Here is a 144179-nt window from a genome sequence, read left to right as displayed (position 1 = left end):
GTTTCTGGCTCCTCATCATAATAGTCCCTCCTTCCTTGGTATCTTCGTGAATCTTCACGAGACCAGTCTCTTCTGTATCTTCTCATACTTGAACGTGTTTTTTTTCCCCCGCGGCTCTCCCCTCTTCAGACTAGCTTCAACTGCCAGCGCACCAGCTTCCTTCTATTGCGCACCCCCCTCACCCCCGCTTAGTGGCGTCACTTCCGGGGGATGTCTCGTTTTAAAACTTCTCTCCTCTCGCGTGATGTCAATTGCTACTCGTATGCTAATGAATCATACATAGTAACACATCTCCAGCTCCCACCTCTTCTCTGATCTCCAGGGCCACGTACGGAATTTCGCTAGGTATGAACACCAAAATGCACTACAGGCTTCTTGAGCTGCTTGAGTCCAAAATTTCAACTCATTATTTCCTCTGCACTTCCAATCTTATGCATTCGTTTAGTGATCTGTGCTTAAATTCTCGTAATCTTTATTTTTACCACCCCCATCATCATAATTCATTTGTTCATTGAACAAATATTGAGCACATACTATCGATTAGACACTGTGAACGGTTCTGGGAATAGAGTGGTAAACAAAATAGACATGATTCGTATCCTCATATAGTTCACAATATAATGGGAAGGCTACACAATAAAACATTAATGAACTGCAGAGGAATTCCAAGTAACTTGCTCGATTCTGGTCATTTTTTTCAAGCAACCTCTCTCTCTCCACTCCCCTCCCCTCCCCCCTTCCCTTCCCCTCCTGTCTCCTCTTCTCTCCTCTCTTTCTTTCTCTCTTTTATATACAAACTTTATAACTCTTTTCGTTTTTCCAAGATATTCCTAATCTTTAAAGATCTGGTCTCAATTTGCCTTTCCAGACTTCTCTGCCATTATTTACCAACATTGGCAAAGTTAACTACCACTGCTTGCCAAAAATGTCATGTTTACTGCTTTATAGGTGATTGTATTTCTTAACTGAGAGCTTAGAATGTGTCTAGTGTTTATTATAAGTTCATTCAATCCTCACCCCTGGAGAGAGACATATTATTATCTAGGTTTTTAAGAATTTAAAGTGAAGTTCAAAGAGGTTAAGTAAGTTGCTTAAGATGGCCCAGCTTTCAACTCACAGCTGTCTGATCCCAAACTCTTTGCTCTCAGAACACTCTGCTAGTCATGCATTTGCTTAAACTATGCTTCTTTTAAAATGTTTGTTCCCTACATTTCTACCTGCCCTTCAGGGACCAGAGAAGATGCAACCTTCTCTGTGAAGCCTTCCTTCATTTCATGTCCCCAGAACACCAAAGGCTGTGGCCTGTTTTATGGCCATGTTGTCTATTGGTGGGGGAACAATAGTGCTGGGAACTAGAGTGTTGGGAGTACTCAAAGGGGAAAGCTGAGCTAGAGGTGGTGGTAAGGGTCAGAGTTTTGCCCTGAATGTTTGCACAGAATTGTGTGCACTTTTATTGATGTGTTACAAGGGCAGGACGCTGGGCAAACACCATAGGAAACAATGTTGGGTTCTGGTTGCTCAAAACCGTGAATTTAAACCAAATGAAAACTATGTTTAGGGGGACAAATGGGAACCAGGCAAACAAGACATGGAATAGCTCTTCACTAGATAATTGCACACGTGTAAAAAGCAGGGAGATTGACTAGGAAGGGTATGAAAAGGCTTTTCTTGGGACACAGAATGGCATCCTGGTTAAGCATACTGTTCTTGGTACCAGCGTGGGTTCAAATGCTCGCCATGCCACTGAGGAGCTCTGTGACCTTGGCCAAATTACCTAACCATTCCATGCCTCAGTCTACCAATCTGTAAAATAGAAATAATAATATTAACACATACTTCATAACATTGTTGTTATGGGTATACAGTCCCTGCTCGAGGAATATAATTTTCCTCTACCCTCAGCAGGGATTATGCAGCCATCTATTCGAGAGTATGAAGTTGGGACATATTAGATAGCCTTGGTGTATTGGTGTATTGAGAGGCACCTGTACAGTCTGGGAGAAGGTTGGGTGCTCTTTAGTAACAATATGTTGGGTTGATTTGGATTGTTTATGGCTATGCTGTGCAGCCATTTTTCCTGGCCAGCCACAGACCTAATGGAATTAAGGCCTTTTGGAATTACTACCATCCCTATCTGAATCTTCACTTTGCTCTGAGTTTGAGATGGGCTAGGTTAGAACAATCAGGGAAGTGATCCGAGCAGTCAGGGCCTTCCTCTTGGGTCTCTGATTGGCAACCAGACTGTTCGCATTAAGTCTCATGCCCTACCAACTAAGTTGGCTAGTCACCCTTGTCCTGTTCACATCAGAGAGTGCTTCTAAAAACAGCTTGATTGAGATACAAGTAACATACCTTACATTTTACCCATTCAATGTGAACAGGTCAGTGGTTTTTAGTATATTCACAGAGTCACATAAGCACCACCATGAAACCATGAAATTTGAAAACATTTTCAATGCCCTGGAAAGAACCCCCTCCCTTCTTTTTTTTTTATATAATGGTTATTCATTAAAATTTTTTTAATGTTTATTTATTTTTGAGACAGAGAGAGACAGAGCGTGAGTGGAGGAGGGGCAGAGAGAGAGGGAGACACAGAATCCGAAGCAGGCTCCTGGCTCTGAGCTGTCAGCACAGAGCCTGATGCGGGACTCAAACCCATGAACCGTGAGACTATGACCTGAGCTGAAGTCGGACCCTCAACCGACTGAGCCACCCAGGCACCCCTAACCCCTTTCCTTCTCATTAGCAGTCAGTTACCTCTCCTCTTGCCCCCCACCTCCTGGAACCACCAATGTACTTCTTGTTTCTATAGATTTGCTTATTCTGGACATTTCATATAAATAGAATCAGACAATATGTGTCTTAGCATAATGTTTTCAAAGTTCATCCATGCTATAGCATCTATCCATACTCCAATTCTTTTAATTGCAGAGTAATGTTCTGTTGTATGGATCTACCGCATTTTATTTTTCCATTCATCCATTAATGGGTATTTAAGTGGTTTCCAATTTTTGGATATTATAAATAATGTTTCTATAAACATTTGTGTACGACTTTTTGTGTGGATATATGTCCTCAGTTCTCTTCGATAGAGAGTCTTGGAGTGGAATTTCTGGGTCATATGGTAACTTATATGTTAAAAAAATAAAATTCAGCAGAGGAAATTTTGAAGATCTTATTGGTTTTATTCAACAATTCATGAATTGGGCAGCATCCCATCTAGCAGATAGAAAGGAGCTTTGAGGAGCCCTGCAAAATGAAAGACTTTCATAGGCAGAAAGGGAAAGGAACCAGGAAGTTCTACTAGGCAAAAAAGCAGGTTCGTTATTCCAAGGTTACTTGCTAGTAGTAACTCATCAGGCTATTCCTGGCGCTGGTTCCCCAGCTAGAGTTGATCAGGCGATTCCTGGTGACTAGCTTGAGACTCCAGTTCCGGGAGAGCCAAAAGCATAATTAAGTCTTGGTTTGATGATGTGGGGCTTAGGATAAGCAACTCATTTGGGGCCTGTTGTCTTGTTTTAAACCTGTTTAATGTTTTAGAGAACTGCCAGACTGTTTTCTACAGTGGCTGCACCATTTTACACCACCAGCAATGTGTCAGGGTTTTAATTTCTCCACTTCCTCACCAGTACTTGCCATTGCTTATCTTTTTTATTATAGCCATCCTGGTCGGTGTGAAGTGATAGCTCACTGTGCTTTCAATTTGTATCTCCCTGATGCCTGATGATCTAGAGCATCTTCTCCTGAGCTTATTGGCCATTTGTTTATTTTCTTTGGAGCAATGTCTATTCAGATCCTTTGTTTATTTAAAAAATTAACTGGTATTTTTATTATTGTGCTTTAGTTATTCTTTATATATTCTAGATACAAGTCCCTGATCAGACATGTGATTTGCAAATATTTTGTCTCATTCTGTGGTTTGTCTTTTCACTACCATAGAGCGGTGGAGAGGGTGCGTAGGTCCAGTTACAACACTACAAACCCTGACGTCCTTCTTGAATACATGCTCCTCACACTTTTGCAAGTGTTTGCTTAACTTCCAGAGTTCTGAAAAACTTAATTTTGTCAATGTTTGTCAGTGTTTTCGCTGCTTTTATGGAGGAGTGAATTTACAGACGTCCTCAACTCTGCCATTCCAGAGCTCTGTCTAGATACCACTCTGGTATACCTTTTGAAAGACACTGTTATGGTATGCCTTTTATTATTTATACATTTACTGGATTTTAAGGGGCTAACTTTATGTGCTTCTCATATATTAAACATTTACTCATACCACTGGCACTGAGTAAAAAAAACTTACGCAAAGTAAGTGGTCAAAAGAGAATGACCAAATGAAAATTTCTCCTCCTTTTAGCTTGCCTTTTATCCCCATTCTGGATCAGTTCTGAAGGAAGTGAAGGTGTGAACTAATTTCTTATGAAGGAACTTTTTCTCCCTTTCAGGAAAGAAGTGAGAAAATAATCCATTTTCATCTCATTACTTTTCAATTGCCTCCTCTATGGGGTATTCACAAGTCTTATATTCAGGGGAGAACAATTCTTTCAACTCTGCTGGAAACTTCTTTTTCTTTAAGTAATTATTTCCAGAAGCAAAACGTACAATAAGGCTTTTGTATTGGTTGAACTCTCAGGTTTGGGGAAGTTCCACTAAGACCCTGGCTCAACCACTCTGCAAATTTCTTAGACAAATGTGAGTTATCATTGTCAGAACATCATAATGTAAGGTTCAGACAGGGGCATACATTTAATTAGCAAGATGAGAAACTAAAATCTGAAAATCTCCTTGTCTTACTTGGCTCTATCTGAGAAGTCACTTTCATACTAAACATCTATTTCTTCCTTAACTTCTCCCTCCCATCTAGTTCCAACCTCCTTCCTGCTCCCACCATAATAAGCAAAATAAGCAAACCAAAAAGTGCCCCCTCCAAAAAAAAAAAAAAGAAGGAAAATGTTAGGGGCTTCCTGTAGTCATTTAGTTTTTCTCTATTCTTTTTACCTTTATGTATATGTTTTCCTGATATTAACATAGATCTCCACAATTTTTTGCTAGTATTTGCTTTGTGAAACTTTTACTCCATCATTTTACTTCCTTTTTTTAATGTTTATTTATTTTTGAGAGAGACAGAGAGACAGAGAGACAGAGCGTGAGTGGAGGAGGGGCAGAGAAAGAGAGGGAGACACAGAATCTGAAGTAGGCTCCAGGCTCTGAGCTGTCAGCACAGAGCTGGATGCCGGGCTCGAACCCACAAACCGTGAGATGATGATCTCAGCCGAAGTCGGGCGCTTAACCGACTGAGCCACCCAGGTGCCCTTCCATCATTTTACTTTCAATGTTTTGAGTTCTCATGCTGAGCTGTGTCTTTTGTAAACTGTATGTAGGTGGATTTTTTTTTTTTGGCCTGGTATCTGTTTTTTTAATATTTGTCTTTGTATTTTATTTTAAAAATGTCTATTTAGAGAGAATGAGAGAGAGTTCAGGGGAGAGGGAGGGAGAGAGAGAATCCCAAGCAAGCTTCGTGCTGTCAGAGCAGAGCCCGATGCAGGGCTTGATCTCATGAACTGTGAGATCGTGACCTGAGCTGAAGTCAAGAGTCAGACACTTCACCAACTGAGCCACTCAGGTGCCCCTGATAGCTATTTTTTTTAATGGTATATAATTTACCTAATGTCCAAAAAGTTTAAGTGTACTGCATGATGGACTTCAAAAAGTATACACCCATATAACCACTAACTGCATCACAACAGAGACTATTTCCTGTGCCAGAGGGCTCCTTCCTATTCTCTCCCGGTCAGTACTCCCAAAAGGTAGCCACTATAATGACTTTTAAGATCATGGATAGTTTGTGTCAGTTATATAACTTCATATAAAAGGATTCATAGAGTATGTACTCGTTAACATCTGCCTTCATTCACTCAAAAATAGTGTGAGAGTCACCCATATTGTTGCATTGTAGCACTGGCTTTAAGCATTTTTTTTTTATTTTTTAAGTTTATTTATTTATTTTGAGAGAGATGGAGATAGCACAAGTGGGGAAGGGGCAGAGAGAGAGGAGAGAGAGAGAGAATCCCAAGTAGGTTCCATACTGTCAGCACAGAGCCCTATGTGGGGCTCGAACCCATGAAGCTGAGAGATCATGACCTGAGCCAAAACCAAGAATCAGACGCTTAACTGACTGAGCCACCCAGGCGCCCCTGGCTTAAGCATTTTAAGCATTTTTTATTTATAATAGCTGCAAACTGGAAAGAATGCACATGTCAATCAATGGGATAATGGACAAATAAATTGATCTCAGGGGAAAATAATTCACTATTTCCCCATTAAGTATGATCCTAGCTTTAAAAAAAAATCCCTTATTAGATTAGAGGAGTTCTTTTCGATTCCTAGTTTGACGTGTATTTTTTTTTAAATCATGAACAGGTGTCAAATTTTATCAAATGTCCTTTATGCATCCATTGGCAGCTTTCTCCTTTATTCAGCCAATATAATAAATTACATTGGATGACTTTCAAGTATTTAATGAAGATTCCATTACTGGGCTAAACCTCACTTAGTCATAATTCATTTTATACGTTGCTGGATTCATTTCTTAGTGTTTGGTTTAAGATTTTTGCATCTATGTTCAGGACAGACATTGGCCTGCAATTTTACTTTCTTGGTATATCCTTGTTAGGTTTTGGTATTAGGGTTCTGCTGGCCTGTTTGAATATAACTGCACTGCTTTCTTTTTTACTATTTGCATTGTATATAGTAATATATAGTATATACATATAATATATACAATATAGTAATACCCTTTTTACTTTCAACTTTTCTGTATCCTCTTATTTAATCTGAGTTAAACAAAATTTTAAGTTTATTTTTATTTACTTTTTTTTTTGAGAGAGAGCACGAGCTGGGAGTGGTAGAGAGAAAGGGAGAGAGAACCCCAAGCAGGCTCCACACTGCCATTGCAGAGCCCGATGCGGGGCTAGAACTCACAAACCATCAGATAATGACCAGAGCCACAATCTAGAGTCAGATATTTAGTCGACTGAGCCACTCAGGAGCCGCTAATCTGAGGTTTTTTTAAGTGTATTTATTTGTTTGACAGAGAAAGAGAGAACAGCAGGGGAGGGGCAGAGACTGAGGGGACTGAGGATCCCGAGCAGGCTCTGTGCCAACAGCAGAGAGCCTGATATGGGGTTGGAACCCACAAACTGTGAGATCATGACCTGAGCCAAAGTCGGATGCTTAACCGACTGAGCCACCCAGGTGCCCATAATTTGAGTTTTAAGCAGTATGTAGTTGCATTTTGTTTTCTATAAAAGTAAAATGGCAGGGGGTGCCTGGTGGCTCAGTCAGTTAAGCGTCAGACTCTTGATGTGGGCTTAGGTCATGATCTCACGGTTTGTGAGATCAAGCCCTCTATTGGGCTCTACACTGACAGCATGGAACCTGCATGGGTTTCTCTGTCTCCATATCTCTCTGCCCCACCCCCTCAAAATAAATAAACATTAAAAAAAAAGAAAGGAGGGGTTCCTGGGTGGCACAGTTGGTTAAGCATCTGACTCTTGATTTCAGTTTGGGTCATGATCCCACCGTCATGGGATTGAGCCCCAAGTCAGGCTCCACATTGAGCATGGAGCCTGCTTGAGATTCTCTTTCTCTTGCTCTCTCCCTCTGCCCCTCTCCCCCAGTCATGTTCTCTCTCTTTCTCTAAAATAAAAAAAGAAAAACTAGTCTGATAATCTTTGTATTTTATCTATCTATCTATCTATCTATTTATTTATTTTAATGTTTATTTATTTTTGAGAGACACAGAGAGAACGTGAGTGGCAGAGGGGGTCAGAGAGAGACGGGGAGAGAGAATCCCAAGCAGGCTCCTCACTGTCAGCAGAGATCCGGACATGGGGCTCAATTCTACAAACTGTGGGATCATGACCTGAGCTGAAATTGAGTCAGATGCTTAACTCATTGAGCCACCCAGTCACCCTTATTTTATTTAGTTATTTTTTAAGTTTATTTATTTAGAGATAGAGGGGGAGGAGCAGAGAGAGAGGGAGAGAGAGAATCCCTAGTAGGCACTGTGCTGATAGCACAGACTGAGTCACCCAGGGACCCCTAGTCTCTGTATTTTAGTTGAAGTGCTTAGTCCATTTACATTTTAAGTAACTCTTGAATACAGTTGGGTTTCTAGCTACCATCTTGCTACTTGTTCATTTGCCATATCCTTTATTTTTCCATTCTTGCCTTCTTTTTATTATTCAAGTATTTTTATTACCCCATTTTATCACGTATAACTTCTTATTCATTCTTTTAAAATTCCTTTTGTGGTTATCCCACAGATTATTATATGTGTCTTTGACTTATTCCAGTTCATCTTAAATTCATACTTTCACCATTTCCCGAACATGTAAGAACCATATAACAATTTCACTCCATTTGCTGATCTCTCAACTTTCGCGCTATTATTATATATTGTATTTCTATGTGTATTTACATTTGTATGGGAGTTGGTTTTTATGTTATGTATATTATATTACAATAAAAGAACCTTACAGGATATTATTATCATTGTTGTAAATAGTGCTCTTTGTTCCTTCCTGCAGTTTCCTGCTTCCATCTGTATCATTTTCTTCAGCCTAAAGTTGTCCCCCTTCATGTTTCTTGTAGTGCACATCTGCTGGCAAAACCAAACCAAAACAAGCAAAAACCCATTTATTTGAAAATATATCTTTTTGCAGGGCACCTGGGTGGCTCAGCTGGTTGAGCGTCTGACTTTTGATTTCAGCTCAGGTCATGATCCCAGGGTCTTGGGATTGAGCCCCATGTTGGGCTCCCTGCTCAGCATGGAGCCTGCTTAAGATTCTCTCTCTCCCTCTGCACCTCTCCTCCACATGTGCTCTCTCTCTCTCTAAAATTATAAAAAAGAAAATATCTTTTTCAATTGAGTTGAAATTCACATACACAAAATTAACCATTTTAAAAGTGAATAGTATGGTGACTCTGGTTAACAATACTGTATTGTATACTTGAAAGTTGCTATGAGAGTAGACCTTTGTTCTTTCTTTTTTCATTGTCAATCTAGCTAAAGATTTGCCAATTTTATCACTCTTTTCAAGGAGACAACTTTTTAGTTTATTAATTCCCCTTATTGGGGTGCCTGGGTGGCTCAGTAGGTTAAGCCTCTGACTTCGGCTCAGGTCATGATCTTGCGGTTCTTGAGTTTGAGCCCCATGTCGGGCTCTGTGCTGACAGCTCAGAGCCTGGAGCTTTCTTTGGATCTAATTTTTCTGTTCTCTTTCATTTATTTTTACTCTAATTTTTACAATTTCCTTTATTCTGCTGGCTGTGGGTTTAGTTTGTTCTTCTTTTTCTAATTCCTTATGGTGTAAAGTTATGATATTGACCAGGTATTTCTTCGTCGTTAATGTACACATTTAATGCTATAAATTTTCTTCTTAGCACTGCTTTTGCTGCATCCCATGAGTTTTGATATGTTTTGTTTTTATTTTCCTTTGTCTCAAGATATTTTCTAACTCCGCTTGTGATTTCTTCTTTGATCCATTGGTTGTTCAAGAGTGTGTTGTTGAATCTCCACATACGTGTGTATTTTTCAGTTTTCCTCCTGGTAGTGATTTCTAGTTTTATTGTGTTATGGTTGATGTCATAAAATATATCTTTTTATTTTTTGTATCCATTAACATAGTTTTATAATTATAGTTATGTTTTATAGTTTTATCTTTTAAATTCCATACCTGAGTTAAAGGTTATTTTTGCACTATGATTGCAGTGTTACAGGATTCTGTATTTGTCCACATATTTATCTTTACCAGAGGGCTATATATTGTTGGATGCCTTTGTGTTCTGAGAAGTCAGCTCTCCAGGGGTTGAAGAAACCTTGATTTGTAGTATTTTCTGATTTACATGGCATACATACACCCACCATGGGTAATGTGAAGTTACCAATGTGACATAGTGGAATGCGTAATTGGGAAGATATGTGCACAATCACACATCTGGTGAGAACTGGCTCCAAAATATCTCTTGTTTCTTGGAGTCTCCCTCTGCACATGTGTAGCTTAGGAGTCTCCCAACAATTTGAGGGGAATTCATATGCATATTTTGGAACTCATTTCTCTGTGATTCCTTTCTTTCTGTGATTTTTGCTCCCCAACTTTCAGAGACTTGGGTAGCCCTGAACTCTACATCTGTCTCTTTATCCCAGAACTGCTGACACTTTCTTGTTGGTTGCTTATTAGTATCTCCAAACACTTTTTAAAGTATATATTTTGTGTAATTTTTATAACTTTTTCCAGGGGGAGAATTAGTCTGCTAAATGCTACTCCTTTACACCTGGAATTGGAAGTCTTTTCTCACATCCAGTCTTTGGCTTTCACTGAAGAGGTTAATCTATTATGTTTACTGTGGTTACTAGTATATTTGGATTTACTTCTACATTATAACATCTAATTTTGATCTTTCTCATTATCTTACTTCTCTTGTTTCTCTTCCTCTACCTCACTTTTTGCTTCCATTTGTATTGATATTTAAAAATATGTGTCTGTTTGTCTCACTTTCTCTTTTTCTCTTTAGAAGTTAAATGCCATGTTTCTATTCTTTTAATGCTTATCCTGGAAATATTAGCATGCTTATTTAATAAAGTTTAAAGTAAATCAATATATTTGCCATCCTCCCAAGGAGCATAGAACACTATAACTCTGATCACTCTGTTCTTATTTGTATATATTTATTATCTATCATTTTTTGATACCACAAATCAGACATTATTATTGTTTTATGGAGTCCATGTTTATTTTGGCTTACTCACATATTTACCCTTTTTAAATGTTTATTTATTTTTGAGAGAGAGAGACAGAGTGAGACAAAGCATTAGCAGGGGGCGGGCAGAGAGAGAGGGAGACATAGAATCCGAAGCAGGCTCCAGGCTCTGAGCTGTCAGCACAGAGCCAGACACAGCGCTCGAACTCACAAAATGTGAGATCATGACCTGAGCCGAAGCCAGACACTTAACCAACTGAGCCACCCAGGCACCCCTTTACCACTTGCCAAATGTGTTAGATCAAAGAGGAGGAAACCTAAGATTGGTTGAGGGAAATATATCGATGGAAGTGCACTCTCCCAGGATTCAAGATTGAATGGGACTCAAGTACTGGGGACTGGCACTAGTAGTCTACTAATCAAGCCTTGGTCTCAATGTCTCAATGATGGCCTAATTATTAAGGTAGAAACATTTGAACTTCCTTGATGCACTATAGAGGAAGGAGTCCACGTTGGTGTGCAGCTGGATTCCCTGATCACATTGGGAATAATGGATTTCCAGCGTGATAGATCCCTAATGGTAACAACCACCAGAAACAGATCATTACAGAGAACCACAGGGATGGAATGGCAACTGGAGTGTTTTGGAATGGAAGGAAATGTGGTGGTGGCTAATTGATAATAGGATCCCTCAAAATGAAATATATGGACAGCTTACTATAGTGCTTCTTGTTCTATATAGGTGTATAAATTTTAGATCTGTTGGAAAAAAATGTAACACGAGTCACCAAAGTGGGGAATCACAACCTCTTACTCAGTTTTTACACTTGTTAATAGACCTAGGGCTTCTCAACCAAGGAGGCTGTTGGACCCATTTGAAAAGGTACCCCACAACATGACCACAGTTATATACTGTCAGTGTTTACCTAAGCCTTCCCCAGGGGGGAAGTGACTGTGCAGTGGGAGAGGGAAAATGCCCGACGTTTGGATTGTCTATTAAATACTGGCTTTGCTACAGTGGGACGAGAGATCCATTCTGTGTGTTTTTTTTTCTCTCCCATAGCCACAGAATGTAGAGTATGACTAGATATACCTAGTAGCTGATAGAATCCACACATTAGTTCACTGACCTGAGGGATGAGCACTCTTATGCTAGGAAGTAGCCAAGTAAAAGCCCCTGGAAGTTTCCTCCATCCCACATCCAGGCTAAACCAAAAGCAATACTGCATCCCTGAAGGATTTGCAGAGATAAGGCTACAGAGAAGCAGCTGTGGTGATGTCTACCACATCACCATTTAACTTATCTGCTTGACCAGTACAAAAGTCAGATAGGTTCAGGGGAATGACAACAAATGATTACAAACTTAATCTACTGGTCATATCAACCACAGGTGTAGTTCTGCATGTAGTGTTTTTGCGAAGGCAAATGAACACAACTCTGGGCCCTTTGTATCCAGCCATTGACCCAGAAAATGCTTCTTCCTCCCCATCCTCTCAGTGATGAAAATCAGAAGTAGGTATGATTATGCATTTTTACTGCCTTAACCCCAGAGTGAATCTAATTTTCCTGTTCTTGGTCACAATATAGTTTTTTTTTGGGGGGGGGAGGTTGATCATCTTTATATCTCACAGAAGATCACGCGGTTCCATTAAATTGCCAATATTATACCTATTAGATGTGATGATCGCTAGGTAGAAAGAAACATAGATACCTAGGGAACACATATCCATAGATAGGGTGGGAGATGGCTCAGGATCCTGCCAAATAGGTGATGTTTCTAGGGATCCAATCTGGTGCATCTTGAGGGATCCTTCTAAAAGAAGAGAAAAGTTGCTGTACTTCCCAATGTCCATCTTAAAGGAAGAGGCTCAATGCTTGGTGGGCCCGTTTGGATTTTGAAGGCAATATACACCAACTATATTTGAGTCTGATATTCTTGCCTATTTGGAGGTAGGTCCCAGAACAGAAAAGGGTCCAGAGTGTGGGGTAAGCTGTCCACCACTTTGGCCTTATGACAAATAGAGGGTCATAAGGAAGGGCTGTGGAAAATGTAATTTCTGAATGAAGCCTCTGACGAGTACCAATAAGAAAATCACATCTCAGGGGCACCTGGGTGGCTTGGTCATTTAAGTGTCTGACTTTGGCTCAGGTCATGATTTTGCAGTTTGTGGGTTTGAGCCCCTCATCAGACTCTCTGCTGTCAGTGCAGAATCTGCTTTGGATCCTCTGTCTCCCTCTCTCTCTGCTCCTCCCCCACATGTGCTCTCTCTCTCCCCCAAAATAAATAAACATTAGAAAAAGAGACAATCACATCGCATAAAAAGCAGAGAGTAGAATGGTGGGTGCCAGGTGCTGGTGCTGGGGGGTGGGGAGGGAGAAGTGGGTGGTGTTGGTCAAAAAGCACAAAGTTTTAGTAATGCAAGATGAATATGTTTTTTTTTTATTTAAAAAATTTGTAATGTTTATTTATTTTTGAGAGGGAGAGAGACAGAGTGCAAGCAGGGGAGGGGCAGAGAGAGAGGGAGACACAGAATCTGAAGCAGATTCCAGGTTCTGAGCTGTTAGCACCGAGCCCAATGGGGGGCTCGAAGCCATGAACCGCAAGACGAGAAGTTCTTAAGATTTAATATGCAGCAGTGACTATAATTAACAACACTGTATTATCTATTGCTAACAAAGTAGACCTTAAGTGGTCTCACCACACACACACACACACACACACACACACACACACACAGAATTGTAACTATGAGGAGGTAATAGATATATGAATTAGCTTGATTGTGGTGATCATTTCACAATGCATACATATAAAAAATCACATTGCATGCCTTAAATATATATATAATGCTTATATGTCAATCAATAAAACTTTTTTTGAAAAAAAAATACAATCACATCACAGACCATAAGGGTTTGGAGTAAGGCCATGATCTCCCTGACAAAAATTCCCCATTTGAAAGGGAGCTCCTGGCTCATTACTAAGCCCTGGAGGGACTGAAGTCCTGATGATGCAGCACACGGAGATCATGTGACTTGAAATTTCCCATCATGAACTGGATATTTTAACTGACTCACTGGATCATATTTAACTGATTCACTGGATCATAAAATGAATATAGGCATCAGTATTCCACCATAAAATTGATGCGCTATATACAGGACTGAACACAATCAGGTCTGAAAGGCAACTGCTTGAGCAGGTGATCCAATAATCCTATGGTACTTGCTCTCACTCCTTCACCATGTCCCTTCAAGCCCTTCCTATGGCCTCATGGGGAGCTCCCTATGAACAGGTAAAGGTCAAAGAGGAAGTACAAGCCTGATTTATGCATGGATCGGCACATTAGGACATCACCAGCTAGAAGTGGATATCACTGCACTATAAGCCCACTCTGAGTGGCCTTGAAATACAGTGAAGCACCAAGTTATCCCCTTGGTGTGGAAGGAGAAATGGCCGGAGGTATGTACTTGCTGGTCAGGGATGTGGAAAGACCATAACTGGACATCTGACGACACAAGATCTAGGGACAAGAAATGTAGATGGACCTCTCAGAATGGGCACAGAGTGTGAAGATGGTTATGCCCTACATAAATGCCTGCCAGAGGGCATTTGTCCAGAGGAGGTTCTCAGTGATCAGGTGAGAAAGAAGACTGAGCTTGTGGATATCAACTGGATTCTCTCCTCAGACACCCCGGTGCTTGCCTGATTGACTCACGACTAGAAAGGACATGCAAGCAGGGTTAGAGGTTCAGCCTGAGCCTGGCATTGTAAAGCTTAGTAACGTTGATTCTGGCTACTGCTCCTGCTGGATGTCCAACCTGCCAATAGCATAGGCCAGTGCTGAGCCTCTGATATGGCACCATCCCCTGGGAAGACCAGTCGGTTTCCTGGTGGCTGGTTGATTACATTAGATTTCTCCCACCATCCCTGTGCCCACAGGGATAGACACATACCCTGATATAGAGTTACCCATCCTGTTCACAAAGTTTCTTCCCAACTGCCATCATTAAAAGATTTAGAGAATGATCTATCTGTGCCAGAACCAACATACTGTGATGGTTCATTTTAATGTGTCAACTTGACTGTGCCCAGACATTTGGTCAAACATTATTCTGGATATTTCTGTTGAAAGTGTTTTTTGAATGAGATAAACATTTAAATTGGTGGAGTTTGAATAAAGCAGATTGCCCAATGTAACATGGATGGGCCTCATCTAATCAGTGGAAGGCTGAAGTAGAAAAAGACTGACCTGCCCCAAGCAAGAAAGGATTTTCCCAACATACTGCCTTTGGACTTGGATCCCCCAGATCCACTCCTCTATTTTGTTTCACCCTGCTTTCATCCCTGGGAGCCTGGCCTTTATGGATTACATCAATAAGCTTCCTTGTCCTTTAGTTTCTAGTCAGGTTTGCCCATTGGGAGTCTATGGCAGGATATCATAAAGAGGTAAGAGAGTAAAATTAGGCTATTTATTACCCCCAGCTCTGCCCTTGTAGGGTCACCTAGAGCTGGTTGTGTCCATCGACCAAAAGTCACAATTGTTTTCAGAGTTCATTCTACATGAATCTTTGATTTCTGAAAATCACTTCATTCCCTCATTCCTTCTAGCTTAGAGGAGTTTTAACAGCTCATTGCCTAGCGTTATCCCGTGTGGTTTTGCTACACCCTGCCCATACCTTGTAGACCATTCTGTTTTAAACCCTCCTTGAATTTTCCTATTTCAAATATGTCATCTGTCTCCTCTGGGGACTCCAATATGTTCCTTCTTGTTTCCTCTCTGTTTTATCCCTTTTCTCCTCTAATTCCCTTCTGTAAATACTGTAGGTATTTACTAGGATTTCAACTATGACCTCTAAGCAGATGACTCCTGAATCTATAGTTTGCTGGCATACAGGCCTAAATCTCAAAATCATATTTGACTCATAACCTTCTCCCACTCTCACCTCCACTGCCATCCACCCTGTCCTTTCTAGTTCCATGGCTACTATGCCATACGGCATGGTGATGAAGAGCATGGGCATTGGCCTCAGTCAGACATAGGCTTGAATTCCATTATCTACTGCTCACTTGAATAAGTTCATCCCTCCATTCAATGAATATTTATTGAGCATCGGCTTCATGCCAGGTACTGTTCTAGGCCCCGAGGATTCAGCAATGAAAAACACGAAATCCCTGTCTCATGAGGCTTACATTCCAATGGGGACACAGGTTCTAAATACATGAACAAAACAATAAATAATTTCAGATTGTGCCCAGAAGAAAACAAAATGGGGTAATGGGAAATAAGTGTCATGGGAGGAGGAAATCTTAGAATCATAGGGAAGTGTGGCTAGAGAGGAGAAGAGAGTCCTGGGCCATGCTCTGGGACATGATAAAATTTAGAAGTTGGGAAAAATAATAGCAAATGTATTTATGGCTTTTACTAAGTGCCGGATATTGTGCTAAGTGTATTGCATACAGTAATTCCCTCGATCCTTGCTATAACCCTAACAGGTATCACTTTGACCTTTATCATCATTTTACCGATGAGGAAATTGAGGCACAGGGAGGTTAAGTAACTCACCAAACGTCATCTAGATAGCAAGCGGTACAATTGGGATTTGTACTTAAGCAGCCTTGTTTTGGAGTCCATGTTCTTAGCTTCCATGAAGAAAACTGTCCTCCAAGAAGAGAGAGAGGAGGAAGGGTTAGTAAGAGACCGAGAAGTAATATAATGTCCATGACCTCAGTTTTTCCATCCATGAAGTGGAAATAAAAATAGTGTACTTCACAGGGCTGTTGTGAAGATACAATTTTATACTGCTTGCAAAGTGCATATCACAGTGTCTGTCAAGTAGTAGCCACTTGGTAGATGGAAGCTGCTATTATTACTTCTTAGGCTAGTGTAACAATTTCCTAACTGGCCTACATGACTCCTCCCTCTCCAGCTGCACCTCCAACCCAGACTGAACAACTGGCTCACATAGTCCAATTTACCGCTACGCAGTGGTGTCATTGTGATCTTACATACTGGTCACCTGCTCAAAATCCTTTGGTGGTTCCCAATTGCCTATGGCAGTGATAGGCCAACGTTTTATGTAAAAGACCAGATAGTAAATATTTTTAGGCTTTGTGGGCCATGTGTTCTCTGTTGCTACTACTCATTCCTGCCATTGTAGAGCAAACACATTCAGATGTGTTCCAATAAAACTTACCAAGTCAACCATGGAAAAGGCTGGATTTGGCTCACAGGCCATATTTTGTCAACTCCTGGCCTACAGAATTAAGTTTGGCATCAGGACTCTATCTGCCTCTTACAGTCTTGCCTCCTACTGCTTCCAACTGTTGGTTCGCAAACTGTACATGGAGGGAGAGGAGAGATCAAAGAAATAGGCAGGCCACTGCAGATTGGTAAATGGCAAGTTTAATAAGCCAAGGAGCTTACTTACAAGGTTTGTCTTGGATGGCCACAAGACAAGTAGATTTCCATACCTGCCCACCAGAATTTTAAGTTTTTACAAAGGCCTTGACTGGGTTCAGTCATGTATACCGTCTAGATGGTTTCAACACATTACTATCTCAGGGCTATGTCCTTGGGGCAGCTTCTAGCCTGGGTGAGGCAAGTGGAACACACATTCCAAGGACAGGGGAGGGGATGAGGAGCCTCCAAGTGCCTAGGTCCAACTTGTAAGCCAATCGGTGGTCATGTCCTCTTGATGACCTCCTCTAACATCAATCACCCATTCAAACACTCCAGCCAAACCATATGATGCTCTTCATTTACACTCATTCTTTTATCTGAATTGCCCTCCTCTTCAAGCTCTGTCTATTACAACCCTATGTATGTGTATTGATTAGGGTCCTTTGTAAGCAACAGAACTGATTTTGGCTGTAGTATAGACAGCAGGGGCTCATCAATATCAGTGTTCTTTTTTTCTGGATGCCCACCTAGATTACATTTTCCAGCCCACCTTGCAGTGAAGTGTGGCCATGTAACTGAGTTCTGGCCAATGGAATATGAACAAAAGTGATATGTGCCATTTTTCCATAAAAACCTCCCACATCTGATCCTGCCAGCTGAATGCAAAGGTTGCCTGTTGTAGTTAGTTCAAGCTGCTGTGACAAACTCTTATAAACGGAGTGACTTAAACAACAGAAATTTATTTCTCATGGTTCTGGAGCTTGGAAGTCCAAGATCAAAGTGTCAGCCAATTCACTTCCTGGTGAGGATTCTCTTCCTGGTCTGAAGATGGACACTTTATTTCTGTATTCTTGCATGGTGGAGAGACAAATCATCTCTCTTGTCTATTATTATAAGGGTACTGATCCCATTCATGAATGCTCCCCACTGATGACTTAATTACCTCCCAGAGACCCCACCTCCAAATACCATCACACTGGGGATTAGAGCTTCTACACATAAATTTTGAGGACGCAGGAACATCCAATTCATAACTACTCCTAAGATATAGAGGAGAGAAGAGCCAAAGAATGAAAGGAGATTGGATCCCTGAGTAACTATGGAACATAGTCCTTCTGCTGATTCACTTTGGATAGGGCATGAATGAATGAGAAATAAACATTTTTTGAGCCACTAGTATTTCAGAGTTTGTTTATTTCTTACCCAAATTATTACACTGGCTAAAGGAATTTATTTGGAAGGCAATGGGTTAGCTCACAGAGGGAAAAACTAAACAACCAGGTCTCAGAAACAAGGCATCTTCTGGGATCTAGATAGAGAGAACTAATGGATCACTTTTCCAGGGCACCAGTGGCACTGTCATCAGCTCTAATTGTTTTCCATCTTTGCATCGCTCAGCTCAAGATTCAAATTCCTAGGAGAATCTAATTGACTTGGCTTAGAACCTGTGCCCACCTTTTGACCAGAGGAATGCAGGGAATATCGACTGGCAGTCCCCAAATGCTGCATACAGTGGGGGTGGGGAGTCTTCCAAAGGGGATGACATAGCTGGCACTTGATATGTCCAGCAAAGGAGCAGTAAATCCTGGGATTTATGTGGTCCATCTATTGAATTCTTAATTTCAGTTATTGTACTTTCAATTCTAGAATTTTCATTTGATTCTTTTTTATAGATTCTAGCATTCTGGTGAAAGTGATCATGTTGTCCCTTATTTTCTTGAATGTTTGTAGTCTATGTCATATAACTGCAATAACTGGGTCACTATGAGTCTGTTTCTTTTTTTGTTAATTTTTTAAATGTTTATTCATTATTGAGAGATAGAGACAGAGCATGAGCAGAGGAGGGGCAGAGAGAGGGGGAGACACAGAATCTGAAGCAGGCTCCAGGCTCTGAGCTGTCAGCACAGAGCCCAATGTGGGGCTCGAACCCAGAAACCGTAAGATCACGACCTGAGCTGAAGTCGGACGCCCAACCGACTGAGCCACCCAGGCACCCCACTATGAGTCTGTTTCTATTGTTTTGTTTTTTTTTCTTCTTGGACTTGTTTCTTGGCACATCAGTTATTTTTTTATTGACCACCAGACTTTGTGTCTGAAAAGGCATATAGGCTGTAGATGACCTTATATCCCTTCAGAGAGGATTCACCCTGTTTTCCCCAAGGCAGCAGAAGCGCAAGTTACCTTAATCCAATCAACCACTGCCATGACTTGAGGCTGATTTATAGCATTTGCTAGACTCATCATATCCTCAGTTGACCTGATTGCTAGGATATAGCTCTCCGAGAGGTCCCAAATGAGAGCCAGGAGGTAGATGTTTCCTAAGGATTTTCCTCCTTGGGAAGTTCTGAACTCCAATTTTTGTCTCTTCAGCTCTGTGAAACTTCCAAACACTCCTCTCTACTTTTGACCACTCTCCTTGACTTCTAATTTGTTACTCTGTGCAACTTAATCAGCAATTTCCCAGAGGGGAAAACCTGTGCTGAGTGTCAGGTTCACTTTTCTGTGCTTCTCCACTCTCTAGATCTTGGACATTCAAATTCTAGCTGGCCTTGCAGACCTTAAACTCCATTTTTTGTCCCCTGGGTTCTGTGGTATTACCTAAAGCCCTGGCGGCTTCTCTGCCTCTTGAGAGACACTTTCTACTCAGTGTCTGGTCCAAGAATTGGCAGTTATTCTAAGGGAAAAAAGCAACATGCAAGAAGTTGGTCTTACTTTGATGAGTTTCCCTTCTTTCTGGGATCTCACCTCGGAAGTCCTAGCTCTCTGATGCCTTCAGAAAAGAAAATTCTTTTTCATATTTTACCTGATTTTTCTAGTTGTTCTCAGAACAGCATTCGTTGGTTATAAGTTACTCCATCTTTAAAAATTTTTTTTATGTTTATTTTATTTTTGAGATGAAAGAGACAGAGCGTGATCAGGGGAGGGGAAGAGAGAGAGGGAGACACAGAATCTGAAGCAGGCTCCAGGCTCCGAGCTGTCAGCACAGAGCCCAACGCGGGGCTCGAACCCACGAACTATGAGATCATGACTTGAGCCAAAGTCTGCACTCAACTGACTGAGCCACCCAGATGCCCCCTTTTTAAAAAATTTTTTTCATCTACTTTAAAAAATATTTTATTTTTAAAATTAATCTTTATACCCGCAGGGCTTGAACTTACAACCGCAAGATCCAGAGTCACATGCTCTACTGACTGAGCCAGCAGGTTGCCACCAAGTTACTCCATCTTGAAGCAGAAATCCCTTGAGTGCTACAATATATTTTTTAATTGAAGTATAGGTGACATACAATATTATATTAGTTTCAGGTGTACAGCATAGATGATTCTATATATTATGAGTGTTCACCATGATAAGTGTAGTTACCGTCACCATACAAAGTTATTATAATATCATTGACTATATTCCCTATGTTGTACTTTTCATTCCTGTTATTTATTTTATAACTGGAAGTTAGTCCCCTTCACCTGTTTTGCTCATCTTCCCACCCTCCTCCACTCTGGCAACCACCAGTTTGATCCCTGTATTCATGAGTCTATTTCTGTTTTCGTTTGTTCATTTGTTTTCTTTTCTAGATTCCACATATCAGTGACATCATACGGTATTTGTTTTTTTCTGTCTGACTTATTTCACTTAGCATAATACCCTCTGGATCCAACCATGTTGTTGTGAATGGCAAGATTTCATTCTTTTTATGGTTTATATTCCATTGTATACATATAATACTTTAATAAGTATTGGGCCTCCAAGAATTTTCTTGTATATTTCTCTCATTTATGAGGTCCTTAACTGGATAGGAAATCAGATATTTGCAATACCTTAGATATATAATTTTTAGTTATGATGATGACGACAGTATGACACTGTGTGTATCAGAATTAAGTGCAGGAAACAGAAACCACTCTAAGAAATTTAAAAAGTGAGGGGTCCCTGGGGGGCTCAGTCAGTTGCGCGTCTGCTTTGGGCTCAGGTCATGATCTCATGGTTTGTGAGTTCAAGCCCCGCGTCTGGCTGTGTGCTGAAAGCTCGGAGCCTGGACCTGCTTCGGATTCTGTGTCTCCCTCTTTCTGCCCCTCCCCCTATTCACACTCTCTCTCAAAAGTAAACAAACATTGAAAAAAATTAAAAAAAAGAAATTTAAGAAGTGATGCCCCTTACCTCTTTTTTTTTTCAAAATGGAATTATACAACTTGTTTCATTAAATATATCATGTATTATGGCATACTTTCAGGGCAATACATATGCAGCCTTATTCTTCAGTTTGATCTATAATATTCCATAGTGTGGATGTCTTGTAATAAATTTAACCATTCCCTTACTGATGGACACTCATGTTGTCTCCAGGGTTTTTGCCACTAAAATTAACACTACAGTAAATGTCATTATACCTCTGTGACAGTGAGTCCTGGTACTTTTATTTCTGTGCAGTGGAAGTTTCTAAGTGAGATTGCTGGGTCACACACACACACACACGCACGCACACACACACACACACACACACACATCTTTAGCAGGCTCCACACTCAGGACAGAGCCTGACTCGGAGCTCGATCCCACTACCCTGGGATCATGACCTGAGCTGAAATCAAGAGTTGGACGTTCAACTGATTGAGCCACCCAGGTGCCTCAATATTTTTATATTTATTTATTTATTTATTTATTTATTTATTTATTTATTTAAAATAATATTTTCTTTTTAATTGACTACTTAATTCACACCGTTTCTTCTCTTGGCTGCTACTTTGGTAACAATTAGGTCCCCACCTCTCAAGAACATTGCACTGAACAGGCTGACACAGAGCCAGTGTGAACACAGGCCCCAAACCAGGGCTTGTGGAAGAAAAACAACAGCAAAACCAGCCTTTCTCTTCATTTAGAAAGGGACTGTGAATCAGAGGGTCCAAAGTTCCAATTTCCAAGCATGGAAAACCTGGAGCTCAAAGTGAAAATGGAAACCAAAATGCATCAGAAATGAAATATAGTACTCCTCACATACTCAAGGTCAAGATGGTTCATGAGAAATAAGTGATCATGTGGCCTTGTATTGGGAATGGCCCCACTCCAGCATTTTTAAAGGAAGATGGTTTTGTTTCGTTTCCCACAGGGGTATAAAATCTACAAGGGCATATAATCAATCAGAATAAATCAGCTCACTCACAAGACACTCCCAGATAATGATTTTTAGTTGCTGAGCATAGTCAGTACATTATTTCAAAGAGGAAAAATTCAGGATAATCTGAGAATTCAAAAGTGACAGCTACATTTGCTGATAGGTTTATGTGAGGCACACATACATTTTTTTCCAGTGTATATGTCAAAGGACCAAGACCCCTGATCATCAAAATAAGTTATTTTGTACATTATAGTGCACAGAACAACAGAGGGAAAGACACTTTCTCGGAGAATGACCAAAAGGCATCTTACAAAAGGTTCATATTACTCTGAAGGAGAAGGACTGGAGCCCAGTGCCTTATGGTCTTCATTAGCTTGACCTCGCCTCTTCTTTGGTTGCAGTGGCTTCAGTAGGAGCTGTCTCTTCTAAACATTCTGCTGGCTTCTCCTCCTCCTCCTCCTCCTCCTTCTCCTCCTCATCTTCCTGGGGATACAGGTCCGGGTATTTCTGCATGCATTCCTGCATGGCCAGGAACTGGTCTACACAGTCTGACCCCTTGACATCCTCTGTGCTATGGTGGAAGCAGGAAAAGGCCGACTTGAACTGTTCCCCACAGGGGCCACTGGCCATTCCCCCAAGGCACCGGCAGTTCCAGTTAATGTCTCCATTTGGCAGGATCAATCCATGCTCCTCGTACGGATCGTTGGGGTCATCAGCCACCAGCTCTGCATTGCTTGGAGTTTCGTGGTCTTCTTTGGTCACAAATATGATTCGATCCTTCCCTTCCTGCCGGCAATAGGCCATGGCTGCAGCGTCGGCACTCAGACCTGGCGGCGAGAGCGGTGGCGGCGGCCCAGGCGGTGGCAGGCTCCTGCTGTGACCTCTCCCCCAGGCTGGGCGGGAGGCTCCGAGGCCTACACGGACCCGCCCCTCGAGGTCTGCCCCGCCCCGCGCCTGCCTGCTCGCCCTCCCAGCCCCAAACCCTGTTCCCCCTCCGCCTCAATATTTTTAAACTGTAACAGACAGAATTAGATTATGTTCCAGAAAGTTTATAACAATTTATGGGAAGAGATTTAAAACAGAGAATTTAAGTCTTATCAAATTGCTGGAAGTTCTAAAAGAGCAGGGTATAGGCTAGATTTAAAAGAACAAGTCCAGTAAAATACAGAACTGAAAACCCAAGGGAGCTACTACCTTTGATGTCACCCCTAGAGCTCTGCCAAGAGTCAAGAACCTGCCATTGTCGCCTCTGTACCTGCTGCAGCCACCTCTAAATACTCAGGGAGATAGATGAACAGCATCTGTCGCCGCGATCCAGCAATTATAAGCCAGATCAAGAAACTGCTGTTGCTGCCTTTGCTATGGGTAACCCCTCATTTTTTTTTTTTTTTTTTTTGATGCCCAGGAAGCTGGAAGAGAAACACTGCAGAAAAACCTCATGTATACAAACAGGACTGTTCTTTCTAGCTTGTGAGCTCACTTCCTTCCACCTGCCAGACATCACTTAAGTGCATCTACTTGGTGATCTCGAATTTACATGCAAAACCCGAGCTCCATGGGATTGAGAAGTGGGATGGAAGTGGAGTAAACCTATCCATAGTATTAGCACAGTCTGTGATTATTATGTAGTTTTACTGACTACCCGCTTCTGCATAAGGCTGGATAAGACACTAAGTTCCGGTATTCACTGCCTACCACTGGACTTTAGAAGTGAGGGAAAAGACAAAGAGGCAATTCACAAGACAGGAAATGCATATGACTTACAAAATTAGGGGAGAAGAATTTTTAAACAACTCATCGGTGATTCAAAATCAGTAGTAAAATCAGGTATCTCCTTTTTGGCTTATAAAATTAATTAATATAAGTTAGACACAACTTAAAACTAGTGACAGAGTAATAAAATGGACACTTTTATTTACTGTTGGAGACAGTATAAAGCTGTCCAAATATTTTGGAAAATAAAGAGACCATATATGTCAAGAGTCATTACTGATATTCATATACTGTGTCCCAGTAATTCCAGTTTGGGGATTCTATCTTAAGGTAATATTCCTAATATACGGAAAGGAGGTTTGCATTCAAAGATATTTATTGTAGCATCATTTATAATGGGGAAAGTTGGAAACAACCTAAATATATATAATAATAAGGGAATGGTTAAGTAAATTTTGGAACAGATACAAAATTAAATGTTTTGCAGCCATAAAATAATGCATAAGTGAAATGATCATGTTACCAGAGACTTTTCTTCTCTTTAAGTTAATCTATTTTTGAGAGAGACAGAGAGAGAGAGAGGGAGAGAGAGCACATGTGGGGGAGGGGCAGAAAGAGAGAGGGAGACACAGAATCCAAAGCAGCCTCCAAGCTCTGAACTGTCAGAGCCCGATGCGAGGCTTGAACCCATGAACCCATGAGATCATAACATGAGCTGAAGTCAGATGCTTAACTGACGAAGCTGCCCAGGTGCTCCCAGAGACATTTATTTTAATCCACTGATCAATATGGGCACAATGCCTAAGTCATATGAACTTTTCAAGGACCTACAAAGGTAGCTGAAGTTTGACGAAAATTGCTGGCTTGAAAACATAAAGATAACTGCAAAATTAAAGTCAACAAATGTTCAAGTAAATGTCGAAAAATGTAACATTTTTATAAATTATTACGTTTTATATCTAGAAAAACTACATATTCTTTATCCATTCATCAGTCGATGGAAATTTGGGCTCTTTCAATAATGTAGCTATTGTTCATACTGCTGCTATAAACACCAGGGTGCATGTATCCCTTTGAATCAGTATTTTTAGATCCTTTGGGTGAGTACCTAGTAGTGCAATTGCTGGATCTCAGGGTAGGCCTGTTTTTAATTTTTTGAGGAACTTCTACACCATCAAAAACAAAATTTAAAATTTACTTCAAATTTTTAGCAAAAGATGTATTTAATGTAGGATATGGGTACACCTTAAAGTATATATGGTAAGATGCAGGGTGACATCTCCAAAAGCAAGGGTGCTTAGGGTTTAGCATGGTCTTAAAATATCTTGCATATGTTTTGAGCACCTATTATGTGCCAGAGAGGGAGAGAGAGAATTCTAAGCAGACTCCATACTGTCAGTGCAGAGTCTGACGTGGGGCTCGAACTCACAAGCAGTGAGATCATGACCTGAGCTAAAGTCGGACATTTAACCCCAACTGAGCCACCCTGGTACCCCTGTGCCAGACTGTTAATATGCACTATCTTCTTTATTTTTTTAAAGTAATCTCTGCACCCATTGTGAGCGCTCATACTTGCAAACCCAAGATTGAGAGTCACATGCTTTACCTACTAAGCCATCAAGGTGCCCTGCACCATCTTCTTTAATCCCTACAACAGGACAGGGTTAGTTCTGCTTATTATAATTTTTTTTTTTTTTATATAAGAAGAAACTTAGGTGTCGGCAAACTTAAGCAACTGGCCCAAGGTCACATGTCTGGGAAGGGTGGAGCTGGAGTTTGTAGGCAAGTGGTTTTGACTCCAAATCCTGAGCCCTTAGGATTGAGCCCTGAGCCCTGACAGACATATGTTATAGCATCAAGGTAAAAACAGAAATGAAAACAAAACAAAACAAAAAAAGCTTACAAAATTGTTGACATGGCTTAATTACAATGTTAGAAATAACACAGTGTTCGTTGAAAATAAAATATTTTTTCTGACTTTTACTGTTTGGCATTTTCTAAAAATATTTTTACAAAAGTGTAACATTAACTTTTTAAAAATTGGGGTTTGAGAATGCTTGTATAATAGTGACATCCCGTGGCTACAAGGGATCATTACAGAAGTAGTCGTTAAATTAATGTAATTTCAATTCTGGAAGTGACTACTAGAGGGCAGCACTGGGCTTTGTTCTGGTCAAGTTTTCTGGGCTGAATGTGGCAGAGTTGGGTCAAGGTTCCACCTCTCCCCTCAAAACTGCCATAATAAATCTATAGATAAATAGATCGATCGATAAACGAAATACTCTCAAATAGCTTCTTTGCACTCTGAAGCAATAATATAGCGAAGTTATGAAGCTCTGAGCCCTGGCACCATGCTGCCTAAATTTGATCCCTGACTCCACCATTTACTAGCTGTGTGAACTTGCCCAAGTTCTATAACCTCTCTGAATGTTATCTTTTTCTCCACACCTAAAGTGAGAGTAAGAATCGTCCTCACCGTTTAGGGGTGTTATGATAAATAAATGAAAAAAAATATACTGATAGCTCCACTTGAGAGGAAGTAATTGGCAATTATTATATTGCTTCCTATCCCCAACTATCTTTCTTTTAAGAACCAATATATACGTATTTTGTTGAGCGCCATAAGCAGAGAGAAAAATTTGTTATTACTGTTGAATTCACCAAAGAACTTTCAGTGGGGTAGGGTTTATATGCAACATTTTAAAGAGAGGTTGAGGATTGCAGTTCAGAGCCTTCACTGGAATCATGCAGATCCGACTTTGAATCTGGCCTGGGCAGGTTACCGACTCTGCCTAAGCCTCGTTTATCTAAAATGAGGAAAATACTATTACATGCATCATAGTTTTTTTGTGACGATTGACATGAGAGGGTGCCTTTCATGCTGGTACACCATGATTGGCATGTAGACCTCACAGCTTTTGTTTCCCTCCTTATCCCCAGGGGGGTTATATGTGACACGGAAGCCCTTGTGGCAAAGTGTGGACATTTGTCTAACATCCTTTCTTGTAGTTTTCCTTCTCCTACTGTCATTCGTCTTCCCCCACCTCCCTTGCTCCCCAGGTTCTCACGTGACTTCCTGACTGCAAGGAGCTACTTGTCCAAGCCTTGTTCTGGATGATTAACTAGGAATACATCATTCTGGACCTATTTTTTTTATAGCCCATGCCCCAGCCCTGCAGAGCTATTCAATTTGTGTCTCAGTCTCAAAAGGAATACATAGATCCCAGGCTAACGCCCCAGAAAGCCACTTTCCCATGATGTATATAATTGGGGGTTCCCTGTAGTGTTTAGCAGTAAAAAAAAAATAACCCATTAAATGTGAAGGGACTATGTTTTTGTCTCTGCAACTAAAGTTAAGAGGGAAACTAGAGAGATGTGTCTGATTTCACAATTAGTCTTGTGGGGCAAGAGAGTGTGTCATTTGGATGCTTTCATTCCATGGCTTCTTAGGAAGATCATTCAGAGATAACTGAATTCTGTAAATTGTTAGGCTTCAATATTGGGAATGTAGAACAGGAACGGATATGTTTCCATAAAATCCAGTAGGATCCTATTAACATTCTGGTGCTTTAGGTCAACAAGACCCCCCATGGGGCAGTATGTAACCAGACAGTGTACCTGAGGTTTCTGACACAGTGGTTTTAAAAGTTCTGTAGGAATGATCCCTGATTGTACTCATGCATTTGGAGTTATTGCATATTTTTAGACTCACAAGGAACCCAAGCAGTTGTTCTAAAATTGTCATTAATTATACTGTCACTGAAGTCTAGAGATCCAATGGGTATTTTTGAGCCTATAGCTAAACCCAATGGGCCCACCCTGTGATTTCTTTTATGAGGCAGTGGTTAAGGGTCTTGACTCTAAATCTAAACCACTTATTTTTTTTTTCACAATCTGGCTCCACCACATACTAGCTGTGTGTCCTTGGAAAGTTACTTGAACTCTCTGTGTTTCAGTTTCCTCATCTATAAAACATGAATGATAATAATACGAACCCTACGGGACTATTGTAATGATTCAATTATTTAGTATATGTAGAGTGCATAGAGCATTGCCTAGCACACAGTGAACACTCAATAGGTGTTAGCTATTAATATTAACAGAGAGACACAAGTGTTGATGGAACTCTTAATTTTACAAAAATCACTTCAGAAATTTTTTATGTGCGAATTCACAGCCACTTCTACCTGTAAATTTGGAATTTCATGTCTGTTCAGGATTTGGGAGCATTCCTTGAATGACGGTTCCTTGAACATCTGGATCCCCATCAGAACTCTCTCCTGTGGAGTGTCTTCTGGGGGCTATTCATGGCACTGATAGATGAAGAAGGCTAGACGGCCCCTCACTTCCATGAACATTTTTGATCAGGTCACCCCAAATTCTACAATTAGGGATTATTTACTTTGGGTGATCACCTTGTTTTCCTGGAGCCCTTGCTAAAGAGCAAGCAGACTTGGAGAATTACTATAAGAGCTGCATTAGTGGAATGTAGCAAGGATAAGCATGGGCTTAGTTGGAGCCAAATGGCCTTGGGTTTGAATTATGACTGCACCACGGACCCCGAATCAGACTGTCTGGGCTTAAATACTGGCTCCACTGATTGGTGGCTATGTGACTTTAGGTAAGTTACTTTAACCTCTCTGCACATCTGGAATTCACATAGCATCCACCTCATGGGATCATTGTGCAGATTAAAGGAGATAGGGCTTCTAAGAATGCCTGTCACATCATCAGCATTCAATAAATATCATTGCCTTATTTATCTGGGTCTTGGTATCCTCATTTACAAAATGGGGAAAATTATATCTATCTTCATGGTTGTTGTGAACAGAAAATGAGGTGATGTACATGTAAAAGTGCCGGCCATACTAAAAAATAAAGAAAAGAAAACAGTGAATGTTGGCAAGGACGTGGAGAACGAAGAACCCTCACGTATATTGCTAGTGGGAGTGTAGGATGGTACAGCCTCTTTAGCAAACAGTTTGGTAGTTCATCAAAAAGTTCAACAGAGTTATCATATAACCTAGCAATTCCAGTTTTAGGCCGATACCTAGGAGAATTGAAAACATATGCCTGCACAAAAATGTATACACAATGTTCACAGAAGCATTATCCATAATAGATGAAAAGTGCAAACCACCCAGATGTCCATCCATTGAGAAACAAATGAAAAAAAGTGGTGTATCCCATAAAATGGAATATTATTCAGCCATAAAAAGGAATGGTGTACTGACACGTGCTGCAACACACATGACCCTTGAAAACATGCTATAAGTGAGGGGCGCCTGGGTGGCTCAGCCGATTAAGCATCCGACTTCAGCTCAGGTCATGATATCGTGGTCCGTGGGTTTGAGCCCCAGTCAGGCTCTGTGCTGACAGCTCAGAGCCTGGAGCCTGCTTTGGATTCTGTGTGTGTCCCTCTCAGCCCCTCCCCAATTCTCACTCTCTCTCTCTGTCTCTCAAAAATGAATAAACGTTAAAAAAAATGCTAAGTGAAAGAAACCAGTGATAAATGACCACATATTGTGTTTACATTTATATAAAATGCCCATAATAGACAAATTCATAGAGACAAAAATTAGATCAGTGGATGCCAAGTAGCTGTGGGGAGGGGAGAATGGTTACAGGATTTCTTTGTGGGGGTAATAAAAATGTTCTGGAACTGGATAGTTGGTGACAGTTGTACAGCCTTGTGAATATATTTTACAACACTGAGTGGTATACTTTAAAAGAGTAAATTTTGTGGTATGTGAATTACATCTCAATTAAGCTATTACTTTTATTTTTTTAATGTTTGCAGGATGCCTGTGTGACTCAGTCGGTTAAGCATCAGACTCTTGATTTCAGCTCAGGTCATGATCTCATGGCTTGTGAGTTTGAATCCCACATCGGGCTCTGCAGTGACAGCGCAGAGCCTGCTTGGGATTCTCTCTCTCTCTCCCACTCTCTCTGTCCCTCCCCTGCTCTCTCTCTCTCTCTCTCGAAATAAATAAATAAACATTAAAAAAATAAGGTGTCTGCCATATAGCAGCCCTAATTTAATACAAGTAGTTTTCAGCTACCAATCCCTCAGCTCTTGCCTTAGGAATCTAGAACAGGGCCCTGAATGAATGGTACCCTCAACAGAAGGAATGCTCAGGAAGAAAGGATAGATCTAAAGTATGGGAAGTTCGCCGAGGTATGGGGTAAATTGGAAGGAAAAGCAGTGAAGACATTTGAAGGGACTAGAAGGAGACAAACTTCACCTACTTTGAATTTTTCAGGGAGCCTGCCTGGATCATCTTTCATATCCTGGGCTGAAATTACAGCTGATGAATGTTCTGGCATTTAAGCTGTCCTGGAGAAGGGGCGACGTGTGGCTATTCCACAGAAGGGAAAAAGGAAGAAAACAGAGGCAAATCCGAGGGTACGTAAGTCTCATTTTGAAAGGCAGAAAAGGCAGTAGTCCGTGGAGAATGAGTTTATCTAGAGGACTCTAATTGTTTGTTAATCTCTGGGTCAATGGATTTAGGTCAGCACTAACTCTGCTACAGGTGGGATCAATTTAAAGGATTAGAAGTGTCAGTCTAAATCCTAATCCCGGTCTTGGTCTGGGGATGCTGAAGAGTGATTTACAAGAAGGTTTACTATCCCTCTCAATTATTTACCCCATTAATGGAATTTATCAACAGCCTGGAGTCCTTGGCAGGATTATGAGCGAACAGAGGATGCACTGAAATGAACACACTGGGTAGCCATGCCAGAGATTTGCATGCGCAGAAGGGAAATTGAAGACATTTGAGCGGTGACTTACATGGTGAGTAGTTGACAGCTCTTGTTTATTAGAAAAATCGTAATGGGGAAGAAACACAGCCCATGTGGGAGGTCAGACTTTTGACTGAAATATATCAGTTTTACTGCAATATGTTATAAAAATAAATGAAGCAAAAGAAAGAATAAAAGAGAAAAAGAAAGAAGGAAAGAAAGGGGGGAAGAACTTTCAGCACTTTAAATCAAGATTTGGGCTCAAAGGTTCTCACTCAAGGTTTCATTTAGATTCACTCATGATTCTTTTTTATTTCTTCCTGATGTTATCTTACACGAGCTGTTAACCTGATTCAGGCTGTCACGGTAAAGATCAATCATCCATAGAAGTCCTCGGCTTGACAAGCTAGGCTGAGGAACCATTTTCCTCAGAGCTATTTTTCATAGTCTTTCTTTGTATATGTTTAAAGAACAGCTTTGTGAAATCAGCTTTCCCACCAGATTTTGAAAGCCACCTGAAATGAAATGATGTATCCCTATGCTCTAGCTACTTTCCATGGAAGCCTGATTCCATGCAGGTGTTGAATCTGCGTTACCTAGGCAACAGCCCCAGAAGAGCTGTGGGTCAGTAGTATGCTATCTCCAAATTGTCGTACCTCCAAGCTTTTACTGAAGTCCACATTTCCCATTAGCCCCAGGGGAGGCTTCAGCCTGATGGTTTTGAAAACAGTGTCTTTTACAAAGAGCTTTATAATTTTAAGTTCAAATCAGCAGGTGAATGCACAGGGCATCTCTCTCCTTCCTCCCTTCCTTCCTCCCTCCCTTCCTTTCTCCCTTCCTTCCTCGTACCCTCCCTTCCTTCCATTCTTCCTTTTTTCTCTGTCTTCTTTCTCTGTCTTCCTTTCTTCTCTATTTCCTATTTTTTTTTAAACAATAAGTTTCCTTCTGCAAAAGGATCAGGAACATGACTAAATCCTAGAGCGATATAGAACTTTCTGGTTCTACAGGGAGTCCTACCAGAACTGGAAATACCACCCAATGCATGAAATAGAGCCCAGAAAAAAATGGAGGGACAAACTGTCAGCAAACCGAGAACAAAAAGTCATGTGTTGGAAAGTATGTGACTTGAGGAAAAACCCATGTTATAAATGTGTTAACTTGGAAAATGTTATTTTAAACAGCACACTTTTTATTTATTTATTTTTTTATTGTGGTAGGAAGACTCAACATGATGTCTACCCTCAACAAATGTTTGAGAGCACAATGCAGCATTGTTAACTATCTGCACTATGTTGTACAGCAGATCTCTAGAATCTAGTCATCTTGCTTGACTGAAACTTGCTTGACTGAAACCCATTGAACAACTTCCCATTTCCTCCCCATAGCCCTTGGCAACCACTATTCTCTCTGCTTCTGTGAGTTTGGCTATTTTAGATATCTTGTTTAAGTGGAATGGTGCAGTATTTGTCCTTCTGTGACTGGCTTATTTCACTTTGCATAATGTCCTCCAGGTTCATCCATGTTGTTGCCTATGGCAGGGTTTCCTTCTTTTTGAGGCTTAATACTATTCTATTTGATGTATGTACCATATTTTCTTTATCCGTTCATCCATCGGTGTACGTTTGGGTGGTTTTCTTATCTTGGCTATTGTGAATAGTGCTGCAATAAACGTAAACGTGCACACAAGCAAAGGGAAAAATGAGAGAGAGAGACAGAGAGAGAGAGAGAGAGAGAGAACAAACTGATGGTTACCAGAGGGGGGGGTGGGGGGTGAAGTAGGTGATGAGGATTAAGGAGGGCACTTGTCATGATGAGCACAGGGTGGTGTATGGAAGTGTTGAATCACTAAATTGTACACCTGAAACTAACACAAAAGCTGTATGTTAACTAACTGGAATTAAAATAAAAACTTCAACAAAAACACATAAATGTGCACACATCTCTTTGAGATGCTGATTCCAGTTCTTTTGGATATATACCCAGAAGTTGGATTACTGGATTATATGGTAATTCTACTTTGAATACTTTGAGGAATATCCACACTATTTTCCACAACTATTGTATCATTTTACATTCCCACCAACAGTGTGCAAAAGTTTCCGGTTTCTCTACATCCTTGCCAACACTTGATTTCTTTTTGTTTTTTGATAATAGCCATCCTAAGAGGTGTGAGGTGCTATCCCACTGTGGTTTTGAGTTGCGTTTCCCTGACAATTACTGATGTTGAGCACTTTTTCTTATACTTACAGGCCATTTGTATGTCTTCCCCAGAGAAACATCTATTCAAGTCCTTTGCCAATTTTTTAATTGGGTTATTTTTTTTATTGCTATGGAGTTGTAGAAATTTCTTTTTCTTAATGTTTATTTTTTTAATGTTTATTTTTGAGAGGAGACAGAGCATGAGCAGGGGAGTGACAGAGATAGAGAGGGAGACACAGAATCCGTAGCAGGCTCCAGGCTCTGAGCTGTCAGCAAAGAGCTCAACGTGGGGCTCAAACCCACAAACCATGAGATCATGTCCTGAGCCAAAGTCAGATGTTCAACCGACTGAGACACCCAGGTGCCCGAGTTGTAGAATTTTCATATATATTTTGAATATTAACCCCTTACCTCATGTAGGGCTTGGAAATATTTTCTCCCATTCTGCAGGGTGTCTTTTCACTCTGTTGATTGTTTCTTTTGCCTTGCAGAGCTTTTTAGTTTGATGTAGTCCCATTTGTTTATTTTTGCCTTGTTGATTACATTTTTGGTGTTGTATCCAAGAAATCATTGCCAAGACAAATGCCAAGAAGATTTTTCCCTATTGTCTTCCAGGAATTTTATAGTCTTAGCTCTTACCCATTTAGATCTTTGATCCATTTTGAGTTAATTTTTGTCTATAGTGTAAGATAAAGGTCCAATTTCATCCTTTTTCTTGTGGATGTCCAGTTTTCCCAACACCATTTTTTGATGAGACTGTTTTTTCCCCACTGTGTATTCTTGGCTCCCTTGTTGAAGATCAGTTGACTGTAGGTGTGTGTGTTTATTTCTATGTCCTTTATTCTGTTCCATTGGTTTATATGTCTGTTCTAATGCCAGTACCAGAGTGTTTTTGATTACTGTAGCTTTGTGATATACTTTGATACCAGGAAGTATGATACCTCCAGCTTGTCCTTCTTCCTCAGGGATGTTTGTCTATTCAGGGTCTTCTGTGGTTCCATATGAATTTCAGGTATTTTTTTTCTATTTCTGTAAAAAAATGCCATTGGGATTTTGATGAGGATAATACCAAATCTACAGATTTCTTCGGGTAGCATGATGGACATTTTGACAATATTAAGTCTTTAAATCCATGAGCTGGGGATGTCTTTCCATTTATTTGTGTCTTCTTATTTTCTTTCATTGGCATTTTGTGGCTTTCAGTGTATGAGTCTTTTGCCTCTTTGGTTAAATTTGTTCCTAAGTATTTTATTTTTGATGCTTTGTAAATGGGATTTTCTTAATTTCATTTTGGATTTCATCATTAGTATATAGAAATACAACTGATTTTTGTATGTTGATTTTTTTCCTGCAACTTTATTAAGTTTGCTAATCAGTTCTAGTGTGTGTGTGTGTATGTGTGTAGTCTTTATAAGTCTTTATAAGTTTTCTACGTATAAGGTCAGACAATCTCGAAGCCAACATAATTTTAATTCTTCTTTTCCAATTTGGATGCCTTTTATTTCTTTTTCTTGCCTGACCTCTCTGGCTAGGAGTTCCAGTACTATGTTGGATAGGAGGGGTCACTGTCTTGTTCCTGATCTTAGAGGGAAAGCTTTCAGTTTTTTACGATTGTGTCTGTTGTTAGCTGTGGGCTTGTCATATATGGCCTTTATCATATTGAGTACATTCCTTCTACACCTAGTTTGTTGAGAGTTTTTAATCATTAAAGGATTTTGAATTTTTTCAAATGACTTTTCTGAATCTATTGAGATGATCATGTGATTTTTATCATTCATTCATTTTTATCATTAATGTAGTGTGTCACATTTATTGATTTATGTATTTTGAACCATCCCTGCATCCCAGGGATAAATGTCCCTTGATCATGCTGTATGATTCTTTTAATGTGGTGTTGAAAATCAAACTTTTTAGAACTGGAGATGGGTAGGCATTGTGCTTAGGAGGAATGACCTGGATTATAACATAAAAATGCCAGTCTTACACCTAGAATAGATGGCTAGTCGCTTTGATCTGAGGAGCACCAAAGTCCCTTCATTTTTCTACTCAGAGTGGTCTCTCCCCTTTGCCTAACTGCAACTGATGCTTGAAATTGAAGTTATAACATTAGAGATTAATTCCTTTGGCATAAACTTTTCTTGACTCCCCCACTAAAAAAGAAACACGAGGGCACCAGGGTGGCTCAGTCAGTTAAGTGTCTGACTCTTGATGTTAGCTCAGGTAATGATCTCACAGTTCATGGGTTCAGGCCCCATACCAGGCTCTGTGCCGACAGCGTAGAGACTGCTTGGGATTCTTTCTCCCTTTCTCTCTGCCACTCCCCTACTCGCACTCTCTTTCTCTGTCTCAAAATAAATAAATAAACTTAAAAAAAAAGAAACACCATTGGTTGGGGAGGAATATGGGAAATTTTCACATATTATTAATCTTTTACATATTAGCAGAAATTATGTAAAGAGCTTCTTTTTCCAGAGTTATTTTTCTTTCCATTAATAGACAGGTTGGAGAGCTGGACTAGGAGTCTGAAGACAAACTTTACCTACTAGATAATTTTCCCAAAGGTGGTTCCTGACCAAGGCCTAAATTAGAACCTATTCAAGAACATAAAACATTTCATTTGTAATCTATTTCTCCTCCTCACCAGGAAAATGGGGGTAAATTTAATTTAATGCTTTTGAAGTAAGGGATTAAATAAGGTAGAATTCTGAGCACACAGTTGTCTTTCTTTTTTTAAGATTTAATTATTTTTGAGAGAGAGCCACATTGGTGAACATTATTGCCCCCTTACTTCTGATGTACCTACCTAGCTGTATTTCTTAAATTTTTTTTTAACATTTATTCATTTTTGAGAGACAGAGAAAGACAGAGCATGAGCAAGGGAGGTGCAGAGAGAGAGGGAGACACAGAATCTGAAGCAGGCTTTAGGCTTTGAGCTGTCAGCACAGAGCCCGATGCAGGGCTCAAACTCACAAACCGCGGGGTCATGACCTGAGCTGAAGTTGGACACTCAACCGACTGAGCCACCCAGGCACCCCCCGCCCAGTTGCATTTCTTAGTGAAATTTCAGGCCATATATTTTCCCAATTTTGTGGTTTCAGGCTTGGCACAAACCAGGTTCGTGATGTACACTTGTTAATAATGACAATAAGATAATGAATGGCTTTAGGAACCCAGATTTTCAGTGTAGCATAACTCCAACATTGGGGGGGGGGCAGTCACACTTCATATTGTAGGTATTTTGATAGAGGATTCTAGACCAGAGTTATAAAACAATCAGGAACTGGATCTGCCAGATAGAAGTAAGTACAAACCACTTGTGGGAATATGACACTAGTAAAAAACTAGTACAGCAAAAGCTAGAGAATGTTGAGTGAATTCAGAAAGTAGGTCAGAAAGTCACTGCCTGGAAGTACAGAGTCCCAGGATCAGTGTATATCTAAGAAGAAAGGGACTTGCAGATCCTCTAGTCCAGCTGAGGGGAAAAAAGAGAGATCTAGAAAGGAGGAATGATATGTTCAATATCACATGGCAAGTCAGTAGCAGAACTGGGGTCAGGACCCAGGCCTTCTGATTCCCAGTGCAGTCCTGTCTTTAAACAGCAAGGAAGAACTAGTATGTATTGAAAGACAATTGTTGGGGCGCCTGGGTGGCTTGGTCAGTTGAGTGTCCGAGTTTGGCTCAGGTCATGATCTCACAGTTAGTGAGTTCAAGAGCCTGATGCGGGTCTCAACCCGCATCAGGCTCGCTGCTGTCAGCTCATAGCCTGGAGCCTACTTCAGATCCTCTGTCCCCCTCTCCCTGCCCCTCCCCTGCTTGCACTCTCTCTCTCAAAAATAATTTTAAAAAAGAAAGACAATTGTGTGCTCCGCATTCTACCTTATTTAATCCTTTACTTCAAAAGCATTAAATTAAATTTACCTCCATTTTCCAGATGAGGAAATTGAGAATCAGAACTAACATTCCAAAGGTTGTACTCCCAAGACCTCCATTCTCAAACACTAAGATTAGCTATATATACAATACAGTGTGGCCGGTGCCCTCCACCCCCAGTGGTGCAACACTGAACCCTGATTGAGGGGTAAGAGAGCTGTTCCAAGACTGGGCTTGAACAGTACAGGTAAATTCCTTCTGGCTGGATAATGAATGTGTTTTCTCCTTCCAGTTTACTCTGCCTCTGCCCCACATTATGTAATGGGGGACTAAGGGAATTTTTTAACACCACAAAGGAATTATTCAAACTCAGTATGGGTAGCTTAGAAGGTATAATAATAGTGGTCTCAGTGATTCCACGGATGAGGGGCTGTCAACAGTCTCTCTACTGTAGTGCTTAATCAACTGGGTTGCAAATCCCCATTCTACAACAGTGTGCCCTCAGGAAAGTTACCATTTCTGAGCCTCTTTCTCATCATCTGTAAATGCAATCATCATACCTGCCTCAAAGGGCTGTAGTGATTTTTTTTTTGATTGAGTTTTTACAATAAGATAATATATGAGTTTAGCCCAGTGCTGGATACATAGCAAGAACTCAGTAAATCTTAGACTTTGCTATCCAATTGCTAATTTCTGGCTCAAAGGTACCACTTCTGGGAGAGAACTCACCAAACTGGGTGTGTCTGGGGAAGAAGAGGCAGTTGGTTGGGCCTCGTTGCTCTGTTGCTGTGAACAGGACTCTCTTCCCCATATAGAGTTACATTCTCTGTTGTCCACTCCTAATGGTTGAAAGAGTGAGGTGCTCTAAGGACAAAGATACCATCTAGTTCAATATCCTTGTCACAATACAGACCAGAAATATCAACCTCTCCCATGCTATCCAGAGAGTGCCCTGGCTCCCAAGGTTTGTCATGATAGATAAAAGATTGGAGTTGAGGGAGGGTGGGAACAGTATTGCCCAGCTTGTCATGCCAGGCTGGGAGCTCTTTGAAGGCCAAGTCTACATTTCATACCCTGTCCATTGTGAATCTCACCCTCATGCCTTCCACATAGCACACAGAATAAATCTGTTTGGGGGGATGGAGATTGGGCTAGATTATTTTGAAGGTCTAGGAATAGATTTGAGGTCCTTATGGATATAATCAGCCCAGAACCTTTCCACCACCCTGGAAGCAAAGTTGGAAGTTTTGCCTCTCCATCATATATGCCTTTCATCTCTGGCTCATGGTGTTTGGGGAGACATTTCCTTCCTAAGTCTTTCTTGACCCTCATTTTAACGCACTTTCACCTATTTACAAATTTTGGGGTATACTATTGCAGTAGGTCTTTAAGATCCTGCAAGTGTGTCCCTGACAGTCTCTTACGGAGTCAGGCTTTCTCATAAAATTAGGAATGAGACTCAAGAATCATAACCAACAGGCCTGGCACAGGCAGAATTGTTGCTGGTAACAAGCAACCAGTTGAGCTTGACTGGTACACACCAGCACTGATTATCAGCCCTGAAGAAAGCCATGCCATTGTTTTGATCTTTGGATGGAATTAAAACTTGCTAAGAAATTTCCTCATTAATATCTCCCCCAAGGAAATGATTCTTCTTATGGCTGCTGAGGTTATTTCTGACCTTGGATCAAACTTAATGTTTTATTAATTCATTTCACAAACATTTATCTCATAGCTACTATGCTGGGAACTTGCTTAGGCATTAGAACTATGAAGAAGACCGCTAGGAGCTCCCAATCCAGTGGGCTCTGTTTCCCATATGGAGTTGCTTTCATTGTTGCTCATCCCTTGTGGTTGAAAGTATGGGGTCCTATAAATATAAGAGATATAGAACAATATCTGTGTCACAATATAGACCCAAAATAGGGACAGTTTATAAATCAGAGTGACACCTTCTCTAATGGGTAGAAGTATGACTATGAGACACAGATGGAAAAACCAATAAACTCGGTCTGAGGGTGTTAATCAAGACTGCACAGAGTAGTGAACACTTCAGTTGGGTCTTGAAGGTAAAGTTCATCAGAAGCCAGAAGTAGAGTGTGGGAGGAGGGAATTCCAGGCAGAAGGAATGGCATTTTCCAAATCCTATGCTTGATAGGCTATGTGATATAAGTCTGTAGAACTGCAAGAAATTTACTATAGCATCAGGTGAAAATAGTGGGACATGGGGGTATAAGGCAAGGGCTAGATGGAGAAAGGCTTTGCATGCATCATCTTGAGAGTTCTCTACATTTACTGACTCCATTTCAATAGTTCCCATTCATGTTTGACTCACTGTAGTCCCTTAACTTGCAGCTTTACTCTGGGTCCAAACCCAATGGGCAGATTCTTTTCTCTGTTTAGCTTACTTGACTTCTCAGTGGAGTGTGAGATGTGATAAACACATTTCATCCTCAAAGCTTCATCTTCCTTGGATTGTAAGATATCATGCCATCTCTTGGATTTTGCTGTTTCTCTGGACTTCTCATGTAAGTTTTCATTATGACCTCCTTTCCCTCTGCCTGACCTTTAAGTGAAGTGGATTTTCAGGGTTTTGTCCTCTGTCTTCTTTCGTTACTCCACAACTCTCTTTTGTCAGTCTTCCACGTGTCTTCAATTATCCTGTATCAATTGATTACACTCAAATTTATATCTTTAGCTCAGCTTTCTGTTATGAGATCCAGTGTATCAAATTGTCCACTGGTTATTGCCACTTGTATATTTTACAGGCGTTGCCAGTTCAACATGTCTAATAGAATGCATTATATTGCCCACCCCTTCCTTCCGTGTTCCCTATCTCAAGAGACTTATATCATTTTCCAACCAGTTGCCTAGGTCTGAAAGCCTCAAAATCATCTTGGAGTCCTTTTTTTCCTTACCTTCTCCATCTTGTCAGTCACCAAGTTGTTGTTGGCTCTACTTTCTTAATCTCTTTGATATTTTTTTTTTAAAGCTTGGTGGATTTCATCTCCATTCTTCTACAACTTCACAACCACTCTCTTGGTCTATCATCATTTCTCAGGTGGAATTACTACAACAGCTTCCAACCTGGTTTCCCTGCTTCCAGTCTTACCCCCTTCCAACCTGCTCACCACACGGCTACTTGAGCAATCTTTTAAAAATGGAAATCTGATTATACCATTTCTCTGATTAAAACTATTGTCTACGGGATTAAATCTAAAAACCTATGAATGGCATATAGGACTGTTGGTGATCTGGCTCTTGCCTTGGCTGATATCATAGATCTAAGCAGAACAAATGCCTTGGAATTCTGAGAATCTAACATATCCTTTTCTTGAACAACATTAAAAAAGAAAAAAAACCTCTGGGTCTTACTGTACGTTGTTCCTCCTGCCTGGAAGGCACTTAGCACCAATTCCCTCATAACCCTATTTACCTGGCTAACTTTTCTTTTAATACTTGAGTGAGAGACACAGTCCCTACTCCTCCCTCCTCACCTCCCATGAAATCTGAGTTTGGAGGATGATCCTCTCTATCTTCCCCTGCTGAACTACTCCAATCATACTTTTTTTTTTTTACTCTGTGTTGCCATTATTTGTTTACCTCTGTGTCTCTCTCCAAGAGGCAGTATGATGGAGAAAAATGGGCATATTTAAACCTATAATAATCGTAATAATATCACTAATATAATGCTAACCACATGCCAGACCCTGTTATAGGCACTTGCTGGATGTTAATCCATGTAATCAATCCTTGCAACACTGTGAGGTGGGCAGCTATTGCTGAAGTTCAATCAGCGGAACTCGGTGATAGATTGAATGTGAGGACAGAGAAGAAGGAAGAATAACAGCTGATTACCAGGTTTCTGATTGGAACAAGTGGGCAAACAGTGGATGGAGGTGCCATCTACTGAGATAAGGAATATAGGATGTATTGGAAGAAGAGTTTGGGTCAGGGTAGGGGAAAGAAGCTTTCAGTTTGGGGACTGCCATTCCTTTGCCATTCTTTTATAACAAATATTTCCAGAAGCTTTAGGAATAATGCAATGATTTTTTTTCTGATTGACAGGCATTTGGGAACACCACTGTCCATCTCAGGAAAGCAGACTAACCTCCCAACATCTCTTCACTAGCTTGCTAGAAGCGGGACGGCTATGTTCTTGGGACCTTGGCCTTTCTTTCACCTTATGCTCTGGTTTGCGGCTCCCAGAAGACAGCGAAGACACCATGGCCTTGTAACTTTCAAGCTCCTGCGGTGTGTGTGCCTCCTGGCCCTCACGTCCATCCCGCAACAGGTGTGCGGACCCCCTTACAAGATAGGGGTGGTGGGCCCTTGGGCTTGTGATCCGTTGTTCTCAAAAGCTCTGCCTGAGGTTGCTGCTCGATTAGCTACTGAGCGGATCAACAGGGACCCATCATTTGACCTGGGTTACTCTTTTGAATACGTGATTCTCAATGAAGACTGCCAGACTTCCGGAGCCCTTGCCAGTTTCATTTCTCACCACCAGATGGCCTCAGGATTTATTGGACCTGCCAATCCCGGCTACTGCGAGGCAGCCTCGCTCTTGGGAAACAGCTGGAACAAAGGGATTTTCTCTTGGGCCTGTGTGAATTATGAATTAGACAATAAAAATAGCTATCCGACCTTTTCTCGGACACTCCCTTCTCCCATCCGTGTGCTGGTAACCGTCATGAAATATTTCCAGTTGGCTCACGCTGGAGTCATTTCCTCAGATGAAGACATTTGGGTGCACACAGCCAATCGAGTCGCAAGTGCTCTTCAGAGCCGGGGCCTACCTGTAGGGGTCGTCCTGAGCACAGGACGAGACAGCCAAAGCATTCGGGAAGCTCTCCAGCAGATTCGCCAGGCTGACAGAATTCGCAGTGAGTGCTTTCTCCTGGCTGACGTTTAAACGTGGCTCCAGGAAAAAAAATACGACCATCTCCAAAAGGTTTTCTACCCTCGCACCCCGGGATAGCACATCACTCCCCAGTTTTTCATGCATTTGCCCTCTTTTACTCACACTCAGGCTCAAAGACCGTCCCGTTTCAACAGAGTCCATCTTATGAACTAAATAAAGGTGCAGAGAAGTTGGTGGTTAAGATGCCCTTGGGTTCCAGTGCCTACTCTCAGCACCTGGGTAGGGGGAAGACTGTAAGAGTGACTGCAGCTGCACACCCTCTATGCCCTTAGAACCCCAGTAGTTTCAGATCAGCCAAAGAGGGTTGCTCTTATGGCTCCATTTTTGTCTGATCTTGTTACCTATTTCATCACATTTCACATATGCATCTTCCTTCTATCCTCTGCTTCCCCCCCCCCCAAAAAAAACAGGGCTTATCTCTTTGCAGCACACAACTAGCTGATTTGGAGGGACCTAGCTGATAAATAGGAACATATTAAAATGAGGAGACTGCCTACATTTTCACCTTTCCTCTTCCAAGAGAAGGTTTATGTTCAAAGGTGATTCTTGCAGAGGTAATGGACAAAGTGTCAAGCAAAGGAATGACCCAGTGAAGCTGCCATCAGCAGAGCGAGTTGGGTAGATTTGGGGGAAGAGGACTCCTTCCTAGTCCTCTTGAATCAGATGTCTCTTACTGACACTGATGGCAAGCCCTTGTGACACTTGGTTTTGATATTTTCTATTCCAACTTTTTTTTGCAGATTATTTTATTTTTTTAATGCTTATTTATATTTGAGAGAGAGAGAGCACTGGAGGGGCAGAGAGACAGAGACAGAATCTGAAACAGGCTCCAGGTTCCCAGCTGTGAGCTGTCAGCACGGAGCCCCGATGCAGGGCTTGAACTAACGAGCCCTGAGATCATGACCTGAGCCAAAGTCGGACGCTTAACCGACTGAGCCACCCAGGCGCCCCTTGAAGATTTTATTTTTAAGTAATCTCTACACCCGACCTGTGTGTGGCTCAAACACACAACCCCCAGATCAAGAGTCGCATGCTCCACTGACAGAGCCAGCCAGGCGCTCTTCTATTCCAACTTGCCAATCTCCACTTTACCTTTCTCTGGAAAGTGGCAGCGATTTGTGGGAATACTGCTCATTTCTCTATTGCGGCCACTCCACCACTTTAAATTGGACAGTTCAGGAACTACTTGTTAAATTGGTTACTGCTAGGATTAGTCCTAGTCCCAGGCATTTCCTTACCATAACAATGGGTTTGTTAGAGAATGGTCCAGATTAGCCCGGCCTGTAAACAGAAGCCCATTTTAAGTTCCAAGTGTCCCCCCGGATTGGACCGTAATTATGATCATTATGGGAAGATAGGGGCAAGAAGTTTTCGTTCCAGGAACTACAGTAGTCTGTCTCCAGCTCCCTTCTACAAGATACTATAATGTTAAGCAATCAGCGTGGCTCCGATTACTTCATAATAGAGCTTGATACTTTCAAAGCAGAGCACAGAGTTATTTTTTAAAGATCTAAAACCATTTCCAGGGAGGAGTCATGCCAGTAACAGGCTGACATATTTAGTATCATAACTTTATAATATGTTACAAATCTTCACGGAAGCCCAATGTCTCCTGCAAGTTTACATTCCATGAGTGTTTCACATCCCACCCATTTCTAAATAGTATGCTCTTTGAAATGACATTTTGGCCTCTACCATGAAATGTTAAATAAATCTAGGCGCTGAAGCTCTTCAGGCTGTCAGACTGAGAGGTTAGGACTGAGTGCTCACCACCCACAAGTCCTTTGAGGTGGAGAGGTAGCAAATGTACATCGTCTTGCCCTGCTATTTGAGATGTGTTCCTTTAGGTCGATGGTTCTTACTCTGACTGCACACCAGAATTACCTGGATGTCTTTTCAAAATGACTGGTGCCTGAAAGCCACTTCCAGAGGTTCTGGAGGTCTGCAGTGGGGCACCAGTAAAGGCATTTTCAGTAGCTTCCCAGATGCATGGAAAATGCAGCCAGGGTTAAGAACCACCTGCTTTAAGTTAATGAAACTGCAAATAAATGTTCCTTACTTTAGATTGCCATTTTTGTCTTAATATAGCTATGTTTAATCAGATTGTTTTCTTTGTAACAGTATGGATCAGCCTACTGAAGGAATGGAAATTTTAAGATTGCTGGGTTGGGGGGGTGGTGGGCAGGGAAGCCTAGAGAGGAAGGTTTGTGGTTGTGGAGCAGAGGCCCACCCTGGGCTGACAGGACAGCAACAGGAAGTGAAGTAGGGACTCAGAAAGGGAGATAAAAGGGAGCAAAGACAAAGCTCTGCACAGCAGGATTTTGCTTCTGGTTTCTGGCAAAGCAGGGGCAGACTCAGAGGGGGCATGCTGGGACCTCAGTGACAAGAGACCGAATGCGAGTGGGGGAGGAGGGCACGGCAACTGAGCCTGCTGCATATGACCTCTGACAGTGTGGAGTATTCAAAGATGTGTGTGGCACTCACGTTTGGTATAGCCAGCTGTTGGCATCTGAGGCATGCCACAGCAGCGGGTGGGGTATGACAGCAGGAGTTGCAGAAGGGCAGTGACTCAAAGTAAGGTAGTCTTGTTGCCTGGTGAGAGAAGTGTCTCAGCCAGCAGAAACATGAGAAGCAGGATCCAGGGTATGAACATAAATGGACTATCAGGACTTGAAGCAAGCTGCCTGCGGTACAGGGCACCTCTCCTGTCCCATCAGAAAGTGGGAGAGCTGGGGCACCTGGGTGGCTCAGTCGTTAAGCATCTGACTTCGGCTCAGGTCGTGATCTCACAATTTGTGAGTTTGAGTCCCACATTGGGTGAGCACGGGGTCCGGGTGAGTCCCACTTCTCTCTCTCTCTGCCCCTTGTGGTATTGTCTCTCTCTCTCTGCCCTCTGTCACTTGTGCCCCCTCTCTTTCTCTCTCTCTCTCAAAAAAAGTGGGAGATCTGGTGAGAAACCAAGCCAGAGGCCAGTGAGTATGGACTGGGACAGCAGGGCAGTGAGGAAGTTTACAGCACACCAAGCACAGAATACACCAGATCAAATCTCTGGCTGATTCTCTAGCCCCTCTCATCTGGTCGGACTGAGACTGCTAAAGTATTCGTAGCTGTGATCCGTCTTGATTGGAAAGGCACTGAGCTTTCTTGTGTGACCTCAGCTGAACCTCTTCCCTATTCTGCTGGACACGAGGCTACTTCTTACACTGTGGACCCCTGGTGAACCTTCAGAAGAGGACCTTTTGTGATGTACAAAATACGATGGTGACAGGGATAAAAAAAATAGTTGAGAGGTGGGTTTTGTCTGATCTGCTCACAGTAACAGTGACCACAACCCCATGTGGGTGTGGTAGTGAGGAATTGTGCTGGGGGGGGTGTGTGGAAGGGGAGAGAAAGCTAGTCTACTACTGGCTGGCGTGTCACTTCTCGTTTTTTGTAAATTTATGTTTCCAATTAAGAAGTATTGCTGGCACCTTACTGGAGTCAGAAGAAATGTCTTTCTCAGAAACAGGTCTAAATTGTGCTTACACAAGACTGAGACAATGATAAAATTTACTAGTAAAGATGATAATAACAATAATGAAAGTTGCGGGGCCCTTTGGAGGAGAAACAGCAGGGGTGTTATTAGATGCTGCCATAGAGACAATGAAAGCAATCATAATACCACTTTACATGTGAACAGCTCTCTACAGTTTACAAGGTATTTGCATATAGATAATCTCATTCCATCCTCAGGATTACCCAGAAGATAGGTATTTCCTTTCAAGTTTTACAACACCTGTGGGTCTCACATAACAAGTAGGTAGGTGTAGGCATTATTAACAACAAAGAATGGGGTAAATGAAGGCCCAGGGAAGGGGGGATTCAGCCTCTCCCAGATTCTCAGCTCATTTCCTTTAAGCTTCAAAAGCAATTACCAATAACCTTTGTTTCTGACGAAGTCAAATAGGAGAGATCGATCGTAATCAAAGACTAAGTCCTCGATTTACAGTCAGGGCTCTGTACGCGGTTAGGTAGGTTGTGCCCTGCACAAGAAGATCTAGCTGAGTGGGCATGAGGGCCCAAATCCAGTTCCTTATCTACTGAAACCACGAGCCCTGGTGGAAGTTTTGCTCCAATGGCATAAAAGAGCGTCCACTCACTCAACAGGGCACAGCACCTGTTGGATGGCAATTTCCCAGAAGAGGTGCTTTTGCTAATTCTCACAAAGGCTAGCAGGAGGCCTCGCTAAAAAGCTCTTTAGAGAACTTTTCAAATGGCTATTTCAAGCCCTCCTCTCCTCTCCTCACCTTTTTGCCTATCAATGCCTGGCTGATTGTGAAATCCTTTCAATTTGGGCTTACCAGGTTGTCGAGCTCTTGGGGATTCATTTAAATCCTTTCAAATTGGGAATGCTTCATTACAATATGATATTTAGTAAATAGGACACCGAGTGGTCTTCCCTTTTTTGTCCAAAATGAAATACCTTGTTACTATGTTACTGCCAGGGATCTGGCTAGCCTCTTCCCATCTATTGAAGATTATTGTACATAAAAAAGACAAAAAAAGAATAGCAACTTTGGTAATCGTTAATATTTACTGAGAGTTTCTTGTGTGCTAGTCATTTTGCAAGAGCTTTGTATAGACCATCTCGTTCAATTTTTGCAACATCCCTATATAGTAAGGCTAACTATTATTGAACACACTTAATGGATGACTCTTCGGAGGGCAAAAGAGGTTAAGTAACTTGCCTAATGTCACACAGCTAGTGAATGGGAAAGCCAGGCCACATACAAGCAGGTTGGTCTAAAGCAGACCTCTCAAACCTTGGTGTTTACCAGAATCCCCTGGAGGGCTTGTTAAAACATGGATTGCAGGATTCCTTCTCCAGAGCTGCTGATTCAGGAAGGAGAGCTCGGGAAGGGCCCCAGAATTTGCATTTTTAGCCAGTTCACAGTGGTGCTGGTGCTGTTGGTCCAGGGATCATTCTTTGAGAAACACTGGTCTCATGAAAGACTTACACTCTATTGCCTCCTGTCTCCTTGAGGTATGTCCCTAAAGCATACTCACTTGAGATCCTGGGTGCCATGGAGGGTGTATAATTCAGCTCTTCCATTTTTCTTTCTTAATTTTTGGGCTCACTGATGAAATTCCTTAAAGTGCCTCAAAGGTAGCAGGTGTTGGCCTGATTTTCCTACACTAATAACAACAGTGATGCTGATAATACTATGGCCAAGAACCTTACTGTTGTTAGGGAATTTGGTATAGGATTTGGTATAGATAAAAGTAAGTAAATGTAAATGGTAAAAGGACAACTTGCTTTCATGAATGGGCCTAATATCAGATAAAATGATTGAAGACCCAGCATAAGAGGAAATCTCTAAAGAGGTTTCCAACATTTAAGAGGCCTTATCTGGACAGCAGTTTGAAAATGCTGAAGAAAACATATGTTGCAAGGTATGGAAAAATAACAACTTATCTCAAGCTGGGCGGCAATGTGCAGGGTTTTATGGGGTATGAGAAAACACGGTCTGATGTGGGTGGAATGGCCATTAAAGGTAATGTGTGTCTCCCATTATGCAGAGCTTCTTGCACTGGTTCAACACTGGTGGCAGGTACTTAAGTGGTCTGTGGACTTAGAGACAAAAATGCGTGTGGGTGGGTGTCCTCAGCTGATACAAATGGTCACACATCGCCTAGTGCAGTGTTCTTAAGTTGTGCTTTCAAGGCCTTCTGCACTGAATCACATTGGGTGAGGGGGCAGAACTGGGAAACCTGCAGATTCCAGAGCCTCCTACGCTCTTCTTATGGATCCATTTTATAGACTGGCCTTGGAAGAAAGTGGAGAGGAAGAGGGTCTGAATGTACTTCTTTCACTGTATGGCCAGATGGCTGACTCCTGGGGGAATATGAGACTTGGGATAAATCACAGAGTATGCTTCCCCCTCTCTCAACATTTGTTAAAACGGAATAGGTTAAAATAAATGTCAGTAATGGGAAATGTCACAAAAGGACTAAAATGAAGATAAAGAACCGTTGAAGTGGTGGGGTGTTTCTGTGGATTGGGAGCAATACTGCAGGGTCACAATGTGAATATGACTCCTAAGGACTTCTTCAACACTAGCTAGTAGAACTATTTCCATTTCACAAGGTATGAGAGTGCACCCAGCTTCCTCCACTAAGGACTCTATAGCCAGTAATCTGTGAGAAAGAAAAAAGTGAACGTTGCCTTTTGAGAAACACAGATCCTCTATCTCAAGGAAATATCAGACAGAATATTTCAATATGAGAATTTCAATTTCCTTCCTCAAAAGGAGGAGTTGAGCAACTTAGTAATTGGCTTTTCCTGGAGTTTCATAATGTTTCTTTCTGCTATTGTTGAAGGTGAAAGAGATGATTGATCCTGGACAGCCTGCCATAATGGATACTACCGTATGAAGACGTAGCTGCTGGATGTCTTTCTAAAAAATTTTTATTTATTTATTTATTTATTTTGAGAGGGACAAAGACAGAGATGGAAAGAGGGAGAGAGAGAGTGAGAGAGCAAGTGCATGTGCACACGGGGGGAGGGAGGGGCAGAGAGACAGGGAGAGAGAAAATCTCATGCAGGCTCCATGCTGTCAGTGCAGAGCCCGATGCAGGGCTTGATCTCACAAGTTGTGAGATCAGGACCTGAGCCAAAATCAAGAGTTGGACGCTTAACCAATTGAGCCACACAGGGGTCCCATAGCTGCTAGATGGCTTGAGTGGGGCTCTGGAAGCTCAGAGAAAGTCCTAAGATTATATCTTAGTGAGATGGTATCTCAGGTGGATGTATCTCCTGGTCCTTGTGTTGGCTATCGAGTGGCTGACTGTTAACAATCAGGATGGAAACTTACAAATTAGCATTATTCAGTGATCACTCATTGACCCAGGCCTTGTCTAGGATTTAAGGTTTCTGTCTACTAATCCTTTCCTGACAACAACTTACAGGTAAAACCCCATTTTAATGAATGTAATTTTGAGAAATAAAACTATTTAGTAAAACCATCATGTAGAACAGATGCATCCACAAATCCCTTTCACAAAGCACTCAATCCATTAAATTAAATTGCTGTTGTTTGAATTCAGTATTGATGCTTTCTACTTTAGTCATGTTCAATGGCAAGGTCTTGCCATGCAACAAATGGAGGAGCCTGTGATCATACCTTCTCAAGGATTCCATTTTTTCCTCTGGAAAATAATGGGGGAATAAGAGGTCTCCAAGAGTCTTTCCAGCTATAAAAATTCTGACTCTTTGTCTGAAGTGTCCTTAGTGTGCCAATGGAAAAAAAATCACAACAAGAGATTAAGGTAGAGGGTAAGGTCTTGAGCATAGTTAATGACTCTAAGCATTAAGGACAAGTATGGTAGAATTTACTTGCCCAGCAAATATCACTTCAAATCCTTCCTCCATACTAACAATCCAAATATGTCCATGCCTCACACCTCAAGGAACCCACAAATGATATCCAAGGGTACAAACTTTCTGAATTTTTCAGGCGTTCGTTTAAACAATGTTCTTTGGGTTCATCATATGTACCGGGATACAGAGATAAATAAGACACAGTCCTTGACCTCAAGGAGCTCACAGTTTCATAGTAGAGGTTGACATAAATAAATAAGGGCAATAAATCTTGTAAGTGCCATGGTAGAAGTCAGTTCAGGGTATGACGGGGCTCTCCACCAGTGTGACAAGTCAGTGTCCTGGAAAAAAATTCTGTCAGATGGAGATTTGTGTGCAGGAAGCTTATTGTGGGAATGCTTTCAAGAACAACATTTGTGAGGGAGAGAAAGCAGTAGAATGAGGCAGAGAGAGGAAATGAATGGTCATGTCATCACAACAAAGGCCTCAGCCAGTCCCAGTGGGAACTCTGGAGCTGGGATGGCCCTTCAGAGTTGTCCAGAATTGAGATGAGGAAGGAGTTTTAGCCTCTATGCCCCCATGTTGACCAGTCATTGGATACAGGCTGATGCAGAGAGAGGGGTACAATGTGATAATAATAGTTTGACAGCCAGCTTGTCAGGGGGAAAGTAGTCCTGATTGGTAACATTTGCTGATTTCCATGGAGTGATTTCCATAATCACTCCCACCATGCTCAATTTCAAGCTACCAGTCTGAAACTAACTGGTGCACAAAACCCCCCAAAATTTAACCACAGGCTCTTGGGAACTAGCACAAGCCAGCTCTAGCACACTTCTGAGAAGGTGTGACCTTGTGAGAGGTGGCTCTCATCAGCTGAGGGCAATTCTCAGAGAGATGTTAGCTATCATCTTCTAACCCCCACCCCCAGCAGCTAGGAGAACCAGTGCTTCAGTCATGAAGGGTGCATCTGGGTGGTACACCACAGCACCCAATGCACGCGGTGTATGTTATAGTATTTGCTGTATTTCAACCAAAACAAGTCACTTAATTCCATTTAACACATTCCATCTAGTGAAGTAATGCTAATATTCTTTGAAATACAGCAAATGAAATTTTATCTCTTTTGGTAATCTTGGCCAAGTCACCTAATCTCTGTTTTTGTAGAAGAAAGATGCTAATACTGAGTAACTTGCTAAGGATACTGGTGGATGAATTGGCCAACTACTTAAAGGGCCTCACTTAACTCATTTTCCCCCCTCAATGAGTTTGTTAGTGGACTAATCTGACCAAACGGATTCACATTTAATGGTGTAGCCAAATTTAGGGAGTTAGATGTCTTTGGTTCTAGTTTGTCCTTCTAAATCCAGCTCTTGCCTTGTCAAGCCTCTTTCGCACTCCATTTCCCCATTATGCAACGTGTGGTTATGAACGAAGGAGGCTGAATTCCTAGTGTGGCTCATGAACTCGCTCCAAAGATATCCCAGAGTATTGGAAGGAAGATGTGAGCATCATACTACATGTAAAACCTCTTAGGGACATTATATTGAGGGAACTAATGGTCATTTGAAAACTCAGGTTACTGTGTGTGTGTGTGTGTGTGTGTGTGTGTGATTTAAATCATCTTCGTAACTTGCTAGTTACACCTTAAAACACTGAAAGGTATCAGCTGTAGGTCAAATGGGAAAATTTCTGGGGGTATTTAACCAGTGTAAAAAAGATTTCTGAAAATAGATGATGAAATATATAAATGCAAAAACCAGTCACTGAATGTAGTTAAGCATACTCAGTTCCTGAGATTAAAGGTTCCATGTAAGCACGTATAATTAATATTTACCCATAGCAATAGGACCTTGGCCCTTTCTGCAAAGAGCTCTGAATACTTGCCAGGCATTATCTAATTAAACTATTCAACGCACCTGTGAAATGCTTTGCACTCTGCATTTTAAAGATGTGCGCACTGAAGCACAAGTGGGCTTAAACTAAACTCATTTAGCATGCCAAGGGCGAAATTGGATAGAAGGCTTTCAGTCTCATGATCTTGCTTGCCATTCTTCAACCGTGGCTGCCTCTAATCCACTCTATTCTAGCATAGCTCTGCCAAACAACATAGCTTCATAAGTCAGGGGAGAATTAAAGAAGAGTGCAAAGTAATTCCAATTATAGGGAAGTTAGATTTTTAAAACTTGAGCCTGTCACCCACAATATTATTATCATTTACAGGAGAGTGTGAGTTAGTGCCATTCACTGCCTATACTGGCCATAGTAAGGGTGGAAACAGTTGTGCAAAATCTATTGGAATATATGTTTGCCAGAGCTGGGCAATAAACAGCAACAGTGGCTATGAGAGTCTCTCCTATCCTCTCCCTCTAGCCTTCTTATTCTTAGGTATAATAATAGCTGCGATTTTTTGAGTGTCATGTGCCAAGCCTATTATACGAATTGCCCTTCAATCATCACTACCACCCCATAAAGTACATATTTTTGATCTCCATTTTATAAATGAGGCAGGGAGAGAGGTAAAGTGATTCAGCTAAGGGTAGACAGCTAACAATAACTAGTGATGTTAAGGTATAAGCCTGAGTCTCCCGATCCCATAGCCTCTTCATTATGCTACCTCTCATTTGCTATAGTTGTTCTTGTTCCTGTCTAGTATTGGGCTCTGCAGGCTGTAGACATATCTGTATTGTCCCTATGCCTAATCCAGAGTCCCTGAACAAAGCCTTAGCTCAGGGCTTCAACATCTTGATCATCTTAGAGGCATACGATAAAAATAATTTAGCAATTGGTTGTAACACATTTATTTATTTCCCCTGGTCTGTGGTTTTTGGAAGTGTATTTTACTAACCTATTACTGCCATAACCTCCCTGCTTTGTTGGTTTCAGTAATCATCATGTGTATGCATTCGGCCTTGATTGGGGGAGAGACTCAGATGCATCTCTTGGAATGGGCTCATGATCTGAAAATGACTGATGGAACCTATGTCTTTGTTCCTTATGATGCCCTGCTCTACAGTTTACCTTATAAGCATACACCCTACCAGGTCCTGAGGAACAACCCAAAACTCCGGGAAGCCTATGATGCTGTGTTGACCATTACAGTGGAGTCCCAAGAAAAGACCTTCTACCAAGCCTATACTGAGGCAGCAGCTACACATGAAGTTCCTGAGAAGCTGGACTCAGATCAAGTAAGTGCAGATTCACAAGTTATAAGCAGAGGCCCTCAAAAATCGGGAAGGTAAATATTGTTTCTATCAAGAGCCTCTATTCCATAGGAAGCTCCATCAAGAACAAGCAGCCACACACAAATTAAAAACATCTTTTGTTTGCAGAAAACATTTATAAAACAAAGACACAATGCTGGAGAATATTTTTTATTGTCACACCGCCCACAATGACAGCATGCAACTATGAAGAATAAAGAAAATATACTTCAAAACAGGGAAACAAAGCTTTCATATATACTAGTGCTGTTCAAGGGGGCTAGAGAGAAGAAGTCTTATTTCTGACCCAAGTTCAACTATTTTGAATAGTTTTGAATCTATTCAAAGTAAGACAAGACAGCTGGTATAATGAGACTCTACTAAGTTTATTACTGATAGAACTGGTATTTGAGAATGTGGCTTCTGTCTTCTTGGAAGAATTTGAGCTTCCCAATACAGAATCTGAGGATTACCCAGATTTTTCCATCTAGTCACCAGCATTGCAGGACCACCACATATTCCTGCACCACGAGGGCATGCTTTCTGTAAAATGTACAGCCTGGAGGAGCATGGTGAGTGTTTCCTATAGGTAGCTGGCTCCCAAGAGAAAGAAACTAGGACAGTCTGGGCTACACATGCTTAGTTCTCCTTTCAAATTAACCAGTCAGATTAAGTCACTCCTCCTTTGTGGGAAGGAATGAGTAAGGGTTAAAGAGAGGTCAGGTGTTTTTTTTCTTTTTTTCTTTTTTCTAGCAGAGCTATCTCTGTATGAAAGGAATTATTTGGATTGGGGAAGAATTCCTCCTTTCTAATATGCAAGGCATAATATTTACACATGTATAAATGAATATATGTATAAACATATTTCATGTTCAAATCACAAACACTTAAGAGCTAGAAGAAGGTAAAGAAGTGGAGAGGGGACTGGGGTGCCTGGGTGGCTCAGTCAGTTAAGCATCCGACTCTTGCTTTTGGCTCAGGTCATGATCTCAAGCCCCTCATTGGGTTCTGACAGCACAGAGCCTGCTTGAGATACTCTCTGTCTCTCTCTCTCTCTCTCTCTCTCTCTCTCTCTCTCTCCCTCTCTCTTGGCCCCTCCACTGCTTGTGTGTGATCTCTCTCTCAAAATAAATAAATAAACTTAAAATCTCAAAAAAAAAAAAAAGGAAGTGGACAGGGGAAGAAAGCGAAAGGAATGGGGAGCAAAGACAAAAACAAAGAAGAAACATACAAAGAAGACAAGGAATATGAGAAGATGGGGAGGCCAAAGCTATCACTTAGATTTGAAAAAATACAGAGAGGGTTGTTATAGGTTGGAGGCCAGATGTAAGAGAAGGTAGTTATTTTCAGAAGTATTTAGAAGAAAACATAAGTAAGATTAAAAGTTCTAGCATTGGCTAGTATACTGTATCAGTTACAAAGCCTCTGGCTGCAAGAAATAGACTGTTCAACACAAAATGGCCAGTAATATTTTTTTTCAAAATTTGAAGCTATGGGAGCTCAAGAGTCAGTTAATTCATCAGCTCAATGATGTTATCAATGAACCAGGCTCTACTCATCCTTCCTCTTTATGAGCTATAGAGTGCTATCTTGACACCATGATTTGGTTGGTCTCATGGTCCCATGATGGCTGCCACAGTTCCAGACATCACTTATTATAGGTGGAACTGTCTACAGATAAAAATGGGGAATGTTCCTTTCTTGTGCCTCTAAGAGTGAGGAAATCTTTCCCAGAAGCTCCTCATGCAGACTTCTCTCCATACTTTCCTGATCATATTCGTGCCTTATATGCATACCTAAGTCAATAATTTAGAAAGAGGAACAAGACCATCATGATTGACCCTATGGCTGCCAGAAAAATGTGAACAGAATTGAGATTCTGTTAGTAGGGAAGAAGGCTGTCAGGTAGGCATCTGATTGTGTCTAACACTCACATTCTCCATGATATTCTCCTTTTTATCCACCCCTTTTCTTTATCCTGTGGACTGCTTGTCTCTCTGAACAAATGATTTAGATAAAATTTAGGTTTAGTTTAAGTATTGATAACGAAGATGTTGCCAATTTTTGTTCTAATAAAATAAAGTAGTGGAGATATTAACAGTACTGATTTTCAACTTTATTGCTACTGATATGTTTATAATAAATATTTCTTTTAGGAGACACATGTATTTAAAAACAAATGGTCGGTTTGGTCAAGAATTGCAAGAATCCCTCAAATTGCTAAGAATGGTTGCCCAAACCATTTGTTTGGTATATTTATCAACAAGCAAAGAGATGGTGAATTTTTTTCTTAATTTTTAAAAATGTTTTATTTATTTATTTATTTATTTATTCCCATTTTTTTAAAATTTTATTTTTTTAAAATTTACATCCAAGTTAGCATATAGTGCAACAATGATTTCAGGAGTAGATTCCTTAATGCCCCTTACCCCTTTAGCCCATCCCCCCTCCCACAACCCCTCCAGTAACCCTCTGTTTGTTCTCCATATTTAAGAGTCTCTTACGTTTTGTCCCCCTCCCTGTTTTTATATTATTTTTGTATCCCTTCCCTTATGTTCATCTGTTTTGTTTCTTAAAGTCCTCATATGAGTGAAGTCATATGATATTTTTCTTTCTCTGACTGATATTTGTGAGAGAGAAGAGAGAGAGAGAGAGAGAGAGAGAGAGAGCAAGCAGGGGGGCAGAGAGAGGGAGACACAGAATCTGAAGCTGTCAGCACAGACCCCAACGTGGGGCTTGAACTCAAGAACTATGAGATCATGACCTAGGCCAAAGTCAGATGCTTAACCGACTGAGCCACCCAGGTGCCCTGAAATGGTGAATTTTTATACTTTTTAGCGAATGGTATGGCACCACATAGATACAGACTGTCTTTTTAATTTAATCACAAAATTGAGGGAAGGCGAAAGGTGTGTGTGTGTGTGTGTGTGTGCATTGTACATGTATATGAACAGATATTTTGATACAAAAACTCAGATCTTCTTCTCTTAATATTTGATCCAATATCTTTGAGGTTGTGGAAAGCATAAGATAATTAAGGCAAAAAAAAAGAGACACCATTATCTTGGTTGCTAGGCAGCCTCTACTCTGCTTTAGACAAGAAAATAAAGAGAGCTAGAACAAAGAATCTAGATCTCACAAAACAGCTTGTTTTGAATCTAGATCTTATCTAACAGATTGTTTTGGATGCGTTTCCACCCCCACCTTGCAGGTGCCTATGCTATACCTTCATAACCAAAGATTGATAGAAGGATGAGACAATTATCTTCACATTTCTGATAAACAAAACCTCCTTTTCCTTAAATTATTTTCCTAAATTTTTGAAGGCAGCTGGTATAGCAGAAAGAGCATATGATAAGGAGTTAGACAAACATGGGTTTGAATCCCAGCTCTCACTCCTGCTAGCTGTGTGTCCTTGGGCAAATTACTTACACTTTTTTGAGTCTCAGTTTTCCCATCTGTAAAATGGGTTAGTGATCTACATCTTCTAAGATTATTGCAAAGATTAAAGAAAGTCACACTTGTAAAGTAACTATCTAAATGTCTGGCTCACAGCTACCTTCCTTTCCACTTTTTCTTCCCTGGGGCCAGAATGACCTTATTAATTCATGGTGATTTATTATCCAAGTTATAATCTGACTTGAGCTCCTTCTCAATATTCTCAGCTTTCGAGATGATTTTTGCTTTCAATTTTCTTAGATCAAATTATGTAGTTCATTGTTTGCTTGTCCCTGGCTCCTGTTATTTTTCCTGTGTTCACTCAACAGATCAACAATTATTTACTGGGCACCTGCCATGTCATGCACTATGTTGAACTCCGAGATAGAATAGTAAGCAAGATTTTTGTTCGTGGTGTGTTGGAGCCAGTTTACAAAAGCTGACTTTGTGCATCTTTTCCCAATTCTCTTTTTAGTGACATCATGTTGATAGCTAGAAATCAGGCACTGGGAATATTTACACCACAGAAATAGGTAAATGATACAAGAATATTTTTTTACTTCTCATAGAGTTAAACATTTACTAGTCCATCACTTATTCCTGATCTTAGGGGGCTTAAATTCTTGTGAAAAAGACAGTTAGGAAATGAATAAACAAATACATGAAAAACATGGCTGTATTTCTCTCTTGCCAATAACTTCCAGTGGAATTGAAATTTCTATGGATGGACTATATTGCCTATAGCAGGTTTGCAATCTCTTTAATTTATGCCCTTACTTCTTTAAAAAGTAAAAACAAAGACTGTCAAAGTGGTATGTGCACATAGTTTTAAAGGTCAAGAAATCCTAAAAAGTTTGTGTCAACAACGAAGCAGTCCCTAGGCCTCCCTCCCACCTTTCATCAGGAACAACCACTTTCTTGTCTTTTTGCTCTTTATTCTGGTATTTACCTCTGGGTTGTTGACTTTCTGTTACAGTTGAGGATTTTTAGCTCTTATATACTTCCTTACCCTCCTTCGAACTTTCAATATAATTCTGTCACAATTTTTAGTTAAATTCATATTTGGTATTTCTAATATTATACCTATCGAAGTATCATTTGTTGCTGATCCATGTAGTATAGTAGGTAACCATTCATTTCACATGTAACTTTTGATTTTTACTGAGGTTAATAATTGCTTTATTCTTTTTTTTTTAATTTTTTTTTAACGTTTATTTATTTTTGAGACAGAGAGACACAGAGCATGAATGCGGGAGGGTCAGAGAGAGAGAGGGAGACACAGAATCTGAAACAGGCTCCAGGCTCTGCACTGTCAGCACAGAACCTGACGCGGGGCTCGAACTCAGGGACGTGAGATCATGACCTGGGCCGAAGTCCGACGCTTAACCGACTGAGCCACCCAGGTGCCCCAGTAATTGCTTTATTCTTAAATTTGTTTACCTTAATTTGAATTTGAAAGTCTTTCCACACTGGCTGATAAAGCTGTAGAATTCTTGCAGAACAAATTTTATATATCGTAAAACCCCTTATCAATTTCATTTGTTTTTTTCTGAGGCTCTCTGTCTTCCTGTTCCGATCTAAACTTACTGTTCCCTAAAGCTTCTGCACAACTATTATGCTAAGATCTCCCTTTTCATCACCCTGGAAGGTACCTTTCTCCTTTTTTTTCTGTACTGCACCACTATTTCATGAATCTCGGGACTCCCTTTTTTTTTTTTTTTTTTTTTTGTTTACTCTCTTGTTTTGGTGGAGCACATTCTCTAGTGAGGAAGGTACACAGAAGGTAAATTTTTGAAATTTTGCATGAAAGTCATTATTCCAACCTCATTATTGATTGATAGTTTGAGTATATAAATTTAGGTTAAAAAATCATTTTCCCTGGGGTGCCTGGCTGGCTCAGTTGGAGAAACATGTGACTCTTGATCTTGGGGTCATGAGTTTGAGCCTCTCATTGGGTGTAGAGATTACTTTAAATAAATAAATAAAATCAAATAAATCATTATCCCTTAGCACTTTAAAGACATGGCACTTTGTCTTCTAATTTCTGTTGTTGGCATTGATAACTCCAATGCCATTGTTATTACTGAATCTTTGATGCAACCTGTTTTTGCTCCTCCTCATCTCCCCCAGAAGCTTTAAAGATTATCTCTTTATTCCTGATGTTATGAAATTTCATGATGATATTTGGATCTTTGACATATATTATGCAATATCTATTGTGAGGCCTTTAAATCTCATTCCACATGAGAAATTTTTGTATATTATTTATTTGATAATTTCCTTAACAACATTGTCTTTGTCCTCTCTGGAAACACTATTAGTTGTTTATAAGATTGTCTGGGTTGATTTTTTAATTGTCTGATTATTTCTCTTGTATCATCCATTGTTTTGTTGTTATTCTTCTTAAAAGAGTGCCTCAACTTTGCGTTCTCTTTTGCTGATTAAAAAAAAAAAAACTTTTTGCTATCAAACTGTTAATTTCCAAGTGTTGATCCTTGTTGATTGATTATTCTATTTTCATGGCATCCTGCTTTTGTTTTGTAAATATAGTATTTTGTCTTATTTCTTGTCAGATACTCATTGTACTTTCTTTGAAGTTTTTTTTTTCCTGTTTTCTGTGTTTTTCTTCACTTCTAATTTTTCATGCTTCTTTGTTTTGGTCTTTCTATTTCATGTTGGAAGCTTTCCTTAATTCTCTGGCGATCTTGGCTGTCCATATTTAAGAATGAAGCTCTAGGGGCGCCTGGGTTGTGCTCTCAGACAGCAGGCAAGCTGCCAGTGTCAAACTCAGCCTTCCTACCCAAGTAGGCTTTAGCACCAGAAAGGGCTTCCTTTGGGCCATATGATGGGTAACATTGTGTTCCAAACACTGCAGGGGAAAGACAACAAATTTCTACTTGAATGCTTGCTTTTTGCCACCTAAAAACCAACAAATGGAAGACTGGGAGAAAACTCTAACAGGAGTACGGTAGTCTCTTTATCTGGTTATGAAGCTAGGTGCCTTCTTAACAAATTCTAAGCAAAGATATGGAGTCTACTTCTAGCCTCTTCATCCTTATTTTCCACATGGTGGCAGTTCTTGGAAAGAGATCTCTACTTCTCCTGAATGTCACATTATCCTTTAGAATTCCAGAAGCACTTCAGATCTTCAAAACTCTTAATAAGCAATGATTTTTATAATTATTTTTAAAAGCAGTGATACTTAAATTTTTATATTTTAAAAACATGCTCGGGGCACCTGGGTGGCTCAGTCGGTCGAGTGTTCAACTCAGGTCATGATCTTGCTTCATGAGTTTGAGCCCCACGTCGGGCTCTGTGCTGACAGCTCAGAGCCTGGAGTCTGCTTCAGATTCTGTGTTTCCCTCTCTCTCTGACCCTCCCCTGCTCAAGCTCTGTTTCTCTCTCCCTCTCAAAAATTAATAAACATTGAAAAAGATTAAAAAAATATTGAAGCTCTAAACAACAGATTTGAAGTTGTATGTACATTACATGTTTGTTGGCCAATGGGCTTCAGTGTAGGGAAATTGGCTACCCAGCTGGGGTTGTTTGTCAATATATGTAGATCTTGCCTCTTGGGGTACACTTTTTTTCACAGAAGAATACTCCAGTCACCTTGGGAGTCATAATCCTGGCTGTCTCTATTCTAGGAGTCATGTTAGGGGAAGGAGACTGGGACTCTCATTATTAAGTATAAAGACATTAACTTTATCATTCCTTTTGGTGGCCCATGTAATGTCTACCTTCCTTTGGAGTAAGTTTCCCAGTTCTGGAGCTGCTCTGAATCAATTTAACCTGTTTTCTGCAGGAATCTGGCTTTCCTCAATAGAAGTGGGGATGGTGGATGTCGAACTACTTCTTATACAGCTATTCACACAGCTATCCCTCCTTTAGAGTTCTGCCTCACTCCCAATTCTGTAGTACTTGGTGCCTCTAATTCCTAAGCCTTTCTGGGACTCTCAGGGGGAAAATCTGCTTGTTGCTTACCGATATTCCCCTCTTCAGGTACTCAGGTTTAATCGCCCTCTACTCTGCTAAATCAGTTACCACTTTCTGTCTTCATATTCTGTGGTTTGGAGTTACTGATGACTCTTATTACTAACAAATATGGAGGGTTACTGTTTCTGTTCCTCGTACTCCTTGTTTGGGAGTGATATTTGGGAGGAGGAAGAGAGTGAAGAAAAAAATCTTGATTTCAGTATCTGTAATCAGGAAGTCATGAAAGATAAAAGAAGTCCCAAAAACGTTACTGGTGGATCTACCACAGTCAATTCATTAATTTAGCAAGTATTTATTAAGCTCAGATATGCCATGGTAGTTAGGAGCATGGGCTTTGAAGGCAGAGTGCTGTACATTTACATAAGTTCTCTATATCTTTTTTTCATTATTTTATTTTATTTCTTTTTTTAACATTTATTTATTTTTGAGAGACAGAGTGAGAGCAGAAGAAAGGCAAAGAGAGAGGGAGACACAGAATCCGAAGCAAGCTCCAGGCTCTAAGCTATTAGCACAGAGCCTGATGCGGGGCTCGAACCCATGGACCGTGACATCATGACCTGAGCTGAAATTGGACGCCCAACTGACTGAGCCACCCAGCCGCCCCACCTTTTCATTATTTCAGATTGGAAATAATAATAGTAGCTACCTCATAGAGTTGTTGTGAGGATTAAATGAGTTAATACACACAAAGAGCTTGCCTGGCACCTAGTAATCTCTCAATAAATGCGTTTATTATTACCAATTACCAGTATGAATGTTGTTCTTTTTATTATTATTGTGGGCTAGGCACTCTGCAGGTGATATCATAGAGAACAAAACAGAAATAAGGTCTTCCCCCAATAAAGGGGAACAGTTTTATCATTTCAGGTTGCTAAGAACACTGGGTCTAAATTTGGGATTTTTAGGGGTGCCTGGGGGGCTCAGTTGGTTAAGTATCAGACTCTTGATTTGAGCTCCCATCATGGTCTCATGGTTCATGAGTTCAAGTCCCACATTGGGCTCCACACTGACAGTGCAGAGCCTGCTTGGGATTCTCTCTCTCTCTCTCTCTCTCTCTCTCTCTCTCTCTCTCTCTCTCTCTCCTCCCTCCCCTGCTTAAGCACTCTCTCTCTCTCTCTCTCTCAAAATAAATAAATTAACTTAAAAAATAAATAAAATTGGTACTTTTAGGTGCACCTCGCTGGCTCTGTCAGTGGAGCATGTGACTCTTGATCTTGGGGTCGTTTGAGCCCTGCGTTGGGTATTGAGATTACTTAGAAATAAAAAATTTAAAAAAAAATAAAATTGGGACATTTACTTATTGGTCACAATTCAAGACTGGGATGACGTACTTGAACACTACATTTCCGGGATATTACCAGAGTTCTGTGCTCCTCTTCTGAAATGCAAACAATAGCAGCGATCATGCATTCAATGCTTGCTCTGCACCCGCTAGTTAACAAAAATGGTCTCATCAAATCCTCAGATCAAGCCTTGACATTAGGTATTATTATCTCTATTTTATGGATGATGAAACTGAGGCTCAGGGTAACCTGCTCAAGGTCATACAACTGGCAAGTGGCAGAGCTGGGATTTCGACAATAATCTGCTACTGGAACCTGACCATTTAACCACACGTTAGCCTTTCACCGTGTCCCATGTCTAATGATTTACTCACAGTAATATTACTAAGTGACTAATACTTTGATTTGAATGGGGTTTTAAGATTCTTTTCCTCTAACATAGGAGGTGATAGGGCTCTAGCAGGACTCATGGAAACAGAACAATAAATCAGAATGGAGAGATTGAGGGTGGCAAGCCAGTGACAAATTTCCTAAATTAGTCTCAGGATGATTGGGCAAGGATTGTCACTTTGTACCTTTAAGCTTTGGCACAAAATAGACTTCTGAAGTATAGTTTTAGTGCCTGCATCCTTTATTTTGCTGCATGCTTGTGTTCAGTAAACTTCTATTGGCTATAAATACATATTGCTGGAACACACATTTTGGATAATTTTTCCAAATGTGGCCTCATTTGACTAAGCAAAGGAAATCCTCTGGATTTCTCAGCAAGCCCAGGGGGGGACCTTACACTCCTGCACTGATTGTTTTCTATTACCTTAAATAAAGGTGCCTGGCATGGGGATGGTTGGCTGAAGGTGATGTGGTTAGGACTGAATGAAGCATTCCAGGATAGGGCCCACGAGACAGCTGTCAGAAACTGTTGCCTGCAGCTTACATTGGCTACAATCGTCTTTGTGCATCATTCAATAAAAAATAAAGGTAATGTGTTCACGAGTATCATAGCAAACAGATTGGGTTATTTGCCATCTCTTGGCAAAGTCCAAGGATTGAAATCATTCATTGTTGGAGGTACTACCTTTAATAACAGGAACTCAATTACCATTTGGTTCCTTGCTCTCTGCATGTGCCTGGATTTTTGTTCAAAAGTGATGTAGAAAAAAAAGTGATGTTGCCATTTTGTCCTTCAAATGATATTTTCCAACCCAGGTATGTTTCAATGTATGCTTCTAAGGACAAAATGCCTTGGAAGCCAGTTTTGTGTCTTTCAAGCACAGTAAATCTGAACTGATGATAGTCAACAACAGCATTGAACAAATTGAACAAATTTGAAAATCACTGCTCCTGACCCAGACCTTGTTCTCTGGGATACTACACTCCAAAAAGCCTAGGGTAGAGCTAGCTAATGTCACTGAAAAATAGTCAAGGGTAAGTTTCTATTGTCTTTCATTTATTCATAATTCAATCAGGTTCAGGTCTATACAACAGGCAAAACCAATAGACTGAGTCATGAATTGTTTCACCATTCTGGGCTGTGATGTCAACAAGGCCATGTGCCTGACAGAAGCTCCTGCCAATCCTGTCTTGCTTCTTTGGTGCTGTAGTCAGAAGCCAGGACAGAGGTTGTGGGTAGTGTCCTTTTTTCCCCTGTCCCACCTTCTACCTCTTCTTTTTCTCATTATTTGCAGCAGCTGCAGCTGGAGACCTTTTGTGACCAATGCTAACAGACTGTGAGTCTGACTTACAGGAAGGGGCCATTTCTACTGCCGAAGGGCTCAGTGGGTCAAACAGCAACACAGACCAGCTGGAACACAAATCTAAGCCCTCACAGTGAGAGTGGGCCATTGTGGCTGTTCTTCTTTTTTTAAGTTTTTATTTATTTATTTTGAGAGAGAGAGAAAGAGCGAGAGCGCACACGAGCAGGGAGAGAGGGGCCAAGAAAGCAAGAGAGGGCCAGAGAGAGAAGGAGAGAGGGAATCCCAAGCAAGCTCCACACTGTCAGTGCAGAACCTGACCTGGGGCTTGATCTCATGAACCGTGAGATCATGACCTGAGCTGAAATCAAGTCGGAAGGATGCTCAACCCACTGAGCCACCCAGGCGCCCATGACAGTTCTTTTGCAACTGAATGCTGTTGTTATGCTATTGTTAACCTATGCCCTTTCCTTTAGCTTCAGCTCCCTCTACCACACTTTTGTGGCTGTGGGTGTGTGGGCATGCGTGTGTGTGTGTGTGTGTGTGTGTGTGAGAGAGAGAGAGAGAGAGAGAGAGATATGATGGAGGCTAGAGTCTCCTGAAAAACAGGCTTCAGGTTTCAGTCATCTTGGAGAGTTGCCGTCAGTCAGCTCTAACAGGGGTCAATCCAAGAACACAAAGGGCAGCATAGCCTGGCCAGCTCAAAATCCTATAAGATGGGTCAACTCAGAGGTGAGGGTGTTATTTTTAATAGTTTTAATCTTTGCTTTTGGCTGTAGGTAGATGCACTCTCCTTCCCAGAAGGTTCTGTGCCTTTCAAAACAGAATACTAGCATTTTCTCTGCTTTCAGGGGCTTGTTGCCCTGTGGTATTTTACTCATTTATTTTACTAGTATTGATTTTATACCCCACCTTCCAACTTGAACTTATTGTCATAACCTACCAAAGCCCTAGAAAACAGGTGGGTCTTGCAGAAATCCTAAAGACAATTAAATGGAGCATCTGAGAATGTCAAAGGGAGAGTTAGTGGAAACCCCTCAAGAGACCTCAGTGTGTGCTAGGCAACTAAATGTGGATTCCTTGGTGGCAGCACATGCCATCCATTCCCCATGCCTATTTATTTAAAAAAATTTTTTGTAATGTTTTTTGACAGAGAGAGAGAGAGAGAGAGAGAGAGAGAGAGACAGAATCTGAAGCAGGCTCCAAGCTCTGAGCTGTTAGCACAGAGCCTGATGCGGGGCTCAAACCCATGAGCCATGAGATCATGACCTGAAATGAAGTCGGACTCTTAACCAACTGAGCCACCCAGGCTCCCCAGAATGGAGTAGCTTTTAACAAAGATGGGGGAAGACTCCTAGAGGAAGCAGGAAGATTTGAGGTGAAAATCAGGAGCTCAATTGTGGGTACATTGAAATTTGACATCCAGGTAGAAATACCAGAGCGAGCAGTTGACTTTTGAGTGTGGAATTTAGGAAACAGGTCTGAGATGGAAGTATAAATCTGAGATATATGGTATAGATGTGGTACTTAAAGCAAGGAGACCAGAAGAGATCACCAAAGGAATGAGTGTTGATAGGGAAGAGGACTAAAGACGGAACTGTTTAACATTCTAATTTTAAAAGATCAGAAGATGAAGAAAAAAAGAACATGTACAGTCCAAACAAAAATGTCTGCAAGCTAAATTTGGTCCCTGTACTAGACCAGGTGTTAGGAAATTTCACAGAAGTTCATGCCGATAAAAGAACACAGGTAACACCTATTTCAATCAAAAATGCTAAACTAAGAAACAGAAAACCTGGGTTCTAGTCCTGATTTCATGTCCAGGTGAGTGACTTGGAGAAATCACTAAACTACCTTGGGTCTCCCTTTCCTGTCTAAAAAGAAAGACAGCTAGACCAAATGATGTCCAAGGTTTAGACATTCATGCTTCTAGACATTTCAGGGAGGAAGAAACTGAAGCCCAGAGAGAGTGGATAAGTGACTTGCCCAACATCCTGGCATTAGGAAGAAACCACAGGCCAGTGTGTCTTCTTCTATGTTGTTTTAAGTCCTTTGTGTATATTAGAATACCTGGGGAGCTTTTAATAATAGTGATTACTGGGTCCCAAACCTAACGTGTCTCATTTTGTTGATCTGGGTTGGGTCTGGCATTGGTGTTTTTGACACTACTTGGGTAACTGAAAACCCTCTGCTCTACATTAACGAGGCACGGCAGTGTCTCGCTAGTTGCTGTACCTCTCTGCATCTTGACTTGTATTTCCAACATGAAAATGATTCACTCAATTTTAAACCCTTTTATTCAGATGAAGGTTGTTATAGGAGGATAGCTTTCTAGATCTTGTGAAACCAAAGTAGCAAGTATCAGCTTTCTCTGAAGCTTGGTAAAATGGCATGACCATAGCTTTATTGAACTCCATCCTAGAAATGAAATGTTATGGAAAACCATGAAGCCATGTTCTGGTGGGGTGGGGGGAGGAAGGAGGGAGGGATTGTTCTCTCTTTCTCCCTATCTTTTTGGAATAAAAATACAAGTTTGTTCCAAAAAATTTTTACTAGGTTAATTATCAGTGCATTGAGCATAGTACATGAGTATTGTTGCTTTTACTATGTTTATATAGCAGGCAAAGTCATGTTGTCCACCTTGGAAGCCTTAATGCTTTACAGTGGCTTCTCACCAAAGCTTTGCCACTTTGGACACCAACATGAAGAAAAGGTTGCTTGATTAAAACCTGCATTCTCCATATGTTGCAACATTTGGCTCTGTGTTTGTGGGTGCATATGTGTCAGGATGCATGTTTGCATGTGTATGTGTGGGGGTATGTGCTTAAAACTGTATTGTAGTGTTCACTTCCTCTGGGGAGCATGTGTCTAGGAGAATAGCCACTTTGGACTAAGGACACAGACATGGACTGTGGAGACACATTATTTACAGTCTTCCCACACACACCTACCACTCTAGTAGTGTCAGTAAAATGATTTTACCATGCATAATGCACCGGTAATTAACGTGGTAAATTTCCTGTGCATGCCTCTTGCTGATTCCATTCTTTTTTTTTTTTTTAAATGCCCTTTATAGCTCTATATCACTTTCTTAGTTTAGGAGCATAAAAATATATTGTGTATTACTTGGTTTGCTCATAAAATTGTCATATTTGATATATTTAAAGATGTAAAGGCCTGGGGGAAAATAACAGAAAAATTCAGGGGAGAAACCAAGCAAGTCCTCTGAAACAATTGTTTTTTTTCCTCTGGGTCTTCATAGTTCTACATTCAGACGTGCAGCCCATAATAATGAACACAGGCTTGGAATACACTCTGAGATTGCTCTAGGGCGACCAGAGCTCAAGATAATTGTAATTTTTAAAAATAGGTTTCACCGTTGTTTGGAACCATCTACAATTCAATTTACTTTATCGCACAAGCCATGAATAATGCTATGAAAGAAAATGGACAGGCTAGTGCTGCCAGCCTGGTTCAGCATTCCAGAAACATGCAGTTCTATGGATTCAACCAGTTGATAAGGACAGATTCAAACGGAAATGGAATTGCAGAATATGTAATCCTGGACACCAACTGGAAAGAATGGGAACTGTATAGCACTTACACTGTGGACATGGAAACGGAGCTGCTACGGTTCAGAGGGACCCCCATTCACTTCCCTGGTGGCAGGCCCCCTCAAGCAGATGCAAAATGCTGGTTTGCAGAAGGGAAGATCTGTCAAGGAGGTAAGGAATGGAAAATCACTGGTAGTCAATTTGGCTCAGCTTGGGTTACCAGGGAACCTCTTTAAGTGAAGGCACATTTTAATATTGGAACACTCATAGAATCAGTCATTTGTATTCAGGTCAGATAAACATCTTGGCATTCCAGGTAGTCAATTTAAAATAATGAGGACAATGAGAGGTACTTTGTAGCCTCAAATAATCATGCATGATTTAAAAATCTCACTCCACCCCACCCCCAACTCCTTTTCAAAGGATCGGCACTCCCAAAGAGGTTACTCTAATAGGAGGAAGGCATGAGTCTTCTCCTTGGTCTGTTGTTGACTATGACCTGTGATTGTTTCCACTGCCAGAAAGATTATCTACCCTTTCCCTGATGCATCCAAATCCTGTCAGTCAGGTCCCTCCACAGAAATCCTATTTCTATACCCTCTCCTCTCTGAACTCTCTGACTAAAAGTCTGTACCTCACAGCTTAGCACAAAATTGCTTTTCAATTGTTTCTTGTGTATTGATTGTGTCTCCCCCTCCCAAACATACTGCTCCTGGAGGGCATAGCTAATAATTCTTAGCCTCTCCCACCACCCAACACAGTCGGCATCCAATAAATACTTGCACTTTGATTGACTGATGGAACTCCTCTAGCTTGAGGAAGAGTGGAAAGTCCATCAAATCTCTGAGAGCCAGGGGGGAACTTTAGAAGGACCCATATTATTCCTATGTGAGTGTACACCACACTCTTCTAAAACCAAATGCATCTATTTGAAATGGGCTTCAATTTGTCTTTTGCTTGAGCATGACACACCCAAATACCTTTTCATTAGCATCATCATCTAGTTCCTTCTGAAATCTTAGTAATCCTCCCAAATGTTTAGGTTTTCTAGAGGCCAATTTACATCTCAATGAAACACTAATTATCAAAAACAGACTCACCCTTGAAGGACAAGTGCTATTATGTTTTTCATCTATAACTCACGAGGTCTATGGGCTCCCGTGAATTTAAAAGTTCTTTTATTTTATGAAGACAACATAATACTTACCCTTCACAGGTGAGATAACATATTTATTCTCAATAACTCTATTGCCATCCAACTTAAATTAAGGTACTCAAAGTTTTCCATTCGTGGACTTTTTCCTCCAAAGAAACACCCGGGTCAGGCTTAATTCATGTGATTTGTTATTGTCAGAGTGGTGAGTGGTTTTGCTTCAGAACAGTGAAATTGCTTTCTGTGTCCATGAAGTCAACAAGACATACTGTGCTGTAGAAAAATGGAATTAAGTTAGGTAGATGTGGTTTGATTTTAGAGTCACCAGAAAGCATGAGGAGTTGCTTCGTGGTGCCCTTTATTTACAGCCTTTCTGCGATAATGCCATTCTTCCTCTTGTTCTCTACAGGCATCGACCCTGCCTTTGCCGTAATGGTCTGTCTCGCTTTGCTTATAGCCCTGTTGTCTATTAATGGATTTGCTTACTTCATAAGGTACATTTTTGTTCTTTTTATATATGAAAGTACAAGACCATAATGGCTTTGGTAATATTTATTTCCTGGAAATCATGTTTCAGTACAATTTCCTCATTACATGACCCACTAATTTTCCTTTTTTCCATGGTGATTTACCATCCCTACTGGCCCCATTTAGAGTGAAGTGTTTTCATGGTGCCAAGAATAACTTCCTCAGCTGTGTTGTCAGTGTTGTTGCCTGTGAGGAGATCTAATTCTCAACACTATTGTGAAATAAGAGAATTAGTATTTTAGAGCTGGTTTACTACCTAGCTGTGCTTCCTTTTCCACTGGCAGAGTCTCCTATACCCATCTCCTTCCCCCAAATGTATGGACAAATAGAAAACAGAATTGGGATGTTTTAACCAGCTCTAAGAATTGCTCAGACTTTGGCTAGAATCCAGGAGTTCAGAATAATGGTCCTAACTCCCAGGATCGTAGCAGAGATTCAATAAACCCAAGTAAGTAAAACACCTGGAATAATACCTGACTCATAGTGGATGCTCAGCAAGTGGTCAAGTCTCCCCTCCTTCCCAGGTGCATGGATTCTCCTGCTGATTGTTGGGAGCCCAGAATCCTCACCTTGCCACTCATGCCTTTTGCTCAGGGTGTCACATTCCAGGTTTGTACTGTCCTTCTTCCTTGGACAAAAGCTATCCTAGCAGATCATCAACACCATCATTATCAAGTCTTTGTCTTCCTCCCTGAGATCCCGTGATAGGCGAGCAACTACTCTGATGAACTAATTCTGGATCAGGGGTAAATGGTTGAAGATGGCTTCATACATCACTCCTTTCTTATAACCTTCACATTTTAACAGATGAACCCTCCCCATATTAAGATGATTTGGGGAAAGTAAAAAATGAAATCAACCACAACTCTCCCATTTTACCCTTTCCATCCTACTAACCACACCTTTGTTATGTCTTTGCAAGAGTGGTCCTGACAAAAATATGACATGAATTTGGTAGGGAACAGAGTGGAGCTATTTTAGCAGGTTCCAAGAAAAAAAAATGTCTAGAGTGTACTAAGAAGCTGTGGAAATTTGGACAAGACACTAAACCTTTCTTGGCCAGAATTTTCTCATTTGTAAAATGAACGGATTGGATTAAGTGATCTTTAAGAGCCCTTCCAGCTCTGATGTTCTAATGACTCTGTGAAATCCTGGACTGAAACTCTAACAGGTGTTAACTCTTAGTGTTTAGTATGTTGGCATCACTGTGAAAAACCATTATTCAATCTCCTCATATTAGAAACTCGATAAAACCATACAGAGTGGTATGTAGCTTATGAATTGTTAAAACATATTTGATAAAGACATTAGTTCAAAGGAAGTTTTTCTTTTAATTTCTGTGACTGTGAAATATCCCTGCTCAGAACAGAAATTTAATGTATTGAATTTAGCTGCTGCCAAAGACTAAAGGATTGAATTAACATCCTTAGATGCTTAGTGAAAATAAATGCCATCCAATCTAAAAGCTCCTCTCTCTAGGGAGATTTGAAGAGTAATGGGCTCTGGTTACCTAATGCCAAAACATCCCATGGCAAGGTGGAAAATGGAGTCACTCAGTTGCTTATGTTACTTGTCAGTCAACCTCCCACCTTACCCTCCATGACTGGTCTCCCTGGTCTTTCCCATGGAATGAACTGGTTCTTTGGGCTTAGAATAATGAGCTCAATCTGCAATTCTTTGGAAAGCAAGAAAAACAAGTCTAAAAACCATGAGGGGTGTTGTTTGGAGCTTGTGGGCTGAAGGGCCAAGAAGACTAGAGTGGAAAATGATTGGAGAGGGACATGATTGGAGAGGGACATGATTGGAGAGGAAAATGAGTTTGAGACAATTGGTACTTCAAGTGGTCACAGAAAACTCAGAGATGGGAGAGAGACACATCATTTGCCAGAGCCACTTGGTCGGTGGTTCTTCAGCTAACAAAGGACAAAAGATGCCCTCTCTTTGCTGCCTTCCTCCCTCTCTCTGCCCACCACGGCTGCAATCAGAAGAGCTGAGCGTCTGATGAGTTTCTGTAATAGATGGTGATTACTTGCAGGGGAGTGACTCTCTGTTCCTTCCCTTTCTGTGTGTTTTGATTGTTTAAGTTTTTTTCTTTTTCAGAAGGAAAGACATGCAAAGAACCCAACCACCCCAAAACAAAGCATTCTTTGAACTTCTCCTTTCTCCCTGCTCTGAACCAGATTGCCTCGCCTTTCTATAAAGCTCTCCAGTGCTTTGTAATACTAATGATGATAATGATAATAATGAGCTCTTCTACTTTCATGGTGCTTCATGCTTTTCAGAGCACTTTCACATACATTATCTCATTTGATTTTCAAAACAACTCTATAAAGCGGGTAATGCAGAACTATTATCCTGCTAGACAGATGAAGACACAGGGGCATGAAGAGGTTAAATTATTTATCTAAGGTCATCTGGCTTATTAATGACAGAATCTGCACTACACCCCAGGTCTGTGGACTGGGAGTCCAGTTCTCTTTCTACTGGAGTGTGCTCTGGAGCATGGTTATTTTTACAGGTGTGCCTGCCTTAAGACAATTCACTGCACATATGAAATAGATAAGTTAGGGAGCAATGTTTTACTTTGCCAAAAGATTCATGTGCTCTACCCAAGAATTCACTACAGGGCTCTTTTAATTTTCTCTGCAGGGTAGAAGCTCCCAGAGTGATAAGGGACATATTTGTTGGCAGGCAATTAGAAATACATTAATTGTTTGTTTACAAACCAGTGGAATTGCTGAGAAAAACCGCGTTGCTGGTGCTTACAGCTACAGTGACATTGCAGAGTTCTTTAGAGCAACTTGACAAAGCATTTTGATTCAGTGGTTGTTTTCCCCACTCTGGAGCTAGCTTTAAAACATTCCACAGGGTGACCATTAAGGGGTTGCGGAAAAAGCGAAGCCAAACTGTTGCTCTCAGAGCCCCCAAGACAAAACAGAAGAAAACAACCACACAGACTAAATCCAAGGTACCCTCTGGGTCCTTGAGTTGCCGGGTCAGCTCAACTGAGATGACCTACCTGGATGTGTGGGTAAGGCATCATAAACTCTTATGTGTCTAGTAATTGATTTGTAGGAAATAATTACATTTGCTGCAAATTAATGGGCATGTTTGAAGAGAATCAGGTTTAAACTGTGTCTGTGTAATGCTCAGACAAGAGACCAGTTCAGTAAAAGAGAAAAAAAAAAAAACAGTCAGCCCACTTGTTTGGAATCATGTAGACAAAGCAACCAACTGATTGCATTTTTCCACTTTTCAACCTGTTGCTTTGGCAACGCATAGATGCAACTTTGCAAGACAAGTGGTCTTGTGGGCAGAAATCTGGGCCCACAGCCAGGGACCAAGGACTTGAGTGAGTCCCAGTGCTGCCTCAGGCTAGGGGATCTCACAATTTGCCTAATTTTGTTTTGTTTCTTTAATGTGTTTTTGCGTCTATAAAATGGAGATGAATGATTCTTGGATTGGGTATTATTAGGATATATACTATGGCATATGAGAAAGGGTATTGGGCTCTATACAAGTATTACGAGGTGTTGTTTTGAATGTGCTCTTGATGAGGGATCACCATTTTATTAGTCTGACCTACCATCTCCATGCAGCATCCTCACCCTCCCCTTTTGATGCCTTTTCAATACCATTTTCGTTTCTCTCTTTCGATCTTTGTAACTCCGCAAGTTGTGAGAAACAGGGTTGCAGTTTCTCTTTCCTGTGGGTAGTAAGGGAAAGATCTACGTGTGGTTATTCTCTCCATGATCTTGTATATTTCTAAAATTTCTATCATGGGGCAAATTTATCCTGGGTTTTCAAAAAAATATTCAGCCCCCTCTGACCCTCTGATTTTATGCTTATTTCAGGCGTCGTATAAATAAAATCCAGTTGATTAAAGGACCCAACAGAATTCTACTGACTTTGGAGGATGTGACATTTATCAATCCCCACTTTGGCAGTAAGGTAAGGAGCATCCCTTTCTCTTGATGCACTAATGTGGTATCCACAAGCCACAAATGACTATGGAGCACTGAACGTGTGGCTAGTCTGAATTGAGATGTGCTATAAGAGGAAACTACACACTGGATTTAGAACAGTTAGTACAAAAACCTGTGAAATATCTCATTAAATGAAAAGCATATATTAATTACACATCAGAATGATAATACTTTGGGATATATTGGGTTAAATAAAGCATATCATTAAAATTAATCTCACCTGTTTTGTTTTACTTTTTTTAAGTTTATTTTATTTATTATGAAAAACAGAGAAAGTGTGAGTGGGGGAGGGGAAGAGAGAGAGGAGAGAGTGAGAATATTAAGCAGGCTCTGCACCGTCAGCACTGAGCCCTACACAGGGCTCGAACCTATGAACCATGAGATCATGACTTGAGCTGAAGTTGGATGCTTAACCAATTGAGCCACCCAGGTGCCCCATGTTGCCATGTTTTTAAATGTGACTACTGGAAATCTTAAAATTATATATGTGGCTCAGGTTACATTTCTACTGGATAGTGCTATCTTAGAACAGTTTTGTGGAAGTGATGCAATGCACTTTGAGCAATAGTGTAGTTTTGATTTCGTATAGCCCTTCTTTGTATATCTGAGCTCAACATTTGGTTGCTAGTTCCTCAAGGGCAGAGGTACATGTTTTCTTAATGTTCATCCATAGCACCCGACATATATGCTGATAGTATAATAGGTACTTGTAAAAGTCTGGTGAATGAATCAACTAGCGAAAGACAATGGAGAATCGTGGAGGGTTCTGTTATGTTCGGGATTGTGTTCTAACTAGCCCTCTTCACTGAATGTCCATTACTATGTTCTGGCCCTGGGCTAGGCTTTGTGAGAGATGGCATGTGGTCCCTGCCTTCAAAGAAATTACTGTTAAGTCAGAGACAAATTATACCTCACAAGAGAGTTGATAGCTGCCATATTGCACAAAAAGACACTAGAAATATGGCAAACTTCAGAGGAGACATATCAATGGATGAAGGTTGTTTTAGAGACCAGCTTTGGTGCTGGATCTTCAACAAGGATGGATAGGACTTGTCTAAGTCACAGGTCACAAATGGGTAACCAGTTTTGTTTGACCCTTATAGTCATAAACAATAGTAGCCAGTATCTTGATATTGTGGGATTAGGAATAAAAATCTGGATTTCTGGGTGTTTTTTAAATGTTTATTTATTTTTGAGAAGGGGGGTGGTAGGAGCAGAGAGAGAGGGAGACACAGATCTGAAGCAGACTCCAGGCTCCAAGCTGTCAGCACAGAGCTGGATGCAGGACTTGAACTCACAAACCGTGAGATCATGATCTGAGCCGAAGTCAGACACTCAACTGACTGAGCCTCCGAGGCGCCCCTGGGTGGTTTTAAAGGTTGGAAGATCTATTAACCTTGGGTATCATTGTGACAATTAGCTGGAACTCAGTAGTAGTTGCCCATTTTCAATAGAAGACGTATCAGACATTAAATTGATAAGAACAGATACTACACTTGACCTTAGCCAAAAGGCCCAGTGACCTTTTTGGAAGAAGCATGCTCTCTGCAGCTTGTCACAGTTCCCATCACTGTCTATGATCTTCTACTCAGCCTATTTCATCAATTTATAGTTACCTTCCTGGCCCCTGTAGGCATCCTAGGCAGAGAAAACAGCATCAACCAAAGCTTGGAAAAAGAGAATGTGTAGGGAAGAATTTTGTCAACTATATCTAGTGATGGTAGAGTATGCCTCTTTGTGCCCAGTCTATGTGGCTAAAATGAAGACATTAGTTTTCCCAAATTCTAGTATTGTGGTAGCAGGATGTGAGGAGAGAATGTGAACACATCATATTGTCCCCATGTGCTATTTATTAACTTTAGCTAAACCAGTGTACCATATAAGAGAATAATTATTTCTGTGACCAAACTGATCATTTGCCTAAATGTGACACTGAAGGGTGTGCTCTAACTAGTTGGCTGTGTAGCTGGGATCAGATGAAACATTCAGCTGTTTAGTTTAATTCTCAATTACAACCCTAACTCTTACTTGTTTAAATCATCCAATTTTTTTGTAAGGTTGATATCATGTTCCTGGAAATGTATTACTGAAAGCCAACATTATCACTGTGGCTGAAAACTACATTCCATCCTCATGTCATAAAAATGCATTGATGTTAGTCTCTATTTTTGAAGCCACCAGAGGACCCTGGGACTCATGACACTCAAATTTGTCTGGATGTGCCATTCTCAATATGCCTTGTATGAAATTTCCCACCTTAATTAGAAAGGGTAGATGCCAAAAGTGCCAGTTCTGAAGCAATCCCAATAGATAGCCCCATACTAAGGAAATAAGTATTCAATTCTAAGACAAAATATTTTGTCCAGAAGTGGGGAATCAGTAGTAAAAGCAGATTATGGGAAGTCATTGTTCAAATGTAGCCAATGTACCAAAGTTATGGTCAAAAGCAATAAACCTATTTTTAAAATTCCTCCTTCTTTGGTGGTATCCATGTCAGAATGACAGTTCATGTCAATTGCCTACATGTTTTGGCTTTCAAGTGTTAGAACAACAAACACAAATCAATTTTGGGCTGAATTAGCCTCCTCTTTGTATAGGCCTTTCAGTAGTCCAGCAAAGTCTATAAAACCTCCACTTGTGCCTTCTCTCTTTCCTACTGAGACACAAAACATATTTGGGTTTCATGCCGGTTCTCACAAAATCACCATAATTAACAGAATAGTACTACCTTCAGATGAACAAAATGCTTAAGTTTTAAAAATTTTGTTCATTATGATAGATCTTTTCTTTCTACTTGTGCATAAATTTTGATATAATGAGAGTAAAAAAAACCCACACCCAATCATCACCACTTTTCACCATATGAGTGAGAAAAATGAATAGCAACAGGGGTTGATAGCCTCATAGGGAATGCTTCTTCTTTTTTTGAGGAGATTCTTTTTTAAAAAGTTTTATTTATTTACTTTGAGAGAGAAAAAGCACAAGTGGGGGAGGGCAGAAAGAGAGAGGGAGAAAGAAAGAATCTCAACAAGGTTCTGCACTGTCAGCACAGAGACTGAGGAGGGGTTTGAACCCAGGAACCAAGAGATTATGACCTGAACTGAGGTCGGATGCTTGACTGACTGAGCCACCCAGGCACTCTGGGAATGCTTCTTTTATTTTACACTATTTTGGTCCAAGTGGAAAAGGATGGCATTATCCTAGAACACAGCTCTTGGCCTCCAGATCCCTTTTGGCATTTGGCTTGTATCAGAGTTTCTGGTGGGAAAAGGTAGGGGAAGCATACATTTTCCTTAATTGCTGTGTAGTCACAAACTTGCAGCTGGCTGTGTCTAATCAGTCACAAAGCCAAGCCAAGAATTCCATCCAAATGGAATGTCTGAAAGTGTAAACTCTTGGTGAATATAAAATTAATTCAGTCTAGAAAAATTGGCAGGTCAGTAGAAGTCAGGTCAGGAAAGGAAGTTTTTAGAAGAAAGTAAAGCTGAAGCCCAAATGTATGTGGATTTTGGCAGATACTCTTGCTTTCTCCTTTGCCCCTTCATGGAGAGGTCTACGTCTCAATATACAGATCTAGGTGCTCCTGCTGAGATATGAAAATAAAGAATGAAAGAGAAGTAGATTCCTCCCTGGCCTTGCTCTGTTGAGGAGAGTTCAGGTCTATGCAAGGGTTATGTGAAGAGTCAAGTTTTACATCTTGTCTAAATCGCAAGCTGTTGGGATTTCAACACATTAGGGGCTGGGTATAGTTTGCTATTACCTTGGACCTTTGTGATAGTCCCATCTTGATAGAACTAACTTAAACCAGGGCTAAATCAACCGGCGATCTTCAGTTAATCAAAGACCATTAGGAGCAGAGTATGTGAAAGTACTTAAGATTAATTTGTATTGGCAAGCAAGAGTGTTAGATGTGAAGCACGATGTGTTAGAAAAAAAAAACGAGATCAGGAATTATAACATCACATTCTTCTTCCAGTCCCTATATCCCTCACTAGGTCTCTGTTTCCTCACAGAATGAGGGTATTAGAGTTGGAGGCGGTCACTAGCCTAGACAATACCAAATATAACTGCTATCTCTGAATTGCTGTCATTCTAAGGAAGGCACATTTGGACACATGGAGAAAAGGAGGAACCTGTTGATTTATTATTTCTTCATGTGAAATAAGTCTGCTGGTTTAGGTGAGGACAAAGATGTTCAATTTTAAAGGTTAACACAGATTGCAGATAACTCTTCCTCATGTCATTCGACTGTGTACTTCCTAGTCCTCTCTTACCAGACTTATGTGGACAAGTTAACAAATCAAGGAATAAGGAATCTGGTCTCTTTAGGCACAGACTTATAAATCATGGGCAGATGATCTACTCACTCTCTACCATCTTATTGCCTTCTGGGATACCTTCTGCCATTAATCTTGCCTGTACAAAGAAGGATGCCATTCAAGATGGTATAGCAAAAAGAGCCAGGCCTGAGAGCCAGAAGGATGGGATTATGTCCTAGTTCTGCTACTGATTTTTTTTTCAAAATGTGAGATGTTTATCTTCTTCTTATTTTTGTCTATAAAATGAGGGTCCCAGATTAAATTGTGTCTGCCACTCTTTCTTGCCCACTAAATCTATGATTCTAATCCTCTCTAGGAGATGGAAGTGCCTGTAAACATTTACCTTTCTTTTGTGGTATATGGAGGTGAACATGGTAGCAATCCTAGCCAAAAAAAATTTGTGTGGGGGATAGGAAAAATTAATCTTATGTTTACAGAGTTCAACTCATATAGTTACTTTCTGAGGAATAAAAAAGAAAAGGAAATGCCAGATAAGCACAGTATCTATACCATAGCTTAATGTTTTGTCCTAAATCATATAACCTTTTTTTCCTACTCCTTTCACAGAGAGGAAGTCGTGCCAGTGTAAGCTTCCAGGTCACCTCAGAAGTCCAAAGTGGGTGGTCCCCAAGGCTCTCCTTTTCTTCAGGGAGTCTCACTCCAGCTACCTATGAAAACTCCAACATAGCAATTTATGAGGTAGGATATCCAAGAGCTATCTAATCTGCTGCCTTCTTGGGTTTTAAAATGAGACAGTGATTTACGACTTAGTCTTTGGGTGAAAATATTGAGGCTTTTGGTAAATCTTTCCAGTGTTTGGTTTGTTATCCACTTTTGGACTTGTTTGGCTTACATTTTGGACAACGATTTTCCTCAGCAACTAATCTAGTTACTGATATAACTTCATCAATCTTTCGAGTCCATCTATTTACTGTGTGTGTGAAAAAATGGTGGATTTAAATACTTAACCATGTCACTCATTCTAGGAGATATGGGTGTAATAATAGAAGACATGGCTTCCTCAGTCAATGGTTTGCAATGGAGTGTCTAGAAACATGTTTGTGTAGAGTAGAGTTTTGGGCAAACCCTACGCTTCAAATTCTAGTTGTTCTTCTGATGCCTGTCATCTTTGGCTATTACTGAAATCTTTTAAAAATCATTTATTTATTTCTTTTTCTCAGCCTGTGCTGCCTTCTGGAGTAATGGGTTACCTTCTGCTGTGTGAAATGGAAATCTTTTTTGAAAATTTTCACTTAAGTTTCTGTCTTTCAAGCTTTAAGAGGCCACCCCTGACCCCTTGTTCTAAGATACTGGAATTTGGCAACCAGAACATATCTTGCATCAGTTGGAGAGATGAACTGTTTCTTCTCAGCAGGAAAGAGTTAAGCAGGGGGTAAAGGGGAAACTAGTCCCTCCTAAGTGATGCCTTCCCAGTGTGGTTTCCTTGTTTTGTTTGAAGATACTCCCAAAAGCAGCAAACACTTTCAACTTCAATAGTAATTACAAAGAAAGTCCAAAACAGGACAGAATTAGTTTTTAGATAGTCCAACATATTGAAATTTCCAAGTGAGTGCTCCCCTCCATTGGCTAAATAATTGACAGAGGCCTAAAACACCAAGATCGGCATGATGTATATTTGCTCAGTGTACCTGAGTACTTTGACTTAAATTTGTAGCAGGAATCCTCTGGATCTGGCCTTGAAGCTAATTTAATCAAAGAGGAGATTTGCTTCAGATGTAAGCTTGCGGTATTATGGAATTGACAGCTCTACTCTCTCAAAGACCAAAACCAAGATAATTACATAGATTTAAAAAAATGTTTATTTATTTTGAGAGAGAAAAAGAGAGAGAGAAAGAGAAAGAGAGAGGCAGAGAGAGGGAGAGGGAGAATACCAAGTAGGCTCCGTGCTGTCAGTGCAGAGCCTGATGCCGGGCTCAATCTCATAAACCATGAGACCATGACCTGAGCCAAAATCAAGAGTCAGATGCCTAACTGACTGAGCCATCCAGGCACCCCTACATAGCTTTTGAATGTCAAATTCAGTGAGCTGATGGCTTTATGAAGATATTGACACCTCTAACATTCTGAAATAATGCTCAATAATCTAAAGTGGTATCTAGGTTTTTCATCTGTAAAATGAGGGATGGAACTAAATTCTTAATCTTGGCTACTCATTAGAATCTCGTTGTGAAACTGAAAAATGTACCTGTGCCTAGGCTTCATCTTTAGTGACTCTGATTCTATGGGGTAAGCTCAGGCATTGGTATATTTTTCTTTCTTTCTTTCTTTCTTTTTAAAAATCTTTAATGTTTATTTTTGAAAGAGAGAGAGAGAGACAGAGTGCAAGCAGGGGAGGGGTGGAGAGAAAGAGGGAAACACAGAATCCAAAGCAGGCTCCAGGCTCTGAGCTGTCAACACAAAGTCTTATGCGGGGCTTGAACTCACAAGCTGTGAGATCATGACCTGAGCAGAAGTTGGAAGCTTAACCAACTGAGCCACCCAGGCACCTCTGGCATTGGTATATTTTTAAAGGTTCCCTGTGTGCAGCCATGGCTGGGAATTGCTGGACTAAGAGATCTCTAAGGCCTCTTCTGGCTCAGATATGCTATGATTCCCTGATTCTGTAGAAGAATTTATGTGTTGAATTGTGGTATGTTTTATTTAGTGGAGATGGAAGGTTATAGTGTAGAATTGAGAAGGGAAAAAATAAACCTCTGGAGGTAACTGGCCTTTAAGAATCTGTCAGATATTTCCCCATTTCGGAAAGAGGCAGAAAGTTGAGTTAGTTCCCATAAATGACTGTTGGTCGGTCAGATCATGAGTATTTCTGAACTGTATAGGCCAAAGTGGGCCTTTATCTGCACAAAAGGAGGTTGTTAGTGAGAATAATACCACACCATGCAGTCAAGATTAGGCTGATGGCAGGGTGCGAAGGAAGACCCCGGAAGCTGGAAAACTGCCTGGCAAAGGCTGAAGAGGACTCTGGGAGGGAGTGTAAGTTAATTGAATCAACAGATCAAACAAAGCGGTTCAGTGTGTCTTCTGAAACGGTCCTCTATTAGGAGTATTTTAAAGAAGATTCGTTATCCAGTTTCTATTTAAAATAAATCAGGTTTTCAAAAGAATTGTTATTGGAAGACCTGCACGTTCCAGATAACGTGCCTGGAGTAGCAGACAACTAATACTAGCAAAGGGCAGCCTTCTCTAGGATGTGCCATAACATTGTGCGACACTGACACAAATTTGCACTTGGATTACGCACAGAGATGCACAATCTTAGGAACTGCACCAGAAAATCAGCCCTTATTTCATAGATCCTCTTTGAGATAAGAGAGGAAAGCCAGATGAGCAGCCTGCTGGGGAGAGAGAATGTGAATCGCAGATACAGTGGGAACATGTCATGATCCACTCTAATAGCCCCCACAGTGTAGGGGAGAGGGATGAGGCAGGCATTAATGCACCCTGATACACTAGGCGAGAACCTATTGAACTTATCCTCCCCCTTCATCTCCAACTCGTTCTGCCTCTCAGCCTCTCCCTGTGTTTTCCTCCTTGTCTCATTTCTGTCTCTCCACTGCACACCCTCCCCATGCATCTTCCTTTCCCAGAGCCTCTTTTCTTCTATTTTCCCACCTTCTTTTAAAAGTTTATTCATTTTGAGAGAGAGAGAGAGAGAGAGATCAGAGGAAAGCAGAGACAGAGAGAGAGAGACAGAGAGAGAGAGAGAAAATCCCAAGCAGGCTCCACACTGTTAGCACAGAGCCCAACTCGGGGCTTGAATCCACAAACCGTGAGGTCATGACTTGAGCCTAAATCAAGAGCTGGATGCTTAACCAACTGAGCCACCCAGGAGGCCTTCCCACTTTCTTCTATATCGCTTATACCTCTCTCTCCCACCCCCCTCTCCTTTCCACCAACCATCTCTCTCATCACACAATTGTCCAGCTCTTTCAATAAGAAAACTGGGGCTCAGGCTGATTAAGTGGCTGCCCTAAGGTCACCCCTGAGTTTGAGGCAGAACCAGGTCCAGGACCTCATTCTCTTTTTTAACTTTTTTCTTTATTAACATTTATTCATTTTTGAGAGACGGAGAGAGAGCACGAGCAGGGGAGGGGCAGAGAGAGAGGGAGACACAGAATGTGATACAGGTTCCAGGCTCCAGGTGTCAGCATAAAGCCCGATGCGGGGCTCAAACCCATGAACTATGAGATCATGACCTGAGCTGAAGTCAGGTGCTTAACCGACTGAGCCACACAGGTGTCCCAGGACCTTGTTCTCTTGACTCTTAGTTAATGCTCCATGGCCTTAGTGCAAAACTGATGGACTTTAAATTACTTCTAAAAACTTTAGTGGGTAGAGTTTGATGTCTCTTCTTCTTAATTAAAAAGTAAATGATGAATGAACTATTTTATCATTCTTTCTCTTAAAACAAAAACAAAACAAAACAAATAGTGTATGTGTGGTGAAGATAAAACCTGCCCATTTCCTTCGTTTCCTCATTATTCATGAAGTAGGACACACAGAGTCTCAATAAAAATTTGCTTATAAAGTTTGTGAGAATTATTTAAATCTTAAAACAAACACACACAAATCCCCCAAACCAAAGAAAGCCCATGAGAGAAAAGAGCAATCAAGTGGAAAGTGGAAGACCTTGGTCCTGTTACTACCTAGCCTTCTGACTTTGGGCAAGTCATTTAATCTCTTTGGACTTTAGTTTCTTTATCAAAATATGGATGGATTAGAATAGGGATATCCAAGACCCTTTCCAGCTCTCAAATTTGGTGATTTGGCTGGGAAAAAAGCTCTACTTAACTCTCTCTAAAAGCTAATAAGTCAGAGAGAAGGGTAACCCATGTCTATAATATGGCTGACTCCAGGAAGAAGGTATCAGGTACTGGGTTTTGGCAGAGTCTCAGTACTGATGTTCAGGTTGTGCACTGAACAAGGGCACCATGTCTAAGAGGGTGCTATTCACATTATAGATGTATACTAAGTTATATGAGAGTGGTGAAGGAATGGGCAAAGAGGCCCTGGTCTCCTAGCCTAGCTCTGGAACGAGGTGGGTGGGGGGTGGGAACTTCTTATACCTACATTTATACTAGCACACTTGACTATGAACATATGTAATCACTGGTAAACATATGTGCACCTGATTATATGCTATCTTGACTATTCCCTAGGAGTTTCTTGAGGTCATTCCTGTCTCCTGCCCAATAGCTTTGGAAGTCCAATTTCAGCTTCTCACCTCCACCCTTACAGCTTGACTCCAAACCTGACAAAGAGGCTCTGGGGCTTGGTGGTATGCAGAGTATCCATGCTACTAGTGGAATGTGTTCCCTGGTATCTGGAGAATGTATGAGTAAACAAGAGTGTGGCACGTGCATGTATGTATACAGCCAGGGCTCCTGCCCAACATCACAGGGCTGCCACAGGCTGTAAAAGAATATTCTCACATATCTATTTTTTTACTTGAGGGAAAGCACCCTTTCTTTCTTTCTTTCTTTCTTTTTTTTTTTTTACTGTTTATCTTTGAGAGAGAAAGAGAGACAGAGCGTGAGTGGGGGAGAGGCAGAGAGAGAGGGAGACAGAATCCGAAGCAGACTCTGAGCTAAGCAGGCTCCAGGTTCAGAGCGGTCCGTACAGAGCCTGATGTGGGGCTCGAACCAATGAACCGTGAGATCATGACCTGAGCCAAAGTCAGACACTTAACTGACTGAGTCACCCAGGTGCCCCGAAAGCACCCTTTCTAATTAGCACAAAGGTGCAATAACAACTAATAGTGACCATGGCCCAAGTAATATAGTTGCAAAGATGGTGGGAAGCTTTATTGTCCACTGGTATATCCTACACATTTGCTGATTTTGTGAATTCCCAATTAGAATTTTTTTCTTTCAGCTTAGAATTTTTTTCTTTCAGCTTAAACTTTGGCTTTGATCCTTCTAAAGGGCAAAGTCCTCTGAAGGCTACAACTTAGAGCTCATGTCTGGCCCTCATGACTTCTATGATTAAATAAATAAGTATGGTGGTGCTGAGTGGCTCAGTCAGTTAGGCATCCGACTTCAGCTCAGATCATGATCTCAGGGTTTGTGAGTTTGAGCCCTGTGTCGGGCTCTGCACTGGTGGTGCAGAGCCTGCTTGGGATTCTCTCTCTCTGCCTTTCCCCTGCTTGTGCACTCTCTTTCTCTCTCTCTCAAAATAAATAAATAAACTTTAAGTAAGTGTGGGGTGGAGCTTGAGAATTGGCCTTTCTAACCGGTTTCCAGGTGATCACGAGGCAGCTGGTCTGGGGCCGCACTCACGGAATTTCTGAGCAAGAGTCTAGGAAGGCTGCCTTTCGTGCTCGACCATTCTGCCACAGACAGACACTGATCCTGGACTGCCTTGCTAGACTCTGTGGGTGCTGAGCCTGGCTGGCACAGTTTTGCCCAGTGGCTGAAGGCCTCTAGTTAAAGGGTTTCAAGCTCCTTGGCTAAAAGATGCCCTGTAACACAAAGTGCGGGCGAGTAACTCAGATGCCTGCAGCTCCCATTATTAGCCTTTGCCTTTGGCAGGTCTCTAGATGCAGTACCACAGCTGGATATATTCCTTAATAAGAGAGTGGTTACACTCTCTTATTCTTGGAATTTGACTGCACAGAGCTCTCTGCTTTATTATCTCTACTCGATGACAAATTGGTGCAGCCTGAAATGGAATCTCCAGGCTATAGGTAATAGATGTGAAAGCCCTTTGAAGAGTAAAGAGCGCTGTGCAAATGTAAGGCATTATTATTATTATGGAGAAAAAGGGATCTATATTTGTATTGCTTTTTCAAAAAATTCGGGTCGGACAGAAACTAAATAGGGCTTCATGACTGATGAATCCTTGAGGCTATGCACGTAGAGGAAAGTTATCTATCAGGCCCTGGTGTTAAAGTGAAGACAATAAGATAATTGTTGGTTTTTGACTTGACCGCCGCCTTAGCAATAGCTGCTTTGTGGTTCGAAAGTCAAAAGGACTTCTGGAAGAGTCTAGATTACTCCTATTACCACGGTGGTACATGTGTGCATCCAGATAAGAAATGTTTAAGGTACATTTAAGCCAACTGGTTTATGATTGAAGCATGAGAGTTCCCCCAAAATGGCCTGTCCCATGAGAGAAAAATGGATCAAGGTAAATGCAGACAACATTCGCTGCATTCTGTCTCCTGCCCTACATCTCCCAACACAGATGCCTCGAGGCAGTAAGAATCACAACCATCACCATTAATCGCAGAGAACCTGGTGCTACATCACTTAGCTATGAATAAAGGAAATGACCTAGCGCTTCCTGCAGTTATTGAAGGGAGGCATTGTGGAGAGAGGTATCATTGCTTTTCTGGGGTCTGCATACCTGCAGTGGTTTCCCTGTCTTTAGTTAGTTGGAGCTTACATTTAACTTCTCCGCATGGCCTCATTTTTACCTCAAACACAGAGTGTCCCGTGTGGTGGAGGGTAATGGGGGAGGAACAAAGCATGTTTGACTTGATGGTCAGATTAAAAACCCTGTGTATGGAAGAGCCTTTGCTCTGAAGGTGTTGGCAACTAAGTCTTATCACCCCCTCTTCCTTTTCTTTCCAGGGTGATTGGGTATGGCTGAAGAAGTTCCCCTCTGGAGGTTTTGGAGACATTAAGTCCATCAAAGCACGTGCAAGTAATATGTTTGAAATGGTATGAGAAACCCTCATTTACCTACTCAAACCAATCCTTTTTCCAGAGCAACGAACACCAGCTGTTAGGAAGTCCCCTTAACAAATCAGTGCAGGGAAACTGCAGGATTGCTATTGGCTTGATATGACTGGGTGATGCTGTGAAGGAAGAATGTATGGGCTCTGAAGTCAAAGGGACATGAAGGATTCAATTCTCAGCTCTACCAGTTCAGAGCTGTTTTAACTTGGGCAAGTCACCTACATTCCCTGGGCCTTACTTTCCTTGTTTGTAAAAAAAAAAAAAAAAAAAAAAAAAAAAAAAATATATATATATATATATATATATATATATATATACATATTAATGTTTACTTCCCAAGGGTTGGCGTGAGGATTAAAAGAGAGAATACACATAAAGAATCTTGCACATTTCCTGACATATACCTTCTTTGTAAGATAGTAGCTATTATGATTAAGTAGACAACCCACAATTATTCAAAATCTTCAGTTGCCAGGCCTGGAAAAGTCATTTTGTGATTATTTCTTGCATAAGAAAAATGATTTCCCCAGTCCCACTAATTATGTTTAAAGAGTCCTTAGATGGTTTGTTTAAGGAAGCAGTGTGTAGCTACATCAGGGGTGATGATGATTCCTCCCAAACATTTTTTAAAAATTTATTTGAGAGAGAGAGAGAGAGAGAGGAGGAGGGAAAGAGAGAGACAGAGAGAGAGAGAGAATCTGAAGCAGGCTCTGTACTCAGCATGGAGCTCAACTTGGGGCTTGATCTCATGACCCTGGATTCATGATCTGAGCCAAAATCAAGAGTCCAATGCTCAACCAACTGAGCCACCCAGGCACCCCAGCTCCTCCCAAACCATTTAAAATCTTGGCACCTCCTTGAACTGTGAGTCCATAAAGATTTACAGAGACTGTTTCTGGTTCCTTCAGACTCATGAGAATGGGAGTTTTAGAAAGTAATGATAGATTTCTTCACATTTATGAAGCAGGCAAGTTCAAATCAATCCAAGAGGTATGAATGATACACATCCAGAATACTGTACAAGTGAAAAAACAAAGAAAATGGGGAAATAGAAGATATGTGGCCCATGGTAGATGGAATGAACCCCAGGGGTCAGATGAGATGTTATGGTTTGGTATTTCTCTTACATGTGGTTTTGATGTCTGGAGCTGAAGGTAAAATAATGAGAGATAAATCTAGAAGGGGGACCAAAGTCAGGCTAGAATAGGAAATTCCACACTCATTTGATGATCCAGGATGCTAAATAGAGAGCTACATTCAAAGTCTGGAGCCAAACAGGGTCAAACTTGGGGGAGCTGATTAACTAGAAGTATGGAAAGAAAACAATAGGTATTGGCCCAAGGTACAGTGTGTCTGTGATTTTTGGGTAATTTTTACTTTTGATATAATTTAAAATATACAGAAAAGGTGCAAGAATAATTAAAGGAATTCCTGTATACCCTATCCAGATTAAGCAAGTGTTTACATTTTGCCTAATTGTTTTTCATTCTCTACTTATAAATTTATATTTTTTCTGAATCATTTGAGAGTAAGGCGTAGACATCTGCCCTTCTACTTGTAAATATATCAGTGTGTATTTCCTTAAAAAAGGCATTCTTGTACATAACTATGGTATAATTATCAAAATTAGAAAATTGAATATTGATACAATAATGTTATGTAACTAGTATCCATATTTTAATTTTATCAATGGTCATAAATACATTATAGCTAATTTTTCCCAGACCAGTTTCCAATCCAGGTTCACATATTGTGGTTAGTTGTCATGCCTCTTTAGTTGCCTTTTATCTGGAACAGTTTCTCAGCCTTTCTCTGTTTTTGTCTACACCTTGATATTTTTTATTCTATTTTTATTAATTTTTTAAAATGTTTATTTATTTTTGACAGAGAGAGAGAGAGAGACAGAACATTAGTGGGGGAGGGGCCAAGAGAGAGGGAGACACAGAATCTGAAGCAGGCTCCAGGCTCTGAGCTGTCAGCACAGAGCCCAATGTGGGGCTCGAACTCACAGATCGTGAGATCATGACCTGGGCCAAAGTCAGATGCTCAACCGACTGAGCCACCCAGGCTCCTGATATTTTTTATTTAAAAAAAAGATATTTATTTATTTATTATTTATTTATTTTATTTATTTTTGAGAGAGAGCACACAGTGACTGAAGGGGAGAGAGAAAGGGAGACAGAATCCCACGAGGTTCAGAGACAGAGGGAGAGAGAGAGAGTACAGAGCCCATAATGGGGCTCAAGCTCACCCATTGCAGGGCTCAACCTCCTAAACTGTGAGATGATGACCTGAGCCAAAGTTGGATGCTTAACCTACTGAGCCACCTAGGTGCCCCTTCACCTTGATATTTTTGAAGACTTCAGGTCAGTTATTTGATAGGTGGTCCCTCAATTTGGGTTTATCCCGTGTTCCTCATGGTTTGATTTAGGTTATGCATCTTCAACCAGAAGACTACAGAAGTGATGCATTGTCCTTTTCAAAGTGCTTTTTATTAGGAGGCACACAATATCAGTTGTCCCATTATTGGTGATGTTAATTTTGATTACTTAGTTTAGGTGGTTTCAAAATCTACTAGATTTCTCCACTATAGAGTTACTGGGTTTTTTCCCCACTGTAATTCATACATAATCTGTAAACAGATACTTTAAGTTTGTGTAAATATCTTGTTTTTCTTCAAACTTTTGCCCACTAGTTTCCTATGTTCTTTTTATGTTTATTGGTTGGTATTGTATTGTAAGAAAGAGCCTTACCTTCTCTACCATTTATTTATTTATTCATATATTTATATCAGTGTGCATGTATGGGTTTTAATTGTATTCCTATCTATGTATCATTTATCTAAAACCATGAGTTCATATTTATACTTCTAATTATTATTGAATGCCACAGAGTTTATTTTGTCCTTTCCCCTTTCCATATTGTAACTCTGTTCTTTAATAATGAGAAAACTGGTTCCTATTATTCTCATGACGTCTTTTTATGTGTGCCCTTACTGACTTGTGTGGCCATGTCAGGTACAGATAGCAACTCAGTTCTAGGGAGAAGGCCACAGTTTTCCAGAATTTACCATGTGAGAGGCCCTAATTCCTTTCTAGTGCTTCTATGGGGCAGGAGGCAGATCTGACTGTGCTATCACTATGCATCCAACACTGCCTTGACTACTTATGTGCCTTCATGATCTTAAAATTTTGGGACTGGATACCAGGAACCAGACTTGAAAGCAGATCTTGGGGAGCCAGCTATAGAAAAGAGTCGTGTACAATGAGACAGATGTTCTTTTTTTTTTTAAACTTTTTTTTCAACGTTTATTTATTTTTGGGACAGAGAGAGACAGAGCATGAACGGGCGAGGGGCAGAGAGAGAGGGAGACACAGAATCGGAAACAGGCTCCAGGCTCTGAGCCATCAGCCCAGAGCCTGACGCGGGGCTTGAACTCACGGACCGCGAGATCGTGACCTGGCTGAAGTCGGACGCTTAACCGACTGCGCCACCCAGGCGCCCCGAGACAGATGTTCTTGAAAGACAAACAGCTGGAGTCAGAAGGCCAAAGGACTGATGACTTTCAACACCTTTTAGGGCCCTGATTTCTGCAGAAGTATATGTAGAAAAATCAGGCCATGTCTCCCAGGCTCATGTTCTTCCCCATTGGCATATTCTCTGTACCATCTAATACCCTGGCTACTTAGTAATCTCTCTCTGTCTCTCTCTCTTTAAAAAATAAATAAATAAAACTTAAAAAAAGTTTAAAAACATTTCTTTTTTCTCTAGAAATTTCCTTTGTGTTCTTCAGTAAATTTGTGCCACCCCCCCCCCAAAGAGGAACCCAGTGTTCCAGGTATTTTTCCTATCTTACATTAATTTTGCTTATTCTGTAACCTCATAGAAGTAGTATCATACAACATACCAACTGATATTAATCAACGTTATTGTGTGTGTATAAATAGCTTGTTCCTCTCATTGATGAGTAGTATTCAATTGTATGATTATAGCACAATTTAATTATGCATTTTCCTATTGGTGGGCATTTTGGCAGATTCCAATTCTGACTATTGTGAATGTAGCTGCTATAAATATGCTTTACGCACGTCTCTCTTTTATTTTACAAGTCTTTTTATGGACACATTTTAATTTCTCTTGGTTAAACACCTAGGAGTGGAATTTCTATGTTAACGTATAGTGTACAGTTAAGTTTATAAGACACTATCAAACCTTTTCCCATTTTGATTTCCTGCATGCAAGTTGTAAGAGTTCCCTTTGCTCTACATCATCAGCAATATTTGTTACTGTCAGTCTTCATAGTTTTAGCCATTCTACTGGATTTATAGGGGTATCTCAATGTTGTTTTTTAAATTTTATTTTATTAAGTAATCTCTATGCGGAAGGTAGGGCTATAAGCTCATGACCCTGAGATCAAGAGTCAACATGTTCTACCAACTGAGCCAGCCAGGTGCCCCCTCATTGTTTTGTTTTTTAATATTTATTTTTAATTATGATAAAAACATAACACAGTGTACCATTTCTAAGTATATAGTTCAGTAGTGTTAAGTATGTTTACGTTACTTTGCAACAGATTATCACAACTTTTTCACCTCACAAATCTGAAACTCTGTATCCATTAAACAACTCCCCTTACCCACTCCCTCCTTGTAACTCCTTGTAACCACTATTCTATTTTCTGTCTCTGTGAATTTAGCTATCTCATGTAAGTGGAATCATACAGCCTTTGTCTTTTTGTGGCCAGCTCATTTCACATAGTATCATTGTGTTTTTAAAATATATTTTTTATTCAGGTTTAATTAGATGTTCTACTCAATGAATTTTGACAGTTGCATATATCTGTGCAACCACTCCCCCAAACAAAATGCAGTGTCCATCATCCTAGAAAGTTTCCTTGTTTCCCTTGTCAGTCATTGCTCCTATCCCTACTCAACCTAGTGGTTGTCAGAAAAGGCAACCACTTTTCTGATTTCTATCATCATAAATTAGTATTTTTTTCTGTTCTTTGATTTCATATAAATAGGATAATACAGCACGTACTATTATGTTTCTGGTTTTTCTCTCTCAACATAGTGGCTTTTAAGATTAATTCATGTTTTTGAAGGTAATAGTAGTTCATTTTCTAAAATTGCTGAGTAGTATTTCATTTTATAAATGTATCACAGTTTATCATTCTCCTGTTGATGAACATTTGGCTACTTTCTAGTTTTTTTGGTGTAATGTATAAGGCAACTATACTCTTTTTAATTGTGAAAAAACGCAAAATTACCATTTTAACTTTTTTTTATGATGAATCAACTTTAGTTTCAGTTTCAGGTATAGAATTTAGTGATTCATCACTTACATAAAACACCCAGTGCTCATTACAAGTGCCTCCTTAACTATTTTTAAATACACAGTTCAGGCCTATTAAGTATATTTTCACATTGTTGTGAAATAGATCTCCAGAACTTTTTAATCTTGCAAATCTGAAACTCTGTACCCGTTAAGGAACAACTCTCTTTTTCTCCTCCCCCCAAATCCTGCTGACCACCATTCTGTTTTCTGTTTCTGTGAATCTGACTACTCTAGAAACCTTATATAAGAGGAATCACATAGCATTTGTCTTTTTGTGACTGGTTTATTCCATGAAGCATAATGTCTTCGAGATTCATCCTTGTGGTAATATGTGACTGGATTTCCTTCCTTCTTAGGGCTGAATAATACACCATTGTATGTTATTCACTCATTTCTTGGTGGACACTTTGGTTGGCTCCCCTTCTTGGCTACTGTGAATAGTGCTGCTCTGAATATGGGTGTGCAAATATCTCTCTGACACCCTGCTTTCAATTCTTTGGATATATACCCAGAAGTAGGATTACTGATTCATATAGCAGCTCTATTTTTAATTTTTTGAGGAATCTTCATACAATTTTCCATAGTGGTTGCACCATTTAGTTACAATCCTATCAACAGTACACAAGGCTTCCAATTTCTCCATTGCCTTGCCAATGCTTGTTATTTTCTGGTTTTTTTTTTTTTTTGCTTTTTTTTTTTTTAATAGTAGCCACCCTAGTGGGCCTGACATGATATATCATTGTTGTTTTGATTTTTTTGGTTTCTGCTTCTCTGATGATTAGTGATATTGAACATCTTTTAATAGGCAACTATAAATATTTTATAAGTATTTTTGTTAACATATGTTTTCATTCCTCTTGGGTAAATACTTAAGAATGGACTAACTGAGGGGCACCTGGCTGAGTCTGTAGAGCATGTGACTCTTGATCTCAGGGTTGTGAGTGTGAGCCCTATGTTGGGGGTAGAGATAACTTATGAAAATAAAATCTTAAAAAAAATAGACTAGATGAGTTGTAGAGCAGAGACAAATGTAACTTTATATGAAACATCCAAACAGTTCTTCTAATTAATTGGTTATAATATTTTACACTCCTTGCAGAAGCATATGGATGTTCCATTTGCTCTAAATTCTCAGCAGCACCTGTCTTTGATATTTGCCTTTCTGGTGTGTGTGAAGTGGTATCTTATTGTGGTTTTAATTTGCATTTTGTTGGTGGCTAAAGTTGTGAAACACCTTTTCATATGTTTATAATTTATTTGTGTATCTTCTTTTGTGAATTGCCCATTCAACTTTTTGCCATTTAATACAAAATTGCTGGGTGTTTTTTTTTTTTTGGTCTTTTAATTTTTGATTCAGAGACATTCTTCATGTATCCTAGATATAAACCTTTAGTCAGATATATGTTTTACACTATTTTTTCTAAGTCTGTGGCTTATTTGTTTTCTTAGTGGCATTTCTTGATGAGCAAAATTTTCAATTTTGAAGAAGTTCAGTTTATTATTTCATTTTATTGCCCAGAAATCCTTGCCTATTCCAAGAGTCTAGATTTAGGACGATGACCCATCTTGAATTACTTTTTTGTGTATGGACTGAGAAAATGATCAAGGTTCATTGCTTTTCCATAGAGATATCCAATGTTCCTTAACAACTGCTTTAAAAAAGCTTTCCTTTCTCCATTGAGTTAACTTTTCAATTTGGTAAAAATTAACTGACTATATATGTGTAGGTATATTTTTGGACTCTCTACTCTGTTATATTAACTCATTAATGTACTCTACTGCCAATATCACACTACTTAATTACCAGAGCTCTAGAGTAAGTCCTAAAGTCAAGTGGTGTAAACTCCTCCAACTTGTTCTTTTTCAAGATTGTTTGGATAGTGTAGTTCATTTTAATTTTCAATAAATCCTAGAATCAGCTTCTATTACTTAAGCAAAACCTTCTGGAACTTTTGATAGGAAGTGTATGAATCTGTAAATCAACTTAGGAATGATGGACATCTTAACAATATTGAATTTTCCAGTCCATTAACGTGGTATAGATCTTCATTTATTTACATTTTCTTTAATTTTTCTCATCAGTGTTTTGATGCTTTCACACTGTATTGAGTAGAAATGATGAAGAAAGACATCCATGCCTTGGTCTTTGCCCGAGAGGAAAATGATTTAATGTTTTACTCTTGGGTTTGATGTTACCTGAAGGTTTTTTCACACATGTCCCTATTTCTGATTTTCTGTGAAAATTTTTTTTAATCATGAAGATTTTTAAAAAATATATTCTCTGTCTTTAAAAGTTTATTTTTAGATTTCAAGAGTTTGACTATGATGGGTATACGTGTAGTTTTCTTTGTGTTTAATCTGTTTAGGGTTCACTGAGCTTCTTAGATGTTTAAGTTGATTTTCAAATGGCAGGAGTTTGAGTGTGATGTTCCTAGGTTGTATTTCTTCTGTTTGGGGTTCAATGAAGATATTCTTGGATATTTAAATGGAAGTCTTTCAACAAATTCAAGAAATTTGGGGCTACTATTTCTTTTTTCTTTTCTTTTTCATTCTCTCTTGTATCCATCTGAAACTGAAGTTACGTATGTGCTAGGCTGCTTGATATTATCACACAGATCCCTGCGACTATTCATTTTATCCCCAATCCTTTTTTCTCTGTTTTTCAGATTAGTGTATTTTTGATTGATCTCTCTTCAAGTTTATTGACTTTTCTGTCATCTCCTAAGCCAATCTAGTGAATTTTTTTAACCTCAGTTATTATATTTTCCAGCTATAGAATTTCCATTTGATTCATATTTATAGTTTCTGTTTCTCTGTGATGTTCCCTATCTGTATATTTATTTTGCATATGTTGTCTTTTAAGTCCTCAACTATTTTTGTAACATCTGCTTTAAAGTTTTTTTATGCTAGTTGCAACATCTCTATCATCTCAGGGTTGATTTCTACTGATTGCTTTTATTTTTTTGAGTATAGGTCACATTTCCCTGCTTCTTTGCATATCTAAGACTTGTTGGTTGATTGCTGAATATAATGAATGATACATTTTAGAAACTCTGGATTCTGTTATATTGCTCTGAAGAATGATTTTTTTTTTTTTTTTTTGCAGGCAGTTGTCTTGGCTAGACTCAGTTTTCAACTTCTTCTCCCATGTGGTATGCAGTAACTAAAATCTCTGGTCCATACTTGCAGGTTCAGTTGTTGCCTTTTTATAGGGTCCCTGGGACTTTCCCTAAGCATGCAAAGATTAAAATTCAGCCAAAGATTTGGGAAGATTAAAAAAAAAACTTGCATTGAAGTAGAGTTGACATACAATATTATATTAATTTCAGGTGTACAACATAAAGATTCACAATTATATACTTTATTAAATGCTCACAATGATAAATGTAGTTTTGAATAAATTTTATATGCATATTTTGGGATTGAACTTGCTCTACAGCACATCACCTTCCAGGTATTCTTCCCTGACTTTCTAGGTGTCCTGTTGGCTCAAAACTTTGCTTTCTTACACCTCAAACCTGCCAGGATGCAGTTTCTGCCCTTAACTCATATGCAGTTTGAGGTGCATGTAAAATCATTAAAACAAAACAAAACAAACACAAATGCAAACACAATTTTACCTATTTTAGTGTGCTTTTCAGGTTTAATTTTACCTCCATTTATGCTCTTGTTCACTCTCTACTGCTTTCATGGTTTTAAAAATACTGTTCCATATTTTATCAGGTTTTTCTTGTCTATGAATTATTTAAAGACATGTTCCATTGTCTTCTGTCTTCCATTGTTGCTGCTCTTCAAATATGTAGTAATTTTTTTTTTATTATGTGGGTAGATATTTTATATAAAGACACTGTAGAGGCTCCAGGTAATATGTTCTACCAATGAGGGTTTTTTTCTTTTCATCTGTTAGGTGGGTAGGGTGAGGGAGTAATCACATTAATTTAATCAGAGACTGAGCTGAATCGAAGGTGTGTTGTAGTTTTAATTAGACTCAATACACCTCTAGTCCTGTTATGTTTCCCAAGCCTGTCCCTTGAAAAGCCTGCAGAGCTCTGTATTCTTCACTTTGAAAGATTAGTATGTTCAGACTATGCTTCGTACCCTTTGGTCTTTACTCTTTGGCCTCTACCCTTACCCCATGATGCTTCTACGTTTGGCAAATATCTTGAGGAAAACACCAGCCATGTGTTTGTGGCAACTTTGTGTCTTAAATATTAGGAGACTAAAGGAGGTTTCAGCCCACCTTATAGAAGCTTCCTAGTCTTCTATATAGCCTCCAAAGTCAGAATATATACTGTGTGTGCGGGGGAGCCAGCTCACATTTAGGTCTCCTGAAGTTTATTAATTGTCATGCCAGTACTCCACAATTGCTGAAAATTTGCTGATTTTCTTTTTCTCAGAAAAACCCTTCTGGTAGGCTAAACCTGATCTTCAGCCTGTGCTAAGGATTAGCAAATGTCCCCAAGGAAGAAAATGGCTGGCAGCAGTCTCCTTATCTCAGAAGGGCTCCTGCCCCCCTCAATTTTAGGTCCTATTTTTTTTTTTGCTTCTACATATCCTCATGGTCTTTTAAAAATATGATATTTTTGCAATTTATCTGGCTTTTTAATGTTATGGTATCAGGAATGGTAGTCTGACATGACTTACTACATCCTACATGGTATAGAAGTCCCTCTAATTGCTATTAATATAAAGAAAAAGCTATTTAAAATGGTCTATTAGATCCTCCATGGTCTGGTTCTGCCTTGCCTCTTCATCCTTATCTCATACCACAATATATCCCTTGTCCTCTCTGTGTCAGCCACACTGACTTTTTTTCAGTCCCTGGATTGATATGCTCCTAGCACAGAGCCTTTTCACATGCTATTTCAGTCTCTGGAACACTTTTCTCTCTTTTCTTTGGTTAATTCCACTGATCTTTTAACTCTCAACTCAATTGTCACTTTCCAGGAACCCTCCCTCAACCTCTCTGATTAGTCAAAGCCCCAATTATGCACACTTACATTATGTATCTCCCCTTTATAGGACTTGTCAGAGTTGCACATTTACATTTATTCATGTAACTATTTAATTAAGAGGTCAGGGGCCATATAATATTTTGTTCACCATTTGTCACCATCCCTAAGCTGGCTAACTCAGTGCCTAACATATAATAAGGTACTCAACACATGCTTTTTAAATTAATAAAGTGTTACCAGCAGGAAACATAGCATCAGAGATCTACTAATACCTGGTTAATATGTTCTACACAACCATTGACCTCTAGGTGGTAAAGAGTGAATAGGTTGGTACAAGGGTAGGAGGTCTTGAACAATAGCTCTCTACATCAAAACAAAACAAAATGAAATAGAGGAAACAGACATAAGCAGCCATTTAGTCCATGGAGGTAGAAAACCTTATTGCCAAAACATGTAGCAATGGCTGATATAGCAATGGCAGGTACTGATGTGGTATTGCAGCTGCAGTGCAAGTAGGAATTATGCTGATGTTACTATGTCCCAGAAACATTTTCAAGCAGTTAAAGCTATCTTTAAGACCACTTAAGCTAATGCTTGACTCAGGACCAGTTTTTTTCTGGTGATTGAATGCTTAAAGTTTTTAAATTTTTTTTTTTTTCAACGTTTATTTATTTTTGGGACAGAGAGAGACAGAGCATGAACGGGGGAGGGGCAGAGAGAGAGGGAGACACAGAATCGGAAACAGGCTCCAGGCTCTGAGCCATCAGCCCAGAGCCCGACGCGGGGCTCGAACTCACGGACCGCGAGATCGTGACCTGGCTGAAGTCGGACGCTTAACCGACTGCGCCACCCAGGCGCCCCTGAATGCTTAAAGTTTTTATGTAGGTGCAGTACTAACAAACATCTTGGGAGACAGGACAATTGAAGTCTTGAACATTTGATGGCAACCACTTAGGGACATATTATTGAAGGGGTGAGGTACATGATTGCCCAGGAAATGTTGAGATGACCATCTTGCTAAAAAAAAAAAAAAAAGGTGTTCCAAAGATTCTTTGCTTCCTTGGGCTGTCCAGAATATCAGAATATCAGTAGGACATGACTGCATGTAAGTATCTACCTGGTTCCTATGTGGGCTCTTCTCTATTGTTTGTAGCTGAGGACATATGACTGTAAAGATCTAGGGAAAACCCAGGCCTGAACTTTTTCCATGCTAAGGCTCCTAGTGTAAAGCTAGATGCTGTGACAAATAGACCCCCAAATATTTAATGTCTCAAACATAGAAGAAGTTTAATTCTCATCCAAATAACAGTACAATGCAGGTGTTCTTTGTTGGCAGGTGACTTCTTTCCAATATAGGGATTTGGGGACCCATATCATAAGATATGACCATCTTATGCCTCTGTCTTCTTCTAGGACACTGCCATCATCTGCATTCATCTATACAAGTGAAAAATAACATGAAAGGCATATATTTACTTCTTAAAAGCCTTAGCCTAGAAATGGCTCATGTCACTTCCTCTTACATTTCACTCCTTAGAATTCAGTCATATGGCTACAGTTAGCTCCAGGGGAGGCTATAAAATGTGGACTAGATGTTTTTCGAATAAGAAAAGGAAATAGATTTGTGTTGAATAGCTGGCAGACATAGACACTTTGTATTCTGTCTTCTAAAAGAGGTTTAGAACCTATAGTATTGGCTGCTTGCTCCATAAGAGAGGGTACAATAAAACTTTAATAGAAAGTGCCCACTTTACTAGTGTGGGCTGAATTTCCATGTCTGTCTTAGCTGGTTTAAGCTGCATTTGTACTAAATGACTTGTCATGGGTGCCAGGCTTTTATGCTTAAAAGGTACCTTTAATGGTTAATAGCTGCCATTTCCACTAGGGATAATTTAACCTCAGCTTACATCACCCTGTTGGAGAAGTAGACTCATATTCTAAGCCAGTGTACTCCATCTCAATAAATGTCCCACTGTAGTCTCAATGCTCAACATAGAATAATTTGTGATTTAATCCTTTTCCTTATTTCCCACATGAAATGTAGGTACAATTTGTGAAATATATGTAGAATATATATATCTTTGTATATCTGTGTAAACAGGGTAAGTTTCTATTAATAATTTATTGATGGTCAAATTCATCAGCTACTTTTCTGTCTTCATCTTCATTTGACTTCTCTAGTATTGATAACATTTTCCTGAAATTCTTTCTGTCATTTACCTCAGTTTCCTGAAGCTCTTTCTGTGGTGTTCATAATACTGTTCTAAACAGTCTTTTCTCCACTTCCCTGGCCTTGTTTCTAAGTCTATGTAGGATCTTCCTTTTACCATTTTTTAAATGTTGATATTTTCCTGTTCTCTTTTTGTTCTGTAGGCTTTCCTTGGGCTATCTTAGCCACTCCCATTAATTTTATATACCATGCTTTGCATGTTTACAGTTCCTGAGTTTATTTATCCATCTAGATCAGACTTCTTTCCTGAGCTCCAAACCCTGAATATCCAACTGTCTTTGGAATAGTTCCACCTTGATGTCCCACAGGCACCTCATTCTTAACAATTCCCAAGCTGAATTAATTGGCCTTCCTCATCACCAAAATTTTGTTTTTTCATCTATTTTAGGTCAGATTCTCTAAAAGTTGAGCCTGAGAGGAGATTCTTGTTCAAATTACTCATTGCTTCAAGAGAAAGGGAGTGAGGGAAGCAGCATAGGGCAGAAGTAATAGTTCAGCAAGTATGTGATCTCAGCTGGAGACTAGCTTCAGTGTGATCTCATGGGGAAAATGCTGGAGTGCAAGTTATATCAGGAGTCCCACCTTGAGGCCAGGGAGTTGGACTTTTGTACCATTCCCAGGGAGTCAATCATTGGCTAAGGTCTGTGGGTAGGACAAAACCTTTAAGGTAAGTTGGCTTCCATTTGGCTTGGACCCTAGGACAATTTTCCTGAGAATGGAACAGCTGTGAGTTATCAGCCAACATTCACAGCAGCTGAGTGATGCACAGTAAAGGGGAAATGGGTGGGACACCAACATATCCATTACTACCCCATCCCTGAGTCCCCTATATCAATATATAGAACTGCTATCTGCCCAGGAATCCAGGTAGAAATCTGGAAGTGATCATGGAGCCCTTTTCCCTCTCATCCCCTTTAAATAGTAAGAATAGTAGATAGCAATTATTGAGCGCCCATAATATAAATTTCAAATACCATATCAAGGTTGTCAAAGACCCATGGAATGCGGTTCCTGTCTCTCTCTCTCCAGTCTTTTGTCTCATATTCTTTCCCTTACACTCTGTTCTGGCCACCCTAAACCTGTTTCAATTTCCTCAACATAACATGCTCCTACTCTCAGCCCCTCCCACCCTGTCACCTTCATCTGGTCAACCCGTATTTGTCCTTCCTGGCAGTCAAGACATTACCTCCTCACGGAAGGCTTCTTTGATCCTTCAGGCTGAATTAACATCTGAGCTCCCCCAGCATGCCATGCAACCTTCCGTAAGAATACATTTCACAGTAAAATACAGCTGTCAGCTTATTTGTCTATCACCCCTCTTTGAATGTGAGCTCTTTTCATTTTGTGTATCTCTGCATCTCTAGCATGTATGTAGTCCAGTGCCTTGCACATGTGGGCACACACTGAATGCTTTTTGCATTAGTGAAAAAATTAATGATGCAAAGGGAAAATGTGGTAAAAATTCTAGATGTTTCTTCTGAAACAAGTTTTATAGAGTTTGGCCTGATGTTTATGTAGGCTATTTATTTTAATAGACACTGGAGAGATGAATATCCACAAATAGACAATCTGTTATTGTATTAAACTTCTTTAGTTCTCCTGGCTCACTGAGCTCCATTCCAGAGTCCTCAACGAATCAGGAAGAAGGCCACAGACCTAATATTCACTTAGAATATGCTAAGATAGATCTCTCTCTAAAATCTCCCTCTGACCATTGCGTTAATTTTCTATCACTGCCTATGATACTGTATATATATATACTACATATATATAATATATTTATAATATATATATTGTTTTCATCCTTATTTCTAGCACACAGCTCCTAAAACATTTGGAATTCCCTAAGTGAGGAGAATGGTAAAGGTGTATTTTATTATGTTAACGAGATGTTTGGAGTACATCTAAGGATGGTAGCTGGTTGCCAGGGGAACCAACCACGTGATTAGAAGGTTGAGGCTTTCAGTCCCACCCCCTTGACAGTTGGGGAAGGGAGAGGGGCTGAAGGTTGAATGAATCATGAATGGCCCATGATTTAATCAATCATGTCTATGTAATGAAGCCTTCATAAAAACTTCAAGGGACAGGGTTTGGAGAGCTTCTAGGTTGGTGAACATGTGCAGATTTGGGGAGAGTGGCACATGCTTGGAGAGGGCATGAAAGTTCCACACCTTTCCCCTATACCTTGCCCTATGCATCTCTTCCATCTAGCTGTTCCTGAATTATATCCTTTTATAATAAACTGGTAACCTAGTAAGTAAAATGTTTCTGTGAATTTTGCGAATCACTCTAGCAAATTATTGGAACCTCCAGTCTATTCCTGGTTTGTCAGAAGCCCAGGTGACCTGGATTTGTCACTGGTGTCTGAAGTGTGTGTGTATGGGAGCAATCTTGTAGAACTGAACCCTTAGCTTGTGGTATCTGATGCTATCTCCAGGCAGGTATTGTCAGAATTGAATTATAGGACACCCAGCTGGTGTTGAATAATTGCTTGGTTATGTGGGAAGCCCCTTTCCCCAACAGACACAGTGGAATTGGCGAGCAGACCCTTTATGGCCATACCAAAATAGCACAGACTTAGTGGCTTAATACAACACCCATTTATTATCTCAGTGTTCTGTAGATCAGAAGTCTATGTGTACTCAGCTGGGTGCTCCACTTAGTATCACACAAGGCTGAAGTTAAGGTGTCAGTCACGCTGGACCCTTATTTGGAGTCTCGGGGGGTAAATCACTTCTAGGCTCAGTCAGATTGTCAGCAGAATTTAGTTCTGTACAGTTGTAAGACTGAAGTCCCTATTTCCTTGCTGGGTGTCAGCTGAGAGCTGTCTGCAGCTTCCAGAGGCTGCCCATATTCCCTGACTTGTAGCCTCCTTCCTCCATTTTCAAAGTCAACAATGGAGTGTTGAGTCCTCACACTTTGAATCTCTCTGACTCTTGCTCCTCCCTCCTCTTCTGGTTTGAAGGACTCATATAATCAGATTAGGCCTACTTTTTGCAATATAACATAACAATCACAGGACTAAAATCAGAGATTGGAGATAATGGGGGCCAAAATTCAGCTTATCACAGCAACCAGTCATAGGAAGAATGAAGAGAAGGGTATGTGCTCTAAACTCTAGTCCCCAGTTGTGACAGGACAGTTGTGACTTTTCTCTCTCCCTCTGTTTCCAGATGAAGGACCTACGTCATGAAAATATTAACCCTTTATTGGGCTTCTTCTATGATTCAGGAATGTTTGCCATTGTGACAGAATTCTGTTCCAGAAGGAGCCTAGAAGACATATTGACAAATCAGGATGTGAAACTTGACTGGATGTTTAAATCATCACTTCTGTTGGATCTTATCAAGGTTAATGGAAAGACTGAGGAAATTTTAGATTTTCCCTAGAGATTAGAATTTAAATGTTTTTGGGATGTTTTATTTTCCTTGGGTCATTGTGATGATCTCACTCTTCCACCTTCCTACCCATGGTCTGCCCCCATCCCTTCTCGTAGTTCCTTTGTCCATATCTATCATAAGGTACTGATATAGAAAAGGTTTACTCTTCCCACCCCTGTTCCTCAATTTGAGGGCCAGATTTGTCTTTACTTCCTGTTGCCATTGAGCACTCTTTGCCTTAAGCAATACTTTCTTCCATCCTGTTTCTCTGCATTCTGGATGTGGAAAAGTACTCATTCCCAGATCCTTTGGTGCTGCTTAACTTCATCTCCTGGTTCGCCTTCTAAAAGGTGCTTCAGTCTAGAACTAGGTGACAGGTCTTTACATACCATTGGTGTAAATATAAAACTCAGCATGACCAGAAAGCCAAAAGACCATAGGGTCTATTGGGCAGCAACTCTATTCTCTGAGGCAAGGACTATTGACAGCTAAGGGGGTTCATGGATGGGTCTATGTATTGGCTTTAGTGCAGTCCTTGAACTCCTTGGAATAATATGCAAATTTTATCTACATGCATTTTTATGGAGCTGAACTGCTTAATCAATGATTTGTTGAGCTTCCTGCATATTGACCAGTCTTGACCTTTCTATTGTGGCCTAACCTTTTTCAAGGTAGTTTTATAGACATTATCGCATTCCAATTGTCCATAAAATAAGTGTGATTAGCCTCCTTTTACGGAGGTTCAGAGAAGCTAAATGAGGTATACTTTGTTATATAGTGTCTGCCATACATAGTAAGTGCTCAATAAATATTTATCAGCCAACTATTAAGTGGCAGAGCTGATAATAGAATCCAAATCTCCTGATTTCAATTCTAGTACTCTTTCCACTCATCCTATAAGCAAGGTCCCGTGAGTTAAGGGAGAATCTTCTAAATGACGGTCCTCTCAGGCCCATGATGAATGAAAGCCAAGCATTAGACAACCCTGGGGGAAATCTCACCCACTGCAGACTTGGCTTGGAAGTACTGGGGACTGCAGATTTTCTGAGGGCACAGGATGTAAAGCATACAAATACAAAGGAGTGTCAGGTCACAAAATAGAGCAATGTACTTAAAAGGGCTCAGCATAAACAGTTCTGAGATGATTGCACTAGAATATGAATTGCATTTATATGTGAATGAATAAACCCATCTGATAGAGTCCTGGTGGATTACATTTGAATGTCATATAAAGTTGCCCAGCAAGCTGCAAAGATCAGCAGTATTCAGCTTTCATGTTATATTTTTAATTACAAAAATACCGTATTAAATGAAATTTAAAATCACATGATATAAATATATATGGGAATACATTGACATTTACTCAACCCTCTTTCACATCTTCCCCCAAAGTTAACCACTGATGACAATTTGATGATTAACCTTGCAATTCATTTCATGTGTATTTACATACATTATTGATTTGGTTGTTTTTAAAAATATATGCTGTCACATAGTTTTGCATCTTAGTATTTTTCACTTACTTTATGGCTTAGAGATGATTCCCTGTTCGTACATACGGATCTATTTTATTGCTATTAACTGCTGGAGAATATTCCACAGTTGGGATGCACCACAATTTGGACAGTTCCTTCTTGATACATATTTACTATAGTTTTAATGATATAATATTGTAAAGCAGAGCTGCCTTGAGCATTCTGGTGTATGTCTCCTTGTGCAGATGTACAAGCATTTCTTTAGAGGAGAAGCAGAATCCTTAGGTCACAGGGTATGCATGCTTTCAATTTTGATACCTGTTGCCAAATTGCCCACCAAAAGGGTGAACCAATTTTCATTCCTGCCAATGGTGGGTGAAAGTTGGGCTAGACCTTTTGGGGGGAAATCAGAATCTTTCAATTCTTGGAAATTATGTATGCATGGATCTATCCTATGTTTGAAATGTCAATAAATCTCCCAATAACAGACACTTCTCTATACATACAAGATACATTTATTCATCAAAGCATAAAATTTTAGAGCTGGAAGGGACCTGGAAATAATTCTTGTCAAAATTTTGCTTTGCCTGCATATAAGAAAAAAGGGCTGAATTCTTGACTATAATAGCTCATACCATTAACAAGCTCAGACACTGGCTTCTAAAAGCACAAAATAGTTAAATAGGTTACTAAATAAATCCTGTTTGTATCATCTGCAGGGCATGAAGTACTTACACCACAGAGAGTTTGCTCATGGGAGGCTGAAGTCTCGGAACTGTGTGGTTGATGGGCGTTTTGTACTAAAAGTGACAGATTACGGCTTTAATGATATCTTGGAAACACTAAGACTCTCCCAAGAGGAACCTTCTGCAGAAGGTAAGCAATGTATTATGCCCTTCTGATGCATACAAGGTAACTCCAAAATTCAAATGAGAATACGCACTGAATTAAAGCCTCAGGCCGATTCAACTACCCACTTTTGTTGAAAATTCAGCCTCATTTCCAAGCCAAAGGAGTTGAATGAAGTCTGCAGGCTGTAATCTCAGCACAGCCTACCCTTCAGAACAAAGCCAGTGCAATACTGTTGAGTTCCTGCTGTGGCAGGATTAGGCGGTATTGTTTGGAGACCCCAGGAGTCTCTGGAGGAACTTGCTGAGCTATAGGCACACAGTAGGTGCTCAATAAATACCTGTCAATTTGAATGGAAGGTAATTTGGTAGCTGGATCCCCACGAAGCACATGCTGGAATGGGATGTCACTAGAGCCTACCCTCACTGTCTCAGTCTGAGAGAAAGAAGCAAGGAGGGGGCTCCTAACAAGTAAATACTCTGTGGGTTGTGTGGGATGGCTTCAGACAGAAGTATGGCCTTCTAGTAAATAAGTAGGCATGCCTGTAAACTCCCGTTTTGTGTTTTTGTCTTCTGTTTAGGGCCCCGGTGGCAGCACCAAACAATGCCTGTAGGGGTCATAACAGATCAAAGAAAAAGGAGAAATCTGAGATGGGGAATTGGGAGTGGGTGAGTGAAAAATAGGAGGGAATGTACTGATGGAAGAGAAGAAGGAAGAAAGAGAAAGAGTAGAGAAGGAGAGAATGAACTGAGTTAAATACATATAGGAAACTTGGGCATTAAAGGTTTTGACCAGCACTGCAAGGGTGAAGAGAGTGACATAAAAACACAGAGAAACCGACAACCCCAAAAAGGCAGACAGAGGGACATATCAAGATTACAACACATACTCATATTCTTAAGAGTCTGTGGCATTGGAACTTTTCACACTGCAGACTTTACTACATAAGAGAAACGAAAACTGAAAGACACAGGGAGGACACATGCATACAGACAGACAGCTCAGCCATCAGTGGCATCATCTTCGTGCTCTATAAAACTTATGGAATACTGAACTTTAGGGAGGCATCTAGTCCAACTTTCTCATTTTACAGATGAGATCACTGAGACTCAAGGTTTGCCCAAGTCCTGCAGCTACTTAGCAGCAGTGCCAGGAATTCAATTCAGGTTTTTGGAAGACTGGCCCCTACATCTAGCTAAATTATGGCTTATAATAACATTTTCCTTTCTCTGCCCATCCATACTTTGGAGGACTTGAAGCTCCTGGTAATCACAGTAAAAACCATGTGATATTCTTTCTTTCTCTCTCCGCCCCCCACCCCCTTTCTGTGGACCTGTTCTTGTTGCCAACTTAGTCTTATGGTTATTGTTTGGCTAATTCCAATTTGAAATCTTGAATAGTTGCCTGGTGTTAATGCTGAGGATGTTGAGGACAATGGCTGCAGATTGGCAAGTACTTAGCTTCCTGTCACTATGAGTCATCTATAAAAGATAAAACACAATGACCAGCCTCCCAGAGTTCCACTTAATTCACAGGTTGGCAACTTGCAAACTTAAGAAGCTCTGGTATTAGAGTGGGGAAAGGATAGTGCGTGTGTGTGTGTGTGTGTGTGTGTGTGTGTATGGATCCGGTCTGTCTCTTGCTGTCTCTCCCTCTTACTGCTTCATTTCACTCTCCAAATTGCAATGGCAGTCTGGATGCTCAAATCCACTCTTCACGCACTGCAGCCAGAGGGGAGTTTTCTCAACTGCAAATCTGATCATGTTACAGCTGTGCCAAAACTCACTGAATGGCTTCCCATTGCTCCTAGGATAAAGTTCAAATTCCTTTACATGGCTTATGAGCCCTGTGTGGTTTGGGCCTCGTGGACCTCTCATGCTTAATCACTCCTTCTCCACATCTGTGCTCTAGCAGTACTGAGCTCCTTCCAGTTGTTTACCCCAGGCTCTCTCTTACTTGCAGGTCTTCACACATGCTGTGCCCATTCCTTGGGATACTCTTCCCTTCCCAGTCTGTTATACACTCCTCTGAGTCTGGCTAAATTCTACTCTTTCTTCAGGGCTTAACTTTAATACCACTGATTTAAGAGACTTTCCATGACCCCCTTTGCTCAGCTAAGCTCCTCTCTTTATGATCCTTAGGGCTTTGAACTTTGTTGTTTTTTTATATTAAACATTTAAAAATGTTTATTTATTTTTTGAGAGGGAGAGAGACAGAACGCAAGCAGGGGAGGAGCAAAGAGAGAGGGAGACACTGAATCTGAAGCAGGCTCCAGGCTCTGAGCTGTCAGTATAGAGTCCATCGTGGGGCTCCAACTTGTGAACCGTGAGATCATGACCTGAACCGAAGTCAGATGCTTAACCCTGAGCCAAGCAGGTGCCCCTGAACTTTGTTGTAATACCATACTTTAAAAACATTTTTTAAAAATGTTTATTCATTTTTGAGAGACACAGCATGAGCGGGGAAGGGGCAGAGAGAGGGAGACACAGAATCTGAAACAGGCTCCAGGCTCTGAGCTGTCAGCACAGAGCCCACCACGGGGCTCGAACTTCCAAACTGTGAGATCCTGACCTGAGCCAAAGTCGGATGCTCAACTGACTGAGCCACCCAGGCGCTCCAGTTGTAATATCATGCTTTGTTGATATGGCATGCTGTCTTCTCTCCCTTCCCAACCTATAAGCTCTGCAAAGGCAAGAAACAGGCTTGCCTCCCTCAGTGCCTTTCACAGCATCTGGCAAAACAAATGTTGGTTGAATCAGTGAATTGATCGAATAAAATGAAATAATGAACCTTACTGCTTCCCTCTTAGATGACAGGGCTAATAGAATCTTATAATTAGGAGGCCCTTGCAAATCATCTGGCTCAACTTCCATTTTACAGATGGGGAAGCTGAGGTTTGGTAAGGTGACCAAGCTAAGATTGTGAACCCCTGTCTCTTGACTTTCAGCTCTACTTTCTTTTGCACTTCACCACGCTGGCTCTCCACAGTTGATTTTTATCACCATAGCAAGGCTCAGAGTTAGTACTGGCATCAGCAGATACAAAACAAGCCAAAGTAATTTTTCTAGTTTTCCTGAGAGTTCAAGTCTAATGGCAGGTAGTGGCTCTTACTTGGCTCTGGAGTGGGGATGGGGAAATGGGGGTAGGTTGTAAGTGTATTCATTACTGTCCACTTTCAATTATGTAAGTTTAGTGCAGATAAAGCCTCATTTTAGCCATTAACAACATACATGTAAGTGCTCTTTGAAAATACTATTTGGTAATGATTGTATTTAATCACCCCGCTTTTTACCAGAGAGTTTCGCCCTCTTTTCCCTTCTTGTGCTTTTAAATGTGCAGGAGAGAGGATAACAGAAGAAGCAGCTGCGTTTTTCTTGCTCCAAGATACACCCCCCCCCGCCCCTCCAAACCATATCAGAAATGTATTCCTGAAATCCCACAGTCAGAAATGTATTCTTTTCACCAAAGTAATGTTCAATCTTTTGGTTATTTGCAAATACAAATCCTCCTAGACAAGAAGATATAATGGCAAAATCATTATAGTAAAAATATCAGAGAATGTCATGAGGGTGGGAGAATGTAGGGGTGTGGGACAAAGGCTGGGGACATCTGGGAGACAAAGGGAGAAAGTAAGTACATGATTGGGGGTGAGGCTAGAATTCCCTGTTCCACCATTTTGATCAGGATTGGCTCAAAATAGGAATTTCCAGGGCGAGTTTCTCTTTCCCGGGTTTCACTAACAAATGAAAATAAACTCTGACCTTTCCATCCTCCAGCCTGCTTCCCATGGGCTAGTCCCGTGGGATCACTTCCCAATACCCCAAATTTATAGAGATGAAAAGTTAGCCAGCACTTTCCCCCTGCACTCACCCTCACCCTCAGCAGACACTCTTCTCCAGACTTCCTTCCTGGACTTCAACCCCTTGTTTACTCCAAACATCTCCCCTCCAAGGAGCACATGAATCCCATCCCCAGCCCTGTCACTACCTTCATTATAGCCTTCCTGTGTATCTGGTTCCCTGTCCTGCTGCTGCTGCCCCCATCCCCCATCCCCCATTCAGGCCCTCTTCCCCTTGCCTCCGGCTCTTACTGTAATAACTTCCTAGCTGGTCTCCCTGACTCCAGCCTCTCTCCTTCTTCAATCCAGTTTGTGCAGGTTGCCAGATTAATCTTCCAAACACAGCTTTCATCAAATCTCTCTCCAGCTCCCGCACCCCTACTGCCTTTTGTATTCACTCCAAATGCCTTCATTTGGCTCTCAGGGCCTCTCACCTTCTGCCCTCATTCTTCCAGCCACTCTCCCTCCCCCACTTCATCAAGCCCATTTCTCATTTCTCATTATTCCTTAACAGAGCCCTTCTCTTCAGCCAAGCTAATCTGCTTACCACCACCCCCATCTGCAATTTGCTCCTTTCTACTTCTCGTTCTTTTGCACGTACTGTTCTTTCTCCCTGCAAAGCCCTTACCCTCTCAGCTCTAGGAAACTGCATCCTTGACCTTTTGAACAAACTCCTTTAAGATTTAACTTTTTCCAGGAAGCCTTCCTGGATTAATTTGACCAGCTGTTTTCTCTTTTTCTAGTTTGAACTTCATGGAATTGCCAATATTCAACCATTTTTGACCCACAGAAATGACAATTTCATATGACTCAATGTAAAAGGCTGCCTCCAACTTTTGACTAGTCCATTTATATTATTAATGTGTATTTCTTTCTACATTACTTAAGTGGCCCTGCCGTGTATTGCAGTCAGGGGTTCACAGGTCTGTCTTGCCCACTGGTCTGTGAACTCTACGAGGGCAGAGGCAAGGTCAAATTCATCTCTGGCACCATCCCTGTACCTAGCATAGTGCCTCCTACATAGTAGACCCTCAATAAATAGTTGTAGAACTGACTTGAAGGGACTGTTGCACCTTTTTGCTCTGTGAGGAATAGAGGGAGCCTGGAGATCCTCTAATCCTCTTAGAGAAGACCTGGAGAAAGCAACTTGTGAATCCCTGAGCTCCAACACAATCAAATTACCAGGCACATATAGATCTCAGCAAACAGCAAATCCATGGCAACTAGAGTGGTTGTGCACTTGCCTTTCCCTGGCAGCCTGCCAATTGCTACTTGCAGGTTCAAGAGAGCAAGAAAGGAAGTGCCAGATAGTTTTGCTACTTTGAGCTTCTCTGCCCTTCCCCACACCTCTGCTGTGTCTGCCTGCATGGTCCTGGAGTGGGGAGAGTAGTATGCTTTCTCTGTGCGTAATTTCTTAGATTCATAGATTTGGACCCTGGGGGGCACTAGCATGCCATTCTATCTAATAAAAATATAAAGCAGTCAATGAAACAGCACCCTTGGAACCCTTGAGGGCATTGCAGATGCTGTCAGTTAATCCTTCCTGCATTTATTACACAATGCTTTCTTTTCAGAGTTGCTATGGACGGCCCCTGAACTGTTGAGAGCTCCAAAGGGCAGCAGGTTAGGTTCTTTTGCAGGAGATGTCTATAGTTTTGCCATCATCATGCAAGAAGTGATGGTCCGGGGCACCCCATTCTGCATGGTGGATCTGCCTGCCAAAGGTAAGCAGGAGGTGAGAAAAGGGCACTGGGGGCCACCATGACCCAGATCATCAGCCTAACCCAGGCTGTTGTAATTTGCCACAAGAGTGAACACTCTTATCTGTCTGTGCTAACTGCCTGCTAGTCTGCAAATAACTCGAGTTGTGTACAGGTGGGACTTGGAGCCAAACAGATTTAGGCATTTGGAAGAAATTCCGTAACCCAAGAAGCTGGCTTTTCCCAAACTGTGATGCAAGCCAAGGACCTACAGGACCTATGTTGGTCCTTTTTTTTTTTTCTTTTTAGGAGCCTCTTCTACTTTGAGACACTCCATGCCAGGTATTTCAGTACCCCTCATGATGCTGGTGAATGGCAAGGTCCTTCCATATTTTCATACTATAGGCTTTCATCCTCATCTTTCATGAAAATGTTTGACTACCAGGCACAATCCATCAATGAATGGTAAAATCAGTGGGCAAAAGTTTGAGGGGAAACAGGATATTTGCATATTCTAAGAGTGTAAACCCTCTAGATACTTACTAATTACAGGTGGAAAAATAACACGTTTACTAACAGAGGATCCTGCAGACACTACCTTAACCAAGTGATCAAGGCATGTTGACCTCATGTACCCCTTGAAGTGATACACCAAGAAGGGCACAATATCACCCTTGTGGAATTTTTGCAAAAAATGCATAACCTGAATCTAACCATGAGAAAACATCAGACACACCCGTAAGTGAGAGACATTCTGCAAAATAACTGTCCAATACTCATCAAAAGTCATGAAACACAGTGACAGAATAAGGAACCATCATGGATTGAAGGAGACTGAGACACAATAATTAACTGCAGATTGGGATCTTGAATTGGATTCAAGATTGTGGGATAGAGAAGGGATATTAGGAATAAAATCGATGAAATTCAAATAAAGACTAGAACAGTAGTATTAGTATTGTACCAAATGTTCATTTCCTTTGTACTATGGTTATATAAGCTATTAACATTAGGGAAGCTGAGTGAAGGGTATACAGGGAATTATTATACTACTTTTACAACTTTCCTGGAAGTCTAAATTCATTTCAAGATAAACATTAAAAAATGCAAATAAAACAAAACAAAGAAACCCCAAATACTTAACTATCCTTTGCCCTACTCAGAGTCCCATATCATTCCTCTACTCAAAACTCTCTGTTTCCCATCATTTGTCAAATGAAGCCCAGATTCCTCACATGACATACAAGGCTCTTCATAATCTGGCCCCTAGCCACGTATCTAAGCTTGTCTTCTGTCACCCCCTGCACGCCAGCGAAACCACATGACTGGATGCACCTTGGTCTCTTATCTTTGTGCTTTCACGAGTGCTGTTCACAGTCCCTGGAATGCCCTCACCTCCCCACTTTGCATCATCCAATTTTTACCATCTGCCCTGGAAAACCTTTTATAACTTCTTTCGTGTGGGCGAGGTGCCCCCTCTGTGCATCCCTGTGTATATGTCTGCTAGAAGACTTATATTGTTGGTCATTGTTTATTTCCTCAATTGGACTATTAAGTCCTGAAGGGTATGAATTATGCTGAACCTCAGCAGAGAGGTAACCCATTCAACTCAGTGGTATTCTGGTAAAAGGATAAGGACTCCCTTTACCAGAGAGCAGATGAGGGCAGTCACACCCCAAGGGATTGGTTCACATGGAATCTATTACACTGAGGGCAGGGTGCTGCAGTAGAGAAACTATTCCTGGTATAGGCCAACCTGGGCTAAAGGAGCAGAAGTGTGATGTGACAAGGCACTGAGAAGTTAGAGGCAACAGCTGAAATTCTTTCATAGAAACAAGGGGACACTTACTATGGTATGAAGCAACACTGTTGGAGTGTTATAGCCAATGTAAGGGTGGGGAGGGCACACTGGTGGGGCAAGCAAGGTTTGCTTCATGATAAGAATATTGGAGTTGGGGTGTTGGGAGGTGTTTAGGGATAAGAAATGAGCTCAAGAGATAGGGCTTGGATTTTACCCTCTGCGTTATGAGAAGTCGTGAAAGGGTTTTAAGCAAGAAAGTGACATGGCCAGATTCGTGTTTTAAGAATGTTTGGCAGAAGGCCAGGCTGGTCCAGTTTGAGTGTGGGTTGTTGAGGACATTGGAGGCTAACTATTTTCTCCTACTTCCAGAGAGTTCTCTCAGTCTCCTTGATCTAGATCTTTGCTCACTAATGGTTTTTGGGTCTTGAACAGGGAGTTTTGGAACTCCTACTTGAAGTCTGAGGCATTTGGAAGCAAGACTGCCTGGGGTCAAATTCAAATTCTGTTACTTACTAGCCTTGTGACTTTGAGCAATTTACTTTCTTTCTGTCCCTCATTTTCTCCTTCTGTAAAATAAAAATAAGGATTCCTACCTCATCTGTTTGTAGTCAGAATCTAATGAAAGAATGCATTCAGTGTGGTTAGTCCATAGTCTGATACGTAGTAAATTTTCCACTGAAAGTGAAGTTTAAGGACAAGCAGTCAGGAGGATCCAGATGAGGTCTTGAACTATTGACTGGAGTTCTTAATCCTCTTTCCCTAGGGGCCAGGCAGGGCTCACAGGATGGATCTGGGCTGGGCCTGGGCCTTCAGGGAGGGCTAAGTGGGTCTACTGTGGAGACTGAAAAGTTTAGATGATTTGGTGGTCAGTGAAGGGAGCCAGATCATTGGAGGTGTGTAGTGTTAGAATTAATGTCAGATAGGCCACATCTAAAACCTAGTAGAAGCAGGATAAAGCTGTATCTAAATGATACTAATAGCCCAACTGATTATTTTCTTGTCCCCTCATCAATTGAATGACACATCCTTTGCTCAGATACAATTTATATTCAAGCCACCTAAGGAGAAAGCAAAGGAGATGGCTTTCTGTGATTTTTCCTGATTAACCCCTTTCTTGGCTAAAACTCTATGATCTTTGCCAAATCCTAGTGCTTTTTCTACGATTTCTAAGACTTTTTGTTCTTGTTTCTGGACAGAAATCATAGACAGACTTAAGAAGCCTCCTCCTGTGTACAGACCAGTGGTTCCTCCTGAGTATGCCCCTGCAGAATGTCTCCAGCTAATGAAGCAGTGCTGGGCTGAAGCTGCAGAACAGCGACCAACTTTTGATGAAATATTTAATCAGGTAAGTACTCTCTGAATCTTAGCATTGCCCAGAAGTCATCCCAAAGCTGGCCTACCCAAAACTAAGTATTTGGGTTCTCATCATATTGTGAAAGGAATCTCTTGCAAGAGAGAAAATCACTCCTCTTGGGGAAGTAGCATGGGGTGGCTAGTTGGAGGCTTTTGATCCTGGAGCATTCCTAGCACATCCTCCAAGAGAGCAATGGTTGGTTTTAATGTTCTTTGGTATATGAACCTCTGTTCCAGACCATCCACAATCTGACCTAACCAACCTTTCAGAAATAAAATTGAACCACTGGGCATTTGCAAGGCAATGGCATTGAGACTGTTAAAAGATGGGTATCATGGAAGAGATGTGGACCTTCATAGAGCTATGTTTGCTTTGGAGATCCCAGAGAACTCTGCTGAGTATACCATTTAAGTGATGCCAGATGGTTTTGGAGGGTCAGGAAAGATAAATGGTGTTTGAAAGTGTGCTCATGATGGAAGAAAGTGCAAATGGGGAGTAATAAAGCCTTTTTAGGTTCCTAGGGAACTCCTTGAGGCAATAGAGTGCATGGAAAATGATAACTTCTCTCCTTAAGATATTGAATTTCTAAAGAGTTTGATTCTTTCCCTATAGTTGGGGATGAAAAAGGGGAAATGAGGTAAGGACAGAGAGAGCCCTGCTAAGGGAGCTAAAGTGCAGTTCCTATGTAGGAACATGCTGCTTAGAGCTTTGTTGAAACTACAGGATACCGAAACTGAGGGTGCTTTCTGTGAGTGCTGTGTCAGCTCTGGTGGAGAAGCTTTTGAGCCTGGCTGGAGTACAGCACTGAGATGCTTTGTGAGTGGCAGGTATCTGAGGCAGAAAAAAGAAAGAGTTGGATGGAAAGCCTGAGGGACCCTGCATATGAAGTCATCCATGTCCCCAGCTAACAATGCCTCCATTAGCCTGGCTGGGTTTCTTGAGGACACTCAAACATGTGTTCAATAGTATGGAAAAGGCAAAGGACCATGAAGGTCACATTTCTGAAAACTTACCATGAGGCAGGAGAAAAGCATTTGCTCTTGTGTTGATGCTACAGATGTTATTTCAGAAGGCAGCAGAGAAGCTGGTGATAGACAGAAGGAGTGCACATCATACGGCCTTCAAACAAGACATTGGTGGGACTGCCTTTACTGAAATGCTTCGGTACTGAAAGACAAGGATAGCCTGCCAACTTCCTGCAGCTAATAAAACTTAAATGGAAAGAGGAAGAGAGGGAGGCTCCCTGGGTTAGGCAATGGGGGGGGGGGCTTAAACAATTGAACTGGCTACTGAGATTACCTGTAGGACTTTGGTAGACATGCAGATGTGGACCAGGCTCAGAAAGGGACTCCTAGTATCAGCCTTGGGACACTGAGTGCTAAGGGGAGCATGTGTGGCCCAGCTGCATAAAAAGGGTTCATTGGGATAGGTTCCTAGACGTCTGCTCAGCAAAACTACCACCAGTCTTTTATTGTAAACACAGCCTTGTGCATGCTGACCACATCAGCAAGGAGGGGCTACACTCTTGTGATTCCAGTGCTATGCCGCTCTCCCTGTCTCTGTAGATGGGCAGAGTCTCAGGAGGGCACATGAAAAAGCTGCGGCATGTACCCACCTCTAAAGGATCAGGGCATAGAATGGCTCAAGACCAGTTGAATTTCTACATGACCCTGACTGACATGAAGGGCAGGTGGTAGGGCACATCATTATTCCTGGACCCCATGGTAAGAAATAGGGGTAGATTTTACCATGTAGCTCTTGGGTCATATTTAAGAGGTCAAGGAACCTCCCTCTGTCCAAGAACTGATAACACAGTGGCATTAGAAGTAAGGATGATTTCATAGGCTGATTATCTAGAAGGGTAAAACTGTGCTTCCTTCTCTCTTTCCTCTTATCCCACTCACAAATGGCCAGGGCTCAAGACCAGATCCTATTGTCTTTGAAGTGGCTACTATTCATGTGACAGCATCTGGGAACTGAAGAATCCTTCCCAGAACACCTTTGCTCAGATTTCAAAGAACCAGAAGGGTAGGGGAAGAAGTGCTCAGGGGAAAAGAGTCTTGTGAATGGGCCAGGTAACAATGAAGTTGAGTGGTGACTTTTCCTACTTATACCTAGGTTTACTTCTCATGCCCTGGCATTTTGGAGGAAGGGATTTTTGATAAGGTGTCCTAGCCATCATCTCTGAGTTTGTGGGTTAAGAATTCCCTGGCTCCTTTTTCTGTTTTACCTCCAGTTTAAAACTTTCAATAAAGGGAAGAAGACCAATATCATTGATTCCATGCTTCGGATGTTGGAACAATATTCTAGCAACTTGGAAGATTTGATCCGGGAACGGACTGAAGAGCTGGAAATTGAAAAACAGAAAACGGAAAAGCTTCTAACACAGATGCTACCACCGTATGTGTGAACACCTAAGGAGTGTGAATCCTTGTAACAGTGTGTTCTATTAAAAATAGAAAAAAAATTACCCATCAACTAACTGCTCCCTCCCCCTGTCCCGTACCCTCTTTACTCCCAGTAGGTTTGAGTCACACCTTCAAATCAAAGATGAATTGGAAACCAAGGGAGAAGAGCACACTTCCTAATTTCCCACTACCTGTGGATCATGCTGGTCATTTAAGTTTTTGGTGCTTCAGTTTTTCTATGTGTCACTTCATGACTTTGCCTGGAAGTTGACCAATTAAAAGGAGGCAGATCTTTGAGCTCCTAGAAGAAAGTAGCAGAGTTGTTTTTCTAGGTTTTTTCTTCCTTAGTTCAAAGCCTTATCTGTTGATACAGTTTCCAAAATTTCCAAGGCACCTTATCATGTCATAAGGTAATCTTCTAGGAGACAATAGGGGAAACTAGTCTCATGCAAAGCAGCCACCTAGGAACATTCCCTGAGTGAAGGGACAGCTGAGGAAGAAGGATAGCTTGCTGAAAAAACTCCACAAAAACACAGACAAAGGCTGTCTGTTCAGTGCTGTATTCCAGCATCTGGAACAGTGCCTGGCACATCATAAACACTCAATATATATTTATAGAATAAATTAAATAATTAATGTTTTCATCCAGATGACATCTACTTACTCATCATTTACTTGGCAGTGATTTTTGGAGAAACCGTGCTCTAGCAGATGTGTGTGTGACATGCAGGGAGGCCTATATTCTCTGAGGAATAGTTGTGTCTGCTTTTCAGGTCAGTTGCTGAATCCCTCAAAAAGGGCTGCACGGTTGAACCTGAGGGCTTTGACTTGGTCACCTTGTACTTCAGTGACATTGTGGGCTTCACCACCATTTCTGCCATGAGTGAGCCCATTGAGGTGGTGGATCTTCTCAATGACCTGTACACACTCTTTGATGCCATCATTGGCAGTCATGATGTCTACAAGGTAAGTTACTTAGCAGAGACATATATATTCTAGAGAGAAAATTTTTGTATGAGGCTTATTGGTATGCATTCCAAAACTAAAAGGTAGGATTTTACTGAATGTGGTTAGTTAGGAAGTAAAATTTAAATAGTATACCACTTCCATTGGTACCTTATTAGAAATGAAGGCCGGATAGAATGCATACAATTTCACACTTTACAGAGTAACAGTATGAACCCAGCAAGAGATTGCTAGTTAGATTTCCTTTGAGCTGTTTTCTAGAACTGAGACTAAAAAGAGCAAAAAAGGCTTATTGTGTTTCAGTGTCTAAGTAACCACACTGTAGGTACTATCATGCTAGGTACTGAAGGGGAAGGGGAAGAAGCATTGATGTTTTGCCCCTAGTTGATGACTGCTACAGAGTTCCTCTTGGTAAAGCTTGTGTAGATCTAATACATGCTGCTAAAATTTGGTTTCCTCCCTTAGGTAATGTTTTTATACAGGAGGGAACTCTGGCATTACATATGTCAAAGAACTATTAGACCTGAGGCTCTTTGGGATTGCTACTGGGTAACCAAGAGCCTATTTAGTAGTCTGAGGTCTAGGGAAGTCATTAATTGTGAGGTTGCAAACACCTGCCCCCACCTTCCCCCCTCCCCCCCGCCCCTCCAGCTGTCAATTTCCACTCTTCCTATCAAGGTTGCAGAAGATGAGCAGAGAACAGATGACTACATTCACTCATTTCTGGTGCCATGCTTCCTTACCCTTGATTTTATGTGTTGTCTTTATTGAGGCAGAAAATGACTAAAAATCTTACAGCTGTGCAATGCCATTTCCATGTTGTCTGCAACATGGATACTTGTCTTATTGATGGAGAAATATGCCCCAGGCATCCCAAACTTCAGACAGCTCCTCTGTCCCAGGAACCAAGGTAGAGCTGTGGAATGAGTACCTCCATTCATTGGATCCTTCACATTAGTCTGAAATGTTCCAACTCTCAAATCACACACAGGGCAGTGTGTTTATCTCAGATTAGGCAGGGCCCTTTCAGGTCAGGTACGGAGCCTGAGGGGTAGGCCAAGCTACCTAAATAGGGCTCAGATATAGACATCATACCTGTCAATCAGCAGGAGTACAAACTAATCAAGAAGCACACATGGAAACCATAGTGCAGGAAAAATCCATGGAATCAGACTACCTGTCTTAACTTGTTCAGCTCAAGCAGCTTGAAGAGAAAAACAAATCACCAAAAGCTAATTCAGTTGAAACTAAAATCAAAGATAATTCAGCATGGGCAGTAACACAGCCACTGGTTTAATCAATGAAGCTGATACTGTTCAGACAATTGTTGGAAGTCTTAGGGCTGAGGCCATAAGATCTTTTGGTACTTTATGGCTGCAGAAGGGAGTTAGTAGGCTGTTCCCAGGAAAAAACAGGGCTATACAAATACAAAAATGAAATCTAACTTTTCACTGCTGTTTATTAAAAGCAACAGTGTGAAGGAAATAAAAGTTAAACCAGAAGTGACTCACCAAACCTGTTTGTGTTTTCATTTTCTTTACCTATAAAATTGGAATCACCTCCCCTGGCACTTGATAATCTGAAATGAAAGTAAGAAGGTTACTTCAGAATTATGAAGTTGGTGCTTTGTTTACAGTTTCATTTGTCCTGCCACCACCCAATCTCAACCAGACCTCCTTCTATACATCCTCTGCTTTTTTTGTGTCCTTATGCTGGCATACGCCACCCACAATTCCCCACAGCAGTCACACCAAGACTAGGCAGTGCCCATGCTCCCTGCCTTCTAATATCTTCATCCATACTGGTGGGGACCCCTGGGTGACTGAATCATTTGGGGGAAGAGTCAACCACTATTCTTTGATAATGGCCAGCCAGTGAGTCTCTCCCTCCCCTGTAACATTTGCATCATAACCATTGCTTTCCTCTGTGCAGGCAGGCATACATATTTGAGGGCAGGGATCCTCTTCTCAAATTGCACCAGGTAAGGGAGGCCCTGGATGGAAGCATGGTGAGGTACAAAGTCCCATGGATTCAAAGCATTATTGTTATTGGCTATATAGAAAGGCATGATGAGGGGCCTATTGCTGATTACTAAACTTTCTCTGGAGCTGAGTCATAGCCACCATCCCATGGTTTATGTCAAGACATATCAGTTTGGTGATGATGATGATGATGATGGCTGCTGCTGCTGATAGCTTGCCCTTATCATCTACCAGACAGGTTTTAAGTGCTTTGGCATATATTATTTAGTTCTTAGAAAACTCTATAAGGTAGGTACTGCCATTATCCTATTTTACAAATAAGGATACTAAAGCACAGAGAAGTTAAGTGGCTTCCCAAAGCCATGCAGTCTGTAAATGGTGTATCTGGGATTCTAACCAAGGTGGTATGACATCAGAATTTCATGGTCTTAACTATTGCACTCTGTGAGTGCAGTTGTCTAGAAGAACATGGATTTTAACTTGATCCAAACTTATCCTAGCAGAGTCTGACTGGCACATTTCATGGAAATCCTTTCAGCTTACTTATCTTTTGGATTTACTTGAAAAGCTTCAATTTACTAGTCACCTAAGAGTGAGGACAGTTCTGTTGGGAAGATGAGGAATATAGATTGCCTTTCTTTACAAGTATCCAGCTCTAACTGCCCCCTGCAAAGCAGTTGAGGGCACGTACTGCTCCTCCTTAGATAGGTAGCACCAGGAGAGGAGGAGGTAGCTGGTGGAAAAAGACCCAGTTCTCAGACCCAAGGCAAAGCAGAAGGGACAATCTCTTCTACCTCCTTCCTCTCCCTTTCTCTATATTTGCCTTAAGGCTGCCCCAGCTCATTTACCTGAAATCATCTAGAGAAATGCTTTGGTAGAAGAGTGCCATATGCACATTCAGCTAGGGGCTCTTCCATGGAAACCCATGGGAGGTCCCAGAAATCTTCCCTTCCCCTTTCTCCAGGAATTACTTGGAGACTGATAGTTCTCTAGGAATGGCAGGAATCTGCAAAGTAGCTGCACCTATTTTAGAATCTCTGGGTGTGGGACCTATACATCAGTACTTTTTTTCCATAAAGCTCCTTAAATGATTCTAATGTGCAGCCAGACCTTGAACCACTGAGAGCCTTGCTCTGTCTTCCTCCCTTTACAAGAAGTAGGCCTCCATCATATTCCTTAAGCTCTGTGAAACATAGACACATCCACATGTGTGCACACACACATGCATACAACACACACATTATTTGCCTGCTAATTCTATTTCCCATAATTCCCAGGTAGAGACCATTGGAGATGCTTACATGGTGGCCTCAGGCCTCCCAAAGAGGAATGGCAGTAGGCATGCAGCTGAGATTGCAAACATGTCCCTAGATATCCTGAGCTCCGTCGGTACCTTCAAGATGCGACACATGCCAGAGGTCCCAGTCCGGATTCGAATAGGCCTGCATTCAGGTAACAGCCAGCTAAAGTAAGAAAAGACATTCCCATGTGCTTCAAGAGAAGGGTAGAAAGGTGGGGGAGGGTATTGCTTCCTTGATTACTGGCAGCTGGTTTACCCATGTATCTAGCGCTGCATAGTTTCTTTATGCCTACCCAAGTTTTACTCTCTCGCCAGCACCTGCACTACCCCAGTGGGCAGCAGTCCTTGTCCTAGGTCCCAAACCCTTTCAGTCTACCTTTCTTGTTAGAGCCAACATTTCCTATGTACCACAAGGGAATATTAGAAAAAGGGTAGTACACCCCTGATTACTTTATACCTAACACTTCCCTCAACTCATTTTTATGACATACTCCTCACTCTCTGAATGCCTTTTCTCCTTGTGATTTAGTGGTTCTTTTAGGAATTCCTGCTCTCTAATTGTGGCTGCTCCCCCATTTTCTGCAGTGTTCTGAGTTGTGGTCTCCTTGCTCTCTGAACATCTTGATTTCGGTTTTGCAACCCACTCCAACCTGGCTTTCATTTCCTACCATTGTCTGATAATCTCTTCCGTCTCTTTCTGTTCCTTAAATGTTGATATTCCTCAAGGTTCGGTCTTTCATCCACTGTTTTTCTCTCCTCACGTACTCTTCTCTCATTCACGTCTATGACTTAACTACCACTTGTACACTGATGGCTTCTGGCCCCACACCTTCAGCACAAGTGTTCCCTCTTAAGCTTCAGTTTTGTCTTTCAAGCTTGCTGCTGAAATCTCCTCCTGAATGTCCCATGGAAATCCTTTCCAAGGACATTAGACTCAAATCCAAAACAGAATTGCTTACTTCCTACATAAGCTTCCTCCTCTTCTGATATTTATTCTCTATTTCAGTTGGTGGTACTATCACTCACCTAGTTATTCCAGTTAGCCTTGGGAGTGATCCTCCTTGACTCCTCCCTCACCCTGACTTTCACCATTCAACCATTTACCAAGTCTTGGGCAGTTTACCTTTTATTTGTGTGTGTGTGTGTGTGTGTGTGTATTAAAAAAATTTTATTTAATTTATTTTAAAATTTACATCCAAGTTAGTTAGCATATAGTGCAACAATGGTTTCAGGAGTAGATTCCTTAATGTCTCTTACCCATCCCCCCTCCCACAACCCCTCCAGTAACCCTCTGTTCTCCATATTTAAGAGTCTCTTATGCTTTGTCCCCCTCCCTGTTTTTATATTATTTTTGTTTCCCTTCCCTTATGTTCATCTGTTTTGTCTCTTAACGTCCTCATATGAGTGAAGTCATATGATATTTGTCTTTCTCTAGCTGATTAAGGTTAGCATGATACCGTCTAGTTCCATCCATATAATTGCAAATGGCAAGATTTCATCCTTTTTGATTGCCGAGTAATACTCCATTGTATATATATGCCACATCTTCTTTATCCATTCATCCACTGATGGACATTTGGGCTCTTTCCATACTTTGGTTATTGTAGTTAGTGCTGCTATAAACATTGGGGTGCATGTGCCCCTTTGAAACAGCATACCTGTATCCCTTGGATAAATACCTAGTAGTCCAATTTACCTTTTAAATATTTTGGGGCGCCTGGGTGGCGCAGTCGGTTAAGCGTCCGACTTCAGCCAGGTCACGATCTCGCGGTCCGGGAGTTCGAGCCCCGCGTCGGGCTCTGGGCTGATGGCTCAGAGCCTGGAGCCTGTTTCCGATTCTGTGTCTCCCTCTCTCTCTGCCCCTCCCCCGTTCATGCTCTGTCTCTCTCTGTCCCAAAAATAAATAAACGTTGAAAAAAAAAATTTTAAAAAAATAAATATTTCTTGAATCTGTCTTGTCTCTACTCAACTCTCACTGCTCAAGTCTAGGCCACAAGCATCTCTTATCTGGGTCACTGCAGTAACATTTCCTTGCTTGTACTCTTGCTTCTTTCTATCCATCCTTCTCGTAGTCATCAGCATAATCTGTGTTGACTTGTCTCACCTTCCATTAGACTATTCATTTCTTTAAAAAATTTTTTACATTAATCTCTACACCCAATATGGGGCCTGAACTCATGACCCTGAGATCACATGCTCTACTGATGGAGCCAACCAGGTGCCCCTACGCTATAAGCTTTTTGATGGCAGGAACCATATCTTACTCATGTTTGCATCCTGAATGCTTAGCACACAGCAAGTGTTCAGTATTTTTCTTTTAAAGAAAAGCGCTCATCTCTCATCTGTGCTTCAGTTTCATATCTCCAACCCTCCTTAGCACATCTCTTCTTAGATGATTCACCATTATTTTGAATTCAACATATCTAAAGCTTTAAGTCATCTTTTTTTATTTTTTTTTTAATTTTTTTTACTGTTTTATTCATTTTTGAGAGAGAGACAGAGTGCAAGTGGGGGAAGGGCAGAGGGAGAGAGAGACACAGAATCCGAAGCAGGCTCCAGGCTCCGAACTGACAGCACAGAGCCTGACATGGAGCTTGAACTCATGAACCACGAGATCATGACCTGAGCCAAAGTTGATGCTTAACCGACTGAGCCACCCAGGCGCCCCTCAAGTCGTCTTTTTCCACAAACCATAAGCCCATGCCAATTTCCTCATGGTTGTCAGACAGCCAGCAAGTCTGTTGGTTCTCCTTTCATAACGTCTCTCTTTTATCTCCCCTTTCTGCCTCCCCATCATCTCCTCTTTTCCAGTACTCATAACCTTTTGCTTGCATTACAGCAATAGCCGCCTAACAGGTTTTCGTGATTTTTCCCCTTTCAGTGCATTCTGTACACTGATCTGAGAAGAAAAAAGAAAAATCATTTTCATCACGTAATACTCTGCTCAAAATTTTCTAGTGGTTCAAGTTCCTCCATCTTGAACAACCCAATATTCAATCTTGTCTCCAGTTTTTCCCTACCCCCTGAACTAGGCAGATTGTTTTCTCAAAGAACTTCCCAAAATTCCATGCTCAATCCAAACCACAGACCAGTGATTCATGTCCCTTTTTTCCTATTCAAATCCTACCTACCCATCAAGAGCCAAATAAAATCCTACCTTCTCCATTAGACCCTTCGTGACTGAACCATGTCCCCCAAAGCATCCCCCCTCCCATTTTCTAAACTATTATAGTATTTTTGCCTGTACCATTTATCTTACCTCAACCATACATTGTTTTGGGTTGTTGCTTAATTCCTTCCTGTTCAGTAGCTTTTTCTCTTTTTTTTTTTTTTAATTTTTTTTTCAATGTTTATTTATTTTTGGGACAGAGAGAGACAGAGCATGAACGGGGGAGGGGCAGGGAGAGAGGGAGACACAGAATCGGAAACAGGCTCCAGGCTCCGAGCCATCAGCCCAGAGCCTGACGCGGGGCTCGAACTCACGGACCGCGAGATCGTGACCTGGCTGAAGTCGGACGCTTAACCGACTGCGCCACCCAGGCGCCCCTAGCTTTTTCTCTTCAATTAGATATAAACTCCTAAAGAACAGAGACCATGTGTTACGTTTATTTTTTTATTCCCCTTGGTGCCTAGCTCAGTGCTCAGTGAATGTATATGAATGGGTGAGAAATGAATTAAAATGAAAGATGTAAGTTTTGTAGTTCTTACTGATTTTTATTCTTATAAATTAAAGAAAGAACTCTTTGAAGCAAAAACAATTACTTTATTTAATTAAGGAAATAGCAAAAAGGTAATGCTGAATAATTTTATTTTATTTTTAAAGTTTATTTATTTATTTATTTTGAGGGAGAGAAAGAGAGAGAGAGAGAGAAAGAGAATCCCAAGCAGACTCTGTGCTGTCAGCGCTGAGCCCAACACAGGGCTTGATCTCACAAACCATGAGATCATGACATGAGCCAAAACCAACAGTTGGTCACCCAACAACTCAGGCACCCAGGCACCCCTATACTGAACAATTTTAAATAGAAACAGAGCATAGGCCAGAAAAGTAAGTGTGGAGAACTTTTTAGATACTCCTGAATTAGGACTTCAGTATGGGCTGGGCTTTTTTTCACGTAATGTTCACTATCTGAACACCTAATATGGGCATATTGAAAGGTAAAAATAAAAACATTCTAAGGACAAATAGAAAATATTCTTGGATTATCTATATATACTGCTTGTCTATGCCCCTAATACAAATGACTGAAAGTCAATTCTACTTCTTTTTAGATTTTCCAATTGTCTTAACAATAATTCTCTTGGGAAATAAGCCCCATGAGATCCCTCCTTCTAATCCTAAGACATATGAAAGGGTTACATTTTTTAATTGTAACAAACATGCTTGGATCCCAAGTCCCTGCCCAGACCTTTCTGGCTTGGGTTTTATGCTTTTTTGTCCCTGTTGACAGATACAAGCACCTTGGGTGTAACTGTTATTTGGAACAAGAGCGTAAATCAGAAAGGTAGTCATGTTTGCATCATTATAAATGTGCTTTCTTGTAGGGCAAAGGGTTTAGTACTCATTATAGCACTTCCTTCAGATTCCCAGAGCTATTTGGCAGCAACTTTGTTCTTTTATGCAGCAGCATTCCTTCCCTTGGCGGTGTTCCTCTATTAACACTGGATGTATACCTGTTGACTGTAACCCCAACCGACTGCTACTCTACAGGGCCCGTTGTTGCAGGAGTGGTGGGTCTCACCATGCCCAGATACTGCCTGTTTGGAGACACTGTGAACACAGCTTCTCGGATGGAATCAACAGGGTTACGTGAGTACCTAAGTGATGGGATCGGATTGGAAAAGTGATTATTCTTTGAGAGGAGGAAGGAGAGCAGGGTACTTGGGATTTTAATTTTTTTTTTTAAATAAAACATAATTTGAGAAGATTAAGGAGATTCTATACACATATTTCCTGGTCTCTAATCGCAAGCCAGTAGGGGGTGATGTTGGATTAAACATGTACCTTTCTTGTTCTAGAAATGAAGCTGTAGCTAAGTGACACTGAAATAGTCAATTTTCTCAAAGCAACTAAAAGTGTCCTTTGGGTAAAGAAAAAAATTGGCCAGCTGGGTGGGTTTGGGGAAGTCATGTTGAAAAGAGAAATAAGTAAGGGACTGGGATTTTTAGTTTTTCAACTAGTTGGTGGAGACATACCCAGAGTAAGCTGCCTCCTACAGTGCCATTGTTTGCTGCTCTAGTCCTCTTTCTGAACTAGTCAGGATCCCAGGAGTTCTGATTTTATCAAATAGCGCCCCCCCCCCTTGAATTGAGCTAGCAATAATCCCTCAACCTAAGGAGCGTGGAAATCTGAAATAATTAATTCCAATTTGCCTATATATGAAACCTTTAGTTTCTATTAAAACAGGCATGGTATCAAAGATACCATTTCTTCCCCCCTTCTTTGGGAATAAAACTGTACAAACCATTATGCCATCTGTCTGTTGCTGATGACTCTTTATTGGTTATTTACTGCCACTACTAAGGCAATGTCAGAATCACAATGTGCTTTTAACTTTATCATGGTTGAGCAAAGCAATTTGTTTATGCTAATATAGGAAAAGTGTAGAAAACAATAATAGGTTCTATATACAGTTTATATGGATTATATGTTTTAAAAACACTCAAGCTCTTAGCAACCCTGGCTCTGGCTGCTACTGGGCAAGACAAGCTCTTCCCAAACTCCAGCAGTATACACAAACTAGTCCCTGATGATATGGTGGCCTATATCACAGTGGGTGGTGCCCTGTCTGACCCCACTCCTCATCACTCATGTTCAGAAACAGGTTTGCACAATGGGTCCAGTCTTAGTCAATCTAGCCTGTGCGGCCATGATTAAGGAGGCAGCACGGAACTTAGAAGCTGTTGTCAGAATAAATTTTCTGGCATCTGGGAAAGTCTTCGAACTCCACAGACATGGCAGAAGCCATGGAAGTAGTCATCCAGGAAACGCTGCATGCATATGACTTTGTTCTTGAAGTGCAACCCAAGATGAAGTGAAATTGATCATGGAACCTCAATGCAGATTTGGCACGGTATTCTGGACTGATGTAAGCTTCTAGAAGACTGAAGTCATATTCTGGTCTGCACCAGGGAGACTCCACTCATTACACATTGGAAATACAGAGCTGAGAGAAGAAATTGAATTTTCAGATTTAAGCAGCACCTTGTCCAGTGATCAGCTAGAAAGAAGAAAATGGAGTGAATCATGCACAGCAGGTGTTTATTAAGCACTGACTGTGCAGGGAAGACATTGTGAGGGATACAAAGAAACATACACATGTAGTCACAGCATTAAAGGAGCTGTGAAATATGGCAGTAAGCTCCACACCTGATTGAAGATTTATAAAGAGGTAGCTTCATGTTGGATATGAGATCAGGACATGTCATAGGTCTATTGAAAAATTAATTTCATCAACGTTTCCTTTATGCCCAGTTGAATTAACTGGTTCTGGAATGGAAGTAACTAGTGACCCAGTCATGGCGTGATTCTCCTTGCCACACAACTGGATGCTTGTTGGAATGAGCTATCTCTCTCTTTTGACCTGGGTATTCCCCACTAGTAGGATTATGACTGACGACCAGATGCTAGTTGAATGGCACACATAGTGCTGGCTAGGGACACCCAGATGAACATGTGGCTTTTAGGGACCCTTTTTGAGCAGAGGTTTTGGGTAACCATGAGTTAGTGAGGAAGACACAAACAATACTGAACTGTCAAAAGAAGGAAAATTATTTTAAGTACATAAAGCAGAAATTTCTTGCAGTTCTTTCTAGCCATGCCTTCCGACTTTGATTGCTCTCAGCTTCTAAATGAATTATTTTCTCAAGTGTGTTTGTGAATGTCTTGAACTTTTATTTAAGACCCAACTTGAATAAGGTTTTACTTCATAGGATAATAGTTTTCAGGAAAGTCAAGGATTCTACCTCAGTTTATAAATGATTGTTCATCACCAAAGAATTATACTTGGTTTCTACATAAAATTTTTAGTTGTAATTCTCCATGTAGAACACTCTTATCCCAGGTTGGACTCATTAATTGGAAAATAATACATTTGTGTGTATACACAGCTAGATGTATCCATCCAAAGGAAAGCTATAAATGCACAATTGCCACAGAATGTTGACAGAGGTCTTGGGACATTTTTCAGTGATGTTTTATTTTAAGTGCAGCAATACTGAAAGATAGTTGTATAGATGTGTATGAAGAAAGACACCTTTTTGTCTCTTAAGTAGGATATGTAGACCTTGGGAGCTCTGCTTTAGCAGCAGCCTGTGAAAGAAGCTGCTGAAGCCGAACTTCCCTCTGAGGAGGTCACATTTCAGCTGGGAGCACAGTACTGGTAGCTGGTTTCTCAATCACAACCCTCGAGTTAAATTAACACCTTTCTATTGCACGACCTTTCATCTCAGATAGTGTCCAGGAGGCTGATAGGTGCTACACCTAACACCTTATTTGGGTCTGTTGAGGAAGGCCATCACTCCTTGTTCCTCCTCCTGTGAAACCCTAACTGAAGCTCTCTCTCAGGCACTTTTCTTAGGGTCTCATTCATTTAGAAGCAGGGGTATTTATTACATTAATATTTTTCTCATTGATTTTACCTGAAAGGATCCAGAGTCATTTCTGTCTTTCTTTTTACAGCTTATCGCATTCATGTCAGTCACAGCACCGTGACAATTCTTCAAGCTCTAAGTGAGGGCTATGAAGTGGAGCTTCGAGGAAGGACAGAGCTCAGGGTATAATGTCCTTTTGTTTTTTTAAAATCAAACCACTTGGACACACCTGCTTCTGGAGAGGTCATGGTCTGCTGAAAGAGTTTACCTGGATGTCTGAGATTTAGAGCTATAATTTGGGTAGAATATCCAGCCCTATTTTCAGTTCCCAAGAGATTGTTCCTTTTTTCCTCGGTTTTCTTCTCTTTAAGTATGGCTACAATAATGGGGATTAAGACTCCTGAATTTTTCAGACTATGAGCTGTATCTTTCTCTCTTAAAGAATTGCCCTGAATTTGGTTTTTCAATGATCTGCACTATTATTTACATTTTCTAACTTCCATTTTGTTTATTCTTTGGCAGTTCTAGACATTGTTCAATAAGCTAAAGTTATTAGTGAGTTTGGGCTTTCTATTTGCCTTCTCAGTGGCCACCCTTTTTAATTTTTCATTCACACCATTAACCTTCCATTTACAGAGAGGCTTTGTGTCTTTCCCCAAGGACCAGGAGGAATAAAGTCAGTTCCTATGAAAGACAAACATTTTGTAGCACATTTTCTCTCTGTTAGGACTATCAATTGATCTGGGATTCAGGATTAGAATAATTTCCCCCCTCCTTCCTCTCTTTCTTCCATCCGCCTTCCCTCCCATTTTCCTTCCCTCCCTCCCTCCATTTTCTTTCTTTCTTTCTTTCTTTCTTTCTTTCTTTCTTTCTTCCTTTCTTTCTTTCCCATCCCATCTCCACTGGATTCTTTTCATCTTCCTCTGGATAACCCCAGAGCCCCTGGCTGCCCCATTTATAAGAGACTCTATATATCTGATCATCTAACTTCTTCATTTTGAGCTGAAGAATCAAGGCCCAGAGAGGTAAAGTAATTTGATCAGGGTCACACAGTCATTTGATGGCAGAATCAGGCCAAAACCCAGGAAGCCTGAATTCCCACTCAGTACCCTTTCTATGATACCATTGCACAGGAAAATTATTTTCTCAATGATTATATTTGGGCAAAGCCACACCTGGGTACTGAGTGATGCACAATTTGTTTCTGTCATTGGTATGCCTTCCTCAAATGGCAGCGATTTACATGTGAAAGGATTTCAGAAGTTAAAGGTTGGAAGGCTTGATTCTAGTTGATCAATTCCTTTTCTGGCTAGTTCTAGTTTGTCTCCTCCAATAGATCCTAATATCTTCTAGCAGGTCATTTATGAGGGGACAGAGGTTCCTTTCCCACTCCTGCAGAGAACTCAGTGAGAGGATAGGAGTGGCAATATTACTTGAACAGTGAATCAAATCACCCAAGGCTTTTGTGATCCCTCTATATATTGTCATTTCTCAGTAGAGGAGGACAAAGGCAGCTTTATCTCCTGTGGCACTTTCCTCTATGTATTGCTGGGAACAGATTCCCTCATTTAAAAGCTGAAGAGCTGAAGAGGTAACACTTTTGCAACTGAAAAGAAAAAATATACCCCCACCTTTATGGTTTTTATTGTACCCCAAATTCCAGTCAGAAATAATTGCATCACTGGGTGTTTTGAGTACAAAAGCAAGACTACATCAAAAGGGCCCTTTCTAGCTTCACATTTTCCCTTAGCCCAGGGAATTTGGGAATGTACTACAGCAAGTTGGAGGAAGAGGCAGGGAGAGACTTCCCCTAAAGCCATGTCAGGTCTTGCTTATTAAGGTGGTAGAGGCTTCCTGATTGAAAGGGAGATACTAAGAGAGAAGAGAGAGGGCCCCAGGGGAAAGGAAGGAACAATGAGAAGAAAGAAAAGAATAGGAAGACCCAAAGAAGGAAGGGAGAAAATGGGAGCTCCTTTCTGCCTCTGTACCCCGGTCCCCCACCAGAGGCAGGTATTGGACATTACATAGTAGGGACTGGGGGACAGGAGATTCCTTGTCCCTTGGGGGCATGCAATATATCCCCAATAAGACCATATCACCAGCACACTTCACAAATTCTGAGCCAATATTTCCATCCCTCATTCAGTCTGTGTTGCTGGAAAGCAAGGAATGCTTTAGTACATGGGTCAGAAGGACCACACTTGATAGACCACCAGGTGTGATGGCAAAGATGATGGCTGAAAGCATCCTCTCCTTCCAGCTGGTTGAAGTTTGAAATTCTTCCATCAGAGCCTCTTCTCTTGGGCTCAAGGATTGGATCAACAACACTCTTTTTCCATTCCATCTCCTTCATTGGAGTGATGACACTTTAAGTTGTTTCCCTTAGTAGAATCAAAGGTGTAGATTGGATTGGGTGAGAGAAGAAAACATAGTATAGTTGAGCAATTCAGTGGGTGGGGGTTACAAAGAAAGCTGTCAGAATGAGGAAACTGAGGTAGATTGGGGGAGGACTCATTTAGAGGTGACAAGCTCAGCCTCTCTGGGGAGTTGTCTTACTGCCCACTCCAACTCCCTCTAGTCCTGTACTGGCAAGTGCTTAACTGGCCAATTCTGCTTTTTCAATATTTCTCTCCTAATGGCCTGGTGATATGTCATCTTATTACCTCTTTTCTTACATGATTCCTGTTTCAGTTACCATTTTTCTGACAAGTTGGAAGCTTCTTGCTGAGACCTTGTATATATCTAGACTTATCAGATGTGTTTACTAGGGCTTCTTAAGTAGATTTACATTCTAAAAAGACTTTCCCAAATGGTTGTTCTCAGCCAGTTTGTCCTTGCTGGAGGTGGACACCTGTGACCTTGTCTCTGAATTCTGGGGCTAAATAGTATTTGATTCGCAGACCCCTAAGCAGTAGTCTTGTTTTACTTGTGATTTCTTTTTTTCCCCCCAACCTCTTTCACCCCTACCCTCAACCCCTTACACACACATACACAAGTATACACATGTGTAAGCACATGCACACATATACGCACACACACACACACACACACACACCAGCCATCAAGCTAAGAAGTAATGAGATTGTATTGACATAGTTACAAAGGTCAGAAGGTCTGGGCTGTAATTCTTGTCCCATCAATGACTCAATGTGTGACATTGGACTTTATCTTCTCTGTGCTTTCATTTCTTCACATAGAGTCCTCTTTTTTGTGTGTGATTATCAGGAAGCTCATTAATCACAAGGTTTAAAATTCCTAACGGTTGCTTTTTGGCCTCTAGACCTGTCCCTTGACTCCAGTGTGTTGGAAGAGCTCTATGGTATAGAAGGAAGAGCACTTAAAATTTGGAGTCTAAGACGTTAACTAGACTTACTGCAATGATCATTTTATAATATTGAATCATATTGTGCACCTGAAACTAATATGTTATGTGTCATTTATACCTCAATAAAAAATAGCTAAGTAATAGTAAAAAGAAAATAAATAAAACTTGGAGTCTAGTAAAATTGGTTTCAAGTTCTACCTATGTTTACTTATTGACAAGTCATTCAATTTCCACAAAACTTAGTGTCCTTATTTGCAGAATGAGGTTAATAATAAACCCACCTTCCAGAGTTTTTGTGAGAATTAAAAAAAACACAGGAGATGCCACAGTGTCTTAAAGGTGTCAGGCCAAAAATAAGATGCTATTATTTAGGAGAGAGGGTCTCTGTGACTGCCTAGGGATTGATACCAAGTCAAAGGGTTTTCTTTAGGTTTTGGTTGTTGCATACTTGTCCCCTGTCCCCCACCTTTCTCTCTCTTCAGCAGAATTTTGGAAGTAGGGTGGGTAAACAGAGCTAGGATTCTAAGAATTTTCCTGGATGGGCTCCAAAACCTCAGAGAGCCCCTGGGGCTCCACTGCATACTCTTTCATTTGGAAGCTTGCCTGAGTCCATAACACTCCCATTCTCTTTTGCAAGCATTAGTTTTGGCATCCCAGTGTGTCGCAGGACTCACCCAAATATCTGGATGATCCTGGCATCTACAAAGCTCCCTTGGGGATTGGCATGCTGTCCTGCTAGCCTCTAGATCTCAAGAAAAACAGCCAAATATGCCTGGGGGTTGGGATCCTCAAGTTTGAGCTTTAAAAGCATGCTTTAGCTCAAAGAGGTCAAATGACACCTTGAGTATTCCAAGTGCTCAAGGGTTGAGTTTTTTTAGTTAATTGAACAGTCTATTTACTGAGCAACTATTCTGTATGAGACACTGTACTAGGTACTGTGAGGAAGACAGCTTAGGAGGCAGAAGAGTTGGGCTTGTATTTAGAGCCCACAGCATGACCTGACAGTGTTTTTAACTACACTGTGAGCTCCTGAAGGACAGACCCATCTCTGTATTTCTAGACCTGGTACAGTAAGGATGGAATAAATGTAAGAATGAGTGATATGAGTATATTTTAAAGTTGTTCACTTCTTCTGAAAACAGAGTGGCTCCAAACAGCCCAACTGTTTGAGGTTTAGGGTGAGTTGGTTGCCAACTTGGACTGTTGTGGTATTCTCTTCCTACTTTCCTATACTGACCTTGTTCAGAGCCTTGAACCAAATATCTCCAAAATGCTTTGAGATTCTCTCATTAAACATGCTTATTATTATTATGGTTGTTGTCATTATTGTTAAGGAATGAATATATGTGATGTAAAATAGAGAACAATGGATTTGATATTTAAAGGGGGGAAAACTTAATTGGAGTTTCTAAGTTAAACAATTTAGAACTGTGCCAAATGAGATCAGCCAAGAGTGAGACCATATTTCAGATTAATGAGTTGGAAAAACATCCCATTACTTTTCTCAGTCTTAGTAAACACATTTTTTTTCTTATGGATTGGAGGCAATGAGAAAACAGACAAAAGAGAATTGAAAGGAGGAGAGTGAAACACAGAGAGGAGGGTTTATTGGAAAGAGGAGAGGGCAAAGCAGAGGCAGAAAATTTGGCTCCTCTGAGGTCATCACATAGGCTCTCGGGTGATCAGCTGGAGTTTACACTCTCTTTCTCTTCTCAGACCCATGGTTCTTGACAACCAAGGAATTGGGCTGTAGATGGAAGCCTCCCTGGGGTCTCTCTCTACCTGTAAGAATGCCTTCGCAAGAAGAAAAGAACACTACAGAAATGTAGACTTCTCATAGCAGCCAGGATGCCCTGGCCTTTAAAGTTGAACATCCTGCTTTCCATTTCTATTCCATTTTTGGGGTTTTGTGAGAGCCTTTGGATGGCGAGTACTTTGGGGAGGTAGACTCTGAATGTACGTACTCTAGATATGAAAGACAACAGGATGCCTAATGCCAAAACATAATGGCAGAAATGAGAAACAAAATCGTGAATTCAGCATTCAGAAGTTTGGTTACTATGAAGCCAAAGAGCCACACATCCCAAAGATGGAGCTATGTGGCAGTGGTTAGACAAAACATCTGGATGATAGCTTGTAGTGGTGTTCACTTTTCACCTGCATGCTCTGTCAGCTTATGGAGCATGCCTGAGCCTCAGGTATAAATAGCAAGGAAGCTGTGTAGGAAGGAAGACTCCAGGGAGTGGTGACAGGGGAAAGCAGAGGCAATTTCTGAGCCAAACTAAGTGCTTCTACCCCATTGACCATAAGGACATCTTTAGGAAAATCAGTTATAGTGTGTTTAAGATTTTGTGTATTTTCTATAATAAGGGCAAAGGCACAGAAGAGACCTTCTGGCTGGTTGGAAAAAAAGGCTTCACAAAACCTCTTCCTGTGCCCCCACCAGTGGGCAAAGATGGGTAAGTAGAGTTTTGGCTTAATTAGAGTCTTCCCATGCTGGCTCTGCTTCACTCTCTTCACTATTTTTGTGTCTCTCCTGCCCCACAGGCAAGTAGGCCATGGCCTGCAACCAGTGGAGATTGCAGCCTTCCAAAGAAGAAAAGCAGAAAGGCAGCTGGTGAGAAACAAGCCATAAGGTAATGGCCAGCAGGAAAACAGAGCATGGGAGCTTGCCAAATTTTCAACACTGGGGCTCCCTTTGGCATGGGTGCCAGTCTCAGCCTACACTCGGTTGGCAGAGTGTGATGGAGTTGGTGAATTTCCAAGCTCCACTGAGTTGAGCAAAAACCTAGTCTGGAGGCCTGTTGCAGAGCAAGCTGCATCTGAGGGAGGTCAGCTGCCCTGTTCCTGAGAGAGACCTTTGCCTCCCGCACTGATAACACATTTGAATGTCAAACAAGCCTGGCCTCGTTATCCAGTTAATCAGGCAGGTGCACCTGTCTGTTTCATTGTTGAGTACCTGGACCACATGATGAGCCACTTCAGGTCTTTGTAGATTCACATCTATCTAAGCAACACAGCAATATTATGATGATCTTATTTCCCCAGGATCCATTGGCGAGACCATCTTTAAGGGGATGTTATGTCATTTCCTCTGGTGGCATGCTTGAGTGCTTCTGAGGTTGGCATTGCCAACCAAAATAAGACTGGTTACACCTTGACTGCCTGGCTTGAATTCAGGACCATTTCCCCCATCCCTCCTCCCCTACTAGAACGGTATGATTCCAGTAGCAACAACAGACTAATTATCAATAATTCTCCCCATCTATTTATCTTTGAGGAATCTGTTGCCTTCTGGGGCTCCTATCAGCATCCCTTCTCTATCGTTCTTTCTTATTTTCTCTTTTATGGAGACTTTGACCCTAGTACTCATTTCTCCCTCCACATATTTTTGGAAATCACAAGCTTCTAAAGTAAACATTAGGGCATCTCCACACATTCCTGCTCCCTTGTTTCTTAGCATGTTTCAGAATAATCACAATTGTAGCAGCAACTACCAAATGCATCCACATACCTCCTATTTTCCCATTAGCCTCTATTGACTTTGTCAGATCTCTATAACTCTTTCTCTCCCAAGGAAACCCAGTGCATCTTCATTTCTGCAACTATCACAGGTACCCTCTATAAGTCATAATGCTCCAGAAAGGCTTCTGTACTGAGTATGTGGCTCCCCTGAAGCTCCCTGTAACACCCCTTGCAATCCTGCAAAATGGAGGATCCTGCAATCCTGCAATCCTGGAGCTTGGCTCTGTTTTTTCCTATTGGTAAATACAAGTAGATAGGCAGCTGGGACACACATTCACCTAATTTCCAGGAACGTTCTTTCCTGTAGGGAAGGAAACACACAAATACACATAGGCACACAGTCTCTTTCTCTATCTTTCTCTCACAGCAGGCGAGTTTTTGGAAGCTTTTGAAGGGTTTCCCCTTTGGTAGGGTGGCATAGGCATTGCAAGTACTGTGTAAGAACCTATCCATTCCTAAGAATGTGTTGGAATTTGCAGAAGACACTGCAGCTGACTCACCATCACTGGCTGTGTGCTTTCTAATGCTTCCCCAGCACTGCAGATGGATGTGACTTAGGCAATTTATACACACTCATCTGGACCCCCTTGACAGAGGGCAAGCTTCTGTGGACTGTGAGTATATGGAACAGATTGAAGCCAATTGGCCCCAAAGTGGATTTGACCTCTGGTCTTAGCCTCATTAGCACTTATACTTTAATCAACATGTTAATTGACCACAGTGGCCTTGGCAGGCTTTGCAAATCACAAAAATCCTCAAGAAGAGTACCCTTGACAAATATCAGAAGGCTTGCCCTAATTCCAAGAGCTCTCAGACATCTCACATCTCTCATTAAATGTCCTATGTTGATGTCATCCAGTAACATCACCTATTCCACAATGTTGCTAATGTTCTATGAATTTTTAGGCTGACTCATAATGAGACAGATCCAACTTGCAAAAGACCCACAACACCAATGACTATCTCTCATATGCTGTTGCTGTCATGGGAGCTGTTGGAAAATTTGAAACCTTTAGAGAGCCCTCTGGGGTCATACAGGAAGGAAAAAGAGATGCTGTGACAGGGACACATCTTTGGTGAACTGACTGCAGTGGCTGCCTCTCAGGCAAGGCCCTGATGTCTACCCAGTATCTCCTTCCTCATGTCCCCAAATATCCACCACTTTCCAAACCTTCCTAAAGGTTATCACTTCATCTGGTTACTTTCCCTAAAATTTCACCAACTGGGCTTCATTTGGGGTTAATGAGCCTTTCAATCATAGATGTACCTTTTGGAGGGCAAGGGAGGACTAATCACTCATATCAGAGTGGAAGTGAACTGAGCTGGATGTTCAGGAGAACTTGGAACTTTCATTTTGGTTGGGACCAGGAGAAATGAGGAAGTTTGGCAGTTATGAAGAAAAGAAGGAAGGTCATAGTGGAGGTTTTGGGACAAGAGCAATGGATCCCTGGGAGATGGAAGAAGAGTGAAAACAAGTATGAGAGCGGAAAAGTCAGTTTAGATTACCCCACTTTTAAACCTTTGCTCTGGGTTTTCTTTGGACCCAAATAATAGGAAGAAAGCATGCTTTTCCTTCTGCTCTCAGGACCTAGGACCTCTGCCAGAGCTCTAATGTAACTGCTCCATGTGGGTTAAATCAGCCTTTGTAGACTGGCCCAGAAACTTGACCACCACATATATAACACAGTTTCTATGGAGCAAGGCATTCCAAGTTCCAAATCATTGACTTATAAATGTTCAGGACACATCTCATCAGTAAGTTGAAGATTACTTATACATTGACATGCCCCCTTTTTTTGTTAAATTTGTAAAAAAAAAAAAACCCTTATAAATAGCAACATCTAGTTAGGCAAACCTGACAAATATAATAATGTTTATTTTTTCAGTGATCCAGGAAAGTTTAGCAATTTGTAAGCTCTTCTTGTAGAGTGGCGTTGTGTGGCTTAGAATCATTCATATTGAAATCTTGGGGCGCCTGGGTGGCGCAGTCGGTTAAGCATCCGACTTCAGCCAGGTCACGATCTCGCGGTCCGTGAGTTCGAGCCCCGCGTCAGGCTCTGGGCTGATGGCTCGGAGCCTGGAGCCTGTTTCCGATTCTGTGTCTCCCTCTCTCTCTGCCCCTCCCCCGTTCATGCTCTGTCTCTCTCTGTCCCAAAAATAAATAAAAAACGTTGAAAAAAAAATTAAAAAAAAAAAAAGAAATCCTGTGAAAGGCCTAGGATGGAGAAGGTATACTTACTGTTTTCTCTTTCTCCCACCCAGAAGTGAAGGGCTGCAAGATTGGAATCTTCTCTTGGTGAGGCAATGGGAGAGCTCACTCCAGTTCAACAAATTGTTCTTCCTGGACAAGAAATTAGTGAATGACTATATCTCTGAGGATGACCAGTCTACAGGGTTATTTAAGCCTAATTCCAGTGTGAGGGGGGCTCCTGGGAAGTAAATTTAATAAGTTTTGTTCATTACACAGCTATCACCAAAAAGGCCACTTGAATGTAAACTGCAATGGATGTGAACCTTAAGGAAGGGGAGAGAACCACCTACCTCCAAGTTTAGTCATTCCAAAATAACAGGCCCAACTTGGACAAAGATAAGAAGGTCTCTATTTTCACAGAAAAAAAGTAGGAGGCACTTTGTTTTCTTTTTCATTTCATTTGAATCTCTAGAAAGTATTTAATGAGCATAATTTATAACTCGGATATTATGAGATTAGTGCCAGGAAAAAAAATCTTCCAGCAAACATACATCTGAATCCACAGTCTACTGTGACCTCAGTTGACTGGAATGCCTAGGGAATAGGGGTGAGGAGAAGAGTCTGGTTAATTGTGTTGTTTGAATAATTCAGGGCTAAGAAGAAGTTCTTTTGTTTTCTTATTGCTTATTATTCAAACTCTTTCCACAATTGTCATGGTCTCTTTTCCTGTCTAAGTAAGGGGAGTTTAAGGAACATAATTGAATTGTCCTTGCTAGATAGGTGAGCATCTTACTGGGCCTCAGGGTTATATTCTGAACGTGAATGGAAGAGATGTAGGAGATATTGTCAGGATGAAAGATATAGAAGTAGTGGATTGAATTGAGCAATTCCGTTTGTTTTGTTCTTTTTCTCCCTTCCCCTGTCCACCCTGCCTTTCAAGCCCCTACCCTGGCCCCTAAAATAAATCCCTTTGAACATTTGTTTTTACTTTGTGCTTTTAGTTTTCCAAATTCTACTTTCAAGGGGTTATTGGCAATGGTTTGCCACAATCACATGGACCAAAGCAATAAGACTTAAGTCACAGTCATGTTTAAAATAGTTAAGCAAACTTTTCCTCCCTTTTATTGTAAAAAATAATCTATTAAAACAGATGAACTCAAACATATCAGCCAGTAAAGCAGTTAATTCTTTTAGAACAAGCCTTTTTTAAAGAAATGCCTGAGGTATAATTTGATACCTTTCTCACTCATATTTAATTTTTTCCATTATCAACTCACCCTGAATCTAGGCTTAAAGTCAAAAGTTCTTCCCAGCAGTTTCCCCTCCACTTTCAGTCAAAGCACCCTTGGACTCTTCACAGGAGCTTAACCTCTCTCACCCTAAGGTAGTCTATTTACTATGCTAAAGCTGTTCAAAAGGATGCAGAAAAGGCTGAAGGTGCCTTTCAGCTTCCTTGATCAGAGTTTCTAATTCCTTTTTCTAGACATGGCAGAGGGAGACATGAAATATCATCCTCTACCTGTGGCAAAGGTCTCAGTCAAAAGCTGAGCATTTAAGGATTTTAGAGAGACAAGGTCTAAGGGAAGTTTCCAAGAAAAATACCAACTCAAAAACAGGACTTCACTTCTCTTAGAGGAGGTGGCACTGCCCTCTAGTATGAATAGAAGGATCATTGAGGATGAGGGAGGGGAATGGGGCTGCACCTATAGGCTTCAAGGATCAGGATTCTCCCAAACACAGTTCTCCCAAACTCCAATCCCAGGCCTAGGCCTGCAAAATATTGAGCAACAAGACCCACTGAGGGTGATCCATTAGCTCTCTGTCTGATCCTGTCCCCTATTTCCCTCTTTGGTATTTCACAAGTCCGGTGTGTCAACCAAACCTACCTTTTATAGCCTACTAATCCTGTCTCATGCACAATCACGTCTTCCTTTGTTTGATTCTGTCATGAACCCCTATCTAAAACCACTCCATCCTTTCCCAGATTCTGTTTCATTAAAGCCTTCTGCATTGACCAAAACTAAGCTTCCTTTAATCTGCCTTAGCATTTTAATTATCTGTGGAGAAGATAAACACTCTCTACTCCCATGATCCATTTGACTTAGTGGAGTCAAGCCTACTTCTTATATACTACTATTTCTCTCTTCACCTGTTGCTACTAGCACAATGGCTTGAGTTGGTGGTTAAGAGGGACCTAAATGATTTTTTCCCTCACAGCTCTTTTCTAGCTTATATTCCTTGTACAAAACAAAATATTTGGAAAACAATTTAAACAATGTATTTTTTGAAACAGATTTGAATTTGTTTCATTATATCTCCTTGTTTTCTTGTGATTTTCTGCTTTTCAAAATAGATTATTGGAAAAAGAAAGACAAATGCTAATGAATTGCAAACTGGGTTGTGCTTATTTGAGGTTTTTCTGTACTTTACCATGTAATTTAACAATTTGATCATCCCATGAGGCATTGTTTAAGTCCCTTTAGATTTTTTTCTTCCTGATCTCAATGGCAATACAGGTTCATGGTAGAAAATTTAGAAAACACAGAAAGGTTTATAGGAAATTTAAATTGCTCAAATTCTCTTTAGATATTTTATTCTAATTTTTCCTTGTTTGGGCTCAACCTCATACATTACTGCATGTTATAACATCCACTCAGCCAAATGATACCTTAAGTCAGCTGATTCTCAAATTAGTCCATTATACTTTTATTGCTGGCCTTGTTAATCCATACTTTTGGTGTAGAGGCTGAATCAGTTTCAAATTTGGGCAGCTTTCAGTGATCCACTTGTTCCTTATTTCACTTGGCATAGGTAAGTAGGAGGAGATAGCAGATGGTTATACCTCATCAGAGAGCCATAACTTGGTTTACTACATAAAGCTACTCTACCAAAAAGTGTTGTTCCAAGGACTCCCATTCTGTCTACCTTGTCTTAGTCTTAGTATCAACAACTTTATTACCAAGCTACTCATCTCACCACATTCCTGTCTCTAATCCAAGTGGAATCAACTTGCAAGGAGTGGGATGTGGCAAACAGCCAAATGGTAATACTTCGTGCACTGGGAGGTCACATCTATGTGACATCAAACAATTGGATGTAACTTAAAAACCTGGTTGAATCAAGTAAGCATTAATTAGATGAAAGGCCACAATGGATTGACCATTTTATTTTCCAGTTAAAGCTGGTTGACCTAATCAAGCACATTTCGCATCTGGTTGGTTGCTTCTGGCCCATTAAAATAGTGGAAACTCTGTAATAGAATTCTCTCTTACCCCTTCTTTGGTCTGTGCCATCTTTTCAGGTCAAGATAATTGATAAGTAGACCACAGACACAGACATAAGTTACCTTAAATAATACATCATATATCTGTTGTTTGTGTATTGCTTGGGTTTCTCTGGAGTGGTTTGTAAAAAACCCTGCTATATCACCTCTTTTCCAGTTCAGATTTACTGCAAGCAAGCAGTAGTGGACCTTTTCCAAAGAGGCATTGAGAATAGAGGTAGCCATTAATTTATATTCTCACTTTGCCTCACTGCAAATTAGAGTGGCTCCAGATGCCATTAAGAATTTTTCAAAGGTGATCTAATTCCAAGCAAATAAATCTGCACATAGAATCATAGAGCTAGAAGGGCTTGGAGATCATCAACCCTGTTGAAAGGTAGGGTATTGGGGTCCAGAGAAGAGAAGTCATCTTCTTATGATCACCATCTAGTTAGAAGAGGAACTGCTCTTACCAAAGTCAAAAAGAGATCTGAGTTATCAAGGACAACCCCTGACACTTAGGAACACTTCTTCTTAGAGATCCTGGGATAAGACCTCTAACCATGCATGTGGGCACAAGCTTGGCAGGCATATTTTGGTTTACAGTGTTTTGAGCTAGGTGACTCTGTGACATCACAATCCAGAGAGAGAGAGAGAAAAGATTGCAGGTTCCTTGGTCACTAGATCACCTCTACCAAACAGGATCTTATCCATAGCTATAAATATTCCCAAGTTGATTTAGCCCAAATGTATGGAAAACAAACCTCCAATTATTCCCAGGCTTATGGATTCACTTATAGTTTTAACACATGGTCTTAGTTCCATTTATCAATTTAGTCTCAGAAATACCTGAGAAGAGGCCTAACTTCAGAGGATATCTTAAGAATATTTTCACTGTTGCCCATCATCCAAATAAGAGCTCCAGTATATAGTGAGAGAAGTCAGAGGAGAACTAAGCTCACAAACTTCAAAGCAAGATTAGAATTTAGAACTAATTCAGATTACTATTGTTGACACCACCTTTATCCTCCAGAGCCATGAAATCTGAGTTGTGGGGACAGTTGTATACCCAGTGAGTATAGGATAGCTAGATAGGTACTTTGCTCCTGTGTTCACTGACTTCAGCTGTTTTCAGGGGTGACTGAGCCCATCATGTGGAATAGTCCAAGGTAAACTTCCCATGACCATGCCTTCCAGGAATGAGAAATCAAAGGAAAAGCAGTTGCTCCAAGCAATTTCTGGGAGCCGTTTAGGGGGCTAGCTGATGGAGTTAAGTTCTTTATAAATGGCAGTATATTAACTTCATGGGGACATTTTTAGTGTGGTTAAGAAGCAAGACATACTTGTTCTTTTGGGTATTCCTCAGTCCAGGAGCAATCTAGAGTCAATTTCTTGAGATGATTGTGAGTCTGTAGAACCTGCCCCATTGGTCAGATTTGGGTTGGCTTAGGTACTGACCTCACAGGACAAACATTAATATGGAATATCCTCATTTATGCCTATAATTTGAACATACAATATTATTTGAATGGTTTATAGTGATAGTATTCCAAAAGAGTGTGATAAGATGGTTTTGTTACTTCTGGGAAGTAATTTTTTCCCCTGTTTGTATCTCTGTATTGCAGTGCACTTTTCTGTGATTAAAGTTCAGGACTTATAATTTTCCTGTTCTAAAAGTTTTAATGTTTCTACACTTTTATAAATTCCTTAGTTAGGTTCCAATCTTTCTCTATCCTTCTTACAGTTTATGCTCTAGCCCAAGCCTATTATTTGTTCTTTCCCCTGACCTTTCCTGATGCCATGCCTTTTTTGTACTTTTCCCTCTACCTGAAATTGCTCCCCTGCTTCCCACCACCAGAGGCCCAAATTCAACCCTTCCTTGAAACTCTAGTCAAATACTGCTTCTTCCATAAAGATTTCCTTGTTCTCTCTAGTGATATGTCCATATTTCTGAATTTCTATAATAATTTTACCTATACTTCTTTAATGTTTATATAATATTAATTTGTTTTATAGCCGTTTGTGTACTTGTCTCTGTTATACTTTGGTCTAGAGAAAATAATACATGTTACAAGCCTCTTGAGAGCAGGAATCATGTTTGAGTCATCTTTGTACTCTGAAAAATGCTTGACACGTATAGAAGGCACTCAATATTTGTTGAATAAATAAATGAATGTTTCTATGCCTCTCTGCATACTAAGACTAAGGGACTAAGAGGGGCCATGATCGTTTTCTTGATATCTGTGAAAAGATACCATGGGGAGCAGGGTTTCACTTTGTTTTATGTGGCCTCTGGAGATAGAATCTGGATCAAGTGATGGAAGCTGGAAGCCTAAGGTCAACATAAGGAACAACTCTCTAGTAATCAGAAATGTCCAAAAATGAATGTTTGGATCTCAAAGATAGTGAGTTCTCTGTTACTGGGGGTATTCAAACAGAGGCTGAATGGTCATGTTCTGGGGAAGAGTAGCTGATATTTCTACCATTGTATGGAGGATTGGGATAAATGATCTTTTGAGATTCCTTCCCACTCAAGTCTTTGGTTCTATGATTTCCTAACATGCCTCCTTAAGATAGACTTAAGCAATTTTCAAATGTTAAGAACACATAAAAACAGATCAGATTAATTCAAGTTAAAAGTAGACAAGGAGTTATAATAAACAGAATTAGAGGGGCGCCTGGGTGACTCAGTCAGTTAAGTATCTTACTCTTGATATCAGCTTAGGTCATGATTTCATGGTCGTGGGATTGAGCTCGGCGTTGGGCTACAGTGTGGAGCCTCCTTGGGATTCTCTCCCTCCTCTCTCTGCCCCTCACCCGCTCGTGCATGCACACTGTCTCTCTCTCAAAATAAATAAATAAACTTTAAAAAAGAAACAGAATTAGAAGCTTGAGATAGCCCAATGATAAATCACTGTATTTGACCATGAAATTTTACTCCTGAGTTTCTTGGCAGTTAAGGTAAAAAGGGAGGAAAACAACAAAATTGAGTCACATGATTGCCTATTAAGCAAAAAAGAAAAACACCTATGAGTTCATCTGCCTAGACAGATTTTTTTCCCTGCCACTGAATTCTAGAAGGAATTTATCATGTAATTCCTTGTATAATAGGTAGTGTTTATTATAATGGGCAATGTGGTTTTACAAAAGATATAGGTATAATCTTCAAATGAAAATGTCTTTCCTTCCCCTTCAAAAAAAAAAAAAAAGGAAAAAAAAAGACCGTAAAATGTCACTTCTTAAGCCAGTAGGAGTCTTTTTCCCTCAGAAAGCTAAGATGCTATAGTTAAGATAAATTGCTTTCTGTTGATTAGGCTTAATATAGAGACCTGGCACAGAGAACCTAAAAGAATGGACAGTTAACATGATCCTTATCTGCTCTCAAGTATCTCAAGTTATCCTTTGGATTGCAATTTATTGTTAAATTCCCTGAGGAAGGTATAAAAAAAATAGAGACTAGGAGCCTAAGGATTTGTGGTCTCTGCCAGTTACTTACTGGCAAAGGACAGTAGAGATATGCATCCTGGTCCTACCTACCTCATAGGGATGCCGTGAAGATGGAAGAAGAGAAAATTGATGTCAAAGCACTGTAGAAAGTTACAATTTCTAACCAAATGTCAGGGATGAGGGATAATGCTATTGCTATCAGACTGCATCTCACGAGGGCCTAGGCCTCAGGGAGGGCTTTGATGGTTAGCTACTGGGAAAAGCCAATTTGTCAGATCTGCTATGAAGTGTCATTGCATATCTACAGGGGCAAGGCATTCAACGTCAGAGAAAGATGATTTTATGAAATTAATGAAACTTTTATGGAGTAAAGACCTTTGTTGACCAGTGTCAGAGTAGTGTCTTGGTCAAAGACAGAGTCTAGCAAACAACAGTAATTTCAGAATAATTCATATTCTCACACTAATCAAAAACCACGAAGGGGATTCAGGGAAACTCATTGAAATCCCACTTTTTCTCCTGTGTTTTTTTTTCATCATATTCCACAGGTATCTAGGGTCTTTCTCTTTTTTTTTTTTATTTTTTTTATTTTTTTTTTTAAATTTTTTTTTCAACGTTTATTTATTTTTTTGGGACAGAGAGAGACAGAGCATGAACGGGGGAGGGGCAGAGAGAGAGGGAGACACAGAATCGGAAGCAGGCTCCAGGCTCTGAGCCGTCAGCCCAGAGCCCGACGCGGGGCTCGAACTCACGGACCGCGAGATCGTGACCTGGCTGAAGTCGGACGCTTAACCGACTGCGCCACCCAGGCGCCCCTTGGGTCTTTCTCTTTAATTCATCACCCCCTCCAACTTTTTCTGGACCTTCAGGCAGAACAATTATCTTTTCTCAATATTCCCCTTCCTCCAAGCACTTTATTACGTACATTGACTTAGAAGTCAGCCTAAATCCTTTCCTCCTGGCTCTCCTGTATTCCTGCTGTCTCTCTTCTTGATTCTTCATCACAAAAGGCCAAAAATCAATTTTCCAAACACAGGAAGAAGAGTTTGGAGTGGTAAAAATCTAAGAAAACAAAAACCAACCTCTCCTTGATGCACTGAGACATGGAGAAAGTTGTTAACATATATAATTATTAACTAATTAGTTAATTAATTTTCCTTAATTTTTTAAGTTAATATTTTCATCCCATTACACCATGATATGGAAGTTTAGTCAATTCTCCATTACGGACAAATAGATTACCAGAATCACTCAATTTCACTCCCTTTTGTTATTAAGCCAATCTCTCTCCTTTCTACTCCAACTTATAGAATAGACTTTCCCACAAGAGTTGGAAAAAAACATTTGGAAACAATAGTTATAGCAAAACCTGCTGGTGGATGTGGTCAGGAAAGGCAGTAAGGCTGGCAGAAAGGCTGAAGCCCTTCTTGGACTAGTTCTATACATCATTCTGAGAGATGCCATCTTCAGCATACATAGGAGCAAAGAAGGGCTGGCTAAACTTCCCAGTGCTTTCTACATCTGCCCTTTGCAATGCAGCTTCAATATTTGGCTTGTGGTGTGAAGTCCCTAAGCATGAGGAATACCTCTTAAAATCCAACCCCAAATTCTAAAGCCAAATGTAAATATTTCAGTAACCAATCTTACCATTCTTCTCTATTGACACAAATTTTGGCTAAGAGATAGAAAATTGAAATAAAAACACTTTAAAGGCATGAAGAAAACATCTTTATCCTCTCATTTATGGCCCTAACACTAGCTGTAGAAGTAAAGAAATGTCAGCTTCTGGGGTGCTTGGGTGGCTCAGTTGGTTGAGTGTCTGACTCTTGGTTTCAGCTCAGGTCATGATCTCACAGTTTGTGAGTTCAAGCCCCACATCAGGCTCTGTGCTGGCAGCATGGAGCCTGCGTTGAATTCTTTCTCTCCCTGTCTCTCTGCCCCTCCCCCACTCACCCTATCTGTCTCTCTCAAAATAAATAAACTTAAAACAAGAAATGCCAGTTTCTATAGATTATAGAAAAGGTAAAGGCTAAATTTAGAGTGTCTAAATTTCTAGATTTCTCCAAGATTCTCACAGATTAACAAGGTAAATCATTTCAGTGGTCTTTCTAACCTTACTATCTCATGTAAGTCATGGGATTTTGATACCAGATAGGATTTGCAGTCTGATTATACATATGAAGAGCAGTAGTTGGCATAAACATAGCAACGAGAATAACTCAATGATTCATGGCAGTGTTCACACAATGTCTCAAGAGCTTAGCAAAGGCTTTCACATGCATTAATAAAAATGCAGGTCAAGCTTGATGGTTGGTGACAATGATATACATTCTTTATCATCTACCTAAATATACCACCTACAGGACCCCAAATAGACAGTTTTTGCATCTTCTTATTCCTTTTTGTGTTCCCAATAAATAGATTTATAGAATTTTAAAGCTGTAAAGGGACCTCAAATATCATTTAGTTCAACTTTCTTATTTCACAGACTGGAAAACTAATTCCAGAGAAGAAATTATCTTCTCCAAATTTGCACAGCTGGTTAGTGGCAAAGCTGGGACTAGAACTTCCTTTCTGCTTCAGGTGCATAGTTACTATTAAATTCAAACATTGGCTATCAGCAGAGTATATGCTATTGAAAGGCACTAAGTGTCCATAATAACTTCTGTGCTTCAGTTCAATAAATTCTGAGTTTCTGCACTGCAAAGGAAACAGCAACAAAACTGAAAGGCAACCGATGGAATGGGAAAAGATATTTGCAAAAGACATATAGGATAAAGGGCTAGTATCCAAAATCTATAAAGAACTCACCAAACTCCACACCAGAAAAGCAAATAATCCAGTGAAGAAATGGGCAGAAGACATGAATAGACACTTTTCCAAAGAAGACATCCAGATGGTCAACAGACACATGAAAAGATGCTCAGCGTCACTCATCATCAGGGAAATACAAATCAAAACCACAATGAGATACCACCTCATGCCGGTCAGAGTGGCTAAAATGAACAAATCAGGAGACTATAGATGCTGGGAGGATGTGGAGAAACGGGAACCTCTTGGACTGCTGGTGGGAACGCAAACTGGTACAGCCACTCTGAAAAACAGAGTGGAGATTCCTCAGAAAATTAAAAATAGAACTACCCTACAACCCAGCAATAGTACTGCTAGGAATTTACTCAAGGGATACAGGAGGGCTGATGCATATGGACACTTGTACCCCAATGTTTATAGCAGCATTTTCAACAATAGCCAAATTATGGAAAGAGCCTAAATGTCCATCAACTGATGAATGGATAAAGAAGATGTGGTTTATATAAACAATGGAAT

At 40.7% G+C, this 144179-nt stretch overlaps 2 protein-coding genes and 1 pseudogene across 2 annotated transcripts; 1 reads left to right on the top strand and 2 right to left on the bottom strand.

The window, feature by feature from the left end:
- Positions 1–22205: 22205 nt before the first annotated feature.
- LOC124514015 (mitochondrial intermembrane space import and assembly protein 40-like) lies at positions 22206–23080 on the bottom strand. Its single transcript, XM_047082123.1, has one exon. The coding sequence runs from the start codon at positions 23078–23080 to the stop codon at positions 22646–22648; it is 435 nt and encodes a 144-aa protein (XP_046938079.1). The 3' UTR covers positions 22206–22645.
- Positions 23081–40955: 17875 nt separating this feature from the next.
- On the top strand, positions 40956–131062 carry GUCY2F (guanylate cyclase 2F, retinal). The gene is made up of 18 exons (XM_047082130.1): positions 40956–41685; positions 51967–52268; positions 66062–66416; positions 67808–67892; positions 71781–71877; positions 76799–76930; positions 83827–83916; positions 99630–99806; positions 102031–102187; positions 107573–107722; positions 110696–110844; positions 113090–113253; positions 114035–114227; positions 117487–117661; positions 122221–122319; positions 125191–125285; positions 130798–130886; positions 130975–131062. Exons 1-18 carry the CDS (start codon positions 40956–40958, stop codon positions 131060–131062), a joined length of 3327 nt encoding a protein of 1108 aa, XP_046938086.1.
- On the bottom strand, positions 73345–73439 carry LOC124514066 (uncharacterized; annotated as a pseudogene).
- Positions 131063–144179: the final 13117 nt, after the last annotated feature.

Source organism: Lynx rufus, unplaced genomic scaffold (assembly GCF_022079265.1).
Source record: "Lynx rufus isolate CCGP_SWC_20201006 ecotype Redwood Valley unplaced genomic scaffold, mLynRuf1.p SCAF_19, whole genome shotgun sequence".
In the NCBI taxonomy this organism is placed as follows: domain Eukaryota; kingdom Metazoa; phylum Chordata; class Mammalia; order Carnivora; family Felidae; genus Lynx; species Lynx rufus.
Note: the sequence above shows the minus strand (reverse complement) of the source record. Positions and strands in the feature narration are given on the sequence as shown.

Coding starts and splice junctions, on each gene's coding strand:
- GUCY2F (XM_047082130.1), top strand. CDS start 40,956: ATGTTCTTGGGACCTTGGCCTTTCTTTCACCTTATGCTCTGGTTTGCG. Junction 52,269..66,061: donor AGAAGCTGGACTCAGATCAA/GTAAGTGCAGAT, acceptor TTTTAAAAATAG/GTTTCACCGTTGTTTGGAAC. Junction 125,286..130,797: donor GAGGAAGGACAGAGCTCAGG/GTATAATGTCCT, acceptor TTCTATAATAAG/GGCAAAGGCACAGAAGAGAC.
- LOC124514015 (XM_047082123.1), bottom strand. CDS start 23,080: ATGGCCTATTGCCGGCAGGAAGGGAAGGATCGAATCATATTTGTGACC.